The 108224-nt window shown below is 40.0% G+C and overlaps 1 protein-coding gene across 1 annotated transcript; it reads right to left on the bottom strand.

Annotated features, from left to right (window-relative positions):
* Window positions 1-8880: 8880 nt before the first annotated feature.
* ppargc1b (peroxisome proliferator-activated receptor gamma, coactivator 1 beta) lies at window positions 8881-101386 on the bottom strand. Its single transcript, XM_046030932.1, has 12 exons — window positions 100976-101386; window positions 38999-39184; window positions 33050-33253; window positions 23096-23221; window positions 19602-20631; window positions 19000-19045; window positions 17049-17113; window positions 15928-16585; window positions 14737-14794; window positions 14221-14339; window positions 12128-12255; window positions 8881-11745 (listed from the first exon to the last, which is right to left on the bottom strand). The coding sequence occupies exons 1-12, from the start codon at window positions 101054-101056 to the stop codon at window positions 11654-11656; spliced, it is 2793 nt and encodes a 930-aa protein (XP_045886888.1). The 5' UTR covers window positions 101057-101386; the 3' UTR covers window positions 8881-11653.
* Between the last annotated feature and the right edge of the window lie 6838 nt (window positions 101387-108224).

Here is a 108224-nt window from a genome sequence, read left to right as displayed (position 1 = left end):
CCTTTCTTTTATACTTGCAGAAATCATTTCAGGCACAGCAGGTGTGGTGTATGTGGCTGCTTGGATCAACAAGTCTCATGAGGACAGTTAAGAGGCTTATCCAACAACTCGGGCAATATGCAGGATCTGTGCAGAAGCCAACCATATCACAAACTGCAACACATTGAATTTGCATGCATCTGTTTGGTGATATAGCACCAAATACTACTGTACTGTGAAGCCATTGTCCATGGATCAAAATCCTCTGCGGTGTCAGGATATACAGGAAATACATTATATTTAACCTAAATTCAGCCATGTTGAAGTTAAATATCTTTTTGTGGGGCCAAGATGGCCATTAAAGCAACATTGTGTAAGATGTGTTTTTTTGGGGGGCGAGTGTAAATAAGCACAATCATAAATAAGGACAGCTGTACATGTGCATTTGTTATGATTACATTACCATCAAAAACTGGCAAGTTGCCAACTTTGCTAACACAGCCACACAGTGTCCTGTAGCTTGCTCATCACTTTTTCTTGTCCTTCCTCCAATGTCGTCTTCGGTCTCTTCGCAGCCCGTGTCATGATATCCATACTAAGAATACTGAGCTTCATCCAAAGAACTTACATTGTACATTATATACTTTTTGCTTGTCCTTATAGCTTGCTTGTTGAAGAGTCGTGTTGGTTCTGTAAACCATTATGCCGTTGTCAATATAAATGTCCTGTGTGGGATTCCAATGTTACGTAGCGCAGTAGTTAACGCAGTAGTTAGCACAGTGAGCCTCCATTCATCCTATTACAATTCAGTGTATCATCAAAATGATTATGAAGCTGTTACTTTAAATAGAAATACTATGTAATGCTGCTTTAATATAGCACACACACACAACTGTAAAATTAAAACATCAGTAAGGCAGAACAATGAATAACATAAAAATAAATCCAAAACATGTAATTTATTCTAGCTTTAGGTAAAAAATTAAGTTAAGGCTAGGCAGAGGTCTTGGGTTATATGCTCTCATTTTCTGCAAGTGTGTCACACTGACATCCACTGAATGTATCGGTTATCAGTGTGTCCTTTTGACTTTATACTGTTCTCTGCAGTGTTTGCTCTCTGAGCTCAGTGTCCCAAGCCACTCACTACGGCAGATATGAACCTCATTTGTAAAGTGAATTTATCGCAGTTCAATTTAATAAAAGATAAAACTTACCTTCAGAACAGACAGATTATTGTCTGGATCTTCCAGACATCTGTAGCTCTGTATTTTTCATTTTACTTCTTTCTTCTTTACTTAATTTTACTTGCTTTCTGTTCATAGTAGAATTGTACAAACTATCGCGGCCTCTTTTTGTCAGCATTGTTGAGGATGCTGTCATCTTGTTTGAGTAACCTTTATTGTACTTTTCATTGGACAAAGTTGACTGGGGGATCCATGCTCGCATTCAGTGTAAGCTCAGCATTGTGACTGGTCAAATGATCCTTACAATGGTATCATAAAAGTTGCTGGTTCTGGATGTACAGAAAGACAGGTTAAAAGTGATGAGATGCATTTTTTCACCAAAGTTTCAGGGACAAATTAACCATCAGTGTCACCATCAGATATGTGCATGTATTACAATGTAAGAGGGAAAGAAGAAAGGGATGGCTAAAACAAATAAGCAAACAAATGTGCCCCAATCCAGCACAGGCTGATCAGTGTAACTTTGAAAATGTCATAAATGTATCCACAATGTGATGTACTAGAATGGATAAGCAAATTTTTTTCACTCAACATGGTGGGTGTGAGGGACGGGAGTGTCTTGTCCTATGTCCCTGTCAGAATTAAGCTGAAGCTCATGGGGACGACATAGTGTGTCTAATAACTCTGCACTGCAGAGCAGCTCTGTTTGCTGCAGTCACGACTGGCCCACAGAAACAACCAAACAGAGGACAGCAGGACATGAATGGCTGACAGGATTTCTAATCGTCTGCTATTTCCTCTGGCTTTGGGCTGTACAATTAAACAACAGAAACAACAAAAAATTTTATTCTGTGGGAATTTAGATTGTTGGATGCGTTGCTACAAGCCTTTTGGTTGATTTATAACAAGTGAGAGCTGTGTTTGTATTCTCTGAAGTAAGTCAAGCGTGTATTTAGTGAGCAGTGGGCTCCGCTGAGGCTGTTCCTTGTCAATGATTCTTTTTGTGGTATTCATGAACAAAATCTCTACCATTTTAGCCTAGGAGTGGAGGGTCTACACTTTGGTGCTCTCAGGGTTTTATCTCTACTTTTTGCAAATGATGTAGTTCTGCTGGCTTCACCGAACGGTGACCCCAAGTGTACACTGTGTTAGTAGGTAGCCAAAATGGGAAGTGGTTGGAATAAGAGTCTGAGGCCATTGAACAGTGATTTGCCCCCTTCAGATTAGGAGTGAGTTGCTGCCCCAAATGAAAGTACACAAGTCGTGTTCAAAGTTGAGGGTAAGTTTGTTGTGTACAATTGCGTTGAACCGGACATTCATGGTGGAAGAAAGAAAGTTGTAGAATATGTGAAACTCAATTTGAAATTTGTCTGTGTTCCAACTCTCACCGATGGTCATGAGCTCTTGGTAGTGACCACAAGAATGGGATTTCAGATACAAGAAGCAAAGGAGCAGGCAGAATGCAGAAGCTCTGATGAAACCAAATTAGCAACTAGCTGGTGAAGAAAGTTAAATATATCTAGCTACTAAAGAGCCAGATATTTTTCTCAGGAGTTGGTGTAGACCGAACCAGAGCTAAAAGGAGAGTAAATATTGCATTCATCAAATGATCTCCAATGGGATGCTTGTGCTGTTGTGTGACTTCTAGATGTGTAAACAAGCAGTTGTTTAGAGTAGTGGTTAAACTGATATGGGTTTTTCAATTGCCGATGCAGTTGAATGACTCCAAAACAAAGAAAAGTCATGTATAATTCCCTCTTTCCATGCAGAGCACAATCTAGTATACATGGTTATCTTAGCCACTAATGTGTTGTTTCTAGATGGAGTTTTTATTAATTAATTAAATAAACAGAAAAATACATTGGGTTATGCTGTAGATTTCGCATTATTCTCTACAGTATAACAATATACACTCACTGGCCACTTTATTAGGTACACCTTTTCAATTGCTTGTTAACACAAATAGCTCCAAAACACTTGACAGCAACAACTTGTTCAAATCGAGCATTCAGAATGGGGAAGAAAGGGAATTTAAGTGACTTTAAACGTGACATGTTTGTTGGTGCCAGACGGGCTGGCCTGTGTATTTCAGAAATTGCTGATCTACTGGGATTTTCATGCACAACCATCTCTTGGGTTTACAGAAAATGGTCAGAAAAAGAGCAAATATCCTGTGAGTGACAGTTGTGCGGAATAAAATGCTTTGTTGAGGTCAGAGCAGAATGGCCAGACTGGTTTGAGATGAGAGAAAGGCAACACTAACTCCACATAACCACTTGTTGCATACAAGGTATGCAGAATACCACTACACTTTGAAGCTTGAAGCAGATGGGCTACAGCAGCAGAAAACCACACCGTGTGCCACTCCTGTGGGCTAAGAACAGGAAACTGAGGCTACAATTCACACAGGCTCACCAAAATTGGAAAATAGAAGAATCGAGTTATTAGTTTCTCAAAATGCCAGATATGGGCCCGATGAATTGGTCGTTCTATCAATAGTTTAGAGCTTTATTTTGAATTCTTACTACCAGAGTTGAAAAATTGTTTGATCATTTCCTGTAGTTTGGATCTGGGTGCAAATTCTTGATGCCACTATAGTCTGGTTCCAGACTATAATACACATATACAAACATGCGATAAGGAATAGTTTGAACAAACTAATGCGCAGATGAAGAACAGCCCAAATCAGTTCACAACATTCATTTTCTAACCTGGTATCCTTGTCTTGTTTGAGAAATTCTGCAATGATTGAGATTCTTTTAAGTCCCTGTTGGGGAGTAGAGGTGCAGAACTCCAGGAATTTGGACCATTTTTTGGACAGATTCAACTCATAGTTGGGGTCAAAGAGCTACTTATTTGGCTGGCTGCACAACCTCACATAGCTGACTTTTTATGGTTCTTTTTTCTATGCCCTGTCTTGCTATAATGCTGTAATCTGAGATCATATCTGTGTTAAACCTTCACCATCTAAAACATTTTGTTCACTATTATTTATATCCTTAGTCCTACCTTCTGCCCAAAGGGTCATTTTTCTCCATACCAGGTTTAATATCATTTAGATTCAGCCTGGTACATTTAAATTTACCCCTCCCCTCATAGCCTTGGGGATTTGTGAAACATAAATGTTTTCATGTGTTTTTACTGGTGGGGGAGTAGCAGTAGACCAGAGACCAACAGTACAGCAGTGCTCGTATAGTGATGTCCCATGCACAGGCATCACCAGTGCAATCACTGACATGTGAATCACAGTTTAGCCAGGCGGAAAATTGCCAGTGGCCTGTTAATAGGAAGCTGTTTAACCAGGGGAAGAGTGGAAAGAGGGAGTGTCCATGAGGGTACCCCTTTCTCAAGCTGAACCTCTTCACAGCATGGATAGACTGGATGGATAGACAATTCTCTGTGCTCATGGTTGTGCGTGAAAATCCCAGTAGATAAGCAGTTTCTGAAATACTCAGACCAGCCCGTCTGGCTCCAACAACCATGCCACGTTCAAAGTCACTTAAATCCCCTTTCTTCCACATTCTGATGCCTGGTTTGAACTACAGCAAGTTGTCTTGACCACATCTACATGCCTAAATGCATTGTGTGTGTGTGTGTGTGTTTATACATATAAATACGCTTGACCATCTTCATCCAGGTAATTCATCACTTATAAAATAATTTAAAAAAAGGGTAAAGGGTACAAAAGCAGTGATTTAAAACAATATCCCAAAATATCCTGCTGTAGCCTATGCTTTCTTCTAATGTTTTGAAAATTTGGCACATTTTATGTGGATGTCTAATCAGTGTTGATGGTAAATGCGGTCCATTGAAGCAATAAATTACTCCGTGCTTGCTATATTGAGCGAGAAAGCAGAGTTTGCCAAGTAGTTCTACATCAAAATATGAGTGTAGAGGGTATTGTGGACGAGCATGTATTTTACAATGTTTTGGCTGACTTGGATATTCAGCCGTATTTATTTGAGCCATAGTATACAGCTGAAGAAATTCAGCAGAGAGGCTGAGGCTGCAGCCATGCAAGAGGATATGGCCATGGCGGGCCATATCCCCCTCCCCCCGAACCTGAGCCATGAGAGCAAAAAGCGTCTGGTGGTGCCTTTGCTCAAAATGCCCTCAGGTGCCTACAGAAACGGAATCATTCTGCTGTAATAAATTTCAGCATGGGCAGTTTTTGTTAGATGCGGTCACGATGGAATCCCAGAAAGACCCCGAGTGTGCTTTACCATGCATAAAATATTTGTGCGCAGGGGACCTTCTTCAGGATCTAGAAAATAAATTGGATAAGACAACCAAGACCAGCAAATAAGAGGGCAGATGACCAGTGAGTGAGTATTTTTGTAACCTAGCACTATGTTTTTCGGCAAAAAAGTAGTTGGACTAATTTTGTAATACTGAGGGACAGTCAAGAGAAACTTTACGTTAAGCTAGACAAGACAATAAGTAGTGGGTTGGATGCCGGAACCAGTTTTTTCATGTTGCTTCAACACTTACCTCATCATCAACACTCAACACTCATCATCGCTGAATTAAGGGGCGCCACTTAGCTCACCTCAGAGGTGGAAAGTTACTGTCTGGCAAGTCTCCAAATAGACAAATTGTCTATTGTATTTTTTTCCCAAAACATCGTAAACGATGCTGCAGTCTGTGAACGTGGAGAGACATTCTTGACAACAGTTAGGTTAAACAAAAGCTTTAAATTTTGATGATTTTCTTCCTTGTTCAAAAATCACCACATGCACTGAAAAAATGCTGTTCATTAGGATTTTATTTTTTGGAGGCAAATCAATGTATATATGTACTTTATACAGTATATGAGGAGCACATCTCTACAGTTTCATAATGTAAACAATCTCTGAAGAGAAATGTATTCAGTTTAAAAGGAAGCCATAGTCTTCTGTTTTAAACTATTTACATGAATTAAAATATAATTTATAACATCAGATACTTCCGCTTCTATGAAACTAGATTTTAACAATTCAAAAATACTGAAATGCCTTTGTCTCCACATTCTCAAGACATATGAAATCACACAAAAAGGAGAAAATAACACCATTTAAAGACATCCAAACTAAGTGGCATATAAATAAAAAAAGAAGAAACGCAAAATAAAACCAACATATGTAAAAATATAAAATCTCACTAGCTGTATTTACCTTTGTTTTACCAAAAACTAAGTTAAAAAAGGAAAAAAAAAAATCATTTATGTGAATTGATAGTCATTAGATGTAAATAGACAATGAAATCAACAGTAATGAAAATCAACAAAAACAATGTATGCCCTTTGTCAAAATATTTTCTTCCACCAAAAAAACACCCACTCACATTTAGCAGATTTTGACAGTTTGCAGTCCCTACTAAGTGCCTATTTGACATCACTGTTGCCATCAAGTTTGACAGATTAGCCATTAGTTTCTGTGTATTATACAACTGTTGATGTTGAAACCATTTTGCAGATCAAAGATAGAAGAGGAATCTGAAACCAGAATCAGGCCGGTATTGCAAGCACTCCTGTCCTGGCAGGGGCTAATTTGTTGGTGTAGCTCGGTGACAGATACATTGTTTGCTGAACTAAAGAAACAGTGAGCGACATAAAAACCAAGAAATGTTTTTAGTGGGCCATGGCATTGGAAACATGACCCCTATAAAACTGAATCTGACGCGGCCGTTGATAATGACACATTTTTCAGGAGCCGTCACACGCTCTTTATTGGTGAGGTTTTATTTTTTGGTCAACTTGCCTATCAAGTTTTATGGTTTTCTTGCCATTTTCCATTTTTCTGAAATGAAGAGTGGAAAGAAAGGTATTGCATTCTGACGAGGGTAATTCCCTTTGGAAGGTTTTTTTTTTAAACTTTTTTTTATTTGGATTTGTTGTCCATCGACCTAGGATCAAGTGGACAGCGGTATTATGTTGCAATGCATCAGTGTTCTCAAAACACTGAGGAGAATGGTCAACATCAAAGTTTTCTATAAGAAAGTATATAATCATCTAGATATCTACACAAACACACAAATATATATATTCATATATATGTATATACCTTTTTATAATATGGCTATTGAAAAAAGTTTTAATTACGTCAGTAATTATTTAATAATAAACCACATTGGATTGGAAAGGAGTTGTAATAATAAAAGCTAGTGGTAGATTCTTCCCCCCCACCCACGATTGATTTTTAAGGCTTGCCATGATGAAAAAGGGGGTAGTTGCGATGTCACTCACCTCTAGAACAATGGGGGCACCCTCAGAGGAACAGTGACAGCCACTGTAGCAATCCCACCACATGCTGCAAATAAGTGGAAATCTAAATTTTGAATTACATATAGAAACTGTATGCACTTCCTCCACGAAAAGGAAAACAAAGCTAAAGGCCAAACAGGAACTAGTTTTGCCACATAAAATATTTGCCATGTTTTAACTGTTTAGGTTTGCTACCTAAAGCCTTTTTTGGTCATCAGTAAGAGAAACTATTGGGAAACTTTCCACATAGGTTTGAAGGCAAATTTCTTCTTCTTCTTCTTCTTCTCTTCGTTGAACTCCACCCCTTTCCCTCCCTCCAATGTAAAACTACTTCTTGTCATGTCCCCTTCGGGTGACGAAGAAATTTACATCTTCTGCATTTTTGTACATGCAGAATTGACAAATGTATCAAATCAGGCTGCCTTCATGCTTTATGCATTTGTCCTGCTTTAGTACTGCATAGTCTTTCAAACACAAAACACCTCCGCCTCTCAGACCATTATACCATTCTGTAACTTGTATTTGATTGTAATTGATTTAATCCAAATGCTTCCTTTTAGGGATGCAGCAATGAAACTGGGATTTCTACAGTGTCCACATCATCTGTATCAACAAGTCTGAACATTAAACTGGGCCAAACCAGCAACCATTTTAAATTTTTTTGTTCTTTTCCTCCCTCCCACATTCAAAATGTGGTAATAACATAGATATAGCTTCCTTTCAATTAGAAGAAAATATTATGAAGATATTTCACTACTTGGGATGTTATTTGTGCAAGAGTATATTAGTACGATTTCTTTTGTATATGTGTTATGTGTTTACGACACAACTGACCACATTCTTCCTAGTTTGTTTTTAGGATTTTTTGTGTTTAACAGCAGTCTACATACAGTACAGTTGCCTTTTCAATCTGCAGCTCAAATATTGCCCATGTTGTAGTTCAACAACCAACCATACACTGTACATTATTAACTCAGTTTTCGGAAAGGCTGTCTTAAAGATAAGATTATTATGTATTGCATTTCAAATTGCTTTTTAAGAAACAAACAAAAAAAATAATAAAACACAGAAAAATTTGTAATTTCATAAACAGCAAATAAATAGAACCTTCTAGTGTGATAGTTATAAAGGGATGTTTTTTGTCTTTCTTTTACAACAGTGTTGGACTTTGTGTGAAGTCATTTCAACTTAATTTTTTCCCTTAATTTCCTCCCTGTACTGAACAAACAACTTATTGGAACAAAACCAACCTGATCATCTCCTGTCTGATTAGCAATCAACTATGACCCGCCACCTTTAAAAAACACACACAATACATTTTATGTTTACAACGAGGCATAGTGCTATATACACATTTCATATTCATATATTATATTTTCTTTTTTTAATATGTAAACCAGCACATTCTCTCACTTTTTAGTAGTATACATACTAAGCACAAATACTCAGTTCAGTTGTTCGCAATTACTTTTGTAAATATTAAAGACCCACCCTCCCCTTTTTTTTTTTTTTTTTTTTAAAGGTACCTTGTTTCTCAATCAGTATGTATATCACTAAATTGTTTTTGTTAGTTTTGGACATCAGTGAGCCTGGAGAAGGTGCGTCCCTCTAGGCCACTTTACTTGCTGTTATTTCTTTTGAATCACTGAATAAGGCGCCTTTGTACTTAGTGTGCGTTCCTAATAAAGTCAAAGGAGAATCGAGTGATGTAAACATTCAATTTTTTGTGTGTTACCAAGGAGTTGATTAGATAAAGAAAGGAAAAGGATGAGGAAAGAGGGATTATCTTTTTAAAAGCGGGGAATAACCAGGGTTTGGAGAAGACCTGGAAACAAGGCCTTATTGAATTCACGAGAGACAGAAAACGATAGAGTTAAAGTTAGAGAAAGAGGCGGGCTGCGTTCATTAAAATGCCTGGGACAGTTGCGGAGGAACAGGGAAATCAGGAGGAATGGCGTGTCCCTGAAGAAAACAACAAAACGAGGGCAGGGGGGAGAATCTTCTTCTTCAACCAAGGACCAAGCCACCGTTCAACCTCTCCAGCCCTCTCCTCGCCAACCTCCGAGCGTCAGCAGTGTCCGACTCAAACACGAGACAAAGACAAAACACTCAGTTACACAAGGACACAAGATCGAGACTCCAAAAGAACGGACCCGCTAAAAAACGTATTGAGGCCGGCAAAGGAAGGATTTAGAGAGAGACGGGGATTATTCCCCCCACAAGTGGCTTAGTGGTAGGAGTCATAGTATAAAAAAATCAAACACAAACCCCCCAGACTGCCCATACCCGCCCGTCAGCTGAGGAAACCCTCACACAGAGAACATTTCTGACAAAAAACACAAAGTGTGAGACATTTATAAGAGGGTAGGGGCCAGTAGAATGAGGAAATAAAAAGACAGGGGGAGCAGGGATGGATGGATGTGAGGTAGAGATGCTCAGCTGATGCAGTACCTCGCAGACGAGAAATCCAGATTCTCGGCCGAAACTTTTCATTACTTTCAAGCCCATCCCTTGCTCCTTCCCTGGCTGTGTTGTAGGTGGCTGTGAGGTGCCACCGGATTGGCAGGCTTGGGCTCTCTCCCTTTTCATGGCGGGTGCTACTGGCTGCATCAGGAATGTAAATTAGGCGCTATCTGGACTGCAAGCCAAAATCGACTAAGCAAGTCTACCTTTTTAAAGCACCAAAAAGCTTCACAATCTTTGGGCAAGCAGAAATGGGGAAAACACGTTTACATTCAGATTATTGAATACATTCCATTTTAACCAACAGATTTGTCTACTTCTGTCAATAGCAATGTTCCATGGGTGGATAATTGAGAGAAAATTTGTCTGTTTTGTTCTTTGAAACCCAACATCAAGCTAACCCCAAGGATTCCTGGACAATACAAGTAGTTGAAATTCATTTACAGTACTTTGCCCTGCAATGACTGATGGACTTTGTGTGAAAGAGGATTGGACTGTGATGGTCTAGATGAAGGGCGGCTGTGATGAATTCATAGTGAGTTCATTACTGAAAGTGCCTATGGCTACCAACTTCAATTTCCCCATTTTAATCCTGCTTGCTGCAGTCCAAATGTAAACAGTAACTGTTGCATTGGCTGTGGCATTCGGGGGGTGTCATTAGGCTGCAGCCTTTATTGGACACATGTTCAGTGGGACCCTACCAAGATACATTAAGACCCCTCTAGGTGTGGAAAAAATTTACATGGAATCAACCGATGAAGCCAATCCTGGGATTTGCTCAAACCCAGTAAATATTTTTTGAAATTCATTCACACTGAGCAACATTTAAATACATGCTTTTCCAATAACTGCTTTAGTTCACAAGGTTGGAAAAAATTTTGAGAGGAAATTTTTCCCAGGATCCAGTTGGGGTCTTAATTTTAACGCCTACCAAACAGAACCTGCAGCAGCCAGTAGCAGAAGCCAAAATAGTCAGCATGACAGAGTTAGAGATTAGAGTCAAAAGGGGGAAAGTGGAGGACAACGGAGACATTTGTCTCCTTACAGTGCATAGATCAAATCAAGGAAGCACTACAGTTACAAAAAAGAAAAAAACATGATTTTTTTCTTCTTCATTTTAGATTTGTAAACTTTTATCAGTCATCAAATGATTACATTAAATGTTTTTTTAATATACTCTTTGTCCATAACACACACACAATAGATTTTAAAATTTATAACATCCACAATTTTTCGCTAAAACAAAGCAGGTTTTTTTTTTTTTTTCCTCGTTATACAACCGCACAACTTTATGGTGAACACAGTTTGCAGGCTCACCACCCATGACCGGAAAGAGGGAGATTTTCTTCTTTTTTTACAAAACAAACAGAACAAAGAACACGCACACGCAGAAACGCACACGACGACGACCAACACAACGCAGGAATAGCAAGGATTTGCTACAGCGGTCTCTCATGCCCACTCTTTCAAGGCAGGGCGATGTTACCAACAAAGTTGTCTTATTGTTGTTCAGCAGAGAACCGTATCATCATCATTGGGAGTTGTTGTACCATTGCTGTTAAAAGTCCCATTTCCTCCATTGTCTCTTAACTCCACCAGACTCCCAGCGACATCCTCATTTTTAAGCAGTATCCTCCGGTGAAAGAAACTCGTTGTTTTATTCCAATGATAAAAATGTAAACATTTTGCGAGGTTGCCTTGCATGGAGGTACTGAGAGGCCTGTCTGAGGGCAGGGCCGTGTAGCCGGAGGGGTGTTGCTGCAGTTTACGAAGGCTGGCCAGTCTGTCAGCGGTGCAGTGACTTCTGGGCCTCCTTTAGCAGAGTGTCAAAGTCCAGTGCATCGTACTTACTCTTGACAGGGCCTGGACCTGCCTCATCTGCAAAACAAAAAAGGTAATTGTCAAATGCAAGAAATCAGAAGTCAAATTCCGGGTCCTAGTGGAAAATATAAGACCATTTCAGATGGACTGTGTGCTTCTTAAACCCAGAAAGAAGGCACAGTAAACTTGCCTGGAGTTCAGCTTTGGTGGATTTTGACCACTTAAGCATAAGCTACTGCTAATAGTCAGTAGCTCTATACTGCAAACCAACCCGGTAGTCACCACATCACCAAGCTTCCAGCACTACCAATTTTGTGAGAAAAAATACTATCTGTCACTGCCACTAGGGGCACCATAGTTGCCTGGTACACTGTAGTGCAGGTCATGCTGGTCTACTATTTGAACCACTTATAACTGTCTGTGTGTGTGTTTTCATTACCAAGATCTATGTAGCGTTTCCTTGTTAGCCTCCTTAGGCCAGCAGGTCCATTCTGGAAAAGAGTCTCCCGTTCTCTCCAATGTCTCTGAACCCCCGGCTGGCAGATCTTTATCACCCCACAGCGCTCCCTACAACCAGATGGATAGAGAGACACATGCATTAAGATAATGACAGTTTGCTTTTGAGGAGATAAAGAAGGTACATGCCGGCATCAGTCGTGATGGAGAATCCTGAATCAGTCACATGAATCCTATCATTCAATGTGCATTCAGCGCACAAATTGAAAGATTAATTGGACTGTAATGGTCCAATACAGAAAACTCCAGAGGAAATCTCCTGCTTTACTGATCTGATCTCTCTCTGATAGGGGTGTGGAAAATAATTGATTCTTAGACGCATCGCGATGCGGACTTGGACAATTCTGAATTACCTAAAGGTTAACTGATAACGTAATGTTGACGGAACGAAAAAGGGGGAACTCGGAAATGTGGAAGTGCAGCACCGGACTCAACAGAGGTGTGTGCTCCCTGTTCGGCAAGGCAGGCAGCTGTTGAATGAATGACTGTTGCTACTAAACTTTCACATGATTAATAATATCAATATGCAACTAATGTTAATGATTTTCACCGGCACACTGTGCAGCATGGTAGCGCTTAGCTAGCGTCCCCTGCTCATTCTTCAAAGGACACCTACATGACAGGCGGTATAGTTGACGGTGAAAGCGAGCGGAGCAGAGGAAAATATGAACGATAGGTTTCAGTCTGGCAGTAAATGTACATTGTAGGTCACAATGCGTCCGTTAATTAAATGTCTGTTGTTTTACAACTGTTGGAAAAGTGAAGGCAGTTATCGTTAGCTAATATCTTTTCAGACTGCGGTTTGGAAGCTGAGCAGGACTTTTTTGGGCTGCTAGATTACAATAATCAACTTACAAGACAATACACAAACATGTAACTACACTAGACGAGACAAAAAAAAAGAACAGCTGGAGCATTGCAAAGTGCGTAGTTCAACCCGTATCTGAATTTATACTAATAACAGCAGCATCAGAAATGAATAGTAATAATTCTATTCTAATAATTCTGTAATAATGTAAAAAAGCTATGTAAAAAAAATTAAGTAACATTAAGAGCTGCATTTCATTACTACCTACTTAGTTGGTCCAAGAAGTCACACAGTGAAAAAAATACATCTTTATCCTATTCGTTTTACAATCGCATTGTAGCCCTCATCATCGTAGAGGTGCCTAGAGATTCCCACCCGTTGAGGTGATCGAGCTATCAAATCGAATGATTGACAGGATAATCGTAATCGAATCGCGAGACCAGTGAAGATACACACCCCTAGTCTCTGGACTGATGCCTGATTTGTATTTACTACATCAAGTACATTATAGCTCTGTATCAAATTTAAAATAACATATATGCAAAATAAGCGAAATGACAAATGTTTTCTGCAACAAAAAGAGGGCAACTATTTTATCCCTATGTAGAAATTTGTCCTTGACCCACTTTTACTATTTAGAAGCAGTGGCCACCATCAGTGCGAAGCCCCAGACTAACTCCAGTGCCTTGGTTGAGGGCGATGGTAGGAGTAGTCACAGTATCTAATATTTTAATAGTTTCCCTTTTTATGGTGTGTGAGAACCAAAGCTTCTAAAGTAACCTAAACAAACATGAGAAAATGTTGACTGCTGTTGATACTAGGTGTCTCACTAGATGTTTTCCATATACCAATAGGATAGACAACAAATACTGCCTTATTTCTCATCATCGTTTTTTGTGTTTATTGCATCTCAACTCTGTTTCGCACAAGGTTGCCAGATTACTTCAGGGAAATCAAGACAGGCATTTCTGATTTTCTTGCTATTTATATTTAATTTACCAAGCCCAGTAACTCAATTTTACAAATGTCTCAATCTACCGTGAATTAATGACATGACAACATGATGTGACGACAAAACTTCTATCTGATTATAAAGTCAGTGCAACTTGCATATACACAGACTGTGATCCACAGCGTAAAAAACAGGTTTACAATATCATCAAGGTTCCCATATCTTCAGATCAAGGAATCCAGATCAGGACACTTACTCATTGCAGATGATGACTTTGCAGTCGTCTGCTTTGCCAAAAACCTGGAAGCGTTTCCTCAGCATGTTCTGGGTCACGCTGGTTGGCAGGTTGTGGATGTAAAACACCTGGCAGTTGTCCTGGCAACAGGGAAACCATGGTAACAGTCAGGACAAAGGACAATACAGAATACAGACAGACGTGGGAACTGAAGTAGGAAGGCTGTGTGTAGGGCGGTATCACGAGGCTCAACACTTCAGACCCTGTGGTCATTTACATGCAGTGCATTATTCTGATCTTGCAGGTGCAATATGCATCTGCAGATATATGCTCAGTTTGTGTTTTTATGTCCAAACATTTGTACCAAAATCTAAAAATATTTAGATGTTTTTCCGCATAAACCATTTGCTTTAGACGTGTGTTGTATAGTCTGTGCCAGTTCAGGGGGAATTTGCTTTTTTGATTAATAGCAAAAAAGTTTGATTTCAATAGTATTGCAGTATGCAGAAGACTGTAGGGCATGAATGTTTCCTGTACCTCGTCAGACTTGGCTTTGTTCCTCTGCTTGTCGTCAGGACAGATCTCCGAGTTCTCACTAAAAGAGGACGAGGACGGAAAGAGGAGAGGATAGTGAGATAAGGATGGGCACAAGGTGAAACTGAAATGTCAGACATGAGGAAACAGGTGAACTGCAGCAAAAAAGGAGACTTTCTTCCACTGACTGCAGTACGGCATCGCTGTGTTCTTTATCATCTCTTTCTCCTACAGTCCCACCCCCTTTTCTCTGTTACTGTCTTTCATGTGCAAAAACAATAGGACCACTGACCTTCTTCTATGTGAGACAAACTGTAACTTACAAGGATAAAAACGAGCACTGGCCTATTCGAAGTAAGACAGTATAGTCTTGGATTAAAATGTTTCCATGAGTTGTTTATGGAACTATTCCATTCATACTGTATTTCTGTTTGCATGTGACAAGAGCATCACCCTATGTAAATGCAAAATTGTGGCTGACAAACGCAACAAAAATCTCAAACAAGTGTTTAACTGTAACTGAATTTAACTTAAAATTCAAAAGCAACAAGGTTGGTTGCATGGCTAGATATGGCAATGGAAATAGGGCGGGGGGGTTTTTTGCAGCCAGAAACAACAAAACGAGTTGATGTGAGAACACACCACGGTTGATGCTTTGAGTTGAAGTTTGTTTGACATCAGCCAGCAGCATTCAACCTTTGTGATGTGTCACATATTTGTTTTCTCTTGTCTCTTGGGTTGGGTGATAATAGACTGTATACCGTAAGACGATAAAAATGGGTCAACCATCACAGATTTTGCTAAACTGTCTATACTGGGGCGTCTCTCACTGTAATATCTCTCTATTAAAATTTTGCGAAAACACTGTACTTCTAGACATTTTTTACTGCAACATACAGTAAGAGTAGAGTCAACGTAACAGCCTCTGTTATGACGCAGTTGGTTTTACCTATGTCGAACAATATGCTGAGAAAACTACACTAAAGACTCATACTTGGATAGTGTATAACTGTCTAAAATGCCTTTCAATAATGCAGAATTGTTCTTTCTTAGCTCCTTCCCTCTGCCACATTCTTTCCTTTCTCTTTCCCTCTATCTGATACTTCCCTCTCTCACTGTTGATCTAATCTCCTTGACCCACATCTTGACAGCTCTCCCTTCCCTCCTCTCACGGTCGTTGTCTCTCTGTCTCACCTGGAGTCTGTCTTGCTGGCGGGGGAGTCGGGACACAGGTGGAGGGTGGGTGAGGGTGAGCGAGACACAGATGAGCGCTCCGCCTCTTCCTCTGAGGCTGGTGGTGTGGCAGCTGTGGACTGGCACTCTGAGGGCGGCGATGATGATATCACCACTGTCATCTTCTGCTTCTCGAGTGGTTCTGCGTCTTCTGATGCCACAAGCTTTTCACCGTTCTCGTTGCCCTTTCCATCCGATACCTGATCGTTGGCTGCTTTGGATGCTAGGGTGCTAACTCCATCGCTCCCTCCTTGCGACTGCAACATGGCGCCAAGCATGGCAGCACTACGCTTGCGGCTCTCCCTGAGGCTCAGCGCACAGTAGTCATGGTCGCCAAAGGTGCCATGGGTGTCACTGTCACCTGCCTGGCCCATGCGGCGCAGTTGGGCATACAGCTCCGTCTGCTCTGGAAGCTTCCGCTGGTGGTGGGCACGCTGAGCCCAGGACGAGCCCTTTGTGGCAACGTTGGTGCTTGAAGCCAGGTGAACAGACTCGCTGCAACCCCCTCCTTCGCCACTGCTGCCACCACCTGCTCCTTCACCACTCTTTCCTCCCTCTGCCGGTTTGAAGAGCTCATCCTCCACTGGTTTGTGAGGTGGGGTGGTGGGAGGGGTGAGACCTGAGGGGGAAGGGAAGACATAACCACATGAGCAGGATTCGAACTACCAAGAAATAATCCAACACATAACCCCCTGTAGACGTTTTTGCAGTTCCGTTTTCATACTGATTAAACAAATGAGATTTAACTTGTTAATTATTGAGCTTTGAGTGGCTGGTCGGCAGATGTTACCTTTGGACAGAACCAGGCTAGCCGTTTCCCCTAGTCTCAGCTTTAATTCTAAGCTAATCGGCAGTTTTTTCATCTACTTTAACTCACTGCAAGAATAAGCATATTTCCCAAGACACTTTCAGCATCAGCTCAAGGAGGAATCTAACTGACAATGTCAATGCATGTTTTCCTCTTACTTCCCAAACAATAAGATTTGGTCCCACTATCCCTGTCCCTTTATGACTGTGTCTTGAGGGATGTAACATGTTGATGTGCATACAAACAAACAACTTAGTAAACATGATGTGTTTACCTGCCGTTCCACACAGATCGACACTGAGCGTCTGCTCGAAGGGCTTGGTGCCGTACTGGGACTCTCTGGTGGTGAAGAGAGGACAGAGAGAAATTAAAGATTGCTGTGTCATGTTGGAATCTGTTGTATTTTTCAAACATTCAAGTTAACAGCAATCCAATAACAATCTTTAATAGGCTCTCAGTAAAAGCTCTTTCCCTCCCTAAAATACAGAAACAGCACAGTTTCAGATGATGTCTGCTGAATTTGAATTATGTTTCTCCCTGTAAATGCTACTGGCATTTCTCGGCGCTCCTCATTTCTTATCACAACAACCATATGTACTCCGCTGTCCTCTCCCCTATTCTTCTTCTGCTTTCTATTTCTGGCTGTCTGTTTCTGTTTCTCCAGTTGCCATGAAAGGCAGGAGCAGTGCCGAGCCGATTGGCTTCAGGGGGGATATTACTTACCCTCCACAGAGAACAGGAGAGTAAAATAAATTTTAAAAAACAACTTTTTGTTGTTTTTTGGTGAGCGCTTTAGAAGACAGATTCATTTAGAAGATGGACGGACGCCAGGGGTTTGTACAGGAAAACATTCAGCTTTGTGACTGGTTAGAGCTGGAGAAGTTCCAGGCTTTGAGCCTGGATGGGTGGGTGGGGGGGTTAATTTGGAAAAGTAAGAACATTGAGGACACTCTGTCTGGCAGAGATTAAAATCTGAGTAAGCCAGCCAGGGGTCCCAATTCATTAGGGATCTTGTGAAAAAAATAGCTGAATTTGGGCCTGGTTTATCTTGTTACAAGTTCAGAATAGTATACACTCTTATGACATTATACATGACATGACTGCAAACTGTGCTTACTGATATGGATTAAAACACAGGCTTTCTTTTTGAAGCATGAAGACAATTATGGTCAAACATGGTCTAGATAGCGCTGTCAAGTTATGCTGAGTGTAATTATATACATTAGTGTCACTAACTTTGTTTCAGAGGCTTTTCCACCCTGTAACAACAAATCTCCAGACCAAACACTTAATACTTTTAAGTGAATATGTATTAATTATGGACTACTGCCAGATTGGGAAGCATGAGATTATATAATTGAGACAATGAAACAAATACCTAAATAGGATCAAATCAATTGGTGCTGAATGTTAAAAATTACAGCAAAGGTGATTAACACAGTAATTTGCACATTTACAAGCATTAGATTAGTATAACTGAAAAAATCCTGTGCTCCTTAATGGTAAACCGCCTCTCACTCAATACTCATAAATAAGCGATTCCCAATATGTTGACTGCATTTCCTCGGCAATGTGGAACAGTAGCCTCCATTATATCCATTTGGAATTTAGATCAGACTTAAGTGGGACTCTATTGGAAAAAGATCCCAGCCATGCTCTACTGTGCATGTGGCTCTAGTTACCAGAATCTAGATCACAACCTAGTAGCAAAATAGCGAAAACACTACATCAAAATAAAAAGAATGATTGGTAATTAGCAAATCAACAGTTTAGCTATAGTTAACATTTGTTCACGGTTAAGGTTATTAGAAGACAGTTTTTTAAATTAGTAGTAATCAGTAATGCACATTTATTGAGCAATTTAGGATTATTTAGTTACAATTTCAAAGATTTCATGTATGGATATAGCCTTTAAATTTAATGAAGTTAAAAACTGAATGATTGGTGAACTACCACTGCATTTTGTCTGGTCTTCAAAATAAACTATTTGAAAAAAAAAAAAAACCTACAATGTCGGTCTCCTTTTAGCTTACAAAATAACTGGCTATGAATTAGAAGACTTTAGTGCAATAAGAGGCCAGGAAAAAAGACATTCATTAAAGGATGCTTTACATGAAGTACTCTGCTACTGCAGGCTTGACGCTGCATGAAAAATGAAGGAGTACTTTTACTAAGCATCTACTGTATGACAAAACACAGCAGGTACTTTATATGGAGATACTCACGCTGTGGACTTGGGGTTGAGAGGCAGACAGAGGCAGGCTCGCTTTTCTGCAATCGGAATAAAAAGCCAATTACAACCATGCATTACATTACATGCATGTGAAGATGCAGATACATGGGAAGGTGCATGTCTGTCACTTTTTCCCTTAACAATGAGCATGAATGTGTAAGTCTGTTGTGTTTGTATCTTGGGCTTCATTTACACTCAACACTGGTATTTTCTAACCGCTTATGTGACTCTGATCTTTATTATCAGTGTGATCAGCAGTCACATTTTCTAGTCACATTTTTTCAACTCTGGTCTGGATCTCAGACCATAACCAGACATAAGAGCTGCAGTATATGTGACTTACATTATAATGCTCACATCTCCAAGGACATTCAGTAAATCCTACATCATTCACATTGTTAAATTTATCATTATAAATTATTGGCTGAGCCAGTATAAATATAGGGAACAAAATAAAATTGTAAAAAACACGAATACTTTGAGATATGGATTACAATTAGTCGGTTAAAAAAAAATTGATATTAACAGCTATAAAAACTACACAATAAAAGCTTGTAGTATGAATGTAACCTGTATCTTTCCTGTCCATCTCACCGTTTTGGCAGCAGGGTTTGGTCGATTCTGTTAGCAGCTCTGGCTGCGTCACCGTCGTGGTTGCCCCTCCTGCTTGGGTTGGTAGGAGTTTGACTCCTGCTCGTCCCTCCTCCTTCTTGTCCTTCCCTTCTCCTTCCCGCGCCCGTCCAGGCCGCAGCCTCTTGGCGAACCGGCTGGGGTAGGACGCCAGACGTCGGGAGCGCCGAACTGAGAAGGAGCCGCTGTCCTCTGCTGTTTCCTCAGAGGTTTGAGGCACCTCAGAGGAGTAGTATCTCCTCTCAGGGGACGGAGAGTCTTTACGAAGCTCCAATTTAGGGGTAGTGGAGCTGGGGGAGTGGGCTGGGGCTGATTTAGCCAGGGCAGAAGAAGCAGATACTCCTTCTCTGTTGGGGCTGAGGGAGTGGGAGTAGGGGGGGCTGTGCAGTCTGTAAGGCTTGCTCACATCAAAAGAGCTGCTCTGCTGCAGGAGCTCACGGAGAAGGGAGCTGGCCTTCATCTCCCTTCGCTTTGCGAATGGGAGCCTCCTAGGGGCACTGTTGCCTGTCCCAGTCAAAGCCCCACTAGTCCCAGGAGTAGCCACCAAGACAACTCTGCTGTGAGAGCTTGTGGTGGCCAGGCGGGAGGCTTCAGGTCTGGCCCGAGGCCTCTGGAGGTCACGGTCCTTACGCTCCGAGCCCTGCTGCTTGCGTGTGGGCAAGCAGTAGGTGTGCATGTAGGTGATCAGCTCCACCACTGAGTGCAGTTCTTTCTCTGAGCTGAACTGAGGCTTGGCTGGCTCAGTGGGGACAGCAGCCACAAGTGCCACACCCTCCACCTCACTGCTGGAAGACTCCTCCTCTTCTTCCTCCCCTTCCTCATCATCCTCCTCCGACTCACTGTCCTCATCCTCTTCTTCCTCTTCGTCCTCCTCTGTGTCTGGGGCAGGGGTGTCCTCTGAGTCCTTGGCGGTGGTGAGGTGGCGGTGAAGCTCGGTGCACAGGCGGCCCGCTGGACGCACCGCTCGGGGCTTACGCTCCTGTGGGAGGTCACTCTGTGTGAGGGTAGAGACACACATGCATGAATCCCAGTGTGAGACTTTATCCTCAAACTGCTTGCTCTGTACATGGCTAAAACATTTAGCCTACAAGCTGAAAAACTTTACGACTGCAGTCACATATCAACAGAGATGAGTTTAATTATTGAATGGAGAAAAATGTTCTACATTTTGAGCTTTTCTGGTGTTATGACAATAAAGAGCCACTGAACTGAGGCAAATGAAGAGGTAAATGGATGAAAATGTCTGAATTTGCGAGAGGAGAGCAAAAGGAGAGAATCTACACCTGTAACTCTGATCTTGTTAAACTCGTCTGTGAACTGGGGATTAGACTACAAGAATTTAATGCTGCAATAGTAAGTAAGTGATGAGAGTGAAGTAACCATTAAATAGACAACTACTAGCCAATATGGCCTGTCTAGTAAGTTACTCTCTACCACACTTTTGATCATTTGGGGTTTTTCCAGAACCTGCGGTCGAATTAAATAACATTTATTTAAAAATTATTCATCTAAATATTGTAATCAGGGTTTTTTTTTAATTGAAATACATTTTCACGTTATTGGTTTTTAAATTAAAAATGAAAATAATTTTAACTGTTCTAACTGTATGTCTTTATGAATAGTTACCCACTTACCCTATACCAGCTTTGTACACATTTTTTATTATTTGATTTTGTACACACTGTAAAATGCCTTTTGACTCATCCAAAGCAACAGATCATCTATCTAGATCGACACATTGGTCTTTGACTTTGAGAAACTGACACTAAAACCATTTTACATTTTCTATTAAACTCCACTGTTACTGTGCTGGACATATCACATCACACTGTCTACAGATGTTAACAGAAACAAGAAAAATGAACCACCTAACAACAATAACTGACTCATGAACGCATGGGTGTATCTTCAATTTCCTGCCCTGGATACAGCAATACTGAGCACACAGCAGTAAGTTTTGCTTCCGACGTCGTGAGAGATGATTCAGTGTGCAGCTGCGATGAAATGGCTGATTCTATTTTACTCCTACAGGGAGAGGAGAGAGACTATGATTCACTGTTGACCTCTTGCCCTGTCAGTCAATACTCTCACCATCTGCCATAGCAAAGCCACACTACTCTAAAAAACGAACACAGACATGCACACTACCGGCAACAGTGCGGTAAGGATGGTGTGTGATGGATACAGGCTTGGCTTATTCCCGCGCTGCATCCTGGGGGGATTTTGTATCCTCTTTGCTTGAGCCAGAGCAGAAGACTGTTTTGTGCTTGTACATGATAAATTACTGGTGTTGTAATCAATGACCACTTGAAGCACAATGCTAGACAGCTATCCAATTACTGCTAAGTCATACAGCAGTAGCCATTGTAAATGTCCTCTCCTCCACAACACCACATCTATCATGGGCAGCAGCTGAAGGTCTCTGCAAGCTTGAAGGCTCAGTGAGTTTCCAGTCCAAAAGGAGATATGTAATTTGGAAAATAAAACTATTGTTGCACTAGCTGGACAACTACTGGCTGCTTTGCTGTTTTTTTTCTGTTCATGTTATAAGTAGGGTTTTGGCAATACAAGTTCTTACAGACCAATACTGATGTTGTTTAAGGCAGGATGATGCACGCACCCACAAAGACATTGAGAAATGTCCCTGGTCCAGCGTATCTAACAAATGTCAATGCTTTTCAAAGCGACCCGTATGTCTGTTGTGATTCATATACGCCTTTTCTAATCTGCAACCTATAAAGTTAAGGGTTGGTTAACTTTAAAAAAGATTATCATAGTTCAAATAAATCATTGTTGACTATTAATAGAAAAGGGCTGCAAAATGCAAGCTCTGGTGTCAAAGTCAGACAGTTAGTAGACCAAACCATACATCTCAACGCCCCCCCCCCCCCACTTGGTTTTGCAGCCTACTACTTAACTTTACCTTAACCTTGCTTTTATTTGTGTGAGGAACAAAACATAACGTAGGTCATTTCAAGCATGTAAACAAACTATTACTCTAACCTTTCTAGCAAACAGTCTCAAATGCCTTGACAGTGTAGGAATAATTCATAATCAAATGCCGATATATGATCTACGTGTTGGTCTGCATGCACCTGCTGGAAGACCAACTTCTGCAGCGGCAGTGATGCTGACTGCAAGCCGTGCATGCAACAGTGAATTACTTCTGTCTAAACACGCCACCTCTGAAGGAAAGTGATTGGAAAAAATCCAATTTTGTTATCTTGCCAGCCTTCAGAAGACACAGGGAATGAGGCGGTAACCGGTGAACAGAGAGATGTGTCTAGGGTTACAAGATAACATACTGCTTCAATTCCACTTCACACTCTAAGAAAGACTGAGGAAAGCCATGTGCATTGTTAATAAATAAGTGAAGGGAGAGCTTTAATTTCATATTCAACTATCACGTACTGTATCTACCTTTAATCAACAAGTATTCCCAGTAATTTGTGCCTCACCTTGACCAGAGGTCTGACTGTTCGTAGGTGCAAGCTTCTGTTGCTATAGCGATGGCCGTTGACTCTATCTTTGTGTGCGTCGATGCCCGTGGGCACGTTGGGAGGAGTCAGCAGCAGCTTCTTCAGCTAGTGAGGAAGACAGTGGGAGAAGTCAGTTAGGCAAAATAAAAAGTAAAATAAAAGTAGGAGGATGTACTTTTGTTCTTGTAATTATGTCCTAATGAGGACCAAATGTGTCCCTCTGGATGGATCGCAATTTTTGAGTCCTTGCTCCCTTAAAATGATATTTAGGATAAGATTTGGTTAAGATTAGTCTACATGATACATTTGAGTTATAAACGTAATTGATACATTGATAATTGAAGAAGGAAAAGTAAAAAGCTACATAAGTCTTAAAGATACATCTTTTTACACATTTTATTCAGAATAACAAAAGAGGCTGAAAAAAATTTAAAGGGTTAATAGTGAAATGAAGGTGTCCAACATTTCGCTCCTATAGCCTTTCAATACAATTTTTAATCTATATTCTGTCGGGTGTTAATGTCCTGCAGATGGATCTTTGTACAAGGGAATAATGTGCAGAAGAGGCCATGAGGTTATGAGACTGCACATCTATCATATCTCTAAAGCTGACGGCTACATGGCACATTCACGTTTCCCATTAAAGATCTGGATTCAGCCATTTCTCTGCCTATAAAAACATAGAATATGACTTCTGCTCCTCCCTTTCTCCTCCATCCTTCCATCTTAACAGTTTTGTCTATCAGTCCCTCTAAATTGTTCTGGTCTCTCCTGATGTCTTTTGTCTGCTTCTTCCTCTGCTCCCATTTGTTCCAACACCCCTCCTTCCATCCCATCCTCCCCATCTTTCTTTCCTTCCCTCTTTCTCTACCACCTATCTCCATCAGCTCTTCCTTTTGTTTAATCCTTGTCCTGTCTTTCAGCCCATTTTCTCTGTTTTCATCCATAAATCTTTGCCACAGTCCCCTCTTACTTTCCCATTTCTGATCTTCATCCTTTCTTTCTATTTCTGACATTTGACAGCCATCTTAATCTAAATCTATGTACTTTTACATCAACTCTTTGCTTTTTCTTCTGTGTAGCCGCCTTAATGTTGTCTTTTACCTCTCTCTCTTCTTTCCATTTTCCCATTCCTTAAGATCAAATAGGAAGCCACAGTTAAAATAGAGAGAAGAAACAAACCCCTCCTGAATCCATGGGTATTACCTTTCACATGGATACTAACACTACCGCTCCTCATTCCTTCCATCCTTTCATAGCTTTTTTCCATTTGTCTATTCATCCATTCATCCCAGTACCAAGCTTCATGACAGCGCTATCAGCTGATATAAATCAGCTTAGGGAGAAAATCCCCCACTAAGCTATGCAGTGTTTGCTCCAGGAGAAGAAGATGTAGAAAATACAGATGTGATAGGAATGAGGATTGGAGCAGTAGGATTCCCAAATGATATAAATGTTACAGCAAAGGGTCCTGCACACACAGGGTTCACTTAATGCAACACACCCTCTGGCAGCCATATTTGAGGTCCTAATCTCTTGGGAAACAGTGACTGAGGTCACCTGATTGTGTTTGTCAACAATTCATCCCTACTGGGAATTAATACACTTATTGAAGTTGAATAATCAGTTAAAAAAGATGATTTTCTTTGGAAAAAAGCATCAAAAAGTCATAGTCACAAACCGTCTACCCAGGTGAATTTCAACAATAAATACCAAATTACCAAGCTTGAATTACTATTGTGTATCTAGTGAGTTTAAGCTAAAGTAGAAACCTGAAAATACATTTAAATCTACAGCCCTGCACTTCTGACTTGTTTCTTTGTCATGGGGCACATATGAATTGTAGTATTTTGTATCTACCATATCGAATATGAAAGAAATGATTATGAAATATTCAAACCCGATGGCCACAATATAAACCTATCATATGATTAAGTTATCCAGGAGACACCTGTTTTGTGAAACAATGAGAATATCACAGACAGAAAACTTTGAAATGGGGTATTGACAGCTGGGGAAAAAACATTTGAAACAAGAACTGGATCCAATCAGAAACGTGTATTTTCAGTGGCTTTAGTATAATGGTAGTTTGTTAGCTAAGGTATCTGCTCAGCTGACCCTAACCTTCATTTAAACATCAAACTTGTGCTAACCTAACATGTACGAGCTCAGTTATCAGCATGTTGCTTTAATACATTAGCCTGCTAGCTAGTTAAATAAATTTACCACAGACTATTCACTTTAAATTTACTTAAAAAATATAAAATTACTGACTAGACAGAAAACCACACTACAAATGTTTCATGTTTATGATTATCTAGTCCCTTTGTTATATAATTAGCGATTAGCTTTGACATTTAATAATCCAATGGACCTCTGATGGCGCCAGAACATACATCAAATCTGCTGACCCACCTCTAGTTCAACTTTGTACGGGGAACTACATATATCTGAGAAAGGCTCTTAAAAAGACTTTATATGCTTTTTAAGTTGGCATACATCTTTATGAGAAAGTAATGTTAAATAGTATGGAGAGAAAACTCATAAATAAAACTGAAGCAATAAGCTTCACAGCAGATCATACAGCTACAGCTTATGGTTCAGGGGGTCATAGTTAAAACTACATTTTATTTACAACACTATCATGGTATTTTACTGGAATGCTTTAATGAGTACAACATTACCACCCAACAGAACTGGCTGTAACCACAGAATACTATCTGGGTCAAATGACTGACAGGATGATCGCCCGCTTCTCTAATGGGGCCCTTTGTGGACGAGCCAACTTGGCTCAGATTGTGTGATGATGCTTCTTTGAGAGTCCCATTGAGGAAAGTGAAGAGGAGACTGAAGGTTTGTGTCTGTGTGAAACATTGAAAGCCTTCCGGCAGCATCCGGGCCCCTCAAACACTCTACTCTTCTCCGCTCTACTCTACTCTACTCTGGATGCCTTCCAGAGCTCCACTGGCATCATCAATGGAGGCCTTGTTCTGTGGTGGGACACGCGCGCGCGCACACACATACGGGAAAACTGGAGGTGCAATTGTAATCCCACATGAATATAGTGATATACACACAAATGAAAGTACAATGCAAACACGTCAGTGAGGAAACATAAACATGTACACAAGAAGATTATATGAACATATTTGGTGGTGTAAAAAAAACATTAGGGAGCAAATACAATAAAACAGTGTGACTGGCTTACTCAATAGAGAAAACACATGCAAGCTAACAAATAACGTGTACTCACAAACAGGCGAGCAAATTAAGGTGCAACTCAAACACTAGGTTGTACCATGTATCCAGGTATGGTGATTTACGAGCTTTTCAACAACAGCAAACCATCTGAAATACGCTAACAAATACTGTCTAGATATAAAAAGACCATTCTTCTTAGATCACAAATTGAAACTTAACATTTGGAGATACACAATTTTAACTTAAGAACAATCTAGACAAATAAACACACAAATACACATGACTGGCTTTATTTTTATTATATACTATAAAATGTTTAAGCTTTTTAATATTTTAGATGTCTACAAGTGCGTTTTCAAGTCATAATTGCAAAGTGACCAATCTCAATGACAACCTGGTCTGCAATTAGAATATGATTAATAATAATTCAAGATTAAAATGGTGACAAAATACAGTAAATAAATGAGCTACGCATGTAATACAAATGTTTCCATAAAGGGTTTGAGGCTTCCTCACTGAATGGTTTAGAAGAGTATGAAAGTTTTGTGATTCATATCCTTTGCAGTTACCAAATCTGAACTGAGCACTTTTGGGAGATTTTGGAAGAACGTGTTAAACAGCATTTTAAAACATCAACATCAAATCACCAAATTAGGTAATATCTTTTGGAAGAATGGTATTCATCCCTCTAGTAGAGTTAGGAGACATAGAAAATATTTAAAGCAGCACTGAAGTTGTTTTGGAGGCTCATGGTGGACCAGCATCTTATTAATACATTTCATTTTGTTGTTATGTTGCTCTCCTGAAATTCATTTTAAATAGTCCTATTTCCAGTAAAGATATATTTAATGTTATTAGAGATGTGATCGAGTCGTTGTAATCAAACAGTTTATAACTTGTCAAAACATGAATATAACATACATACCTGTGATTACATTCAGACTAGTTAGACTGAAATTACTTTTTCCATTAGGCTGAATGTGATTTTATATACACATCTATTTGTCAGTATTGGTGTATAAATGTATTACATACAAAGAATGTAATCGGATCACATAAGAGTTATAACTAGGTAATGCGTCATTACATTGTTAACAGGTCATGAATAAATTGCTGATATTTAATGTGAATCTAATCAAGCTAATAAAACTTGCAGATTGATGTGTACTGAATGGACAGACAGACACTCCACAGTATCACTTCTCACCAGTAGAGGGCAGAGCTGCACTCAGGCCTAAACACGAGTGACAGCAGTCATGTGACAGTAAACTACTCAACTGATAGAAATAGGGGATGAAGCCCACACACACATCTGGCAGCTTCAGTGGAGTAAACAGTATAATGTTATTACAACAGGCTTTTCTGTGTGAGTGGATGTGAATGTCAGGTTGCTATTTTTGTCACTGATAGTATACGCAATGGAAACAGAGCTAGGATGCAGGATGATATGATTTATATACAGTCAAGAGAAATATTCTGCTTTCTGTCAGGGGGCCCGGAGTCGGTCCTCAATGAGTTTTGAGACTGTGCATTCCAGACGATTCATTCAGTGAATATAAAAAAAATCCTCAGAAGTCAGGGAATATCATTATGAAACTAATTAGTAAGTTTATACCAAAGACGCACAATTATTTTTCAGTTTTGTTTGAGTAGATTTTTTTTTCTTGGGCAAAGAGGACAAGATACCAGATTTGGATAACATTAATTAAATAGACAGAAAGAAAAACACTGGGTCATGGAAGTGCTCTCATGTAAATATAGGTTCTTGTAAAAGTGTAAACAGCAATTTGAACTGTGAATGGTTAGGTATTACAACAGTTAAGTGGCTGATACAGGTGAATAGTAATAGTAGTAGTAGTGTAGTTATTAACAGATGGTGATTGCACGTTTCATCAGTTCACAATCAGGAAATGTGAAATGCTAAAAATGGCACTAATTTGTCAATCAACGTGCCACTTAAATTCAGATTTTTTAAATTACATATTAATTACATTCCTACTATCAACTGCTTGCATCAAAAATATTTGGTTGATCCTAAGTGGATCCTGTGCTTCGGAAAAACACCCAGTACTGTTCACCAGTGATCCTGAGATGTAAACGATAGTAGGCATCTCTCTACTATAGAGGTAGAAAACTCTGAATCCCCCAAAGCAATAGGAGGCTTGACTTGTCGTGCTAGTCACAAACTTGCTGCCTGGAGGCATACCAAAATGATGCCTTAGGGAAATTATTTCTGAAGTTTTAGTGGCAACAAAAGAGAGGTAGAAAGTATAGGTAGAAACTGTAGTTGTACCTTACCAGCAGAAATAGTAGTAGTATGTGGCTGTTTGACAGAAAAAGGGACCTGTGTGTATGTGAGGAAACTTTTTTGAAAAGTGTTATCTTGTCAGCTGTCAGAGGAATGAAGCAGCAACCAGCTGACTGAATGCTGTGTTTCTGGGGATAGAAAATACTTTTTCAGCTCTACCAGCAAGAAAAACGCTGGAACAGCGATGGTGCAGGGTAAAGAGAGCACAGCTAATCACTAAGCTGAGCACACACCGAGAGTTTATGGCACTAAACTTAACATTTAGGTTGAAGATTTGGGCCTAAACTTCACACCATTATTTCTCAATGTGCTCTCTCAGCATCAATCTGCTTACTGTTCGTGTAATGATCACCTCCTGTTGTTTGAACCCAAAGTCATTGTGGTATCAGATAATTCAAAACACAGACCAAGACACCCAGCTGACAAAAGATGTAAGCATGATTGACAGGGTTTCTAAGATGACTTACACTGTACTTAATCACGTTCTTCCCAGTATATAATGGTAACTATCCAACAGAACCTACCACTTCTCACTTGACCTTCACTGTGTTTTCTTAACATATGCAGGTGGAAACGCAGAAAACTGGCAGGCGTAACTGATTAACCAGCCTACACTCATTCTTATTTTGATACAGGTTGACTGACAACTAAGGAGTCTTCAAGGTGAAACAAGGGCAGGGCAGTCATGTGAAGCGTGACAATGTTGTGCAACAAAACAGTGAAGATGATGGCATTTGGTGGGTTGAGCCCTTAATATTGCCGATTTATTGCTTTGGACTAAACAATACCTTCATGGCATTTAACAGCAACAAGCCCAGTTCTCTCTTGCTGCATCCTGTTTGCTGTTACTTTGCCAGAATAGTGTAAGCCACACTGATGGCTATCACAGGAAGGCTTGGCATTGTTTTGGCTTTCTCAGCTTCCTGTCCTGAACTATCTAAGGTCATTACAGTCATTATCATTTCCACCAATTTGGAAGGAATGCCCCAGTCAGATCTCGCAATGCTAGCAATGGTAGTGCAGCCTTAATTAAACAGAAGGGTAAAATATGTCACATGATCCCAGCTCATTGAAGTCCATAAGAATGTTGAAGCTTCCAAAGCCTCTGAAAGGATAAAATCCAACTTAACTGTATATTTAAAATCTACTGGGGAAAAACAGGTGCAGTATACTTGTGCTCGAATATAATATGCTTTACTAAACACAGTTGAACCTCTTGCTCCATTATTAATTTCTTAGTATCCATTTTTATATTTTGCACATTATATTAGCAAAGTCCCATCAGAGATAAGGAGATTAGAGAGTTTAGAACCATGCTAGTATATCTGTGAGCAATACTCACGCACTGTCGTGTTTTAAGCTTAAACAGTATGTTCCAAGGTCATTTTGATGGTACACTGACTTGTAATTGCGAGAATGCCATCTCTGTCATTGCCAATCAGAGCCTGGAGTGCCTGGTATTGCACAGTGTTAGCACTGGAATCCCGGACAGGAAACCTATCGCGAGAACGTTGTAATGCTTTACCGCACCACGTCACACACCAACACGACTCTTCAGCAAGCTACCTATAAAAAGAAGCAAGCTCGGTATTCTCAGAATGGATATCATTGGCTAGAGACTGAAGAAGACGTTGTCGGAGGAAGAGAAAAAGAGAGTGACCGAGCAAGAGATCGGACAATATTAAATATCGGACTGGCTTTTTCTTGGTGGCGTGAGCTAAAAGAAAGAATGCAAGACAAATGCCGAGCTGGCCTTATTAGCTGGCTTGCTGTGTCTTGTGTAGTGGCACTTGCTTGATGTTTGGCTGGGTTAGCAAAGTTGTCAACTTCGTACTTTTGATCATAAGTAATGTAATCAAAGTATAGCACGTGAATAGCTATCCTTATTCATGACAGAAGTGAAAAAAAGTCTTCACAATTCTTAAATTTGGCATTATGAAACCTGCAGATCTTCTGTATGTTGACTTGTAGTCATTTATAAACCAATCAAATATGACTCAGTTAAAAGTTATTTTGGCTTCTCCCTTTTTCATTCATCATCAGAATGTTTTCTGCAAGCTTTAAAAGCAGGTTCTGTTGAGTCCTGTTGTTCACTTACTTTACTTCCTTGAACCTCAAGTGTTGCTAAACACCCAACCTTTCATTGTAGAGCTTAACAAACCTCCTCTTACTTCACTGACAGACTTGTTTTATAGTACGACTGGGCATGTAATTGCAAATAGGAAGGCAGTGCAGCTCGGTGAATATTTACACTGTAGGTATTCAGCCATCCAGCATGACTCATGGCCATGAAACAATAGTATCTTTGTAGACTGTCGCTAAATCAGAGCACTCAAGCAAACCATATAAGCAACCCCTTTGCTGTGAAATTTAAGTCAAATTAAGGAAGCGGGCTGGATTAATCTTGACAAGTGCAATAAGGCCGCATTACAGCCGTAATCACATGTCGTTTATTGCAGTGAAATAGCTTCCTGCTTCAATTAAGCTCCAGTGCTGGGTGCAGGCCTGAATCCGTCTGACAGCAGAGTGAACCAGGGGGAAAGTAGGGTACAATATTCAGCGTTAAGGGATTTAGCAATTTGTTGTTTCCACAAAAACCTTTGGATTGCTAAACCTAAACCTGATCCAGGAATATTAAGGTCCATCACAACTTTGGTCTTATTTTAGTATTTTATTGTTTCTATCAGTTATGATAGTATTGCACTCACTAAAGTAGTTGATGACAGGTTATATACAGAATCCTGAAGTAAAATTCAATACCTTTTATGAACTTGATATTGACCTTAACATATTACATAAGACTGCCGAGCCACTTTGAGCTGTAACCGGTTAAGTCAGCCACACACCATTTAAAAGGGGCATTGTGAAGTTTTTAAAATGAATTTAAATATATGTCTAAGATTTTATTGCCTATATGTGACCTCAAAAACTTTCTCAGTTGCCTACAGCAGCCTGTATAGGCCGACTGTTATCGGATTTCCAGGACTTATCGGATTTCCAGCAAAAATCCATTGTCGTACGTAGGCTATGACGTTTATGTGTGCAACATTACTGCAAATTATGTGAAACACAGTGTGATTTTGTGTTTAAGTTGGTTCAAACAAGATAATGTTAGCTTGCCGGCAAATGGTTATTACGACTTTCTGCCTGCTGTGGCTTCATTGGTTGCTTCCTGCAGAAGCTGGCAGTTTGGGAGGGCTCCTTAGATAATGGGCTGACACCTGTCTCATTGTCTGTCTCTCTCTCCTAGGCTCCATATCTCCTGCTTTGGGTTTGTTAGCTGTCCTGAGTTGCTATCAACCTTCATTCATACATTTCTCACTCATCCATGCATACCACTCACCACTGCAAACAGATATGTTGTTAGTTTCTTTAGTTTAGTTTCTTTAATAATAAAACATCTTTTTGGCACTTTAATCTGCTTGGTCTCCCCCTTTTTGTCACATGCTATGAGCCGGGATGTGACACTTTCTGTAAACCATACAGTTTTTTTATTAAAGTCAATTTTTACTAAGATGTAGGGGCTCTAACCTGTGAAACAGTATGCAACATATTTAAAAATTGTTTTAATCTGTTTAATATTTTTTTCTTTTGTCATCTTTGACATTGTGAATAAAAGATACCTTTTATTTTTTTTCCCTGTTCATGTACATTACATTCCATTGATACTTGTTTCAACTTAAGTAAGAGTCCTAGTCCCAACCTAAATCTACTACTATTTTTGAATTTAAAACTACTACTGATCTTAACCAAATTGAAAACTAATCATAATTCTAATCATTGCCCAAAACAAACAACTTGAACAAGCATCTGCAACGTGTCCTTAGTCAGAAGGATTTTAACCTCCCTTTCTATTCTTGTAAGGACACGTGGTCCTGGTGGAAACACACACACACACACACACACACACCCACACACATAGGACTGGATGAAAGTTCACTGTGTGCCTCAGCGCCCCTCTGTTTTCCTGGAGTTAAAGGCAGACTTTAAACCTCGCGGGCCAACAAGGGGAACATCAAGGTTAGCAAATGCGACACAGATTAAGATACTGGGGAGAAAGAAAGAGGAGAGCATGGGAAAGGACAGGCACAACGTGGCGGGGTGAGAGGGGGGAGTGCTGTGTAGGGGGAGTGGATGGTCTTTGATGCATGTATGAAAGGCTCCACTTCAAGAGGCAGTGGTTTTTGATTTGTGAGAGACTTTTTGATTCGCAGTCCACTGACAAATGAAACAGAGAATATGAGGTGAAGATATCAAGTTCTTAAATGGGAGTAAATGTTCAAAAATGGGATGCAAAAGTGATGTCAGGGAACCTCAGGGTAGATGAAAGTGTTCTGATCAGAGGTCTCTCCACTTAATGTTATCTCAATTACAATGACCATAAGCAAATCTATAGGAAAGGAAAAGTATAGTGGTGTCCTTACTAGAGACGGGTCCTCTGTCTCGGCCCCCAGGGACTGGCTGAAGTCCTCTGCACTGAGAGGAAGATTGTCTTCTTCTTCCTCCTCTTCCTGGTCAGGCTCCTCCCCCAGGGCAGGGAATACGGAGAGCCCACCCACTTCGGCATCCACCATGCCATCCAAACTGTCAGTCAGAGCGGCGAGTAGAGCCGCATTCTCCTCTTCTATCTGAAGAGAGCCAAACACAGTGAGAGCATGGGTGAGAATACAGTGGAAAACTTTTAAAAGAGAAGTCTATTGTTCAGAACATTTCTTAAGTTGCTGACAAAACAATCTCGCCACATGGTCTATTTTGCAGCCGTTGTAAAAGTTGAGATATTAAGTAAATAAATGAAGTTAATTCTTTGCCTTGCTAACTTTGCTAACTTTGCTAACTTTGAAGCCAACATGGACAAGAAATCCTTAAAGTGCTTTGACCATCTCCAATTTCATGACAACTCCACAAAACCTCAAGAGTTAACTTTCAGTTTAATGTGATATGGTTAGCTTTTGGGGAATTTTTTCCTGCCTTGTCAGCTTATATTTGAATTAGAGAATTCCTACATTTCCCAGAATTCAACAACACTTGAGGTAAGCAGCATTAATGTATTGCTTTCAGCTGCTGTTCAGACTATAGGAGGAAGAAATGCTGACAGTCACCTTTACTTATAACCTAAAATACCTACGGTCTATTTCCTCTGATTCCTCCCTGTATGATTGTTGAACGTCAGAGCTAAATAGCAGCTCTTGAAAGGATTCATGCCATCACTTTTAGAGATAATATTTTGATTGATGTAACACTATCTAATTTTGGCTAGAAGAAAATCAGCTAATTGGACCCCCAAAGCAAGATAAATCAATAATGTCCAGTTATATCAGTTATACCTGCCATTTATTAATAAACAAGGCTTGTGTAGTTGATACAAACAAGCTGTTGTGATGGATAAGCGTTAAAAAATGATCATAATTTCCTAAATCTTGTGTGACTCCGCCCTGCACTAACAGCCATGAGTCATTTAGTCTTGATTCATTAAGACTGTAAAATAACTGAAAATAACCACAACTGACAGATTTATACATGTAAACCACATTTATGTCTGGAAATGATTGTCCTCAGCAGATGAAAGTATTTTGGAAGCTCTGTGTCATTGCTAAATCACTCCTCGAATCGCCCTCTACTCCATCTTCCTCGTCCATTCACTGTAATCAGCTGTTATCGACAGTCTATTCTTTCTTATTTTCTAACTTATTAACGTGGTCAGGATGATGTAACTCTGAACTTTGACCTAATTAAAAAGAACACCACACAGGTTTCCATCTCATTTGATGTGATCTAGTTTGACTCACAACTATCTTGGATTCGGTTTCCCACAATGGTGTACGTGCTTTTTGGTCAACTGTTAAGATAATCAGCAGAAAATATTTATCTGTAATTTTGGTCCAAAATCCCTCCTGTCAGATCCACACATGGGTTGTTTACTTTTACAGAGTTGCCATCTTGCTGAGAGCAGAATCTGGTGGAGAGGTGATAGCATGACTGGCCTACGGGAAGCCACCAAGCTCCATTCATCTGTCTCTCTCTTTTTATCATCCGAGCTGTCCCGGCTGCCAAACTATTTATTATTACATTTATTCTCTGTCTCTCTGGCTTGCTGCCTGCCTCTCTGTCTCTTCCCAGGATGGTGCAATTTTATATTTTAAATTCTCATAACAGTCATAAGTCAGCAGCATCAACGGTAAAGTTTGTGGCAATATAAATGATGCTGCTCCTGATAGTGACAGTTGTCTTTGGGTTAATTCTGTTTCTTTTTTGCCCAGTTTACTCTCTTTCCAGTATAGTGCTACATCACCAGAGGCATGGGTTCGAATTTAGCTACTGATACATTTGTAAAATAATTTAGTTAGCATTTTTGTAAATAAATGTTCATTTACTGTCCTAGACGCTAAATCATAATCAGAAAGGCTTTATTAGCATTACTACCATTCTGTTTGTACATTCAACAGCACTCACAGATATCTAACTATATATAACTGATAATATAAATTTGATTAGAAGGATATTATTTAGATTTTCTGGATAATTAGATTCCAAAATGAGTGGAAAAGAAACAGAGAGAAAGACAGTTACATCAATGACAGAAAGCAGCATAACGTATAATTTACTTTACAATAATAGATGCATATAGCATTATGATTAATATTAAAGCAATAATATATTATTAGCCTAACCTTTCTAACTCAAACCATTTCTCTCTTTATATTTTCCAAGGTTAAATGAAGCCCTACCACACACACACACAGATCAATCCCACCCCACATGGGATTAGATTCTGATACACTACTATAAATAAGCGGTGTATTGACGAACATCAGAGAGACAGTGACACAGGGGACTTCATCCATCTGCTTATCACTCAATTCATTACTGTTTGTTTATAAGCGAACACCGTCTGACAGTCTTCTCTGCTGTAGTAGTCTGATCAATACAATATTGGCAAAATATAATATACCGGGGCAGGGAATTTGCTAGGGGGTTGGCGGGTGGCAGCAGAGATTTGGAAAGCTGAGAAAAACATTTTTCTTAAACAGGTCTTTGCAGGTGATACAGGGGACGGTATAAAAAGTAAAACTTTATACAATCTCGAAAACATATTTAATTAATTATGAAAGTGAGCAGAAGAAGAGAAAGTTTAGAAAGAAAGCTAGGAAAGAGAAGCAGTCAGAATATCTGTATGTATTGTCAAAGAGAAAAAAGGGTTAAAGTCAGATAAAGACAATTAGAAACAAATGTGAACTTTCTAAAAAGTGAAAATAAAAAGACAGACCAAAAAATAGCTACACACAAGAAACAGTCTATGAAAAAGGAAAGTAGGCCACCATTGTCTTATGTGTTGCATCTTTCTTATAAAGGTTCTGATGTCAATACCAATATCTATTACTTTTAATATAGTACTTTGAGTATGTCTACAAATGCCACCTGCGTCATAAAGTTGTGTCGACAGCCGGAAGATAAACAGTCAATCAGGCGTCGGGTAATGGTGATCAAAATAGGAATAAAAGCACATATACAGACAGTCAGTGAGTACAGAGACAGTCTGTGTCTACTTCACCTGCATTCCCATCATGTCTTGCCTGTCTTCCTTTAACCAATACTCTGCTGAGCATTAGAGCAATTTCCACCAACAGAGTTGCATTACATAGCTGATGATCTGGACCTAAATGCTACTTTATCTCTTCGCTGCAGTCTTTTTATTCTTGAGATGCACTCAATTTAGCTTTTGTAATGGGACCAGGAGACATCACAGGGGCTGGAAACCTATAGACAATCAATGATGCAGGTTTTGATTTCAGATAGAGAAAAATACAAAGGGTGTTCCCTGAATTCATCCAGCAAGGTACCTGAAACTGGAGCCTCAGGGCTTTCACTGGCCCCGTAGAAGCATCGGGCCGATCCAAACTAATGGACTGCTTTCACCATCATGTTACACACAGTGTAACTGGGAATTACTTTCTTGGCAGCGCCCTCTGAGACATGCTGCATGTCCACATTTCAGAGTTTTGCATGTTGCAAAATCTGTTGAAGACCCACTGAAAAACACTTCCAAGAAGCAGTCAAGATTTCTATGGGTTATTATCAGAAATTAAAAAAGTTTGCGCAAAGCCCCCATCTCACCCATAACCTAAACCCTATCTGAAAAACAAAAATCCCTTAGCACCTCCATGGGACTATGCTTTTTTACTCAGGGACGCTGCACAACATTAAAGGAGACCTAGTGCTTTTCCACATTTTATGACTTTTCTACAATGTTATAATCTTGGATGTTTATGTTAAACATGGCCAAAGCTTCAAAAAATGAGGTTAAAGCATTTATAAGAAATCTCTGTGAGCAAAAACCTCAGGTTTCCTCCTGTTGTGAACGCTCTGTTTTGAACTGCTTTTTCTACCAACAGCTCTGTTCTACGAAACGGCAGACTTGCACAGGAGGCATGTGCGCCGCGTTATGGCTGCAAATCGCTGCCATTGTTGTCAATGCTTGTGCTCACACCCGAAGAATAGGCAGCCGGCCTAGTCTTGACCGAAGACGCATCGAGCAGCACCAAGAAGATGAGCCGAGCAGGAAGTCAGATACAGAAACGGCAATAAGAATCCGGTCGATTTTCAAAATAAAATACCTTGTACAGACTCCCGATCGTATATCAACAATAAACACAGTTAGAACAGACCAAAAAAGAAACAATTTAACTATGTAGCCTTCTTAACCACAGTAGAAGCACAAAAATCAAGGATAACTTACCAAATGAACTAAATCTAAACAATTCAGCAAAATCAGGCTGGCAAAACCTTCTTATTCTGAAATGCTCCATGTGGGAAATTCAGCCCTGCAAGGAACTGAGGGAAAATGGTTCACAGAGCGTTGTGATTGGTTGTAGACAGGGTGACCAGATGAGAATGGGTGAAATTTGGGACGGGGATGGGGACAGGAGGGGGTGTGGCCACCGGTACATTGAGTGTCAATGAACATTAACACATGTGAAAATCAAAACACAACGCTAAAATTAATCTTTTTTTTTCATAAAGTCACCTGTCTGTCATTAGGAAAAACACAACTGTGGATATGTAGGTAAATCATGATCGTTTACCTAATTTTTAATCTAATCTAATCATCAGTGCAGTGTCACATCTGTCTGCGCAACGCGCGTGTCAGATCTCTCCGCTGTTCCATGGCTGCCTGAAGCTACACTTTCCTTGTCCTCGCGACTGTAACTTCCACTAACCACAAGAAAACAAAAAGGTGAAAAGAGCACGAGTGTTACTTTGTTGCTATAACAATGCTGTTGACACAATGTACAGATAACCTGCAACCCCTGCTGGAGCAAGTGAACTACAACGATCAATATTTAATGTTTAATTAGGCTATAATCAAAACTCATGTTAGGTCCAATTTTTGGGACAAACCTGACTACAGTTGGGACAACTGCTTGTAATTCGGGACTGTCCCGGATTTTTCGGGGCGTCTGGTCACCCTAGTTGTAGAAGCACACAAAATGACAAATGAACAACAAGTCAACAACGTGGGGCAGGCTAAACGCTCTGTTGCTGAAACGCTTCCAATGTGAGTTGACGCCGGGCTGAGGACGGGTTAAAACCGTGGCGTAGCCGTAACGCGGCGCACACGCTGCCTGTGAGTCCAGGGTAAGTCTGCCTGTTCCGCCCAGCAACAACAAAAGCCTGGTAACATGCTTTGGCCAGACTTTGAGAGGAGGGGGGCCTTAAAGAGACAGGAGCATCTACAGCTTGTTCAGACAGAGGCTGAAATGAAGGCTTACATGAAGAATCAGTATAAATATGTGAATCATGCAAAGCTGCTATACAGGAGTCACAGAACTACAATATAGGACTGGAATAGCAGTATAATAGGTCTCCTTTAAATCCACAAACTATTCTAAAGTACATTCACTTTTGAAAGCTGTCCTCAAGATATTAAGCAATGGGTTTGTCCTTTTAAGGTGCCTTCTATCATTGCTGAATCACTAATGTTGTGTTAAGGGTTCCAGCAGAATGTTTTTCCAAAATGTAATCGGATTTGAGAACTTTTCAGTTGAAGTGTGACTTCAGGGTGCCAACTTTGTGGATTAGCCTTAAACCTGAAGCAATCATGACTTTAATTTGTTGATGAAGGGGGTTATTTTCTTGTGCAATGGCTTGTTGGTGCCTTTAACTTTGTACTTGTACTGGTAACATCTTTTGCATCAATTTACTTAGTGAACCAGAAGCCTGTCCACCAAATTTCAATCAATCTACTCATAAATCTTATTTAAATCGATCTATTCATTTTAAATACCGAAGAGTCTCTGTATATATTTCTGATGCACCCATTACAGCAGAAGAGAGCAACATCAGTTGCACAGAATACCTGAACTGGTAAGCCTCACCTCAAAAAGCTCATCTGCTGTACGGTAGTTGATGGAGGCCGGGGAAGCGTCTGCTGGCTGATCGTTGCACCACTGTAGCTCGCTGAGACAGTTGACGCTGTCAAAGTCGCTGGTGTCCAGCTGGGAGAGGTCGATGTCCGGGAAGTCGGTGTCCAAGCGGTCCGAACACACCTCCTCCTCCCCATACTGATGATGGAAAAAGAGAGGGAGAGAGAGAAAAAGGTCATGTTAGTCAAACATCGAGATTAAAGCAAAACTCCCAGGGGTTTGTCTTTTTTGAGATGCAACAAAAGTGCATGAGTCACTTGTAAAACATGAACCCAAAAAACTGGAAAGAGCCTCAGTGAGAAAAAAACAAGTTTGCAAGCGTCACCCGTGTCTGCAGCTCTGCTCTCTTATGCGATCACAAAGGAAATATCTGTGTAACCACTTCTCTCTGAGACACAAGCAACCAAACATGAGAAATAATTATTTTCCCTCTACGAGACTGCCATGGTTGCTGTTTTTTGTGAAGTTCATTGCTCAGCGCAGCACTGCCATTGTTAGAATTAGGGGTTTAGTTCCCATTGGACCACCCTTTCTAAAATATGTATGCAGTTGAAGTACTATGAGGCACTTTGGATAAAAGCCTCCATCATCTGGCATATACTGCATATTATTACACTGTTCACTGTCGGAGTCACAAGGAGCTCTCATCAACAACTCCTCATCACTCAACAGCTACTCATTATGCATAATGAGACTTTCATGTTAGAGGAGGTTCGAAACTGAAATCAATAGAGGCGTGTGCACCAGCACAACACAGGATTAGATGTGTTAATGTGTCACGTACACCAGAAGCACCTATCCGGAAGTCTGCATTCATTTATCCTGCACATTTCCCTGTAGCTCACAACAAAGTACAACTGCGACCAAAGTGTGTTTATCAGTGAAATGAGCTGCTCTGTGTAGTTTGTTTAATATGTGGTCTTGGTAGCACATTGTTGATCACGTCAGGAAAATCTCCTGAAACATGAAAACTGTATTTAGTTTCTGTGTAAGAATTTGCTCTGTGCACATAAAATGTAAGAGACAATCCAATGAACAACTCTAAAGAATGACCAAATGAGTGACCCCTTAAAAGGTGTCCCTCAAGGGACCCTATAGCCACCTTAAGACACGCTGAAACCCCTTCAGCAATCCAGCAAATGCTCTCAAAAACACATGGAAACCTCTTACAAACTCCTGGAACACCCTGAAGAACTCTTCAAACAACCTGAAACCTTGGTAAGAGACCCGTGATTATTTTACATATCTACTAAAATAACGTTCCAGTCAGAAGTTAACTGCCACGTGGTCTGCAGCCACAACACATGGTGGCTGAGAGTCAGACAGAAACACGGAGCTATGTCATTGAGAGAACAGAAAAAAAGAAGAGCAGGAAGTGTGTGTACGTGACTCAGTGTGAAGGGAAGTAACTGCCGTCTCTTGGGGGAGGCGACAGAGGGAGGAGGGAGGATTCTGTGGAAGGAGGAAAGTATAGTATAGTAGTAGAGTGGAGACAGGAGAATAGAGCGGGCATGTGGGGAAAGAAGGCAGTCAAACTGGATTTTTACAAGAACTGCATACTTGTTGAATATATCTGTGTGTGTGTGTGTGTGTGCGTGTGTGAGTGCACGTTTCCACCGCAGAGCAAGAGATCAATGTCCTATTGTACATATGAGGAGGAAGCATGCTCTGTTACAAGTTGTTCTCACTCACTCACTTAAATCATCATCATCTCACTGAGTAAGCAGACAGGGCCGACCAGTTAGACCAATCATCTTTCTAACTGAATGAAACCAATGGTTTTTAAACTATCAGATTTCCTCTGAGGTTATTTAATCTTGAACTGACTGGCTAAACTGCACATTGCCTCCTTGTTGTCTTTGAACCCTGCGAGTAAATGTTCTGTCTAGGGTTGCCAACTGTCCCGTATTAGCCGGGATGTCCCTTATATTAGGCCTAATTGAGTTGTCCCATACGTGACCTGCCTTGTCCCGTTTTTTGACTAACTGATACAACAGCAGCAGTGCCGATCATGACATTTGACAATGGTCACCGACTCCTGTCATCATCCAATCAGTGTCCGTGAGATATTTTTCTGTGTCTGATGGAATGCGGTGCAAGTTACTTGACTTTTATGAAGACAGTGATGAAACTGCAAATGTTATTCATCAATTTCTGATGAACTGCCTGAAAAAGCATGAACTGGAAATAAAACACATCACAAGTGTTTAATAGTAAAGGTACAGCATACACTTTGTTTGTCATATGTACATGAAGGGGATACCCTTTTCTAACCTACAGAGTCACAATTGTTTTGTATTAGACAAATAGAGTAAAGGTAACAGGTAGTGGTACAATGAAAGGACTGTTTTAAAGGTACCTGCTATATATAAACTATTATTATTCCTACCAAATATTTAATTAAGAGATTAGCTATCATTATGACAAATTGCTTAAAACTATACACTGTATATTCACGCAAAAACCATACCTGCACTGCTGAAGCAGGCCACTTCTTGTCCCTTATTTCATAGTGACAAAGTTGGCAACAATAGTGTTGATGAGAATATAACACAAGTGGTATTGGTAATTTATAGCTATTTACTATCAACCCTTCACAGTGAATAAAAATTAATATGACAGGTTTAACCTCGACTCTACCGGAAAGCTTAATTATATGATAAAACTAATGGCTTACATAGTCCCTCGGTTTCAGAAAATGTTTTCTAAAAACAAACTTAAAACTGTGACTTAATGATTCCTACCATTTTAAGTTTATTCTATGATTAATTGTTTTAAGGTAGCTAGACTGAACTTAGATCCAAATGAGTCAGTTATGTCTGATTGTGTTAAATGTGTTAAAATTAAATAAAACTTTGCAGTTGTACTGGCATAGCCTAGTCAGTTAACAATACTGTTGCTCGCCTAACTGTCAAAAGCTCATTTAACACAACTGAATAGTTTACTTGGTCTACTGTCCAACACCTAAGCAGGACATTTGAGTTTTGCGTTACATTAGATCACGGCTGTCCAACAGACAGATCTGCCGCAACAGCTAGCTAGGCCAGTCAAAGCTCAGTATGATTAATAATTAACAAAACCAGGGTTTAAGTTACTTTTAATAGTCAACATGTAAATATGACTAATCACCATATTTTCCTCATTTTGTTCAATCTATTTCATCTAAAGTTGGATCAGCAGGAGATAGCAGTTTGATGATCTATAAATGAACTTTACTAATAATTCACTAATTTGCTCCGCCATAGTCTCAAAATGAACCAAAAATATTTTCACACGTTTCAAACCTCTAACGTTGTGTTTTGTGGGCGCTGGCACGCTCACACACTTCCAACCCCTACAGTGTATGCTTCCGACTCGAGACAACCACTTTTTGAGGTAACTACGGTAACGTTAACGGTCTCTTTCTGTCACTCGTTTGTGAGCTTTGTGAGAAGGCGATTAAGTTAGCCGCGCCTAAATTAGGAGTGCACGCGTATTCAAGCTTTTATGGTAAATTCACTGAAACGGACCAGAGCGAGCTGACAGGCAGGTTAGTGACTTCATCCTGTCAGTTTGTCTCTTTACAAAGACAAGTGTTGCAGTATGAGAGTCCCACCTGAAGAGAGGCTGTGAAGTCTTTATGTTACGCCATACGAGAACCACATACAACATTAGTTATCAAATTGGGTCGGACTTGATGAATTTAGTGCGAGGATACATATGTGACAACGTCCGGTTGTCAAAATAAGGTGTCTATCCAGTATGGAAAAATATAAAAGGGATTATATCATATTCACAGAAAGTATAAAACATGTTAAATGTGTCCATTAAAAGTAATAAAAACAACAATAAATTGTTAGGAAAATTACTTTTTTTATTTTCTATTCTTTGATTTAGGTTTGCTGGAAAAACATTACATAGGCTACATTTGTTGACTTTTGTTGCTGTTTCATCACCATTTATAGCTATACAATGGGTTTATGATCAAATAGTTTACTAGAGTACAACATTGTTGAAGTTATACATAGAAATCCTCTTAATTTTGAACCAAATTAATGCATTTAACTTTAAATGTACAAAATATTTTTCCAGGGGGGCCATGGTCCGAGGTTCACCAACCATAGTCTCTTAAAATCCTGTGGGAAACAATGCAACACTGCAGTGCATGATCATCAGTCACACGCTCGCCTTTTTGTGACTTTGCCACTGTGTACTTTAAATTTGAATGTATTGAATTACAGCTTCCTTAATTTCTTTAATTTTAGAAATTCTTTTCTCATCATTACAACATATGAATGTACCTGTCAATGTCTATGACAATAATAATTCCATTACTTAATAATGTCATTATTTCATATAAACAGTACCTATCTTATATAACCATTTTTATAGCAATTCATAATCACCACTTATGTCTGCAGAGCTTTTGCCTTAAAATCTTTTCTGCTCTACACACTTCAGCATGCAAATCTACACATACACAAACACACACTGTTCATTTCATGTTCAAATATAAGGATAATGATGCCATTTCCCAACATCCAGCTTTAGTTTTTTAATCAGATCCAATATCATGTTGTATTAATGATCACTGCTAGTAATGCTTTGATGTATGACCTCATACAACTCCAAGTACAGCTGTTCCCACTCTGCCTTGCAGTGTGTTTATGTGTTAGTTTATTTGGTCTGTGTGAGGAGTAATTTTAGGGTTGAGGAATGGATAACAGGAGCTGATATCATTTATGGTTTCATAAATTAGTGAGCAAAATTATACAGTAGACCAGAGCGGACATGATCAAAGAGACAATCGGCAAAGTGGAGAGAAAAAGAGAAAATGGAGGGATGGAAGAAGATGAGCGTAAATGGGAGAAGGTGAAAAGAAATTTACAGGCAGGAGGAGAAGGAGCTGCATTGAGTGAAGTAAAGAAGAGAGGAAAAAGGGGAGGGAGAAAAAAAAAGAGAGATGTGGGTCAGAAGAGAGAATTATTATTATAAGAGAGGCAATTGAGAGAAAGAGGGGGACGGCTGTCATGACTATAGAGAAGAAGAAGAAGGAAAGGAGAGAGGATGTCCTCTATATGACCCTCCCATTGCTTCCTCTCCCTCCAGTTGCTGGTACAGGTGTGTGTTTTCATCTAGCGTGTGTGTATGTTAGTCAGCACACATCCCTCTCACGTGCGCCTGACTCATCCCCCCCTCTTTCATCTCGTTCTCTTCTTCTTACCTCACTTCCTTCCTTTACTTTCCCTTCTTGAACCACTCTCCCCTTTCCTTCCACCAGCATCCTTTCCTCCCATCTGCTCTCTTTCCTCTCCATCCATCCATCATCCCAGCTCTTTTCTCCCCCTTTTAGTCTTTTATCCTCTCGCATTCCCTTTCCTCTTTCTCACTTTTCTTCAACCCCCTCTCGTATTCTTTCTATCGTGTTCCTCTGCTGTTTCCTCCTCTCCTCCCTCTATCTTTAACTTTCTTCTCCTCTGCTTCTTTTCTTCCCCAACTCTTGATATTCTCTCACCAATGTCATCATTGTCATCTTTGTTTCTTCTTACTCCCTACTTCTTTTGATCCCGCCTTCTTTTTCCCCCCTCTTTCTCCTCACCATCTTTCCTATCCTTCTATCCTTTCCTTGCCTCTTCTACCTGCTATTTTCTAGCCATCACCTTTTCTCCACTCATTCCCTTTCAGTTCTTTCCTTTTCTTCTCTCACTTCTTTTCCTTCCTGCTGTCCTTTTCCTCTTCATCTCTCTCATCTCCTCTTCCTGTTTTATTCTCCTCATCTATATTCTGTCTCTCTTTCCTTGTATCTCCTCCGTTCTTTGTTCTTTCTCGCTCTTCTTCTGCTTTTCTTTCGTAGTCTGTCCTTCTCCCCTCTCCTCCATCTCAACTTCTTCTCTTCCTTTCTATGTCCTCCATCCTTCTATCTTTCTCTTTCTCTCTCCCTCCTCCTCATAAAACTCAGCTAATTGATTTCTTTGTTTCCACCCAGCCTGTCTCCCTTCAGTCATCCCTCGCTCTCTCCCTTCTTCTTTCCAATGCAGCCATCAATCAATAACAACAACATCCTTGGACATGACACACCCACTCCTAAACACATACAACAAATAATACATGTACACATGTTGCGCCAGAAAACAGGTAAAGTGGACATATATGTGAAGTGGAGAATGAGCAGGACATATACAGATATTCAAGGAGCACATGTCGTCATGTCATCTGTGACACGTACTGCTATCTGTCACACACATACATTTTCCAATAGGGATTGGCCCATTTCACATGCTAAAACACACATACACAGAACAATGGGTCATCCCACGCATATAAAACTATGCTACACACAAACATGACCAAGCACCACAACACACGTGACGTGCATTTGAACATCCTCTCTGCAGCAGCAGAAGGCGATAGGTGGCCAATGAATGTGGCTGCAGCGTGTTCCCAATGCCGTGCTGACTGTGAATAATGATGAAGCCCCTGACAGCTACACAACATGACTCACAGACGCCGGGAGGAGGAAGCAGGCGACCGAGCAGCACAGCGAGAAGCGATGCCTTCTCTGCTCTGCTCTTAATTTTGTAAATGTTGAGAATCCTAGCTGACTACAGCTGCCGTCCTCTGCAAAAGAGAAAGCAACAGACTTTTCATATTACAGGGGGTGTTTACTACTTGAAAGATATTTTTAGTTGATTAGTCATTTCACTCTAACTTTGGCTGATTACTACTAAGATCTTCCAAAGGAGGTGACACAAGTCAGTGCAACCTTATATGAATTAGATTGACCATAGCTGGTTAATATGTCGCTCAAAACACAAATACAGTGCACATACAATACTTTGCACTGGGTTACATTCAGAAAGTCCTAAAACAACCAAAAACGATGACTGTCAACGGCGTTTTCAATTGATCCACGTAACTATTCCATAAATGAGTCAGACGCATCCACATCCTTTTGCATAGGCCAAATAATTAAACATTCATATGGTTTACTGACACTGTTAAATTTATTTTTTATTGTTTGCTTATTGTTTTGTGACTTTACCTGGTCAAAACTTGAGACTTGATACACATTTTCAGTTTCACAAGTCTTTAAGGACTCAAGTCCTCATTTTTGTGATTTGAGTTTGACTAAAGTCGAGTCTCTAGTCTCAATTCTGCCGTTACTTTAAGTTAAATCAGCTATGGTGTGATTATATCATAGAGTACACATCTGAAATCTAAATCTGTCTTTCACACAACTGAAATGAAAATAAGATGCTTGTTGGGGAAACAAACATAGGGTGTTTTAAGCATTTGAACAAAGACTAACACTGTCATTTTTCGGGTGAGGAAAGTTTCTTTGTATGGAGAAAATGGATAAAGCTTTGCAGCTCATCTCCTTTTTCAGAGGACATGAGCTGCACTGGGTCAAATATAGTTCATAACACGATAAGCCCAGTAAAGCAGTGAAACAGCCTATAGGTGAGATGAATGAGTCTGTACTTACATTTGCATGTTTGAATCCATGAAAAATCTCAATGCATGAGTTAAAAAGAATCACTCTGAAAGCCTGAAAATCCCCTACTGAGGTGGCCTTAAGCAAAACAGAAAAAGAGTTTGAAATCCAGAAGTCTGAGTATGAATATAAATCTGTGTTTTTGCTGAAAAACACAACATTGCTCAGTACTCCTATAGGAAAATACATGTTACGCATACTCAAGAGGGGAAAAAGTGGGTAAGAAGTGTATTATTCTTCCCTGTTTGAATATACTATAATGGCAGTAGAATAACACAATAGCATCTCTGGAATGAAAACATCACTCACTGTGTGTGTATCAATCTACTATGGCCTAAATGAAGCATTAAAATGGGCAGATTAAGTAAATGGGTATGAAATTAACGTAGAATACAGACACCTTTGAATTTATTGAATGGGCATACTTAGGGGAAAATTACAACAGACTTTAAGGAGGTTTATAAACAGATGGAAACATAACTATGAATTGTAAGCTCTGGCCACAGAAATATAAGAGCAATCAAAACAAAATAAATGCAAATGAACCTGAGGAAACTGTAGCACAGAGGTGGATTTCATATAAACTCACAGTATTTACATGTACAATTTGTGCTAGTGTGGATGCAAAACTTATCAAACCTATCAAATATATTTGCTTATGTCTACTTGTAAAGGGCATCACAGTGCAATAATAGTATTGGGGGAAGTGTGGTGACTTCCATTTGTGGTTAATCTCTGCCTTAGTAACAACAGTGAAAACCTACTGGCCCGTTCAGTCATAAAAAGCCTGCTGGGACAATCGCGCATTAAACCTGTGCTATTTATAGCAGGCCTGCACGTGGGAGAGCTATCTGGGCTAAAACGAGCAAGTGGATATGGAAAGGCCAGGGAGACTCTGTGTGGTGCTCTAGCAAGTGGATGTGCTGGACTGCATCCTTCACTTCTATCTTTAAACACACACACACATTCTTTCAAGGGTTATCTCTTGTTTGACTTCTAACCATGGTGGTGAGGTAAAGATCCATCATTTTCAATTGCGGTTCTATGAATAGCATATTGGGATTTCAGTTACACAAGAACTTCTTGTAGGCTGGAATTATCTTACTGGTTGAGTTAGATCTTCAGGGGTGGGATTAAAATGACACTTCTTCTTCTAAAAAAATGAACCTGAGCAACCTCAAGAAACACTATATACAACTACAACTATGTACTTACAAGCTAGTTAGCTTAGCATATAAATTCAAACTAGGGATTAGCTAAACAACCTGAAAGTATACTGTGTTCCACTTCCATTGCTAAAATTTTTGCAGTACAAGAAATCAATATTCAAACTGCAACTAGACTTTAGAATACATTTCACAAAAAGAAAGCAAAATGTCTTTCTTGAAGCGTGTTTAGAACGCATATCGGCACGCATATTCTGCTATTCTAGTGTAAACCTATTCCTAAGTGTTACCTGCTTAGGAATAGTTTGCAATTATGACCCATTTTTACTCTGTGGTGCAGAGGTTTAGTGCCCCTTTTCCCAACGTTTGTGCCATAAATTACAGCAAACATACAAGTAGTCATGAATGCATGCAATCTTAGTTTAAAATGAAATAACCCCTTCACATAAACCGATGACTACGTGTTTCTGATATAAACGTGATACTTTATTGATCCCCACAGTGAAATCAAAAGCTTTCCTGGCAGCTCTACAGCAGGCCTTTTGTAATCTTATGTAAGGTCAGTCACAAGCCCAGTCATGTGCCGGTGTGTCCTCGCCAGTGTTCTGGACTGTCCAAACTTCCCTTTAGACACACACTCTCACGCTCAGTCACGCACACACACAGATACACCATCACCATACAAGGTCAAGCACTCTCAACCCTTGGCTGTAGATCACAGTTAGGTGAAGGGAAAGAAGACTATAAGTCTCCGCTGAATATAAGGGATGGATTCACTGGTTAGCTACTACATCCACTGGTGTGCTACATGAATAATTTGATCTGACCCTGAAAAGCTTTGGTACCACTTGTTCTGAATTGCAAAAGCACAGGCTCAAGAGTTTTTAGACTACCACAACAAGAGTTTGCAACATGTTGCAGACATCCCTCTTATTTATTGCACAATTGCTGAACTACTTTTGAACTTTAACTCAATTCCCATCGAATTTAGCTATTTTTTTCATTCATTAGAAGTTATGAGCTACAGTCCAGCAGAGAGTTAAATTCGGCTATTGACCTTTATGAATATGATATAGGTTCATAACTGACACAGATTTTATGGGAATCTTTCTAACAAATTATTTCTTTTGAAAAGGTATAAAATGTCAATTATCCTTCTAAAAAAGCTAACACTTTGATGCAAAAGTGATTACATTTCACAACATTTGTATTAGCAGCAGTAACGCAGGAGTGATTGGGAATAATGGACAGAGGAGAACAAGGGTCTTATACACCACTACAGCATATGTTATATATGTTGCATGTAGTCAGAAATCAAAGTGACAATATACTGTACTTGATCTGCATAAATTGACACTTCCACCAAATATGTGAACCAGGCTTTGAACTTTAAATTATTCAAACTGATGACTTAAACCTGTCTTTGAGAGAAAATGGGGAGGGGGTACATGTGAAGGTTAAGTGAGAGACCTGAGCCCATATAGCTGAAAAATGGTGATGAGAGGAGCCTGATAGAGAGTTGTAATCACTTTCCTGCCTCACACATTGAAGTGACATGGAAGATATAAGGCAGCATGCCAGGCTGGGGACTCCGTTAAGTGTCCTTACACTTAACGCTCACTTTCTTGTAGGTCACTTTGACAGGAAGTGGTTTATAAACGACACCTCAGATGTCCCCACAGTACTACTCAAACTTATTGACTCACGACTTCCATAAATGAGGAGACCCTGCACGAGAAATTCAAACGTCGAGCAATGAAAATTTACACTAAATTATTATTATATATTATTATTATAATTTTCCCTTAGCAAGTGGTAATCCAGACAGTCTGAATTTAAATTTTGTCTCCATCTTTGGTGCCAAGCAGTAATTGTTATGGTATTTCAGCAGAGCATTTCCTAGAGAACACATTCTGTCAATTGCACAGTCAGGGTGATCTTCTCTTTGGATTTTTGGCTACGCTTTTTTGTGTACAGCTAGTATTGCTTGTTATTTTATTGTCTTTTTTCCTAATTTCAAAACAAAGCAGAAACTTTAAATCTACCCTGTGCATAAGGAGATCATTTCCAGGAAACAGCTAATACTCAGCAAGTTTTTAAGAGAGAAAGTGGAAAAGTCGACTGTTTATGCGTTGAATTACAGATAACTTAGTCATATATCCGTATTATAGAAATTTTTAAAACTAAATATTTCACATTTATGTCCTATAATATGATTACTTACATTCTATATATCATCTTGTGACCCTGTAGAATTATGCCATGACCTTCTGAAGAGCTGATTTTTTGATGATGAACTATGCTTCATCATAACATGAAAGAGTCCCCTGTGACTCAGTGAGTAATTTGTTGACAGGTAATGAGAAGGGAAAGCTGCACAATTTAAACTTCCCAAATCATTTTCCCCTCTGCAGCCAACAGAGAATGGATGTGCTTAATTACTGCGAACAAAAAGGACGTACCCTCCATCCGTAGCCCACCTCCATGTTTAATAAGGGCCACAAAAAGCCAATTATGTGCTGTTTGATTATTGAGGTACAAAGTCAGACAATGAAAACTCACAAGGGTCGGAAGCAACATTAGGATGCAGATCAATGGGAATCATTATCTCACACAGTTTAATCTTTATTTATCCAGAAAAGCTTGACTGAGCACCAAAATGTTTTCTTTAGCAGCAACTTGCTTCACATTCACAAAGTTAACATACATTCACAGCGGGGGCAGCCTAGTACAAACGCTGTCTTCTGCTGCAGCTTGTTTCCTTCCTCTAATCTGAATTTATCCAAACAAGCTTCAAACCTACGGCCCCAGGAGCTCACTTGTCAAACCCTTTCATACTAGAGGGCTGCAACTAATGATTCTGTCAGCTATTCATTTGTGTTATTTATATTCGCTAAGTTGATTATCAAAATTGTTGATTGATATTCAACAACCAGAAATTGATGGTTTCTGCACAACTGTAATTTTTTCTCTCTCTCTTCTTTTTGCAACTATTTTTACTCTCCAGTCAAATGTTTCTATCATGTGATGTCTATTATTGGTTAAGTAAATATAAAATACTTTAAAATTCAATATCGGCCGTGGATGAATCAACACATCATCTTTCCCCTTGTGAATTTGATTTTGATTCCTCTAGGTTCTAACAAAGTGCGCTTTTTTATGCATTTGCATTGGTTTAAAGCAAGTATATCATGAGCCTAAAGTGAGACCGTGGATGAAAATGTTAGACGAAAAACAGTGACAGAAAGAGAAAGAGAAGTCTTTCAAATTTGGATTCTCCTAAATGAAACATGTTTCTGACAAACCAAGCGGTCGGTCTGATCCTCAGAGACTCACAGGAAGACAGAGACGGGGAGGAGAAGAGAGACAGAGTTTGTCACTGTGCTCCCTCTGGAGTTTCTCTTTTCTTAGTAGGAATGAAAGATGAACGAGGGAAGAAGAAATAAATGAAAAGAAAGGAGACATTACCCAGAATGCAAATCTGCAGTGTGTTTCTTTGATAAGTTCACTGGTTCATTCAGATACTGCACTTACACACCGACAGCTATCAGTGTGTGTGCGTGTGTGTGTGTGTCTGTGTCTATATTTAGCCCTTTTCCTGGTCTCATGATCAGTTCTTCCACAGGCTGCTGGTGACTTGATGAGCTGCTGCCAGACACAGATGACCCCTCATATACAAACAAACACAGACCAGACACACACACCTTAAAGCTTGATGATGCAAATGAATGGGGATTATCGTGGAATCAATCAAGTCTTATCAGACGAGCTCTGGTAGCAAGTGTGTGTGTGATTGTGCGTGTGTGTGTGTGTGTGTGTGTGATTGTGCGTGTGTGTGACCTTGACCTCAAGCAGTGTTGCTACCACATGACAGATAAAGTGATTTATGTGAACGTGAGCCTCTGTCACACACATACTAGCTTTAATGGATGAAGGGCTAAATTGGCAGCTAGTGTTTCCTATTACATGCATCAGTAGTGAAAGAGAGGGTGTGTAAATGAGAAAGAGTTTAAAGAGAGAGAACTGTGTTACAATTGCTGAACCTTTAAAGGAACATTCTGTTTAAATTTCCTCTTAAATTAATTACTTAATTTTATGAACTCATTGACCAGGAGCCGATCAGGCTTGCAGTTAGTCAGTAAGTCATGAAGTCAAAGTAGATGTGTGTGTTTGCTGTGTTTTTGTGAATGGGCTGTGATGAGCACAAATGAGGCCAAATGAGGGAGAAGTGGGACACGGTGTGTGTGTGTGTGTGTGTGTGTGTGTGTGTGTGTGTGTGTGTGTGTGTGTGTGTGTGTGTGTGTGTGTGTGTGTCACAGGGCTGACCCTGATTGGTCAAAGATTTGATGCTTCGACGGGCGGAGTTTTCTCCCAATAAGTTACAGCCGATTAAAATATATATTTCAACATATAATGCTGTAAATAAAAATGTGAAAAGAAAGAAGCTTATAATAAATGTTTTTAAAGTGTGTGAATAAATCCAAAATTGTAAACCTAACCCTTAAGGTAGGTGGGTCAGTGCGCATGTGTGGGCGTTATGTGTGCGTGTGCTGGCAGAAGAACATTTGCTGAAGAGATGTAGCCCCAGCTTCGCTGGTGTTGTGCCGAGTTGTACGCACCTTGTGAGACATTCTGATCATTTATCGCCACTGATGAACCACACAAAGAATATTATGTTGTTTTTAAACACTACGTGAAATAGACCCACGAGGAAGCATGGCGTGTGTGCAGTCGTCAGGCGCACGGGACGCACACAAAACTCGGCAAAGACCAGTGAATGCCAGGCGAACAGAGAGTAAAGGGTCAACATTAAGCCTCAGTTTAACTGGAAATGTAGGCTACATTTTAAGTCACAGTGACTAATAAATAGAGACAGCTCTGCAGCTTCTTAAGATTAAAGCTTGATGTATACTCCTGCGTAGGGTCTACGTTGTAGGCTACGCACGTAGCCATGCATTTATACTTGTGCGTCGATGTCTCCGTCATTCTGCAATTACACCCCCAAACACTAGTCGGCGGTAGCGCTACAACGTCCACTGTGTTGACTTTTGCCGGCCGAGCAGGCTAACTTCCAGTTTAGCGCTCTGCTAACGTGAATGGGGATAAAATTGTACACGTGCGGCTGGTGTAGCCTTTTCAAATGTTATCGACCGAAAGGATCACATTCTGATTGATGTCATTTTGCTCGGGTTGCGAAGGTCAAATATATTGATCCACCGTGGTACAGCCGCTGTTTTGGCCGCTAGTAAAAGTCACTTTAAAGCACGGTGCACTTCCTGTCGGCTCGGAGGCATTGCGGTGCTACCCAGCCGACCAATCACAGAGCTTACGGTCCACGGCGCTTCGACGTGTAGTTAAATTTTTCAGGAGGTGCACGTCAGGCGACGGCGTAGGTGATGATGTAGGCTACGGGGCTACGCAGAGTCTACGCTGTCGTTTCGACGCAGAAGTATAAATTACACTTAAAGCGGAGCTACAGTGTGTATGCAAAAACAGCTTTCTAACCTAAACAGCTCTGCATATATGAAGTTTACCAACTTGAATGTTGAAGAGAAAGAATATAGTCTGCACTTCTGATATGTATTCTCTGCTAAAGTAGTGTTTTCCGTTCTGGGAGCTTTCTGTACATTGTAGGTTGTGTTTAGACATCATCACAGACAGCTGTTGTCTCACAGATTTCACACTGAAAAGTGTAAAATCAGAGCAGTGCGCAACACCAGAGATAGCGCTGCAGTGAGGTTCAAGATCATGTGATGTCATACGCAGATGTAAATCAAACTGAGACTTCCCAAAGTGAAGCTAAATGTCCTTCTAAATACTTGTCTTAATTAACTATACCTCTCTAAACTCTTGTTGTTTTCCGAAATCTTATGGAGCTTTCTCACCACCAACCATTCATTTGAATTCTTCCCAGATGTGAGTAGCTTCCCTATTTCCATAGTGTATTCCATTGTGGGATGATAAAAAAAATCAACTGCAACTTTAGTATGCATTCTGTTTGGTTTGAGTATATTTCATATTGTCACTTTTCCAGTGTGAACACACTACATCAAACCTGCTTAAAAATAGTTTTTAGAATGGATTTTGGAAAAAATGAGTCATTTATAGTGTAACTGCAATTATAGTTAATCCAGGTACTGCATAACTAATTTGAATCTGTGCAAGAATTTAACTTCTTGTATTACATATTAAGGATTAGACTTAATCCAATTAAGCATTTGTGACAAAAATTCTGTCATTTCTGTCCAGGTAGGCTCATATAATCTTTCTCTGGTTTCTATGGCACTATGGCCTCTGATCTTAGCCCTCTCTACTATGAGTTGCTTGTAATGTTGGAAAAACAGACAACAGTAGAGCTGAATTGATGAAAAGATATATAGATATGTGCTGAAGGGTAAGATGTAGTGAAGAATGCCAAATTCTCATATATTGACTCGTGACACAAAACACATTTCTACATTCTTTGTTCTTTCTCTCTCTATAACACATCATCATCAATGTATCATCAAAGTCTCTCTTCCTCTCTGTCTTAGACACACATGCACATTCGCTTCATTTCTATCTGTCTCTCTCCCTCTCTCTCTCTCTCACAAACAGTCTCAAAATGATTTCTGGCTTTCAGTCAATAGAACAAGTGTTATTGAGTGCTGCTGATGCCGCTTCCAGTCTCAACTCAAAAACACTCAGGAGTTCAATCAAATGCTCATTCTCTCATTCCTGTTTCTTTTGGTCAATCTGCAGCTGCCTTTAAAAGGTGAAAATCTCAGAGGTACAACAACAGGGTTAGGTAAAAAGAAAGGTTTAGACCCGAGGAAGTTTGAGTCTTTTCAGCAGTTTCAATTCAAGTCTTGTTCGATATTAAAACACAATAAGTTTTGATTTTGCTTTTGATCTTTCAGCTCCGGATAGCACCTTATATGCATCTAACTTCAAAAGAAGTGAAAAGCTGTAACATGTCCTCAAAAAGAAGAAAACGTCCCTTTTGTTTTGTTTTAGTGCTTCAGTCTTTGCCTTTTATTTCCCTTGGATGCCAAAAAGTTTCACATGAGAGGGGGAGAACATGGCACTAATGCTCTCATAACTTTCATAATGACCCTCATAAATTTTACTAATGACTCCCAAAAAACCCACAAATTAAAGCCACAGCCTTCCTTTGGATCTCAAACCTTAATACTGCTGGCAATTGGTTGCTCTATTAATAATCTATTGCAAATCATCCAAATTAAATGCCCGCAAATAGCATAACATTAAAAATCAAGTGTGATCTCCCACTGAGTCACTTTCTTTGGTTAATTTATCGAAGTTTCTTCGGGTCACTGACGGCATGGAATCCAGTCCGTCTACGGATCTTCCTTCCTGCTGGGAGATCCGTTACACTGATCTCACCTCCAGTCAACCTCTGTCAGTCTGCAACCTAATCTGGCTCTATCCCTCCCTCCTCCACCATCCCTCGGCTAGGAAGAGCGGTGGTGGCACTGAGCCTAATCTGGAAGCGGCAGCCCAGGTGAAAGCTCGCCTGTCCCCTTCCCTGTAAGAGGCTAATGACGAAGGGATGGAAATATACACATTAAGCCAAACAGACTTTACTAGATTCAACAGGCTGATTAAACTGCAGCATATAGATCTGCTGCATGTGGTGGAGGTGTGTTTGCTTGTTATCTTTTCTTTATCTGCCTGTCCTATCTGCTTAATGCAGCCAAGGCTCAGGTAAATTATGTCAGCCACATCCGTATGTAGATGCATCTACCGATCGATCGATCTACAGATACATAACATTGCAGTAGACGTACTTCCTGCCTATATTCTCTGAGCAGTAGGCAGGGCCATCATCATCACCTCATCGGTAAGCACCCTGCTTAATTGTTGTCAGATTAGCAGTCAAGGCTAAATCGGACTGTTCCACTGGCCGATGGATAAAGCCACAGCCGATCTAGAGCGAGTGAAGGGCAGCGGAGCAGCTCAGTAAAATGCAAGAGGGGTCAGAGGATGACAGATGCTGAGCTCGGATCATAAACGGAGGATAAATGTGGAGAGATACCAAAATACAGTAATCTGGTTAGCGTTCCGCTACCTCAAAAAGTCCTACACAAAAGTCCACACCAGAATTTTCATGTGACATTCCTGACATTTGAGGAAAATAAAAATAAATTGTTTCGACATTGTTTACTCCATCTGTGCCCTTGTACGGCTGTAAAGCTTTTTAAAGTGGTATAATGTTATATATAGTTTTAAACTATGTGTTTAAGTAGATGTGTAATTATTACAAGTCTGAGAAAAGTGTTTTCAATATATTTCGGATGCAAAACGGTACTAAAACAAAAGATCAATTCTTTTTTTGGGTGAAATAGATAGACTTGACTTTTTTTCAGGTCAGTACACTAATAAGGTGCTAGACATGCTAATGACATATTTGAAAAGAGATTTACTGCATGTCAAGCTCCAGTGATTCGTTGTCAATTCATCCACTTTAGAGACAAACTCGGAAAAAGAATAAGTTTAGTTGAAACGTCTGTGACGTAATAAAATCACTGTAGTGTAGTGTTTGATTGTCTTCTCTTTAAATATTTCTTTTAGTTAATTACCACTGTGTCAATATTGAACATGTGGTTCCATAGCATTGGGAATGTAATGTGTTTTAAGTGTTTAAATACATTAATTTTTATACAAACGTTCTAATTTTTTATAGTTAATCTAAAAATTTCAGTACCGACCATTAAAAAGCTGTGTAAGTGTAGTACTAGTGTGCTTCCAGAACCAAACCTGGGCTGACAGCAGCATCGAAGTCAAAATTGTGAACATCCACAAGCTTGAAGACCCGGAAAATTGTAAGCGACAGAGTGGCTGAGGATGATGATGACGGAGGGATGAAGACGAGAGAGAACGGTTTGCTAAAAGGAGCAGAGAGCTGTCATCTTGACTCTGCAGGTAGCGGGCCTGCCGGGTAATGGGATCGGAGGGGGAAAGCCGATTCAGAGCTCAGAAATAGGAGCGGTGGAGGCAGCTGAGACGGCGTGGAGGCCCTGCCAGCCAGGTTCATTCAGGGCAACACTTCAGTGGGAGAACAGAATGGAAAGAATGAAAAAAAAAGGACAAACATTTGGGTGTTGAATGGAAAAAGGAAAGAGAGAGTCGGGAGGCTGAGAGTGTATGATGAGACGCTCAGAGTTTAATAGGATTGAATCGGTTTCACTTTCAGTTGAGCTGTCGGAGTAGGTGTGCATCACTTTTAAAACTGAAAAAGTAAAAGAAGTTGACAATTTGTACGTATTCGAATAGTGCAGCTTTTTCATGGAGTAAAGAAACAATTAAACTGACTTTTATTAAAGGTATACGGATCAATAATCCAAGTCCAAGTCCATTATTAAATATTTAGCGAGTTATTAGAAGGTTAAAACTGGGAAAACTATTTACATGTAATCAACCAATGATATGAATTGTTTATTAAAATCAGGGCATGAGCTTAAATTTGAAGTTTTCATACATTTGTATTTTAGAGAAGTGATTTAAGAAGAGCCTGGTTGTTTGTCTATGTGTGGCCCTGCGATGGACTGGCGATCTGTCCAGGGTGTACCCCGCCTTTCGCCCGATGTCAGCTGGGATTGGCTCCAGCCCCCTGCGACCCTGTACGCAGGATAAGCGGTTGACGATGGATGGATGTATTAAAGAAGACATTTTAGTCCAGATTTATCCAAATTCAATTTCCCTTTTTAACTTCAGTGCAGGCTGTATCAGCATCTATTCTACATCAAAACACCCATGGTGTCCTTTGTAGTCACTCCTCCAACATGTGGAGGAGTGACCACTCTATTTAAGCACTGGTAACCACTTTCCATATTTCCTGTGAGAGACCATTGTTGATTAAATTGCCACTGAACAGGCTTTAACCCTAGTGTCTACAATGTTCCAGTCTCTGGTGTCCAGCTATCCTAGTATCTAATTCCACAGCACTCAGACTCTGCCTGTAGCTGCACCAAAACCCCTGCACGTCTATCAATCCACTACAGTCCAGTGTTGTTTATTTGATGAGATGTAAAAACATGCTTTTATTGCATCTGACCTGCATTAAATTACTACTGTTAACATATCTGTATATTATACAGGAGAACTTCATGTTCTGTTGTAGCAAAGTGCATCATGAGTGGAGTGAAGGAAGTAAAAATTTTACTTCTACAACAGATATGGTTGAATCTCCAGGTTTCTTTCTATATTACTAAATGAATGCAAATGGGTTTCTGTAGCACTTTGAGAGCATTTTGATGTAACTCCTGATAAATAATTTCTTCTATAAAAGTTGGTACTACAAAGCAGTGATTTTCAAACTTTCTGGCTTGTGATTCACTGATCATTAAGGAATATCTACTTACCAGCTCCTGGTATCTGGCTGTGACCAGCTAAACCAAAGAGTAATGTTTTCCTTGTTTTAATTTAACTCATCTTAGAGGTGAAATTATCTAGTATTTCACAGTGAAATGCATGTTTTTGTTGCTTGTGAAATAATTAGATAGATAGATGATTAGTTTTGATACCAAACCATCTGTTTGTTCAATATGAAGCTGGAGCAAGCAGCAGTTTGGCTTAGCTTAGCATAAAGACTTTAAAACAGGAGGAAACGGCTATGGTCTCATTCTACATACCATTCATGGTGCTGTAGAAAACCAGAGTTGTCAAAACACAATTTTATTAGTTAGTTTTTAATTCTGAACAAACCACATAGGGGACCAGTGAACCTAAAATAAGCTTAAGTGACTCTTGCTGTTTAGGAAAGGCTGCAGCTCCAGACTCTGCTGCACCCTTTCCTCTGCTGCTTCCGGACTGAATCCATCACCGTGAGATCAGTGTATCTGATGGCATTCTCAATAGCTTCGTTAGCAATTAACGGCATACGCTGATCCCAGCAAACCAGCAGATTGGATTGGCTAGCTGTCCAGAACTCAACTCAACTGAAGCTTCAGTTTTCATCCATTATTCGCAGTGATCCACCCTGCCCTTTTCCATCATCCCTCCTTGCATCTTTACCTCTTCTATCTCTTTCCCATCCTTATCTTCCTTTGTCCTTTTTTGTAGTCCTTTCATAGTTTATTTTATCACCCTTTTCTATATTACCTCCTCACTTTCTATCCTGACTTGTTTCCGTCGTTCCTACCTATTTTACCTTCCTTGCCTCTTGCCTCCCTGCTTTCCCTCTCTTCACTCCACACATTTAACTTACTTTCCCTAATGTTTTCTACCTTGCTATACTGTAATTCTTTCCCGCCCCTCCCTTCCCTCTTTCCATCTCTCCCCCTTAAAATTTTTTCTTAATTCCCTTAATGCTCAATTTTCTGTTTGCATAGATGTTGCATTAATGCATGTGACTTCTACAATGTATTAACAGCATGCATGCTTGTTTCTGCATACAAGGCATCAAGGTGAAACCTCCCCAATCAGTCTCACTAAGGAAGTCATTAGGAGGCAACAAATAGGAATACCCATCAACCCGTGCAACCTCTTGCTTCTCATTTTCCTCCTCCCTTCATCTTTCTCCTCATCCTCCTATTCTTTCTGCCACATGTTGGCGGCATGACACTCATTATTCCCTGCACATGACTTTTTACATTATTAAAACATCTATCACACATTGGAGGCTTTCCCATCCTGAACACTGGATTATCTGGATATTCTGCATGACAATGGATAGGGTTAGGGTAATTGGCACTAAATATTGGCTAACTGTGACTTCCTATAATAAATAAGTGATCGTTTTCCAATAATCCATGTCTGTTAAAACCCTATTCTCCACCTCCATCTTTCTTTTTATCTGTCCACCCCTCTATTCCTCCTCTCAGCTGATAATCTATCTTTTCAGGGAGACTGTTTGTAAAGCCCTTAACCGGATTGGAGAAAATCTGAAGTGACCTTATCACAGGGGTTGGGTCAAAGGTCAGCTGGGGGGTTAATGATATTATGTACATATGTTTGTGTATTTTGAAATCGTGACGATATGACTTTCAATACCCTCAAAATCACAGGGTATAAAGGTTGTATGTTTTCATTACTTTTTTGTGTCAATACTGTGTGCACATACACATGCACCACACTCATTTTGAAACTCCAAACTCCTGACATTAATTCAGCTGCAACAGGTCAGCCAATCAGATTTACTTCACCTTCATTTAAACTCCTTCGATGGGCAGTTTTCACCCCGATCTCACCCAATCACATTTAATTAGCGAGATTTCCAGTATTTTTTCAATTAAATTTGTTAAAATGTATTAAATTTACTCATTAGCTATCTATTTCAAAAGCAATTTCATCAGCAAGAAAGAAGAGTCACGCATATATTACTTATATTTTGTACATGCATTTTGGTGGTTCATTTAAAATTAAATGAAACTTTGGAACATTTCTATAAACATACAGTCTAGGTTCTGGCCCAAACATATTAATACTCTGGATTCTCATCTCTTATCAGCTCTGCTGCCCTGACCCTGGACCAGCCTGCGACCTGCTGATGTTGTGTTGTCCTTCTTGCTTCCTGACGATGCTGTCGGCAAAATAAAAGGACGATGCTGCAGCAACACAAGCTCTATCTGCTTATTCTGACAAAAGGACAGCTGAATCTCTATAACGTCATAGAAACAGAGCTACAGAGAGGAGGGGGAAGTCAGCGCAGAGCAAGGGCGTTGTGGGGAAATACGATCCTGCGATATCTCTGAGTCACCGCGGGCAGCGGGCCTTAATCAATTATCAAGAGTCAAATTAAATAATGCCTCCGTGTGTGGAATGACCTGAATGTACTCAAACTCCCATAAGGAGAGCTTTTTATGGTGGACTAAAATGCTGGAAAAGGTGGTAAAATATGACAGGTGCGTTCACTAGCATTACTTCATCCGTTTCCTCTACAGCACCACATCCCAGACACCACTGCTGATATTTGACACTGAAATAACAGAGACATAGAGGTGGGGTTACTATAGAGGAAGCAAAAGAAGAGGACCAAAGCAACCTCTTCTAGTAAGCTAATGACCTGAAAAGTTTCCATCAACAGCCACGCTGTCTCCTTTAACTTCCTGTACCATCCCAACAGGACTGTGATGCAAGAAGTCGTGCTTTTATGGATGTAGTATAGTGAGTTTTGAACATCAATACCTTTTTAGTATTGACAGCCTCTGTCCCCTTTTGGGAGTATTTTGGGTTCAGTCCCAATGATTAAGGTTAGCCAGCCAACACAGACTGTATTACACAGCATCTGATTTAAATAATTGTTTTTCAAATTTTTGATTTAATACATGCAAAGTTAGTTTAGTTAAAGTATTATTAGCTATTAGCTGTTATTTAAAATATGAGAAGTTTGGTTTGGGGGTTTGTAGAAAAAGCACATTGGCATTCCTCAAAGTAAGTTACGTTTAAAAAAAGACGGAGGCCAAGTTGACAAAATGTTCCACTAAGTAGGCCATAAAATAGAGGACAAATAAAGTATGAAGGAGAATTTTAAAAAGAGAAGCTCCTTCTGTTTCATACATTTCACCGCCAATCAGTCAATTAATCAGTCAATTAATCAGTCAATTAATCCGTCAATCGCCTTAACAACCAATCAATTCTTGACAAGGTCAACCTTGAAAGACAGAGCACATGGCCAAAGCAGATGGATCGGACTCCATAAGGTGAATGCTCAAAAATTTTGACGCAGTTGCATCTCTCTCTCTCTCTCTCTCTCTCTCAGGTCGGAGCAGCCTCCTAACACTGCCTGAACAGAAGGATAAACTTGATGAAAGCCTTAGCACTCACAGCTAATTACAAGCCTAACCACATCCTGTTTGCAGTCCCACAAAAATATAAACAAACCTGTCTGTGTGTGTGTGTGTGTGTGTGTGTGTGTGTGTGACAAATTGCAGCTGATTTCTCCATCGGTTGCAGCCTGTACATTATAGTGTGGAGCTTCATCGTGAAGATTGGTCCCCATGCAAACTGACTTCTCATTACTGAGTAATAGTGTGAAGCCTAGCTTGCGACCACACGCACAAAAGCATCCAACTAACACATTAAAAATACCTATTCATGTATTTGAATATGTGTATCAGTGATATCAGTGGGAGCCTATTTGTGTGAGTAAATCCTATAGTCTCAATTCAATTGTAATGAGCCTAGCTAGCTGTAACTAATAGAAAAGCTTATCACAGTTCAGCAATACACACACACACACACACACACACAATGAAACACACCGGTGGCTTCTCAAGGTCGATGGGAGATTTCTAGGAAATGTGTAGATAAGCCCAACTCACCATGAGAACTGTGAGGTTGGAGGGGTAAGGAGAAATAACAAAACAAAAACAAATATAGATAGAAGAGAAACCGGGGTTAAAGAGTATAAATGAGCTAGCATCATCACTCTCCTTCTATCATTTGCTGTCACCATAAACTCACTTCAACAAACTTCAACTCAATTTGCTCTAGAAGAATAACACCCATTTCTTGTTTTGTGATGTACAGCAATTCAACAAATTTCTCTTTACTTCTATGTAATTTTTCCTTCTTTTGTAATTACAGTCTATTAGTTCCTCAAAATGTACATGCCAATATTTTGTTGATGCTAAAACCTGAAGTTATGCATTTTTGATGCCATGGTCATGAGGTAAGTCAATGTTTGCATGATAACAACAATACTGATAATGTAAAACAGTTGTGTAGAAAGCCATTTTAACACGTAATATGCAGTAATGAATTAATAAATAACAGCAAATCAATCAGCAACATTTTGCTTCTCAAAAGTGCAAGTCTATTCATATCTGTTGATTAAACAAATTTAGGTAGAATGTGCATTTGTTCTTATTTCATGGTATTTTATTGACTAAATCAATCAATAAAAAAAGAAACAATATTGTAATTGAAAACAATCATTAGTGCAGCCTTAATGTAATATCGTATCATACTGTCAGGTAGAATAAAGACACACCTGCTGCGTGCATGCTGCTGGTTAGCCCAGCTGGCAGCTGTCACACACACATACTTGCATATGCATGACTGCATAACACTTGCGTTTTCCCAGGGTGTCAAAAATACACCATACACACATGTAAAGAGACTGTGACCCAAGAAGAAAATCTGAAGGAGGTGTTTAAACCCTAAATTTGTCAAGACCTCACGAGGTAGTGGCACCACCTAGATCTGTGTGTCAATGTGTGCACGTGATCCAGGTACTGTTTCTAGGCAGATTGAGCACTTATATCACAGTGACAAATCTAATTGGCCTGGTCACACACACATAAAGGCTGATTTATGGCCTGCATTGCAGCTGTTCTATTAGTGTGAACAGTGATGAGTTTCATTACTGAAGACACAGATTAAGGAAGGACAGAAGACTGAGATAAAGACGGGGCGAAAAAGCAGCGATAAGAGTGAAAGAGGAAAAAAGAAAGGCAAGACGAGTGAAGAGTGTTGAGAAAAGAGAGAAAGCAGAGGGAAAGGAAGGAGGTAGAGAGGGGTTTAAAAAAGAGGGAAAAGAAGAGATGTTCGAAAGAATAAACAGGAAATAAAATAAAATAATCTCCTTTTCCAAAAGGAGAGAAAAGGGAGAACAACGAGAGGGATAGAAGGAGAGAGGGAAGAAGAGGAGGCAGACAGGTGAAAATGAAAAAAGAGAGACCTCTGATGCAAAGAGAAAAGGGAGAAAAAAAAGGTGATAAAATTAAAGGATGTAGAGAAGGAGGGGAGAAGAGAAGAAGGTAAAAGGTAACGGACCAGACGTCGGTCATCTGAGCTAATGGCTCATATAGCAGATGCATCACGACTGAGTGTGTGTGTGTCTCATTCTCATGCAGTGCGCAGTTTGTCTGCAAACTCACCCTCTCTCTCTCTGTCCTTTTCTTTATCCCCTCCCTCCTCATCCCTTCTTCTTTCTTTTAAACACTCACTCCTCCTTCTTTCATTTAATTTTTCCCTCACTCTTTCTGTCTTCCAGTCTGTTTTCATGCTCTTTAACCCCCTCCACTTGCTTTCCATTATCTCTCCCTCTTTGCTCCAGCCTGTCCATCACTTCCTCTCTTCCCAGCGCTGCAGAACACAAAGGTGAAGCCGAGCACGACACACCCATTCCTCTCTCCTACCCTCCCCCTTCCATCCATGAGTCCTTGCATCCATCCCTTCGTCCATCGGTCCAGTCACGACTCCTTAATGGTGCAAGGAGGAGGTAGGACAAGAGAGGAAAACACTGAGTCAGAGAGAGGGAGATGGAGAAAAAGATGGATGGAAAAGGAAGGATGAGAACAAAATAGGGTGAAGAAAAAAGGAGAGAGACAGACCTAGAGAAATAAGCAAGTCATGCAAAACTGCGACACTAGTTTTTTATGTTGATGTATTTATTTTTTGTTCCCACTTTCCTAAAAGCACCTGAATGCAACTAACGAAAAGTTTCCGAACAGTCGCTGCTTTATATTGCATCAACACACAACAATAACTTTGACAAAAATCAAAGAGCACATGTTGCTCACTGTGATAGATTACTTTTTTCAAGCAAGTTTCAAGTCTTAAAAATACCAGTTCTGCTGAGCACTTCCCACTGTAGCCACCATCTTCTGCTGCTTGCTACTATAATCTTGGTCTGATTGTCTAGTTTTTCATCTGAGCAATGAGGCTATTCTTAAACTTGGGATCTAATTCAGTGTTCGGTTCTTACCAGGAGTTAATTTGTGATAAAGTGTAATAATACCCACTATCTTTCACCTCAATCTACATTCCATGTTTCTGCTTCAATTGTAAAAATCAGAGTGCATTTCAACATAAAGGTGAAGTGAGTATTTATTGAGTTTTACTAGTCAAATAAAAGTCTTGCTTTCTCCAGATTAGTCCAGAGCTGCCAAAAACTGCACACTGTATAAGAGCCTTATGACCAATGATGCTCTTTTCTTAATCTGTCTCTCGCAGGATCTCTCCTCTCTCTCCTCTGTACGTCTCTGTATTACTCTGTTCCTCTGAGTCTAAATATGGAAGTTATTTTTGCAGCCATAGTCGTCAGCTCTCTCCCTCTCTCCCCTCTTCATTCCTCCTCAGGGAAATGCTTGTGAGAGACACCGACAGAATTCTAAACATAAGCTCGACTTTGACCAACGCATGCTTCCTAAAATCACCCATCATCTTACAGTGCTACTTCTTTCATCATACAAACACACTCATGTCAACGAAAGGTATGAAAAAAAAAAAAAAGGATCAAACCGTTCAACTCTCATCTAATCTAACATCATTGTAACGTGTCGTGAAAAAAACAGCCTGGAGGTGTGTGTATGCATGTGTGTGGGAATTTTTGGGGTGTCACCGTATCCTAACATCCCCCTTCGTGAGGCAGTGGGAAATGCCGGGGGTTTGGAACGGGGGGGTAGGTTTGTTTTGAAACTCTAGCGTGGCCTGGAGGGGTGGAGCTCTGACCTTTACACAGGGTGGCTGGGGGTCTGTGTGTGTGGGGTTGCAAAGGACACTGTGAGAAACAGCTGTCCCAAGTTGTACACACACAGATTTCCAACAAACACACTCACAAATACACACACGCATACACACAATGCTGGCAGCTAGCATAGCGGCGACGGTGGTCTTTTCTCACACACACACACTTACACACACGTGTAAAAATAGGCCTCAGGGTTGCTGTGCTTTCTCCCATGGACTTCCATTCATTTTGATACAGCAGGCCTCCTGTCTAGTACCAGAAAGGTCACAGGTTTGATTCCAACAGCTGATGTGCCCTAAAGGAAAAAAATAAACCCTTCCAGCTGAACACAAAAAACAAAACACTCACACACAAACACACACACACATAGAAAGAGCCCACTGTGGCTAAAGCGGATCGTCTTCTGATCGGAAGATCGGCCGTTCGATCCCCGGCTTTCTCCTTTCTGATGAGCAGTTGGTGACGTGTAGTGTAGCAAAAGTGGTTTGAGCGGTTGGAAGATCAGACAGGCGCTAGACAAACACAGTCCATTTACCATAGACTTTACATAAACTGACACAACAATCACATGTACACCAGAATCTACTCATACACACATTACCAGGAACAAAGACACAAAAGCACACACACATATCAGGCTACACATATACTTCTACCAAATGCTTTCAACACATTCCCCATACAAACACAGACTTCCAGGAGATACAGTGAGGGAAAAAACTATTTGATCCCCTGCTGATTTTGTATGTTTGCCCACTGACAAAGAAATGATCAGTCTATAATTTTAATGGTGGGTTTATTTGAACCGTGACAGACAGAATAACAACAACAACAAAAAAATGATAACCGCATGTCAAAAATGTTATTAATTGATTTCCTTTTAATGAGTGAAATAAGTATTTGACCCCTCTGCAAAACACGACTTAGTACTTGGTGGCAAAACCATTGTTGGCAATCAAAGGTCAGATGTTTTTTGTAGTTGTAATCAGCAGGGGATGAAATAGGTTTTTCCCTCACTGTACAAACACCCACACCACTTGGCCCAGAAGAGATGGTATTACAGTAAAAACGAACACAGCTGTCACACACGCTCAGCAACGTTTCTTTACATTTAAAGACATTACACAACCAGAATCTGCTTTTCTATACTGTTAAGACAATAATCCACAACTTTAATACATTTAAATGTTCTGCAATGCATTTTAGAGACAGTATATCCTCCGTATCTGGTAGGTCTTTTCCAGGAAAAACAGTCCACTAAACAGGAAAGGATGTGCTTTATGTTTATGGAAGCAGCAATATGTATTATTTATTATGTATCATCATTATTATTCCATTTTATTCTCTCACACTGAACAAATGGCAAGACACACACATAAGAGGCAAAATGACAAGTTTTAAATCATGAATATGTTCTTCCACTGTGCTGACTGTGTGCAGGCAATAAGACGACCGATAATAACTTAAAAAACAGCAGTACTGTCCTTTAACTGTCTCAGCTAAACTGGCCTGTACACCACCAGACCCAAGAATAACGGTGTGATTTGTGCTGACCTCTGGCCATGAATCACTCCTACATTAACAGCCAGCTAAACTAAGATCAAAAAGAGTGTTCTCATGTGCTGATGTGTCCTGCTACCACCAACTCATATTCACCGTGTCTTTTCTCACACAGGCAACTTCATCCAGGGATCATGAGGGGAGTTAAATAGATATTTAGGAAATAAAATCTGGTGGAATTCATAGAAATCTTTCTTTGCAATGCTTTGACTTCTGGCTTATTAAAAAATGTGGTATCAGGGGAATGTTGCAAAGGTAAACAGTCCTTTTTATACAGAAGAAGTGCAGCTCTTTAGATGCAAAGATTTCAAAATACTTTTTTGTGCATCCAAACAGTGAAAAGTGGGCAAAAAACATGAAAAGGGTAAACATTTCAATCACACGACTTTGTCAACTGAAAATAAATAAATCTATGAAATAAATTGATTGATTTTTTTTTTTTTTTGCTTTCTAAACAGCCTTAACTAATTCCCTGTCATTGTGTGTGTGTTTTCTTTATATGATGGGAATGTTCAAGTAACGATAAGCAATGAGGTCTCCACCAGCTGAACCCTGCAGCAGTTCTTTTTAATTTGAAAATTGGAAGTTTGAAAACCATTAAGGCTGTTGATATTTAAATTGGATGTCTACAAATTGGACAGTTTCAAACCAGGCAACTACCAGTTGATAACAAGGTAAAATTGTACATTTATTTTTGGAAAAACACAAGAGTTCTTCATCTACCCTTGTTTAAAAAGCAATAAGGTTACCGTCCAATGTATTGCTTAAAGACATCATCCAGCATTTTCTTACTTATCAGGACGATCATCTTTCATTCTTTCTTTCACTGTCTCCCTGGTATTGAATTAACTTCTAATAAATAGGTAATAAAAAGATTATAAGTCTCAATGCCCTACACATGCATCTCAAATTCACTCTGCACTGACTGAGCCAGAAAGTGTGTTCAGCAATTCTTAACACTGTGTGTGTGCTTATGTATCTGTGCGTGTTATTTCAGCTAATGGTAATTGCCAAGCCTTATAAAGTTTTCCTGCCCATTCTGACAGCTTATTCCTGCACGCATAGACACAATAACCCTGCTTTGAAATTTCTAGCAGTAGCACAGAGCAGTTTAATCAGTTTTGCTGTAGTAGAACAGCAAGCAGAGTCTGGATCTGCTAACACAACCAACAGCGCTATAAAACATCATAAGCAGTCAGCAGCAAACTTCACCTCTGACTCTTCTATCTTTCGGATTTATTTTCAGGGAAAACTAACTGAGCAGGGAAACTCTTTGCTGTCAGTTTAGGTGAGGATGAATTGAAATATATATTTATTAAGTGTGCTCTAAGCACAGTTTAACTTCACATTCAGTTGCATGCATGCACTAGATTATTATACTGTATTTAAGAAAGAATAAAAGAAAGCAAATAAGGTAAAAGTAAATGTATTTACATTTCCATATACATATAAATTTGGCCAAATACATTTATTTTCTTTCTTGTCAAGAGTTGATAGAAAAGATAGATATGAGTCATATCTGTCAGCCAGAAGTGGGGTCTTGTTGTGACGAAGTCACTGCTCCCGGCCAAGACAGATTTAAGAAGATATAGCATGTTAATGACTGATCTTTAGATGCAGATTTAATTTTATTTTTACTTTTGGCGGAAAAACTGAATAAATATATTCCCCAAAATGTGAAACTATATTCCTTAAAAAAAGAATCCTCTTGTTTACCATTAAAAGCAAATACAAGACGTATTAATCTAATGAAGAACAAGATCTTTGCTGTAATGACTGTCAGCCTCTCACAGCATGTACTTGTTTTTTCATATTGTAAATTACATGGTAAAGGGTGACACAGGAGTGGATTTTTTATTCTTGTACCATTCCACTCCCGAAAGAATAACTACCATCCCTTCCAGTTCACAAAAATATATAATAGCATTTATTCATATTAGAACTGCATAGTTATATATAAAAACTCAACTATGAGTCATTTCCAGCCTATTCCCCTTGACTTGTGCCATCCCAGTCATGTGAAATTAGTGAAACTGACTCAGATCCCGCGGTATTCCCACAGGAATCTCATGACCCAAAGGATTCTCAAAAAAGAGCCAGCCTCTAAATTAGGAGGGAAATCTGCTCCAATAACAAAACAAAACAAAAAGAGGGTGCTGTTCTTCCAGATCAAACAGATTTTTAGAGGTTTGGGTACAAGCAATGAAAAACTGATCGATAAGAAAATCATTGCTTCCAATATAGGAAGACCTTTAACTGAACATGCATCTTCCCTCCAACAAAAATGTTTTTTAGGGAAATGTGGTCCAAACACACCGAATGCTAATGTGAGTTACATGAGACACAATGCCTCCACTGTCGTCTCTTTTTCCTTTACACAAAGGAAATCCCTCTTAAGTGTTAAAGTGACCATGAACAAGAGTTAACCCTGCCTGTTTACTTGGTAAAGGTGTCAGATTAGTGGTTTAATGTTATCAGACTGATAGCAAACAAACCAAATTGTTTGAGAATATCTCAAGTCTGATCCACAGAATGCACAATCCTCCACACAGAGTGAGCTCAATCAATGCACCCTGGTGTCTGAATCAAACGCCCATCTCTTCTCTGTGTGTGTTGAATTTTACATTCACTCTTCTAGCTCTAACTCTGTTTTTGCATCCATCATGGCTTTTTTAAATTTTCCCCCCACATCTTCCAAATGCATCATAAAGTGGATTGTCTATCAGATGCACTCAGGCGTTGAGAGTTGAATATGTTATCCCATCTTGCCATTAAGTGTGTGTTTTCAAGGCTAGGCCACTCACCATATATACACACACACAGATGTTTTTCTCTTCAGAGTTTGATTGTTTTTGATTCTGCGTTCAAAAAACAGTTTTCTATCAGAAATACTTTGATTTTCTATCAGAAAAAGCAATTGCATTCCCCGGCAGCTTTTGTGTTTCAGTCGTTCACAACACAGTCACTTTGTGTGTGTGTGTGTGTGTGTGTGTGTGTGTGTGTGTGTGTGTGTGTGTGTGTGTTTGTGTGTGTGTTTGTGGTGGGTAGTGTGAGTCAGCGATGTTCCCTGCTGTCTCAGAGGAAGCAGAACAGAGGAGAATGCGAGCAATAATACACACACACACACACACACACACACACACACACACACACACACACACACACACAAACACACACACACAGGTAGGTGTGTGCATATGCAAAGGGTAAGGAACATAGCCTAGTTCATACATGAATATGACAGAATACAGAAACACTTAGACACACTTATACACACACAGAAATGGAAAAAGAAGTGTGTGTGTGTGTGTTTGTTAAGTGACTCATCTCATCAGTATCTTGCTAATGTGGAGACAGACGGCTGGGCCATCTGCTCACAAGACAACCGCACACCAGCAACTTTTAAAGCAACGTCCACCGGCACATGGCAACATTGCTCTCAGAGAGCACACTGACTGGCTGAAATAAATTCAGCTTAAACAGAATGAGGATGCAGAATCATATGGTACATTTTGTTCTTAATTTCTTTGAACAGACGTAACATCCTTTAGCCTGTAGTTGTGGGCTAATCTTTAGCCTGGTTGTGTCTACAAGGCTAAATAAGGCATACTAATTAGCCTGGTTCCAGCTAAAGGCCAAGTCAGGCTCTACTTGGCTAATCTTTAGCCTGACTTTGGTTGCAGGCTACGCAAAGGTTAGCTGTGCAGCCAAGTAAGGCAACATGGAGCTTAACGTGAGTCTGGTGTCTACCCAGAGCTAGAAAAAGCTAAGTGATTTAGTAAGTTTTTTCTTATGGTAACTAGCTAGAGTGATATCTTATAATAAACTAGTAAATCATTTAATTTGTTCTATATCAAATTTGATTCATTTGAACAATTGCCACTATTGTTACTTCCTCTGACTCTAGAAGTCTACAAAAAAAGAAAGAAAAAAATCAATACTGATAACACCACAGAGAATTATTATGAGCTAACTGCATTTGTTGCAATTATTGGCAAAATCACCTCTGTGTAGTGCACTGTGCCGCCTTGTTCCCAGAATTCATCTGCCAGTCAATACAGAGGGATTAGAGGGAGACCTTGTTTGGGTGAGGTAGGAGATTTGCAGCTTAAAGATGCATCAAAAAGGGGGTGAAAAAGGCTGTTAGCATGTAGGAGGGTGTTGGTGGGGGGTGGGGGGGGGGCACATGCAGGAAGAGAAGTTGAGTGACTATAAATTACTGCTGGCAAATCCGAGATTACACTGGCAACTGGCACGCCAAGGTCATACATGGGTGACTGCGTGAATTAGGCCTTTACGCTATTATCAGCGCTATCAAGTAAAAACCCTGTAACTCCGAGCATGGTAATGCTATGGTGGATGTTGAAACTTCTGATGAAGGAAAGCAGGCCCATCAACAGGTTGAGAAATGAGAATTTGTATTTTGAAACCTTAAAAAACCTTAACTATAAATGCTAAGTGGGTAAAAGTTTACATTCTGAGGATACAAGGCTTCATTCAGCAATATATCCATGAAATTAGGGTAAGCGGGTATCTAGTCATTGGTGACATAAAATGCAAACATGTACATGATTACTGATGCACTACTGCTGTCAAATGATGATTTTACCAGCTTATGAAAGGAGAGTGCTTTGGCTGATTCTCATGCAAGCACATGCATAAATATATGGTGTTACAGGTAAAGCAAGTTTATCCTTTATTTAACAAGCAAGGTAAATACAAGCTTTGAAGTAACTTAATTATAATGAGAAGATCTACAAAGGTGTCAGAAACAAAAGTATTCCGTCAAATAGACAGAGATCCACTGTGACAAAATGGTACAATGTGTAATTTTTTTCTGTGTTCAGTGTTGTGTAAACGCACACGCACATAATTAACAAAGTACCAAAAATACAACTCAAAGTCATCCAACTCTGCCGCTTCACACACACCTCCAGTCAACTGACAGCATTATTCTGACAAATAACCTGTAATTCCCATTATTGGCCAGAAGCCAACACAAACCTTCATCTCTCTCCAGCCACACACACACACACACACACACACACACACACACACACACACAAACAAACAAACAAACAAACAAACTGCGTAATTATAGTATTTCAGCTGAAGCGGAAATGTCTATTGTTTGATTACTAATTTGGCTTCATTATCAGGATATAAAACAATCAGGTAAACTGTAAGCAACAGAGGAAATCTCTCTAGGCTACATTTTCTTTTGTTTTTTCCTACCTTTGTTTTTCAGACAACAAGCAAAATAACTGACCAAGCTGAGAAAACGGCACCTGGAATGGTGTTTGCGTCTGTAAGGGGGGATGCCCAGCTGCATACAGCATCCTAATAATATATTTTGTAGAGTTAGAAACAAATTTAACTCTGCGAGGAACTAAAGGATTTGATAAACACTCTTTTTGTACCGGAGAATTCCTTCAAATCATTTTTTTTTATTGCAATATACAGGGAGTTTTTATCTTTCTAACAACCCAGTTTTCTCCTTCTTTGTTCAGTTTGTCCTCAATTATTTAATTTGCTCATCAAACACTGCGCTCTGTATAAACAGCAACAAGAATAGTTGGGACTGCAATCAACATTTCATTAACCTGAGCGGGACCAGCGTTACTATGGCAACTTTATCGTATCCCTGCTGGACTGTTGGCAGTCACTCAGTTTTAGTTTTTTTTTACCTTAGGAAGCTACTTGAGATGGGTCTGGCAGCATTAATACGAAATACAGCACTTACGTAAGAACAAATTAACATCTTACGACAAAGCCTCAACAGTCTGTGTGCTAGGGGGGTAAAAGGACAATAGGGAGTCCAGTCTTACCCAAAACTCATCACTCTAATATTCTGAAACTCAGGTCAAACAAAAGCAGGGCATTTATCTCAATGGTTCTTCTCCACTGGTTAAAGAAAGGTTAAATAAAAATAAATAAAAGGCAGAGCTGAAAAAGCATCATTATTATCTGTATTATATTCAACAGAAGCAGGATCCAGAAAATATCATTGAAAATATAACACCTGGGCTACCTGTGAAGTCTGTTAAACTAATATAATGCAATGTCACACAGCTTCAATCCTCGACCCAGATGAAGTTTTCATTTAAAGCAGAGGATCCTCTTCTATTGAACCACTGGGCGCCACAGAAAAAGACTCTTCAAAACTATCGTGAGACTGAGTTCTCTTTACCCACTGCCAGTGACAGGATGTTTGTAAATCTGACTTGTCTCAACTTGTTGTCCACATGACTTATAATAATGAATCTATGAAATTGTTTGTAGAGAGTGAAAGACCAAGCTCACAAATTAACCAATTCTATCAAATCCTTAAACCCAAAACTTTACTGATGTTATACGTTTAACAATCTTCTGATGTTCTGTATGACAAAACAAGCTTCCATGCAGGCTGAAGTATTGACTAAATATCTAAAATTTCTGACTGTGTGAAAACTTTAGAACAGCTTCTCAACTTTGATCCAACTTAAGGAAGCAAACTTGCTGAACGCTAAAGATCAGTATAATTGACAAATGCACTCAACAACTTACAAAGACTTACTTTCACCATATCAAACTAAATCTACGGCAAAGTTGGGACAAAGGAAACTTTAAAGATGAAGTCTGGTTAAATTTTAACCTCACTGTTCAAACAGACTTGAGGTAGGTGTCCAAATACAGAATGGAGGAGAGTGAGGAACCAAAGAAGTAAGGAAGAGAGGAAAGGAAAAGGGGGGGGAGGGGTAAGAGAGGTATGGTGAAAAGCAAAGCAGGATGGAGGAAAATAAAGGAAACAGGATGGGAAATATAAAGTATCAAAGGAAGTGAGGCTGAGGAGGAGGAGAAGGAAATAAAAAAAGTAAAGATGGCAAAGTAAGACGGGATAAAGGTGCCCAGTAATGAAAGGAAGACAGAAAAGGATAGATGGATTAGGGATACAAGAAGTTAATTAACAAGTGAAACAAAATAGGGAGGAGAGGATTTGACAATTAAACACGCGGCTGTAACATAATCTCTCGCTCACACACTTTGGCATGTTTGAAAACCTCGCTTGCCCAAAAACACCTGGGCTACCTGTGACCAAGCATCTCTAGAAGGAGATGAAAGACACATAAACACAGTTGCTAGGCAACAAATAAGCAGGTAAAGGGTTTACTTTAACGCCCCTGCCACCACACAAACACACACACACACACACACACACGCGCACACACTCTCACTTGCATTGCAAAACACACAATGACATTTCTTGGGTTTACTACACCATGTTGGCTGCTTCCCTTGTCTCCTGCATCTCCTTGGAGACGGTCAGCATTACAGAATTGGCCCACACAGACATAGAGGAACACACACGCATAAACACTATTAATTATCTCCCCTCACACTCTAATCTGTGAATCGTCTTTATTTTAGCAGCCAAAGTGGCAAAGAAGAAGAAAAATGGAAGAGGGTAACACTGGCAGGCTGTGTCGTCCTCATGTGACCCAGAATACACACTGAAGAACAAACACACATACGTGAACATACACACACACATGATCTCGCCTTAGGCACTCAACAAAAAGAGAGGGAGAGACAGAAAGAGCGAGAGGGATGGTTTCTGAGGCCAACTGTTCGAGAAAAAGTGAGCTCTGTTTGAATTCAAATGCACTTTCACAACTACTGCTTTCTCTAAAGACGAAGAAGAGCCCACTCCCCCATTCCTCTTCTTCCCTTTCATCATCTGCTTTCTTTTATCTTACCTTCTCCTCTAACTCTCTTTCCTATCCATTTTGTTCTTTTCCGCTCACCATTTTCCTCAACTCTCATTTTCTCCTGTTATCGAATCTCCTTTCCACATCTATTCCTCTACTCCCCTCAGACATTTGCTTTCTCTTTATTTTCTTCTTCCTCTTTTCCTCTACTCCCCTTGTTCTTTCGTCTCCTCCCGCTGATTTTACTCTCTGTCATCGTTTCCTTCCTCTTTTTTTGACCTTTTCACATGGTGTGACCTCTTCTCTCCCTCTTGTTTCACTTCATCCGTTTTCTTCCACTTACTCTCCTTCCTTCTTAATGGGCCAGTATGCTCCATCAGAAGAGCTTGTGCGAATGCTGTTATTCACATTCCTAAATGATATCGCACTTTTCACCTCCTTCTATTCTCCTTTCTCCCTCCTCTCAACCCGTCTCCTCTCCTTTCACCTCCTTCCCACCCTTTCCCCTTTGCTCTCATCTCATTTGCTACTCTGTCCTCCTTTCCTTGAGTTACCCCATCTCCTCCTCCTCCTCTTCCGTCCATATCTGCTGATATGCAGCAGTCATGAAGGTCACAGAGCTCCCTGCACGCAACGTCGGCGGATGCAGCATATGCTACTATGCAGTACGACATGTGAGTGTAGCATGGAAACAGTGCAGCTATAAATATAGTATGCAGCCAGCTCCATGAATCCTTCCTCCCGTCCTTCTGCTCTCTGTAGTGCTGCCTGCAATACCTGTAAGTGTAAAAGTGTTAGACCAAAGAAACAGCACACAAGACATGTCAGAGAATTATTGAATTCAGCTTGAAGCTCTGCAACCTCTCATCTCCGCATCTCTCTTTTATTTATAGACATGGGATCCATGGAAAAGCATCTAGTTACCCACACCGGGGCCCAGCCTATATGGGTTTTGAAGGCCGACCTTGAAACCAATACTAATCACATCACAATGTGAGAATGTATCAAAGACAAATGGTTCAGATCAGGTCCACAACTAAAAGCCCACAAATGTATTTGAATTCATAAACAGTGAATGTTTTGTGAATGATAGATAGATCATTCATCACTCTCTTAGTAAAAAGAAACAAACTAACCAAACAGGTTAGCGTGAGTATGTTGTATGCCATTTATCCATGTCTTTTAATGGGAATTATGCTTATCAAAGCTATAATTATTCAAACTCTTGCCTGTGAATGCCATTTGGAACAACAAATGTGTAATATTGATTAGTTTAGCTCCAAATGTGACCCTTTTTATGACAAACAATTACAAAGTCTCACTGTTATTCCAAGGTTTTTCCTATTGTGAGTATGGTAATACTTCCGTATTCAGACTCTCATGGGACAATAAACGTAAAATTCACTGGAGTTAATTTATTTGTTTCTAACGGGTTGATTTATTAAAAAAATTATTTTAATATTTAACAATCAGTCTCTCTAAAAGCTTGCCAAAGCTCATCTATTCACTCTGATTCACTTTGCTATGCTTGCTTGAAACATCATGCTTTTCATTTATTTTTATCATCAGTGTTTACTCACTTCAATAGAGCTTATTAATGGATATCTGGTGAGGAAAGATCTAAAAGAAAGATTACTTGCACAATTATTGCATTTTAGGCAACCGATGTTGTTTTGGGGATATTGTATTGCTTTAGTTTTGATTTATTTCATGATATCTGAGCTGCTACAGAAGCCATGGATTTGTTTATGTGAAAACATCAGTCAGAATACATTAACTTGCTTGGCTTGTCAAAAGTGTAGCTCAATATCCCACTAATTATGTTTTAAGCACCTGATTTAGCTCAACTTGTAGAAGACGCTCAGATGTTTTTAGTAAGTGAAGCAGTTTCCAAACATGCAGTTATTTCAAGTCTACACCAAGAGCGCATCATGTGCGTTGCAGCTTTTATCTAGAACAATTTTCACTGAGGCTCTATTTTTTACCGAGGTCTGATGGCTAAGAAAGTGTTTCTCTTCCCCAGGGCTCAGAACACTGTGCATGGCCCAGATAGACACAAGGCTAACCTACAGTAACAGCCCGTCTGGTGCTATAATACGCGTAATGTAGACTGACAATACAAACCTCCCTTAATGGCAAATGCAGCAAATTATGTGACAATAAGAGTCTGTATTTAAGGTGCAAAATTTCCTAACAATAGATACAACTGTGTAAAACCTCATGTTATTCAATGACAGTTAAGTGTTAATATATGAAAGAGATTGCGAAGAACATAAAAAGACTGCAACTTAATTATCATCAAATACAATTATAATTAATTAGACTTGAATGCTTGAATACCAGTTGTTGCATCTGAACATCACCTAAATTAAACAAATCCAATTACATAAGGAGTGTGCTGCGTAATGACTGGACAAAATGTAAACTAGATATAGAGAGAATTAAGGGGGCTGTACCTCTAAATGACAACAATATTCTCTTTAAGATCCAATTTCAGCAGAGCCCATTTTAATCAGCTCTTATGCAGCAGCGGAATGAGCTTCAGTTTCTGAGATCAACAACATTAAGATGCGCGAGGCTTTAAGCATCCTGACAGCTTCTCTTACATTTTCTGGCAGGCTTAAACCACCCTCTGACTCCAAAACAGCCTCTACAAAATTCAATGTGAGAACTTCAAAAGCAGCCTGTGCGATGGCCACCAGTAAGCATAGGCTGGCATACTGGCCAATCAAAGATGCTGGCCTCTCTTGCAGCAACAACACACACAATCAGGTTGCTCAATATGAACTTAGAGTCTAAAGGTGACGGGTGCTCTGCAGAGGTCGAGTGGGTGTTGAGTAAAACAAAAATGAGTGAAACTCTGAGCCAGAAGAAAATAATGTCGTTATGAGCCCTTTCACTTTTCTTCAAGGGCCTCAGTTTCATCACAAGAGCACTTTGTCCTCTGGCACAGGCATCACATGCACACACACAAACTTGCACGCACACCCATGCATATCTATATACCCACGAGTGCCTACACAAGTCATCATATAGGGGAAAATAAAAGAATGACCTCACAAGCACGCGGATAATGGGAGCTTTTTGGGCACATCCTCTAGGCACACCAAATACTTCCACGCCAAAACAGAACAGGGTATTTTAGTTACGTGTACACTTACAACACACAGTACACACACAGCTATAAATGCATTGCACGTGCTTGCTTTCATGTTTGTATGCATGTGTGCGCGCGTGCAGAGAGGTGACAGCAGATGCAAACCTAGCTCTGAAGCCCATACTATCCATCACTGTCATCATATGCATACAGAAAAGCAAGGAAAGGGAAAAATAAAAAGAATGATTGGGCATTAACACATCTACTTACAGGAGCTTTTAATGCTGAGCCAGTTGCACACAACATAAATGGAGGTCAAGAGCACGCGGGGCTTGATGTCTGCGTGACTAGAATATACAGAGTGTACAGGGCCTTGACCTTTGACCTCTTAACCCTTCTTAGGAGCTAGCAAGCTGACTAAAATGCAGATATTTATGGCTGCAGCACAAAAATACATGCTGTAAAACTCTGTGGGAACACAGAGCACCAGTACTGCTGCAGATATGAAACAGTTGGTCTGTAAGCACCTTCCTAAAGGTCACGTCATTAAAACTTAATGACACACGGTCCATGACTTCTAATGCCCTTCCTCTACTCAGATGTAGACGATTGGGATGACTGTTACCGGTTCACTAGCAGCTCCTGCCAAAGATTTTTGTTAGGGCAAAGCTAATGCTGTGTTCTTGGTTAACCATACTTTCAAAAAAGGTTAGCCCCGCTGAGATCAAGAACATTTTTCAAGGGAGACCTGCCAAGCAAATAGCACTGAGACAGACAGACAGGTTGCAGATAAACAACAAAGTCAGAACACAGTCAAAGCCACATATATAAAAAGAGGTAAAAGTAAAAAACAAATAATAGTATAGAAAGTTTGTTGTAAGAGCTCCAGCAGAGAAACCAGCAGATTCATGGCGTCAAACCCATTTTGATCTTGACAAAACAAGGCAAAGAAAATATAGTCCTTGCATATGCCTTCCAAGGCCAGAGTGTGCACACATTTCCCACAATATACAGATATGCACGGGAGCACATGCATGACAGAAACACACACACAAACATCCAACACACACTGAGAGCCGCACAGGTTGGCAGTTAGTGGCATATCAGTTGCTGCTATGATCAAGTATCAGACCTCCCACCTCTGCCATGATGACAAGTGTGTGTCTTCAACACGCACACACACACACACACACACACACACAAACCTGTATCAAGTGCAGGATCTGCTCGTATATCTATAACCCCCCCCCTTCACCTTAGTCCCCCACATAGTCACCTCTTACCACGGGCAACCTGTCAGTGTTTCACATACACAAAGAAATTTACAAGAACACCAACGCACACACAAACCCATGCGCACGCATAGATGCACGCTCATGCAAACAACTCGTCATACTATCACTCAAACTCACACACACAAACACACAGAGGCAGTGGAGGGTGGCCAGTGCAATCAGCGCCTCTGTCCTTGAGCGGAGTGAGGAATGCCAGGGAGCCACTTCATCGCAGAGGCAGCTCACACACAAACACACACGCATGTACACAGACTCATGACATGCACAGACAAAGCAATAAACTACAGCTTTTACAGGTCCATGCTTTAACACATGCACACACATGTGTGGTATATTAGAAAAGCTGAAATGTCATGTTCAACACAGACATGGTTAGAAGTCAAATTTGTATTTTGTGTGTCTGTGAATCACCTTAATATTCTCCTCCAATTCTGTAACATTTTAGTTTGTTTCCTGTCAGAGATGAGGAATGGTGCTGAACCTCTCATTCTTTCTGTAGCCCTTTCCCCTTTTCTCTCTCAATTTCCCTCTTCTTCTATGTCTTCATCTTTTACACTCATTTTTCAATTAAACTGAAGAGATGCTTCATATTCTCTCTTGATCCTTCTTTCCCTCATTTTATTATTATCTTATTTTGTATTTGAAGCTTTTTTGTCATCGTTTTCTGCTATAATATAATTTCAGATGTTGCTTTTAGCTTAGTGTTAGGTCTTTAAAATAACATGTTTGATTTGAAAAAAAACATGCACACCTTATTTTACTTTCTGACAAGAGGGTCATTTTTAATGTCTTTGTCATTTCTACAATTTAGCGCTGAAATTAGTTTGCAATTTCAGTCTGTACTTGCAAGACAATGTCGTTAGAGCAGGTCCACACTATTTCCACATCACATATGCTGGTTAGCCAAATGTGAGGAGGGCCTAAAGGTCTAGTCCATTATAACCAGCTGTACTCCTCCGGAAGTTCCAGTCCAACACACTGAAACTGCTGTGTTTCAGCCCAATTTAAATGTCACTGAACACTAAAAAAAAAACACAGGAGTGGTGTTCGTACTAAACACGATAGAAATAGATTTGTTTTTTCAAACATTTTCTCAAAATGGCTGACTTTCCTAGTGACAGTTTCTGTTCTAAAGTTCCCCGAATCTAAAGGCGCTTTTATAGCTGCAGCGGCAAGAAAGGACCCATTTCACTAATCTCACAGATGGTTAAATGTTTGAGATTTGCCTCTAAAACACAACAACGGTCTGTCCTAACACACACTTGCATGCATACACCCAAACACACACACTAATAAAAGAGAGCTTAAAATGTTCCCAATCAAACAAACGTCTGAAAACAAGAAATCACAAGCTGACATCCGAAAAGTGGGGAGGGGAGGAGAGGAGAGGAGCAATCAAAGGAAGAAAAGAAAGGGGTAAGGAAAAGGAGACAGATAAGGAGAATAATGAGGATATGTAGGAGGGGAAATGGCTAAAGGAGAAAAGAGGATATAAGACTAAAAGAAGGGGAGAAAAGTAGGGGAGAAGAGGAGAGACAAGGATGGAGGAAAACATGGCGAGGAAGACAGGTGGAGATGAGCAGAAAGAAGAAGAGACAAAGAGAAAGGAGATGGAACAAGAGAAGGAAATATGGACACTCACACAAACACACACAACAAATCAAACACTTAACACAATGCAGTAACTTCTGGAGTAACAAGAATCACAGCATATGAGACGTCTTACAGTGAACTGTACGTGTGTGTGTGTGTGTGTGTGTGTGTGTTTGTATGGTCTCCTCGCTGGACTGCAAAGCACGTGACGGAGAGACTCATGCAGCAGCAGAGCCATATTAGGTAGAAAAGACAGAGAGAAACAAAGACAGAGAGACACAGACTCTGTACTACAACCTTTGACCTCCTGGTTTATCTCTGAATACATTACAGTTCTGCAAAAAAAGTGAACCTGCTTCTGAGAGGTGTGTCTGTGCGCGTGTGTGCACGTGTTTGTGTGAGAGTGTCACTGCAGCTGTGCCAAGTACAAAAACCAGAATAAGTGTGTGTGTGTGCGTGTTTGTAAGTGTGTGTTAATCATCAGATGTGAAGCCGCGCGGGCTTTGAACTTCCCAGCTGTCCCATCAAAAGATCTGCTTCCTCTCTACATCACACACACACTACATGCACTTTTATTTTACCATTATGTTCTGGCTGCCTCACAAAAACACACTGAAAAAGAACACACACACATACACACACACATTAAGACAGAACATGCTAAATGCTGTATGTATACAAAGAGCTTCTGAGCGCGCACACACACAGAAACAAAAATAAAGTCCTCTTTATTTTGTCATCATGGCTTGGTTTGTCCACACAAACAACATAGATAATTTATTGATTATGAGAAGAGGTAAACCTTACATTTAAGGGTCTAGAACCAGTGAAAAATTGGAATTTTTGGTTAATAAATGACTTTAATGATTACTTAATTATCATTCTTGCTTGATCATTCATTTAATTTTCACTCATATTCAAATGTCAGAAAAATCTGTTCAAAGAGCCTAAAAAGAAAAATATCTGCATTCTGTTTTTCTCTTCTCTCTCTCATGTAGCAGCTGCTTTGGTAAATGTCCCTCGCTGTCACCTTATCTGCAGCAAATCTTTCACCTGGCAGGCTGGAACTGGCCTTCACACACGCACGCATGCACGCGCACACAAACACTCACACTCAGACAAAGCTCAGGTAGCTGGTTAGCTCGAAAAATGTCGCAGTAAATAACACACAGGGTGGGATAGACAGCTGATGTGAGACCTTGTGTGTTAGTGCTGTGTGTGTGTGTGTGTGTGTGTGTGTGTGCGCGCGCGGCCATATTTATAGTGGCAGAACGACCTTCACAACACCACCTCATTCTATTACTATCACCCTCATTCTTTTATACACACACGCGCACAAAACCAACGCAAGTGCATGTCATGATGTGTGTGTGTGTGTGTGTGTGTACGTGTGTGTGTGCGTAAGCAACAGCTTAGGTTCAAAGGAAAATCAGGTACATATTTAACTTTATAAAGCAGACTTGTCCAACCAGGAACAATGTTTCAACTCTCCAGTATCTATCTGTCACAAACACACACACTCACACTTCTAAACCCCCCCCCCCCCTTCTCTCTAGGACTCTAGGAAACACACTCCAAGAAATAGGGGATAAATTATGGAAGTACACACTGTCACTCTGTGAATGTGCAAATTTGTGGGTGTTTGACGAGCTGTAAAGTGTGCAAGCGTGTGTGTGTGTGTGTGTGTGTGTGTGTGTGTGTGTGTAGGATGTTCTTATGCAAGCGTTAGTCATCTTAGCAGTCTTGACATTTCTTTCCATTTGACAGGAAACAGGCACATTTGCTTCCAGTCAATCATCAACCGAGCAGGATAACTATACAACCTCATACAGTAGTCATTTATTACTACAATCCTACTAAGAGAATGCTGTATTTTCATGTCATACAGTGCAGCAAAAATGAGACTGACCCATTATTACTAGAAAATATTCACTCACATACCTGTCCTAGGGTAGTAATCCCTCTAGGATTTAAGATTCGAGGTACAGGATTGTTATTGCACTTTTACCTTGATGGCAGCTCAAGCCGTGTTACCAATGGTAACCCTCCTGACAGCAACATACAATGGCTTTTGTCTCTTTGACAAGCTGTGTCTGACTTTATCACCAGATCCAATGGAAAATTGGTTTCTTACTGTCAAAATAATTAAATCAATAAATCTTTTGGTTTGTGATGCTTAGTGATGTCCACCTGCAGGTTGCACATGTCCAAGACCTGTGAGCATTTAAGCTTAGGGCTGATTTTCCTTAGATTGTCCTTCCTTAGAACGTTGGAGATAAAAGTAGACTACGAAAAAAGCTACTCATGCAGTATACATAATTTTGTTTAGCAGAAATATCTTTTGTCTTCTTTTCTATCCTGTTAATCTCGTGACCCCTCAGATTTTCCTTTGGATGACAAGCAGGCTGAAAAACCTGAGACATCAGTTGATCCATTAAGAGGACATTATAAAGAAAAGTGAACAGCCTGATAAAGTACATTTGTTTCACATATAGGGTACTGTTAAATATTCATTTGGATCATTTGATTATTTTATTTAGATTTTCACTTAGTCTTCTGCTGTACACCTCTGCATCCAGACACTTAAGCAAAGTTGTGGGGCAGCATCAGAGCATCCCTGCACACAGCAAACTGTTGGTTTGTCAGGACAGATGAAATTTTGTATTGGCGGTGTGTCTTCCTGTTGCGCTGGTGGCCACAATACAAGAACACATCCAGAATGCTAGGAAGCACAGAAAGCTCTAGAAAGCTTTTCTCTGCTGGTTTCCAAGGTGTTCGGCTCCTCATTCAGCTGCTGGCAACAGGGCTAATGAACCGGACCGAGGCTGCTATTCTCATGAGACCAAGACGTAAACACATACCCCTACACACACACACACACACACACATACACACACAGGGTGATCATTCAGTCTTCCTAGTAGGCGGTCCACTATATTACCAGACAATATAGCAGTAACACCAACCAAACACACATAAAAGCCACAAACGAGAGAAGGCAGACCTGGCTCTGACCTGAGTATCAAATAGCATTACCCTGTGTTCCGGCACAGGGCCAGACTGGCGCTAAACAAGGCCTTCCAACTAGCATGGTTTGTACTGCAGGATCAATAGGGACCAACCAAGGCTCACTCAATTAACTAAATTTAAATGGAGATGCAGCCAAGACTATACTGCAGCGTCACACCGGACTGACCAAGATGTACTCAGTGGCCTGTGCTGCGATGGTGTCTCACGACGAAACATAGCTATATGATGCTTAGTTGTTGGTATTAACATCAACTGCAGAGGTATAAAGTACCAGCCAACACATGCTCATTAGCCTGCTTTGCTCTGCAGGGCACGACAACGCTTTGCAGGACTGTTCTTCACCCTGCTGCCCACTATAATGGCCAGAAAGGGCTTTCCTGGGCTTACTAATTAGCCTAGCAGGAGAAACCAGGGCCATAAATGGCTACTTTTCAGCCAGGACGTCTACTAGAGGTTGAAATGTAGCTTTTCTAAGGCTTACTGATTAGCTTGCTTTCCACTCATTGCCACAAACTCAGTTATACAATCCTAAGTTATTTATTCTCCATTTTTGTTAGTCCTTAAAACGATAACTTTGGTACTTATCTGTGTGATGAAAACTTAATTTTTCACCCGAATATAATGTGAGCGCACCAGCTGAATAAGCTTCAATTCCTAGAAAGGCGATTAAACAAATCTACATGTAGCTGAAAGCAGGAAGATCAAAGGTCAGAGGTCTTTCCCTCTCTATTTTTCAAAATCATACTTTATCTCAGAGTAGACTGCCTAAATAATGTTATATTTACTTCACTATCTCTCTCACCCACTCTCCTCACCTGTCTGCCTCTTTTGACTACTTTCTCTATTCCTCCCCCAGTTGTCTTCCTCCTGAAATCACCTGCAGAGGAATCGATAAGCTATCAGACCATGAAGACTCCCAGACTTTCTCTCTCTGTATTTCATGCTGTGTCAACTGGCTCTCAGTCTGCCTCTGACAGTGTTTGTGCCCCTCATCCTGTCGATGTGGGAGTGTGTGCGTAAGTGTGTGCTGTCAAACTAAATCCCAGATTTGATTGACAAAACATCCATCAGTCACTTATGGCAACTTGTACGTGTCACTGTATCTGTGTGTGTGTGTGTGTGTGTGTGTGTGTGTGTGTGTTTGGAGCTGTCTATAACTAACTAGACAGCTCCAAATACTGGTAAAAAGATATTAAAGTAAAATGCAGTGAGAGAGAGAGAGCAATGCTCAAAGAGAACGAAAGCAAATCAGACAGAGAGAAAAGAGTGAAAGGAATGAATACAGTAAATGGAGAGGAGGAGTGAAAAGAGGGGGAGAGAGAGACATTGCCAAAGAGCAAATGGGAGAGGGATTAAATGAAAAGTGAAAAGAGTGAGAGAAATAAAGAGAAGGAGAGAGTTGAAACGAGGTCAGGCGCTGCTGAGAAAAGCACAAAGCAGAGCAGAGCTGAGGGAAAAGCACAAAGCAGGAGAGAGAAACACAGGAGGTTTGTGTGTGTGTAGTAAAAGGGAGATACTGAAAGGTGTGTGGTGACAGCAAAGAGAAGTGTGAAGGGCTAGACAGACCGAGAAAGGCTTGGGGCTTGAACACTCTGCACACAACACGTACACACAAAGACACAAACGACACACAAAGTGCTGCTGTGATTGGAAGGTGGGTTTCTGAATGCAGCATAATGTGTCTGTAACCAACAGTGACCAGCGACATGATTAACCAGTGACTTACTAGCTGACACATTAAGGAAGTATCAGGCAACGACAACCAATAGCACAGCTACTGATGAGGTTGTTGTAGCCAATGTTCATTGTTCTTACATTCATTTTTTTCAGCTTTTAAACAATGATATGTCCTCACATCAGATATGTTTGTTAAAATTGTATAGGAACACAGTTTGATTACTTGAACTACCCGCAGTACATCTGCTTAATGCTGGATCAATACTTTCACTGGTGAAAGTGACCTAACTATAGGTTAGGGCTTCTAGATCAATAATCATAATCATGATGGTGCTGGTCAATGTTGAGATCATGAATATTTAATATTTTATGATTACTCATTGACTTTATTGAACTTTGAACTTCGCAAATGACTTATTTAAGTTAAATTATCCTTTATTGATCCCCATTAGGTAATTCGTTCTCTGCATTTAACCCATCCTAAGATGGGTGATTTATAACTTATTTTCATAATAATTGGTAGCCAAAATCACAATCAAAAAAACAAAATTCGATTAATCACCCAGCCCTTCTATAGGTTACACTGACTAAACAAAAATAAACTTACAAACACAACACCAAGCAGACCATCATGCATTTATTATATCCAGCCATGGAGTTGTTGGGGTCAGAAGCCTGTCCCAGATCACATTGGGTGAAAGGCCCTGCCTTACAATAAAACATCAAAGGGCAATTTATGGAGATTATGCCTATTATGACTATGCAGTAGAAGTATTAATGGTGTGGTGTGGTGAGGTAACTAAAATCTGTCCGTAGCATAAAAAAATGTCATGAATTGAAAGCTGGTATTGTAAGCTTGGTCAGATTTTCCGTCTTATTTTCATTATTCTTTAATCATTGTTTCCTAGTTTTGCTTAATTTAGGTTGTAATGTATTTAAGCCAACTTCTCTTATGGCTGCTGAAGTTCCAAAGTCCCAAAATGTTTATATTCCTCAGAGTAGGGTGGAGGAAAGAAGTGTTGTTTCCTTATCAGTGCAGAAGCTCAAATCAAAATTTTCTAGATTTTCTAACAGTAACCTTACGCAGCTGGTGTGGTAAAGCTGCAGAAACAACACCACGGTGAGCACATCCACAGCTGCATTTGTCATAATCTCTGGCTATAATAACTTCAGAAATGTCCCAAACAAAATAATCACTAAATGCAACATCTGCAGTATCAAAATAAAAGATGTTGGATTGAACGCATCAAACTTTATCAGGCACCTGAAAACGCATCCAGATAGGTGAGTCACCTGGACTGTTGGGAAACATGTTTAACTCAGAATTAGCTATCTAACGTTAGCTTGCTATGGCTTTGTAGCTAAGTGAGATTAACTATTTAGACTTTGCTTTAGAGTTTCGCTGAATATTTTAAAATATGAGTGTTGTAAAGATGCTTTTGCTTGACACACTTTTCCAAATGCTGGCTTTGAAATGAATATATAAATGGTCGGGTAACATAATCTTCCACGTTACATAAAACCGAGAGAAAAACTGTGTTCATTATTAACGTCGGCAACAGGCAGATTACAGGTTTATTGTCTACCACGTAACATTACAGGCTTATTAGGTTACCATTACACTGGGTTTGAGAGGCCAGAGAGATGTGTTAATTTACAGTATTTTATACAGTGTCATTAGTTGGAGACCCAGTGTAATTATACAGTACAGTTAAAGGCCTACTCTGTTTTTGAAAAATAGCTTAAAGTTATTACCGCATACCAATTGATTGGCCTGTCCATTTTTTAGCCAATACTTGGTCTATACTGTAGATGTATGTTCATGTTACAAGGCAAAATTCAGTTAACTTTAAGGAAAGCCTTCATTTATCCACATAAACACATACAATAACCACTTAAAAACAAACGCCTCTGACACACACACAGCCTATAAAACATGCCTGCAGTTGCACACATGTTCAAACACATACAAACACACACACACCATGAAAGAATTTGGCGTGGTATTTATATTGCACCAAAGTAGTGAAGTTTGTCCTGTCAACAGCACCCCCACCTCGGTGTGTAAGAGGGAAACTATGAACAGGAAAGGGGGAGCAGAAACAAACTACACACTACAGCATGGGTGTGTCAATATTTTCGAGGTGCAATCATCAAGAGGCAGCTCCTTTTTAATCCGTTGATAGCGATGAGATATTCACTGGCTACAGACGGACAGAATTAGGATGTGAAATAGACAACACACAATAATAATAAGTTACAGTTCATCTGAAATCATTTCCTCATTAACCTCAACCTGATTCTCCCTTCAGACAGGTGTCAATTGTGTAATTACAGCAATTAATACAAATTATTAGATCAATCTGTGCAGCATCTGACAGCGCTTCAGATCAACAGACTGCAGGTGAATTTTGACAATTATAGCGCATTCTCACATGAAATTATGAACATTTTACAAAAGCAGAAAACAAACACGAGTACGTTGAAAAATGCATGTTTTTGACAAAATCAACTGATTGCAATAATTAGAGAAAGGTTGCAATAAAAAAGAGGATCTGACTAAAGCTGTTCGATGATGCAAAATAACTACGGACATGGTGATTGTGACAGTGAAACATCTGCCACTGTAAAACAGTGATATTGGATTTTGCAATCAAATCCATACAGTGAACTATTGCTAGGGCTGGGTGGTAATTTATTAATTCACTGTTAATCTACTGGGTCTACTCTCTTCATGCATGGCACGAATGCTTATGTGTGTGTAGCTGTAAATATGTATGCCGGAAGCATTATGCATGTGGGTGTAGTGTGTTTTGTAATGCCATATCACTGTAGTACTGTGGTCACGCAAGCCTGAGCAGCCTTTGGAAGTAGGTCATTGAGAGAGAGAGAGAGAGAGAGAGAAAGAGATGAATGACAGAGAAAAAAAATCATGACGGTATATAAAGTGGAAGAAGAAATAAGAACACATGCAGAAGCAGAAGGGAGAAATGATAGTGGAAAGTTACCAGTGAGAAACTAGCAGGATTTTACTGGGAACATGTATACACATGCCATATATGGCATGAATGCTGACGTGTGCAGTAAAAATGCATGTGGCAATGTGTTTGTATATGCATCCCAAAGGACACTGATGCCCTGACTCACTTGTGACTCACTCTCACTTCTCCCATATGCAACACACACGACTCACAAACTCAAACACAACACACTAAGGGTGCTCCAGTCGATCGGTCACCGATCGTAATCGGCCGATAATGGCGGTGGTCACTAAAAAGGCCAATCAGGAAAGCCGATCAGATGATGCGATACTGGCCAGACAAATTTTCAAAAATGGTTTCACTACCCGGTCCGAGCAGTTTTCAAAGCTAGCTAGCACCAAAATCCTCTTCAGACAGGAAGCGATTTATACGCCAAGTTAATCATTTACGATCAATCAATCAGCAGACTGCCATTCTCTCTCCTTTTGATGTGTTTCCACCTCCCGTCCAGATTAAAACGGTGAATCCGTGGGCAAAAACAGAAGGCTTTATAAAGTCCAGACACTCACATTTGGCTTTCTGATTTGCTCTCATCAGTCAGGTTTAGTTTTATTAAAATATTTTGTACTGTGTAAATAACACTTGTAGGCTACTGTGCATGGCGCCGTGTATACTTTGCAACGACTCCAAGTCTGTTTTCCGCCGTCACAGTCTCTTTGTACTCCCGTGTTACTTTCAGAAACAGTTCCACTTCGTTGTTGGTCAATGCAAAAAAATATTCCTCTGTGGTTCTTCGTCTGTATTACTTTCTTCTTTCGCCTAATCTTCTGCAACACACGAAGTAGACCATCTGCTTCATGTTTACACCGGCACGGGCATGCCCAATGTACGTGAACGGTCACTAGATGCGTTTTCAGTCGTTTTAATATGGACGGAGATCAACTCTGATACGCAGCTAAAACGCTGCTGTGGACAGAGAAGATTGTATTCGTTATAAAACTGTTTAAAAACTGCAGTAGTGTGGATGTAGCCTCACATTACCCCACTCCTCTCTCTACTCCTCTCATGTCAACCCTCCCGTTTCACTGTAAATCCCCTGTATCTTTAACCTTTATAAAATCAAATAAAAACCTACTGGCCGTATTTAAAGTGTTTGCTACTCTCTTCTCTGGGAAAGCTGGTGGCAGTAGGCCTATGTAAAAGATTTAGACTGTGCTTCAAGGATTTAATAAATGAATACCCACTGAAATAATATTAGGCTTATACTAGTGGTAAACCATGGGAAATTATAATGAACATACCTATAAGTAATACTACCAATACACAAAAAATATTGTGGACTTAACATTATAGTTTTATTTATTTAAATTTCCCTTATTTTCAAATCTCATTGATGACAGTTTTGACTCGGCCCAAAAAATCCTGATCGGAGCACCTCTACAGCACACACACACACACACACACACACACACACCTTTAAACTTTCCATTACTAAGCCCTGTGGAGCAGCCTGACTCCATCACTGTAAGCCAATTCCACCCTAATGTGTTTATCATTATGAATTATCAGTGAAATTACATCACATTATCAGGAGAATATATCACAATATCGGGTTATTACATTTTGGACTCCCACAGAAAGGCAATTTATTAAGTTCTGATGAGTTATTGCATTAGTCGGCAGTTACTAAGTTACTGCAAGGCTTGTAATTGGTAATTTACTTTCTTTTATTTTGTAGGCTGAGATGGAATCAGGGTTGGTGGTTCTAGCTGTGATTGAGTGCTATAACTACCTAAACCCACATGGAGATATTCTAGTAATTATGACTTTGAACCAGAGGTCACACACAGGTCAAATGTGTGTGATGCGACAGTGACGAGTGCGATCTGTGCCAAGAAACCTATTTATAAACACACATTTGCTGCTGTAGCACACACATCCGCACACACAAACACATTAATGCGCCTTTTATCTGAGGAAGCAACAACATCTAAAAATAACAACAAATGGTTTTTAAAGTGGAGTAATAGAAGAGGAGAGATTCTAGTGTGCGTTACTGCATTGAACCCTATCAAATAACACTGCACTGAATGTGATTGGCTGTGTTTCTAGATAAGTGCAGCCAGCTTAGTGAGTGTGTGTGTTTGTGTTAATGTGCATGTTCACACCAGTCTGTGCTTGCCTTCCCCTGGCACCTGGTTGCCACGACTGTATGCCATCCTGGCATCTTTGTTTGTCTGTGCGTGTCCTCTGACACGATGCCATGGAAATTTCCTTTGGTAAATGGTAAATGCTGTACTTGTATAGAGCTTTTCTAGTATTCCGACCACTCAAAGCGCTTTATACTATGTCACATTTACGCACATTCATACATTAATGGCAGAAGTTACCATGTAAGGTGCCAATTACTCATAAGAAAGAAACTCACACACTGATGGCAACAGCCATTTGGGCTTCAGTATGTTGCCCAAGGACACTTCCACATGCGGGCCAGCTGGGGAGAAATAACTTTTTCCACTACTACTACTACTACTACTACTACTACTACCACTTCCACTGATGCTGCTATTTGCAGTACTGCTGCCATCACTGCTTTTAATTAGTAATTAGTAATATTTTTAGCATTATTACTACTAACGCATCAATGGCATTACTACTACAAGTTTCACAATTTCTCCTACTGATACAACTGCATCTGTAACTGCTGCTACAACAAGCTCTGCCACCGCATTAACTCTCACTACTGTCATGTGTACTACTTCTAGTCTAGTCAGTGTATTAACAAGCTCGCATTCTTCCCTTTGCAATACTTTATTAAGCCCAGCATGAGAAACTATGCATTACCCATGAACGTACTTGGTAATCCCTAACCTTGTGCAGCATGAGTCATAATCACATACAATAATCCTGCTGGATCAGTGGATATTGGGAGGGGAAAGAAATACAGGTATATACATTTTGGTTGGCAGACTACCAGCATGCATGCGTGTGTGTCACCTCTTCGGTCCAGCAGACTATAGTGTTGGTGTCAGAGCAGTGATGATGTGTTTGTGCAGTTGGGTGTTTGCCCATCCACAATCCAGACATCTTTACAACTCGATCTGTCTGGCGGCTAAGTCGGGGCGATCCCCAGCCAAAACACTGGCAAAACGTCAAGGAGAGAGAGAGAGAGACCTACATTGTGGGAGCCCAAACCAATATCAGAGCAGCATTTACACCTCCAGCCCCCAAACAACTCTTATTCATCTCCCATGTTTTGTCCCATGAGTTGCGCAGCGTCAAAGTCTCAATTTTAACAACAGCAGAAAATGTCAAAGTCCAATATTTTAACTGTAGTAGACAATGAACAAGCCACACTTTTTACAGCTGTGGACAACAATAAAAACATATTGGTTAACCTTTAATGTACACCCGGTTTTAAAAGAAATAAATATGTCCACTATTCTAGTCATAAGCATCATAAAATATCCACTTTTTGCAGTATCATTCATCCCTTGATACACAATTTGAAAAATTACAAATTTCTTTTTTTTTTTGTCACATTCCATTAGCAGAAATATAGTTGTATAATTCCCTTTACAACACAGTAGTTCACTTCCATTTTACAATGTGCAATCCCCAGATTCCCAACATCCAATCCATCCACTTCAATGCCTCAAATGCCACTTCTTGTACAGATGTGGAGAGATTACTAACATCAGGCTCTGTATGAAGAACTCTCAAGATACAGAGCCCTGAGTATGCTCTTTCTGCTTTCAAATAAGCCATTTCCCTTGTGGCTGCCCCTGGTATAAATTAGGTAAAAGAGGAGGAGACCTTTACAGAAACAGGGCAACCAGCTAGCTCCGCAACTTCTGGCCCTCTACATACATCCCTACAAATTCCTGAGCTGCTGGGTGAGAATGGATTCCCTCTCCTTCAACCTCTTCCCTTCTCCTTCAGGTCTTGTACAAAGCTGCCGCGTGTGTGTGACCGCTCCGTGTGCGAAGAATGACAAGCAGCCTCATGCTCATGTTGACGCTATAAATACACGAACAGGTTCCCTGTGACGACTACAAATTGCCAGTAAAGGTTAGCTAAGGACAGCTGGCATCCATACACACACACACATACACACACACACTTGCACATATATACAACATGATGTAACATGTGTGCTTGGATGTGAGGAGGAATTGTATGCACGCATCAGTTTTAAAGCGAAAATGCGACATGTATACGAACACTCATCCTGTGCTTCTACATTTCATCCTTCATGCTTAGAAGAACAGATTGTCTTAACACGACACAAGGCCACTTTATTGTTCACCTGAAGCAAAAACAAAGACAAACACAATACAATAAAATGTGTTTTTGTGTGCCCCTGGTATTGAGCCATGGACCACAATAGGAAAAAAGTGTTTGGTTAAAACCCCAAAAGCAAGCACATTCATTTATTCAAATGACATGGGCAAGATGAACCTGCTCCCCACCAGTGAGCTGCAAAGGTTAAATGGTATGTAAATGATGATTTAACAGTAAATAACCAAAATGATCTATTCCCTGTGGTCTGCTGAGTGTCTGAATGTGGCATAAAGATAAGAACCATAAAAAAAAGAGAAGGAAAGAAGGAAGAAAATGTGATGAGAACTGAACAGTGAATCACAGCTCTGACTGTAAAGTATATAATCTGTATTAAAACCACAGGCTGGAAAGAGAGAGAGAGAAAAAAGAGATGGAGAAGAAATTTACATCCTCACATCCCACTCCGGTTTGAGTCACAGCAAGAACGGCAAAAACCTGGAACACAACGGCAAACCAAATAGATTGTTGTATAAATTAAGACGGCAGATGATGAATACCTAATAAGACTCTCGCTCACTGGTGTCCCCTTTTGCTGTTGTTTTTTTTCCATCTTCTTTCTCCCACCATATCTGATCTCTCTGCCTAGCACTGTAATACACGCAATGAAGCCACTGTGCATGTTGGACACTTTGCACGGTTGAGTGCTGTTCTGCTCCACCTCAGGGGAAGAACTGCTTGGAAAATCCTGCAGTGTGAATGCAAGCTGGGTTTAGAGATTCTGCAGCAGTTCTCAGTCTATAAAGACCTGCCCTGTCCATGTCCTGATCTGAGAGCAGTTTCTTTTGCTGACACTGTGACCTCTGACTCTTTCGGTTCCCTTGTGCTGTAGGCATTCATTTCACTGCGTTACTCTGGAGAGACAGATTAGTCTAAAATGTCAAATTTAATATTAAAAAATTGTAAAGTAACTGATAAATCATAAGCTACTTCATTTCATATTTACTATCACACATTTTCACTACTATAAAAATTAGGCTTAGTAGGTTCTGTGATGGAAACCAGGCTGCAGAATAAGACTCTTTGTAGGTCCAAATTAGGCTCAAGAGAAACAAAGCTGAGGTGTAGCCTGATATAGCCTTGCTAGTGGAAACTATTCTAATTAAGAAGAATTATAAAGGTGTGTTGTGTCCTAAACTCTGCTGCTACAGTAAGCCTTTGCTAGACCTGTTTATCCCTGTGTTAGAAGGCAGGCTAACGGTTAGCGCTGTCACAGCCTTACTGTTTTGTTTAGGGAAGACCAAAGATAAAACCAATTAAAAGAGAAACAGTAAATGACAAATTATCACGATGGACGTCAGTGGCTGGTTCGTAGCGATAACGTTCCACAATCGGTAGCAAACACTTAATGAATCTGGGTGATATCTTTAGTCGCTCTCTATCCTGTGTGAGCTGCACAATTAATCACATTAAATTTGCAATTTGGATTCATATCTTTATGCAATCTCAATGAAATCAATTCTACAATATTTGCATCAGCAGGGATAACTGATGCATGGAATCAAGAGCTTTTAATTACTTCTGAGTGACGTCAACAAATAGATCCACAGTTTGGAAAATAACATGGTACTCTCTTTTGTTTGGAGCTTTTTATATTGCAAGAATATTATGCAGATCGGGGGGACATATTTTGTGAGCATACAACCACCTGATATTTCAGGTGATGATGAATCTAAAAAGATTAGGAAAACCAACTGACTGCGCTAATGACATCAGCCTTATGCATTACATGAGCACACCAGAAAAGATCTCATAGGAACAACATTACAGAGGCACTATTTTATTGGCTTCCTCTAAGCACAGTGAGATATTTGTAATCTCAAATCTGAGTCTCAATCATGATTCTTCTTGCAGCCCTAATGTGAGTATATAGCCTGTGATGCCAGGCAGGCCTGAGTGAGCAGCTGACGAATCTCCACGCAATTAATTATTGAGAGACCCCTCACCTCGCCTCTGGTAGCATGTTTGCCATCAACAGCACACTCCAACATATAACACACAGAAACATACAGACACGCAGTTTATGATCTTTGCTTACAGGCAGACACACTCGGTCGCCCTGTGGGGGGGTCAGCGTCTAAGCCGGATGCCTGATAAACCTCAGAGGGATTTGGGAGGAAGCAGCCATATTCCCAGCGCCCACTGTGACGCACACACACACGAGGAGGATCAACCACACATAAACACAAATGAACAGTTAACTACACGTGAACACACACACACAAATATATCTACTAGGCATCTTGTTGCAGCATCACAGTAATCACCAGCGAACAGCCAGGCTCCCACAACATTGAGTTAAGAAACATTACCCAGAACAGTCAATTCTAGCGGCAATCACAGAGCGAAGCTGTATCTGTTTCATCAACTGAACACTTTGCCATTCATCTTAGCACAGAGGAAATAGAAGACAAAACATGAATGCTGTAAATCTAACACCGCTGGCCACTATCAGAAGACCATGCTCTTCCCTACACTTTCCTATCTTACTCTCTCATATTATGGACAAGGGAACGCATTGACACAATCTACTGACACAATGCCTTGACCCCCCGAACTTTGAGCTGCTCACTGTTGGTTGCAGTAATTGTGATTTATAGTATTCTCTCAGATACATCCCTGAAGTATCAATGCTGTAATTTCAAAATGTAACCACAGTAAAAGCTTATATGTGCATGTTAGCACATTTTCACACGTATAGTGTACAAACTATTGTAAGTGTATGCATGTGTGTATGTGCAAGGGATGCTCATGAGCTCAAGTGTGTGTGTGTGTGTGTGTGTGTGTGTGTGTCCAGTACACAGTAACAGAAGGGACAGGTGAGTCACTGCAAGGCTGCAAGCTGAACACATTGCACTGCAGCACTGCACATCACGACTCAGACAGACATTAAAGAAACAGAGAAAGATAATAACACAAAATTGGGGATAAAACGGGGAGCGGCAGACAAAAAACAGAGAAAAAAACTAAAAACTGACGACATTTCGAAAAGCAAAAATCAGCGGAAAGAGAAAGAAACAGTTAAAGAGAATTTGTCTTTCTGTCCCTGGCACGGTGCAAATCCCAGTCACTGCCAATAACACTTGTATCCATCACTCTCGGGTGGAACTTCAAAGCCTTGTTATTTATACACCTGTCCATCTGCCTACCTGGCTGTCTGGATCCTTCACTGCCCAATTTAAATTGGATTTATGGACATCAAGAAAGTGACACATCTACCTGCTCCCAGATTAAGTAAGGGTGGTTTATATCCGATGTCCAGCCATCTAGCTAAATGTAGTCAGAAAGGGGCCACGTGACTTCCGATACGAAATTGGATAAGATCATCTGATAGCCAAGGATGAGAGCTGACCGCCTGCTGTGTAGGAGTGCATGCATACACACACACACACATTATGGTTATATCCCTGGTTATTTCCTATAGTGCTGACTGACAGTTTGAGGCTCTATAGGGCTACACAGCATCACAGTAATGGCTTTAAGCTTTATTAAGTTTTCCATTTGGTACGTGTAGGCATCATTTCAGTGATGCAATTACTGTTTTAAGCACTTAAGGGCTGAGTTTTATCTTCATTAGTTTACTTGATCATAACATGTATCTTGGGTCACAGAGGAGGAAAACATGCAAGCAGTGAGCAATTTGTTGATGTCAGGGAACAATGTGTTCTTAGTAGTACTCACATCTTGTTAGTCCCTCAAGCAGGAACTGTTTTCTTCTTTGTGGTTTTTTGATCACACCCTCACAATTAAGTATGAATTTAATGGTGTGAATAGCTGCAGTTGAAAGTCATTACGTTTGAGTATAAAACATATTAATTCCATATTATTAATTCCACAAGATGTCAAAATCAGTCAACCATTTGGACTTTTTTTTAGATCCTGATAACATTTTTACAGTAGAACAGCGAAGCAGAATAACTTGGATGCACATAAAACATTTATGATCCCTGTGAGGAAACTGGTGCAGCTATTTTACTGGACCTCCAGCCTCAGAACGTCATTCTGATCTTAGGGGTAAATATGCAAATTTCAAATAGGAAGTGGGAGATGTGCTTGAATGTACATGCGACTTTCTCTTCAACAGCAAGGTTGCTCAGCTGCCACACTGGAGGTAGAGTATCTGACAAGCCACGGCTAATATTTTACTAGCATATTCCCTGTAGCTGGTTGTGTCCTGTTATAGCAGGATGTGGTGACTGACTTTAAGTCGGCCTGATCTTCCCAGACTCAATTCCCTGGATGGACCCAGACTTGCCAGTCAATGATTAACACTGAAATAGATCTGGCAGACCGACTTTACTCTAAAGCAACCTTTCAGTAAATTCAGTCATATAGCTGGAGATTTTTTAGTTTCTTTTAATCACGGAATATGAGCTTTATGTTTAGGGCTTTCAGGGGCCCCCGTGGCAGCTGTATTCGAGGTACCACTCAGAACACTGCCTATGATTATGCTACCATCAGACTTGACTGTCTCAAATTAATGAAGAAGATCTGTTTTCTAGATCTTCTGTTTATAAAGAAAAAGTGACAAAAAATTATTTGGGATTTATTTCACTAATAACCCATCTGATTGAATTTGTTTAGAAAATGACGTATCCGACTTGTAGGCAAGTAGTGTCAGCTCCACACAGACATGAACATCTTTGCTCAGTGAGGCTGCTGGCTGGTTACTGGCTAAATCGCCAATAAACACATTATTTACATTGGAATGAATTATCTCAGCAAGTTGCAATGCAGCATTGTGAAACTACAGTATACTCTTTGCTACTTAAATTCATATAAAATCATATTTGGTATCAGTAGTATAAGTTGCACAAACCAGACACTAATGACGTGCTATAATGAAAACCACATATTTGTTTTTAGAGCACAGTGTATTTAAACCAAAGAGTGAGGCATCGGTCAACCAATGAGACAACACATGAGCATGTGGTCAATGGTCCTGTACAAAGTTGTGATCACTTTGAAGGAGAATATATCCAAAACCAAAGACTGTTGTTAGAAAAACATCACATTCACCACCATCCCTTCCACTGAAGCACGTATAGCTCTTCAGATGATGTAAGTGCCTTGGTGGTTAAATTAACAAAAAAAATCGAGCTTTGATGCAAATACTGAGTGTTTTGTTACTGGCAAAGAGCAGAAAGAAATCAATTGTGCCACATGGTCAAGATGACCAGTACAGTCACTAGTAAGCAGCAGCCTTTCTTGTCATTTTTAGCTGATAAATGACATGGGAAGCTAACAATTCTTTGCTAATCAGGACCATTCTCATTTCCAAAAATGAGGTGCAAAGGTTCAAATTTTCATTGATTCCATGTGCAATAAGCAAATGCAATTCAAATATACCATAAACTGCTTCTGAAAAACAGGAAGAAAAAAAGAATGTGTTTTAATGAGAAAAAGACAGGAAGTGGAAGGGAGAGAAATTACAGCAAGCATGTGTACTGTATGTATGAATAGAGTGAGCGAGGGAGGTAGAGACTGTATGACAGAGAGAAGGGGGAGCAGTCACATGTTAGGAAGGGGAGGAGGTGGGGGGGACTGTCTGTCACTGTCTACGTCATCATGGGAACGCCTCCCTCCCTTCCTCCCTCCCTTCCTCCCTCCCTTCCTCCCTCCCTCCCTCCACTACAACTCACATGACTGCAGCAGCCCTGTTCTGTAACGCCAGTCACGAGGATAGAGTAGTATTACAATAACCGGCCGGCAGGGTAGAGCGGCATAGACACACACTGAAACAGAGACAGAGAGCGAGAGAGGGACCAAAAGAAAGCCACCAGCCTGCCCTAATAACCCTGAGTAAATATTAACATGTTAACACAGCATTGGTAGAATAGATAATCTTATCAGACTACACATGAAGAAAAAACTTAAGCAGTGATAAAATGTACAATTAGATTGTTTTCCGGTCCCTTTCCTGATCTTTCTCCCTCTGTATCACTCAAGGACTTTGGAGCAATCCAGCACGACAAGTCTGAGAAGAAAGAGCTGCAAAGATTTTACAGCAAAGATACTAGCATGCATGCTACTAAAAGCATGCATATGTTTTGTATTTAATGTTTACGTTTAAGTAGCACTGTCTGACAGTATCATACATTCTATATAATCCATCTCTTTGCCGAAGCTGTATGATGTTTACGCTCAGTGAAACATTCAAACCCGAGATTTTTATGGCAACGCCATGTCATCAAATTGAGATATTCTAGACGTCTTATTATTTCCCTTTAACATCACGTTTCCCCAGAATTCAGCCTGACATATTTGGTATCTTTGGAAACGTTGGGATCTTCTCCACTAGGTTTGAACAATGTTTGGCTGCACAGTGTGAGTTAGTAATAGCATTTAAGGCATATAAACACATTTATTAATTGAGAACAGACACATTGTAGGATCTTTGCGATTATCATATAAATATTACCATTGGGTATATTGTATTGTGGTGACTCCATGAGACATACCAATTTTAAAAGTATGATAAAGCCATTGTATAAACTCACAATAACTGTATCTGTTGAGTCCTACATGTATATAATAGGCATGTTATAGTTGAGTGATAGGACATAACATATGGATGTAGAATGTCAGTATCTAATTATATTGAACTGGATGTTACTAACATTTGTTGGCATAGTGTTAGCTCCTATATTAAGGAATGTTTGGTGTATTTCTTCTCCTTTACATCTTAGATATGTAGGCCTATGTGTTCTGTGGAAGCACCTCATTGCTGCACCTTATCAATAGCCCACAGTCTCCTTTGATCCAACCACACACTGAAGTGACCTGCTTCAGTGCCAATCAGGTGTGACAGACACCCCCTCCATGCACACAAACAAAAACACATCACCCACCCCCATGGCACCCTCGGTGATCTTCAATCAATAACAATTGCCAGCAATAACAATCATCACGACGCCACTACGTCACATTGTGATGCGGTAAACACCGCGGGCCCTGAATTCCTATGAGAGTCCCTGTTATGGGTTTAGTTGCATGGTAATGATCCATGCGCATTTCCGAAGCAAGACTCTACAGCCAGGAGGGAGATCGAGATTAGATCTGATAGGTTCCGTTCTGCCGTGTGAGAATCTGAATTTTTACACCAAAGCCAATTAGGAAATATGCAAATGTATTGTTTCCTTCCATTAAAGCAAGACGACACATGTTATATGATACAGCCTATGAGCTACTGCTAAAAAATTATTTCTCCTAGAAAATTCGGCATGCATTTTATGTGCAAAGCATCACTTCTTTTGGATGAAATCTCAACTTCTGTGAACCGCCACTCTCTACCGCCCTGCGCGGGTGCTTGTGCAGGAGATTATTCTGGGATTACCAGGACAGCCAGTTATACAAGTTCACATATTGTTTTACTAAATGCTGCTTGGTGTGTTGACCGAATACCGAATTCAATGCTACCCCTTAGCCTAATTAGAAGTAGACTATATTCACGTTCATGTTGTCACATGTTCATATTCATCATTGCTAAGAAGCAATGAATTACACAAGATTTTCTAACGTAATTTGGCGGCTTGACATTCCTTGAAATTTAGTGAAAAACCACTTCCCACACCGTGGATTAATAAACGGTGTTTCATCATCACTCATTCAAAAACACTACCCAGTTTGCCAAAGCATACAACCACGTGAACCAGACAGACGTTTTGTAACCGTCGTCTAACGATTACGCAAACGATTATGAAAACGTAAAAATCGCACCAACTTTCTCAGCTGACTAAAACCCACTGTCTCCTCTTCATCTCATTGCTTTGCAAAATGTGGTCTGATAAATTGACCAATCTGAAGAAATGACAGGAATCATTGGTGGGAGTTGCTCAACTTTGAAGCGCTGAAACAGCCTGCGGATGGACAGAGATCCCCAGTTAAGCTCACGGTGCTGTGGCAAGCAGCTTATACATTAGTGGAGTGGGTAAATAACATTAGACATCACTGATGTACTGTAGTGTTTCCACAGACAGACACTTTATTAAACAACCGTTTCGATTATGCGAGAAAAATAAATAAAGCATAATATCCAACTAGCCGAGTAATGCATCAACGAAAGACACGCAAGAATGCCTTTTCTCTGCACAATTTTAAAGCCAGTCAGTCTTGTAGCCATATACCATAATACCATAATGTCATACTATCATAATAGTCTTCAGGCTAAGTCCATGCGTTCAGAGGCGCACCACGTGTCCAAGTCTCCGGCACTGCAATTAAAACTTCCCTCAAGAATGCGTCAAAAGTTTCCAAGGCGCCCCTCTGCATACCAAATAATCCTCCCCAAGCAGACATACACCGGCTGCGCTCCGCTTCAAGCACCAACACAAAAATATATTCGTTAAATCCGTCACCATGGCTGATGACATATCCTCCGAAAAACACGTGAAAGCCAGACGTCAAGACATAGTAGACATTCACACATACACGCATGCACACAGACCGAGATACCGGTTCGCGCTGTACCAGCGAGATGCTGCTGACAAGCCGGGCGAAAGCCTCGCATCAACCGGGCATAGCGTGAGCCACGGCCGGCGACGTGCAAAGATGCACCCCGGCCTAGAAAGCCCAATGTCCCATGTGTCCAAAGACGCCAAGATCTTACCTGGCTTCCGGAGTTTTCTGTCAGGTAATTGAAGACAAAGGACGAGAGTTCCTCATCTAATAGTGGAGCGCAGTCCGCCATCTTCTAGTGAATGAAGAGCCGTGGAGTCAGAAAGCGGAGTATAGGTGGAGGAGGAGCAGTGGGGAAGGCAGCCTGCAGGGGGCGCATCTGTTGAAACCGCACAGAAACAAACCAAGACATGCGGCTCTCCAAAGTGGGGTCTGGGAACCTCCAGGGGTCAATGCAGTGGCTCCACTTGGTCCCACAATAAAATGAGGATGGGTTAATTTCATTCCGATTGGATTAAAAGAAAATTATTGCCAAAAGAGAATTTACTAAAACAAATGATTTTAAAGTTTAACAAAAAAATACTTGAAATTATAAGTGTTAAATGTCAAATATGAAGGTATTCAGTATTAGCATACTAGTATAGATAGATAGATTGATTGATAGATTTTTGGAAAGGAATCCACAACAAACATGGTTACTACTACTTATTTATAGATTAGTAATTTCTCCACATCAGTAGCCTATAATACAGATTCAGTGGTAATACAACTCCATGTGCAGCACCTAAGATCAAGAGTTCAACATTTTTTACATTTATCAAAGCCAGAAACAGCAAGCAAGCAAGCTAACACAAAAAAAAAATGGTTGTCCAGTTGGACGCTGAGTAACTTCAGTCGTTATCACAAACACAAAATACAAAGGGCCTGATCACTCAGGACCACTCTGCCTTTGTTTTGAGAAGCCAGCAGACATAAGCGTTAGCATCACCCCGTTGCTGTTGCCGGGCAACTGCAAAACCAACTTCTGTCAGTCATGTAGCTAGCATAGTTGATGACATTAGCTGATGCTGCTGTAACACTGTAACCAAAGAAAAAGCTGCAGTTTATTTACTTTTTTCTTTTGGTGTTTCAGTTGGTGTCAAAGGCCGGACATTAACAGCCACTTTTCCAGTTATATTTTAAAAAGTCAGCGATATGCAGTGTTTTTGCTGATCTTTTTTCACTAAGAAGAAGATATACTTTTGAAATTCAATGTTTTCACTCTGTTGTTGTTGTTAACTTTACACACAGAGCCGAAATCTAAGGGAACTAAGGGAATTTCACTAAATAAGGGGCAGATAAACGCTATTTGCTACAAACTCACTGTATGTGCAAGCAGTTGCCGCATGTTGTTTGTAGCTGCCTGTTTGGGATGTGTGTGTGTGTGTGTGTGTGTGTGTGACTTTGGGTATAAAAGTAAACCTTTAAGTGTGTTTGATTAGTTTCACATCAGTGAATTATGCAGTTTGCATAAAGACAAATACATTAGGGATGATGTGATCCCAGTGAGTTACAGTGAATGAGCAGGCAGTCAGCTTTGTGTCAAAACATGTCATGAATCAGGATAGCACGCTTCACATCTGAATGTGATTTTACACTAGTTTGGTATTTTATTCAATGTGAAATTATTACAATAGCCTATTCTTAAAAATAAATCTCAGAATACCATGTGCGTGATGTTACATCATGCACCAGAATTATTACATGATGGAATCTAAACTTTCAGTGTAATGTCAGATTTTATGACATTTTTATGGCACTCTGTGCTATGAGTTTCCACAATTGCCGCTATTGCCACAAGCAGATAATATAGACCAGAGGGGGGAATAAAACATTAGGACACACACACTAACAGCGATGATTGCAATATTATCTCACATGGCTTCATGCTCTGTAAATGTGTGTGTGCGTGCGTGCGTGTGTGTGTGTGTTGGTCATCTGAGGCAGATGATGGCCATATACAGAGCTCTGGGTGTCTTTCAAAAAGCCTGCCTGACAACACTGACATTAATACAATGAGTGTAACTAGACAGGACAAGTTAAAACATTTTCTGTGGTCCACATGTCTTCTCATTACAACTTGGGCCATCATCATTTATTTGTAACAATTACATTGTTGCTGGAAAGACAAAAACAAGCTGATCAGACTCTTTTTTAAACATAGCCACCCAGGTTAGCCAAATTAGTTTGGAGGAAAAAGTGAAACAGTTTCCTAAACTGTCTGTTGGAAACACCCAACACAGTGTAATGACCGCGTCTCAGCAAATATTAAATAAACAGGAATTATCTTTTATGGTTGAGGTAAAGAGGGTATGTAGCTATGGAAAACATTTTGTAATTGAAAGTCATCGCAAGTACAAGACGTTTTTATTTATGTGTTAAAAGAGAGGACGTGTTTAACAGAGAAAAAAGTCAAATGTTTGTGCATTCTTAGATATTACTATGTGTGTCATTTGAAGATACTATAACACACAGAGTGGAGACCGTCGATGGTGAGACTGCAGGTATTAAAGATATACGTTTTCAGTCACCAGCAGCTTTAAATCAAAAACATTGTGGATCTCTATTTGTTTCTACTTGTTACGGTGTTGCAATCAAAAGGTATGTAAAATAAGTGCTCATTAAACCACATGTACAGTCAAGCTTGTTCGTCAAATATCATAAACCACACCTAGATCTCCTTATCAAATATAAATATGCAATGCCAGGAAATATTCCTCCTTTAAACTCTTAAAAACTGTTGTAAAATAGCCATTGGATATGTACTTTGTAGTTCTGGCTCAATTTACTGTAGTTGTGCGGTGTTTGGTCACTGAATGAAGAAGTGAGAGGAGACAAATGTGATTCCATATCCAGACATTTCCAGTAGCTTAAAGTTTGAATGCAGAACATGTTTTGGTCAAAACATTAATGGCAAAAAGCTGGTTTTGTTTTGAGTAAATGACCAATCGTGGCTCTTGCGCAACCACAGGACTTTTAACCAACCTCAATTTTCAATTATTTCACAATCATTACACAACCTGCCATGTGACTTTGCTCTTCTGCTTTCAGAATACTTTATGGTCTTGTGTTGAAAAGCTAGGGTTTAGCATAAATAATTTGCCATTTGCCATTTTTTGGGACCATTTTGACCGTTTGTATTAGTATGTCGCTTACAAGTCTACCAACTTGATGGGAGTGCAACATTAAATAAATTCAATTTGCTAACCTGCCATATTGCATGTTGTCTGATCGGCAGTGGCCTCAGAAGTAGAAGCCAACATTACTGTAATGCCGTCAAACTGTTCCAAGTTCCAGTGATGACCTCTTCTTATGTTACTACTTTTCTATTTACATTTTAGGCCTTGAGCCATCTCTGTGGTCCAGAAAGACTGCCAGAGAGGTCAACAGCAGAATAACCTCTAAATCATCAGAATCATAGGAAACTACACAGTACGTTAAAGGTCAGAGGTGAGACTTGATGAATGGAACTAAATATTCCTGATGAGATTTTGGATCAGTGAGAAGAGATACAGAAAGACTGGAGAAAGGTTTTTGAATGCAGAAAAGCCTAACAGAACAAGAGTTTGCTTTTATAATATAAGCTCTGAACAAAGTTGTCTTTTAAAATAACTAACTCTTCAGGGAAACATCTCCTGACCACAAACAACTGCATTGTTGTGCATTTTTTATATTTAGTTACCTCTGTGTGCAAACATGCAAAAGTAAAAGAGAATGGCAAGAAACACAAAATGTGCCGGAGAGACAAGGAAATGCTGTGGGGGCTTACAAAACAAATGTCTCAACCCAAAAGAAAACTCCACTCAAGATGACAAACAGGCTATAAGCTGCAGAAACGCAGGCAGCGTTAGTGGCTCAGTATATCACACTGAGCTGCAGCAGATCACCACCACAAACACTAAAAGCAATCCAGGTGTCTTAACTGTAAGCTGAGATGATGTGTGTTTTAGCAGCATCCAGACCATCCAAGTTGACATTTCAATAATGTTTAGTTCTCAGGGAGCATTCACCCATACAAAAACAAGGCTGCAATCTAAGGTCAGATTGTTACTAAGCAGGGCTGGTATGTGTCAGGTGGTCATTCCAGTAGTATTCCAGGTTATGTCCTCAGCCCCTCTATGCTTTGATTTCTGCTGATCAAAAAATAACTGTTCTGTTAACACAGTGAGCTTCTGAACTCGTCTGAACGGTCAGGTTGACCTCAGATGACTTAAGGGATAATTGAACATTCCAGTGTCGCACTTTCACGGTCATGGTGAATAAGCAAAAAAACCAAACAAGCTTAGCTTCTTTGGGTGAAATATTTGTAATGAATGTAAACAGTTTTGCACCAGGAAGTTTTTGTGCTTTTCGTTAGATGCATTGATTTTCACAATGTGTATTGTCGTGTACTACAATTTTCATAGAACAGTTTCTTAAAGGATCAACAATTGCTGAGTATTTCTATTTTAAGACTGAGTATTAAATTGTATCTCATGTGAAAAAACATTTTCCAACAAAAAATACAACAATATGAAAAAGGACAGAGAGAATAGTCATTAAGATGGACACTGGCATAGCACAGAGTTGTCACACATGATATTACCACACTTTTAAAGTGCCTTTGTTGGTTGAAAATTGCTTTTGAACTTTTGCATTTTGTTCACAGTGGAGAGTCTGACTACTGTCAAAACCTTCCTGCTGCAACACATCAATACAGATAAATTACTATGAAACCATGCAAACTGTTATATAAGTTACACCCACTGTATGTTAACGAATCTCAGGATTTCCAGATTAAACAGTTAGTCAGTCAGTGGCTGAGAGGAATCCAGTCATTTAAGATGGATGTTTCAAATATAACTAGCCAGGGCTAGGGAACACATTGGTACATACTTATCCAGACAGGCAGCGACTGCATGTTTAAGGTGCTCGATGGAGTATTCTTGTAAACAAGATTTCTTTTAAAATTCAGTGCTCGCCAAAATGCATGCATGGGATCTAACTAAAGCATTGAATGCACTTTCTTCTTCATAAAACCTTTGCAAAAAGTTTCAATATATACCATCATGCACTGTTTGCGTCCATGTTTTTTTTGCTAGCAATCCTCCTTTTCCTTGCTTTTGTTGCACAATACAAGTAAAACGGGGAAGCACTTGGTATACATTGCTCCATAGCGCTACTTGGTTTTTACTTGTGTAAAAAACTCCACAGGGTACATTTACGTAAGGCAATGTTTAAATCTATTCAATTCTGTTGTATTTATATCATGCCAATTAATAACAGTAACAGTAATTACTACAAGGGTAAAGGTTTACATTCCAGACATCTGATGAGCTTATAAAATGTGATGCTTTACCCAACCATTTCCAGCAGTATGATGTATTTGTACCCAATACGTGAACTACCTGGCACATTAAAATTCTGTCTAACATGCCAAAAAGTCAACAGAATACTCTCAAAAAGTAACAATTTAGGCATTTAGGTACATTTTATTGCTAATACTTAATACTAAAATTCTAAATGCAGGACTTGTTTGAAAGTGGTTCCATTGTCTTATTAATATTCAGTCATTGCTACTTATGGTACAAAAAGGATTCAAGTAATTTTAAGCATTAAATAGACAGAGAAGCAGTCTGTGAGAAAGCCAAGCAGTCACTAGCCAGACACACTAAAGACAGTCAGCCGTGCTGCCACTGAGCCAACAGAGCAGCCTCACAGCGGGACCCATGAAAAGTATTTTACTAGGCCAATAAAATGTGTGATGTGTGCACCAGTGTAATACATATAGTATCAAGTATTTCCATAAAGAACTAATAAATCATCAGTAATTCTAAAGTCACAATCATTTTTGGCACTGTAATTGGGCTTTGATCATTTAAACATTAACTGTAAATTATGTGAAAGCTTTTATAGGCAGATATTCAAATTACAAGATGAATCTCAAGCAAAGGGCAGTTTCCTCTGTGATTGAGTTGTTGTTGACCTTCATTTTAAACAGTATAAATGCAAAAACCAATGTTAGCTCCCAGACTCACCACTTACCTCTGCCTCTCCCTGTGTTATATTTAGGCATGGGATCCTAAAAATGAATCATTTTACATTTCTCATCCTTAAAGGCATCTTGCAGAGGACATTACTGAATCGAGAGTGCTCTGATTTATGGCTGTATTTAATTCAAGGCAGCAGGAATCATTGACATGTAACTGGGGAATTTCATTACTTGGTTGGCCAATCTGGTGAAAGGCTGCAGGAAATATACTGTGTAGAGTGAATCTGAGTGATATAGGTATTAATTCATCCTGTGTGGTGTGTTCACTTGTGGTCATGCTTGTTCAACCATTTTCTCTCCCACAGTCGCTTCTTCAATCATTCGTTGGCTCACTCAGCTGCCGGCAGACCTTGACCTTTGCACTGCATAACTTAGTGTGTCATGTGTGTGTCTGTCCGCTCTAATATTGGTGCGTCCAAATACAGCCATGCAATACTTTACTTAGATGCTTATTAACGTGTTAAGGTTATGTACATCCATGCAATTTATGTGTGTTGTGCCTTTAACCCCCAAATCCAAGCTAGTATTTGCAGTAACTTATAACTCACTTATTATTTGCTCATTACAAGATGAATAATTTCTTTCATCTTAAATCAGATATGTCAGCAAGGCATCGAGTGTCATATTCTCAAATGTAGTTTTTTTCACAATCAGAAATCAGAATCAGAATAAGAATCAGAATCGGGTTTATTGCCAGGTGCATTTTCACATAAGAGGAATTTGCCTTGGTATGAATTGGTGCTTACAGTACACATAACATAAATAGTATAAATATAAATATATAAAACTTTACAAGTATACAAAAAATATAAAAATTTACAATAATACTATACAATGCTGACAAGTATGTGCAAAAGTTGGCCACGTGAGCATAAAGCACAATTGAGTGTTGTTGTAAAGTGTGGGGTCAGGAGAGTGTTTGTGAGTTTGGTGAGGGGGGCATGAGACTCACTGACAGTGGGGACCCGGGCCTTGTTGAGGAAGCCCACTGCCATTGGAAAGAAACTGTTCTTGTGGCGAGAGGTTTTGCTCCTGATGGACCGCAGCCTCCTGCCAGAGGAGAGAGTCTGAAACAGTTTGTGTCCAGGGAGGGAGGGGTCAGCTGCAATCTTTCCTGCACGCCTCAGAGTCCTGGAGGAGTACAGGTCCAGAAGAGAAGGAAGATTGCAGCCAATCACCTTCTCTGCAGAGTGAATGATGCGCTGCAGCCTGCCATTGTCCCTGGCAGTGGCAGCAGCGTACCAGATGGTGATGGAGGAGGTGAGGTTGGACTCAATGATGGCGGTGTAGAAGTGTCATCCTCTGCCGTGCCTTTTTGATGATGGAGGTGATGTTCATTTCCCACTTGATGATGGTGCCCAGGAAGCGGAAGGAGTCCACAGTGGTGACT

This window comes from Micropterus dolomieu, linkage group LG19 (genome assembly GCF_021292245.1).
Source record: "Micropterus dolomieu isolate WLL.071019.BEF.003 ecotype Adirondacks linkage group LG19, ASM2129224v1, whole genome shotgun sequence".
NCBI lineage: Eukaryota > Metazoa > Chordata > Actinopteri > Centrarchiformes > Centrarchidae > Micropterus > Micropterus dolomieu.
This window is presented reverse-complemented; position numbering and strand designations above follow the sequence as displayed.

Excerpts from the sequence above, each read along its gene's own strand:
- ppargc1b (XM_046030932.1), bottom strand. The coding sequence starts at position 101,056 with ATGGCGGACTGCGCTCCACTATTAGATGAGGAACTCTCGTCCTTTGTC. Across the intron at positions 39,185-100,975 it reads CAGAAAACTCCGGAAGCCAG|TATGGGGAGGAGGAGGTGTG; the intron begins GTAAGATCTTGG and ends TTCCATCATCAG. Across the intron at positions 12,256-14,220 it reads AAAGTCATCATCTGCAATGA|GGAGCGCTGTGGGGTGATAA; the intron begins GTAAGTGTCCTG and ends ATCTGGTTGTAG.